We start from the raw sequence: 121,896 nt of genomic DNA, 5'->3' as shown, positions 1-121,896 counted from the left end.
AATTTGCACCACTGACAGAAAAAGGCCTATTGTAGATCTGCTTCAGGAATGCCTGATGTTACACTTTTAGCAACACTCTCCTGTTTTGTGATCAATTTAAGTTTTATACTTTAACAATACACTTATTTCTATGGGTACAACTGGCATCACTATGTACTGTATAAAGCTTTTTCTCACTTTATTATGCAAAATTAAGATTCAAAGAACAACGGCACTAAACTGACACTTTTTACATTGTTTTTAGTTCCTTCTTCCAACTTTTTGCAAGATTCACTATCGCAGAAGCCAAAAGGGGAAGGATTAAAAGAAGCCTTTGCATAAAAGCTCTAAGGGTTGATATTTAATGAGCTGTGAGATATAAATCAATGAACAGTATAGTTTAAGCTTAAAATACCAGGATAACATTTATATTAAAAATAATTCACCTACAGATAATACAGTCTAGTGTTTATTGTATGTTATGGAAGGTACACCTGAATTTCAAAAATTTAAAACATATAAAAAGTGGTTAAGGGCTAACATTTTATCAACATGTGATAACTGTGTAAGAATGTTTATTATACAGCAGGGTACAATGGTAGTGTTAATGCCAACAGGGCACCACAGAAGTTAGTTAAAAAAAAAATTCCACTATGCTTTATACAAACAACATCACTTGCTGTTGTTTAAGAGTATTGGGAGAGGATCTGTTGGGTGGATAAGCAGGTCCTAGAGCATTTGTAATGTTAGATAGTGTCAGTATGTAGATTGGTGAATGTTTCAAAATAAAGCTAGAAATGCTGTAATTACTTCACAGAAATACACATCCAATATTTGTTTTCAAGAAGAACAATAGGTACAAGATTATAACTCTCCCTATATGAAATAATTTACACACAGATGAAAGCTACACTATCCAAAATAATCACTAAATACATTTTTCTTCTGGGAAATAAACAAGCAATTTTTGTTTTGCATGATCAATATCAAAAAACATATAGCAGAAGTAGTATCTTTTAAACATAACTGATGCTCTAAAGTTAAAAAAAAATAGAACAAAATAAAAGTAGTGAGAAAAGAGATTTTCCATGAATGTGCAACCTAAAATCAACCAAGCTTATATTTTGCAGTACAACCATAATAAGAAACCACTGATCAGAAATACAACTTTATGGAAAAAAGTTTATAATCCACAAAACTGTTCATCAGGCCATGAAGTAAAATAGCTCCACAGTTTACAGATAAAACTGAGGCCACACAGACGCGTGCTATGTCTTATCTCCACTAAGTAGATCCTTAGGCAGAGGATGTGACGCTTTGTTTGTAGACAGCATGGTATGCATTTCTCAGCAAGACGTAAGGGAAACAAGACTCCAAGAGATCCATTGTTAGGAAGGGAGACTCCTGCACAATCTGAAACACACCAGAAATACAAGGTTTTGCAGAACACCTTCCACTGCCTGTTGCTGATAATCTATTTCATGCAGATACTTCTGGTCTGCACCACACCACCACTCATGTTTCACAGCAAAAAGAAATAACACAAAGTTTAAATGCTGGGGAAAAACACAGTGCTACAAACTCACTGCTTCTCAAAGCTAGTCATCAAGCTTTCCTGCATATACAGCACTTCTGCCATTCCCAGAAGATACAGAATACTGAAAGGAAAACAGAGAGGTTTCTCTCCCACACACTCTGAACAGTGCTTCCTGTGTGTGAAATTTCATTTTAACATTGTATGTCGTAAGTGAACAATGAAAATGGTCTGAACAATGTCATACAATGTTCTAGGCAACAAAGGTACAAATGTGTGTCTGTGGTGGGGGAATGAAAAATATTAATTCCTGACATTAGAATGCTGGGAAGAACGACATAATTATTTCTACTGGTTCATGAGCTACAACCAAGGTGACACCTAATCCCCCCTTGTTAAATGATGCAATGCAGAGCCTGCTCCTTCAGTTAGTAACACAGGCAGAACAAACACTTACCATGTCTAGTAGTAGGTAAACAGATTCTCTGTTCCTCGTAGTAGTTTTGTCCGTCTCCTGGCCAATCTTCAGTAGACTAGAGGATGCAAGCTACATGAAATGCATATTTTAAAGGAATAAAACAATGTGTTGATCAGTTTCTGTTGTTTTGTTACACACACACACACACACACACACACACACTACCTTTCTAAAGAAACCAATACCCCAGCCAGTGGATGCCAAGTTGTACTAGCAACAACCAAGGACAGTAAGCCTGAGCACACAATCACCAAGCTTTAGTCTCAGTGAGCCATTTTTGTTTATTTCTAGTAGTGCTATCATTACAAGTATATGCTATTCTAATAGAAAAAGTGACAGAATTAATTGTGAAGAACTGTTCACTGTAATCACTGGTTGACCATTACAAAGTCTACTGAAATCAATGACAGAACTCCCACAGGATCAGGATCTTGCTTCTTCTGTCATTCCCAATATGCAGGTAAACTTACTGCATTTTCGTAAGTTTTGAAGAGACTCAAGTTTCTAACTGTTTGAAGTTAAACTCATTTTGCAATAGAAGATTGAGTTCTACTTCCTAAGCTGTATTTTCAACTGAGGAAATGTCATCCTAAATGTAAACGGATAGTATTTTATCAGACCATGAGCAACCCCACAGCTACTAGTTTTAGGAGATATCCTAGAAACTCTAACATGTACTTAGGTATTTACAAGTTCAGGGTGACAGAATATGGTAAACTAGGTAATTTGCAGATGTTTTTTTTCTATATTTAATTAACTTTGATAGGAAGGTGGATCATTTCCTGCTGTACATTTTCCTCCTGAGACACGTTTTATTTCAGACTAACAGTAAGTGATACATAAAAGGTGCTAGAAAAGAAAGATTAACAAAATATCTGAAGGATCAAGTCATGGTCTGTACAGTAAAAGCAGTGGTCTGAAACCAGTTCGTAAACACTGAAAAAATGCAAACCTTATACCAGAAGTGTTTAAATCACATGGAACTATACTGGTTTTCTTCACTTGTCAAATGCATGCAACTTGACACAACCATTTGTCCTTCATCCTTTAAAGCCAGCAGTTGTATTAGACAAGGTGAACAGCAAAAGGTTTTTTCTTTTTTTACAAAAATGCAATGAGCGAAAGAACCTTTTAAGTAGAATTAAAGAAAAGGAAAAAAATGTCTTTCTGTGGACTTCTAGGGACAGACAGTTGCCATTATCCCACCCTCTTAAGTGTGTAAGGCATCTAAAATGAAGAGGTGATATTTTTTCACATTTCAAGGCCAAACAGCAAAAATCAAGAATCACTCAAGATCAGTAGTAATTTTTAGAAATTCAAGTGAAGCTGCTGTTTTAGCCTTTAGTGTCCCTTTGAGTACTGACTAATTAAGAGCCACTTGAAAAATTCTGTTTCTGCCAGCACACAAAAAAAATATTGCAAATGCATCACCACCACCTAAAGGGTTTTGATTTTTTTTTTCTAAGGATTCCAGCAGCTTTCATTTTTAACCTTCTCTGAAGCATACAAATTCCTCTTCCCAAGTATCCCCATAACATCCTGCTATCAGAGAGTTACTGTTTCAGAAGGGCAGACATGTCAAAAGGTACAAACTCAAGAGCCACTCTGGAGTTACCATCCTTGAAAAAGTGAGCTAGAGTCCAACCCATCATGCAAAAAAGTCTGCTAGACAGAATCTTGATTTTATATGCACTGTACATTTCTTTTTCCAATCAAGGACCACATAATGTAAGAGCCAGTATATGCTAAAATACTAAAGATTATATTAAAATAAAAATTGTGACACTTGTACTGATTTGCTGCTGTTACCTTCCAATACCCCACAGAGCTGACTATTGCTAAAGGACTGCTACTCAATTTAATCTACATATTGATCTGCATTAATAATAATTATGTTGTTTTGTTACACACACACACACAATATTAATAATAATTAATAATGATTATCTCTTGTGCACCAAACCCAGATTTATATGAAATCACCTACACTGTGTCCTAAATTAGCATTACATTTTCTACTTGAATTTCAAATACTTCCTGAAGTCAACAGATATTTTTCTTGTTAAGATATGAATTTTACCCTATTGTCAGACCAAAAGCTTACTCACACCTGATTTTCTCCTAGTCAAAAATCAACACTTTATTATACAATAACTTTAGTTTCTCTGCCATCTGTAACAACAGGAAACTAAGTAACATGACAGACATTATGAAGCAGTACTGTTATTGGAGCAAATGCTGGTAAATTAATAATCATTCATGCTAATCTAAACCTTTATAGTATGCCTCTGTGATTAAGATTACTCATGGCTGATTGCCACTGTAAAGCTAACATTTGCCATGACAAACACATGCAAAATTTCATGACAGATTATGTATGGATTGAGGGGCATTAGGGGGCAAGAGTTTGTTCCCCTCTTTTTGGACAGGGCAGCTCTAGAAATGAAATTATACATACGGCCAAAAATTCTTTCAGACGGTCTTCAATGCTTCCCTTGTGGATGGTAAATAATGCTGCAGCAATCTGGTTGATAGCTTTTGCCAAGCAATGAATGTTGTTGCAATGCCCTGAACAAAAACATACAAATCACCTCAGCATTATGCTTGAAAGTAACAGTATGCTTTGGAAAACATCATGGAAAAGTAAATGAACTTGTCACAATGAAAAATAAATGTTTAGCATCTTACACAACGGGAGCAAAGCACTCTTTCACACTGAACTTGGCAACAGTTAAGCTACTAGAAGTACAGATCTCCCTTCTGAATGCTGTAATGGTCACAACAACCTGACAAAGATCTCTGTGGTTTTTAGAAATTAGGAAACATAGTATCTAGGAGGTTTATTTGTTTTCTACAAAACTTGAGAGTATTACCACTTGACTAGGCTAAAACGCCAAGTGGCAAGCAGGACTTTTTCAATCTAAATTGGCTATTTTTCTTTCCTCTGTGTAGATGAACATGGCATGATGCCCAGACAGCATTCACCCAAGACACCTACAAGAACTGGAGAACAAAATTGTTGAATTGCTCATTGCCATGCATAACATCTTGCCTAAAATTCACCCAGGCTTCAGACGCCTGGGGTATGATTAGATTATACCAGTTTTCAAAGACAGCAGAACAACTGCTCCTCAGTAAGTATCTCTTCCAGGCAAAGTTAAGTCAAATCTACCACTTTAAAACAAAACTAATAAACACCTGGGCAAGTACCTTGTGATAGTGCTAGCGTATGGAAAAAAGGTGGTCTCTGAAGGAGCTAACAAGTATTCATGCACTCAAGCATTGCTGGTTTTTACCAGTTTTTTCTGACCACTGCTGAGCACTGAACTCTTTTTCATTCAGTCATTTATCTTAACTCCAAAATCCCACTTAAACAACAAGGTCAGTAGACCCCATCACTCTACACATGAAAAATGATCACTATTGTTACTGAAAATGAATTTTTTCTGTCATTTTATTGCCCAGTTTACTCAGCATCATAATAATATCTACCTGCAGCTCTTCACTCCTCTAACACTCTCAATAACTTTATATGACACCAACATTTTCTCACCTCACTGTTCAGCCCCTGTTCCGGCTGCCTATGAATATGCTGATTAGTAGGTCCCAATGAGCATCTCTGTGGATCTCCACCAGCAGTCCCCCTTGTTCCCCCCTCCCTCCCAGCTGATACTCCTATTCCATCTCCTATTTTTAATTAAATATTGCTGCATGAATATACTAGTCCAAAAAAGAATCACAGAATCCCTTTCCTTCTACATCAGTCAAGAACACCTGTAGTGCTTGATTCTGCTGATACAAATTTGAATTTGTTTTTTGAGTGGCTGGCTTTTTTTAAGTGACTTCATTTTTTATGTCGCAGACTGTAGTCTGCAAGGGAATTCAGCTGAGGAACTGTTGTCTTCCAACAGCTTTCAAGTATTTAGAAACAACTATGTCTCTTGCAGACCAAGGTCATATTCTAGCCTCTAGACAACAAATTAGTTCTCTAGCCTGACATTTGACTAGCAGTTCAGACTTCTTACAGGGAACAAAAGAGTCTGAGACTTTATCTGGAGTTAGTAGAAGAAACAGGCTTAATCTTGAAGTAGGCAGAGAGAACACAGACATTGCTGAAACTGTCTAAGAACTGTTTGTATTCGGGAGGTATGCTTGCCAGATTAGAAGGCTGAAACTCCTTCAAATCCGTGACTTGTTCATGGATAAATTCAGGATTTCTCCAGGGAATTTTACTTCATAAAAAGCAGCATTTATGAAGTTCTCATTCTGGAAACAGCATCTATATTAAGTATCTAAAGCCAAGTGTTCTACAGTAACGGCAAAACACAAGAAAAAGTAGTCTCATGCAAGGCAGCCAGGACTGACAAGGTCTATCCCACTGGTTCAGTTAGTTTTGTAGAGTTAACAGATTTTATGCATTCCTTTTGCCAGACTCTTTCCTCTCAATAGATAAGAGCCCACTCAGGAAAGAATTCCATAGTACAGAGGCCACATGTCATAAAACCAGTAGCAACTCCTAACACAGGCTTATTTGAGTTCTAGATGTTACTTCTCTCCAGTCACAGTTTTGAGATCTTAACAACTGTACTTTTAGAACCCACTTGAAAACAAGGCTTTACCTGACTTCATGTTAAGTTACTGCATGTAAATAAAATCACAGAAACTGGAATATTTAAGCTACATGAAACAAAACAGACAGAAGATAAGAATTATATGTTGTTTCAGCCTGCTAAGAACCTGAGGGCTAAGATGGTCTTTGGAAGAGAGGAAGCCTGAGGAAGATGAGCCTGCATGAGTTCTTACCTGCTGGAGAACCTTACTCATGTGAGGTGCTGAGGGCTGAATGTGAAAATGTAATCACTGTTAAAAACCTTTAGTACTGTCCCCCTGGGCCATTTTTGAGACCCTGCAGTAGGTAAGATGCTTTTGAAGGAGAAACTGGTGCCACAAAGTGCTTCCAGGGGATTTATTTTACAAAACTATGAAGCAGTAGTATTTAAGAGATGCGCTCTTGAATCAAGTTCATTTGGAGTTAACAGATTCCTAATCTCTCAAAGTGAAGAATACAATTAACCCCCATTTAAGAAAACAATCTTGGGTCTCTCAAAAAAAGTGTTTTTAATATTACACTAAGTGACACAGAAGGCTTTCGGAAGTTCTGGTACTTTAAATTTTCAGAAGTTCAGACATTCTTTGAGAGCTAAATTTTGACTGGATTAAAAATAATGCAACCTGAAAGAAAAAAAAAAGTAGTAGAAAAAAACATGCTGTACCCAGTAAATGGCTGCAGAATAAACATGGTCTTTTATGCAAGCCGTGATACACATCACAAAGAAAATAGCTTGGACATCTCAAAGGTGACTTTTGTATGTGTTGGAACAGCTTTGTCAGTCCTTTTTTTCAACTTAGTCTGTGGATTACATGCAAAGAATTTCCTTGAGGCAAAGATTTTATTTTTAATAAGGAAGTTGACCTACTCTTAGGATATAATCCTGTTATATACAGCTTTCACCTTCCAGATTCTGTTTTAAAAAAATTATGCTTACTAATATGAACAGTTTTAAATATAGGAAAGATTCCTTGTATGACTGGCCCAAAGCCAATGTAAAGATTATTCAAACATCTACACTAACTAGTCTCACACTAACTAGTGTGGAATGTATACTCTAGCAATTCCACACACTAGGATGAGACTGCCCCCTACAGTTTTTTGACTGTTCTTATAATTTCAAGTGGAAGACTTGTTTTTCATATAAAGTTACCTTAAATAAGAGTTGAGTAAATGCTTTTTAAAGTAACTTTCAGACAAACTTTCCTGGATAAGGGCTAATTTAACTGGGTGTTGCATTTTATTCACTACAAAACATAATATTTAAAGCAAACGTATTCAAGAAACTACCAGGACTATTATGAAGGAACCATCACAGCTGAATCCACATTACCTTCAATGGCGGGGCTATACTGAGACATCACATTACTAGCCAAAGTCGGCAAGGAGACTGCCACAAAGACCATGAGAAGGCAAGCAATCTTATATTCTTCTTCTGGACTAATGTTTTCTAAAAACACAAAAACAATAAAGCTCTTTTAATTAAAAAAGTAACTTGCAGTATTTCCTTTCAACTGCAGGAAGTTCAGAATGTAAAATTTTGACAAAACTGAAATGTAAACCCAAGAACAACAAACTCAGTGTTTGTATTGTGAAAGGAGGAATATTATGTCAGTCTTGCCAAAAGACACAGGGTAGACACCTTTAAAAATGTTCCAGTTTGTTATCTATAAGAATGAAGGCAAGCTGCTACCACCCTAGCACTTCTAACAATTTAGTTACTAAGATTTTAATAGGCTGAGCAGAATGGTATTTTTTCATGTGCTTTGAGGTGAGCATTACTCTGGCAGTCTCTCTTTGGTGAATGAGCAGGTGATATGCACTCACCTCAATTCACACTAAAACCTTGTTTTCAAGAACAGCAGCATCACCATGCACAAGAATGAGATTACTTTCAGAAAAAGTAAACAGTTGGTGAAATACAGTACTCTTATCTGTGTAAACTGAATTACTAAAAACCAAGTATCTCAAACTGCAAAGGTAAGAATCAAAATATGAACTCATAACCCATCATGAAAATACACAGAAATTCCCTTTTTCACCCAGCTTAAACATTTCACAGCTAAACCACAGTGAAAATAATCTATTTTAAATGGTATTTCAGATTCTAGTTATCTTACAAAGAGACACCTACTTATATTATGCACATAATCGATATAAAATACACTTTTTTTGAGGTACACAAAGAAATTGTGCTTGACATTCAAGTTTGAATATTAAAATACTGCTTGAAATTAGCAGTGTTTTCTGCTCCCAAAAGATCTACTACTAAAGCAAGAAAAAACATTCATGATCTGATAACATTAACTTTCCATTACACACAGTGGGAAAAACAAACAATAAAGTAAAAAAAGCTGAAGACTGTCAGAGAGCACTTAAGAGTCTTAATTCATGCCTTCAAACCTGCCAGAGTAAACAAAACTGAAAAATTTAGACAGTGGTGCTTTAAAGTGAGTGAGAGGAAGCACTATACATGTCAGAACATTAATATGTTTATTTTAACATGTTTCCCCTTGTCAGCTCCATGTTAACACTTGCATAACACAGTGTTGCGAAGTTCACGAAGAGCAGCACTCTGGCATTTCAGATCCCAATATCTACTTACCTGACACAGACCTATTACACATCTGTAACAAAACTAATCATGTCCATAACTATTTACAATAGCGTCCTATTTTCATTGTCCTTAGATTACAGCAGTTTCCACCATTAGCTATCGAACAACTTCAACATGTACCCATCATGTATTTCTGGGTCAACAAGTTGATTTGGATGTGGTTGAGAAGATCCTCAAGCTAACACATCAGTAAGCAGCAGGCTTACATGTTCTTCTGCCATTTATAAAGTCTAAAGGAATATAAAGGACTCAAGATACAGATGTCTCCTCCCAGCATCTGAAACTTCTATGCCTTAGTGCATTTTTTTTTTCCTCCCTCTATTCTAACATGTTTTTTAATTTGGAACTTCCTACCTGATTTTTGGGAAGACAGTGCTACGACCAAGGCAGGATCAATCTCACAAGGCAATCCAGCAGCTGATGACAGTTCATATACATTCATTGCCACCTGAGGACCAGAAGAAAGGTAAGTACAACACTGAATGCTTTTGTGTAAACGTGATCAATCTGTCATGTTTAAAACGTTCATGTTAGTGTCTGAGGCACGGAGGAATTGCAGATACTTGGCTATATAAAGGTAAAGAGACTCTAGATTTTGGTTGTTTCTAACCTACACTGAACAGCTGGGTCAGTACTTTGAGTATTTTGTACTTTGAGTAGTTTTTACTTTTGAGTATTTTTTAGTACTTTGAGTATTAGATTTTCTTTTTGTCAAGCCAAACAAAGCTTGTATAATTTTCAACACTACCTCTAAAGCAAACATCCTGACTTTGAATCAGCCATTTCTACATATTTCTTTACTGTTCAAAAGAAACTAACATTTTCTTTACTAGATCTAAAGTATCAGCTAACCTCTGCAAATACAGCATTTTTAGACAAAAACCAAAAGTCAATCTAGTGAAAAAGTGAGGCAGAAATCTTACAACAGTCAAATTTCATATACATTCAGTGTCCAGGAATTCCAAGTGCCAAGAATTAGACTCTACGTGGCCCCAACAATAACATCTTGAAATGTATTCCATTTTCCACAGCGCATCCCAGGCTGTATCTTTCATTGCTATTAACAAATGTTCCACAGTTCTCTTTTCCCAATTTACATCTTGGACAATATATCTGAAGCTGTAGCTCAGCAGAATCTCTGAAAAAGCAACTTTACACCAATTACAAAAGACTACAGGGAATGTAAGCAATGTGTCTTATATGTGAGACGTGTTACACTTTGCCCATAAATCCTCACATATAGCTCTATCAGTTGCACATAGGAGATACTGTGCAGACTAACCTTATCCGTGTGCTTTAGCCTGGCTACTCAAGGACAAGTTCTGATATGAAAAGCACACAATATGAAAAGTATTGTTTAGTAAATGCTATGCCACCAGCAGGGCTTATCATATTAGCCTGGGTACAGTCCTGCATTAAAAGAATTACAGAGCATCCGGACAGGAGCTAATTCACAATGAAGTGGCTAATGAGCAAGAGTGGAACAAATGCAAGCCTGCTTCTAAAAGCCTGTGTAGACATCCCAATAATTTAATATTAAAAACCCCAAGTAAACAAAAGGAGAAGAAACCCCCATTTCACCAGTTACCCCAAATCGTAAGTTTCAGGGACACCAAAATAGGAATAAGACTTCATAAAATACATTCATTGGATATGAAAATAAAAATAACATTTCGTAACAAGTATTTATTCCATCAACAGCTTTAAAGCTATTCACGCTCTGCTTGGTAAATTCAGTACATAGGAAATTACTAAGTCCTAAAATATGCCCAATTACAACTTATTGGGCAATTATCCCAGTAAGCTGTATATTGTACAAAGCCTTATAAAGATCTGTCTGTTGACATGCTTTCATTTAAGTGAAAAAACCCAACCCTGACTTATTGTCCTAAAAGAAGCCTTTGTTGCCTACAACTGTACTGCTGTATGAGAAAAGGCCAGGAGAAAGCTCAATGAACTGCCGATTGTCCACAGGGCTTAATTGTTAGCAGGCTCATAGCACAGCTCTGGCCCTTCCAACAGGATGTTTTCAAGACAAAGCTTGGGCAGAGTGGCTGGGTAGCACATGTCAGAGTTCCCAGTATTCCCAGCAGGCACTACGGACAAGATTACATAGGTTTGGCTCCTTCTCCATGCACAGTCCTCCAATGTTATCCAGCAAGCTATGTACTCTCAAACAAGCTTACATGGCATCATGCCACACCACAAGACATGACATCTGTGTTGGTATCATGCAACCAGCCTGGTGGACTGTACGACAGCACTCATTTGTTTGAGACACTTGGAGCTAGGAAACATACACACACAAAGTATATTCAGAAATCACAGCAGAACTACAGCAGACTCAGAGAGGGCCAACAGCCAGATACTACATGAAGCAGACAACTAGGTGGTGCTACGAAGCAGAGAACAGTCCTCAGCATGGTTTCATTTACAATTAGATAGCTTTTTTTCCCATCCAATTGTTTCAGTGACTTCCCCAAAGAGAAGCAGCAAATACTATACTTTTTCATACCTGCTGACACAAATGAGTTCAGTGGTATCTTTAGAGATCCACTGAGATGTTTCAAGTTATCTGTTGGCATCAGCTTAAAAATATTAATGGTAAAATACTGCCTTCAATGATTAGTATTGCAGCCTTTACCCCACCGTATCTTTCAGCACCCCTTTGATACCACAGGGTGTCTAGTAGGAGGTATGGAGGTCTTTCTAAAAATATCAAGCAAAGCAAGCAGTGAATTTCCCTTCTCATTTCTTTTGCATACTGATTCCTCAAGTTCAATAACGGAACAGGATGTTTTGGTGATCAGTGATTTTCCCTGTAACTAAAGGCGAGAATTACAAAAAGGCTGAGAAGTGGAAAGGAACTTACATAATTTAGATACAATTTTTATCATGAGCCAGTATCCTCTAAGTTTAATTTTCCATTGCATTTCCACAGAATTCCTCTACTATTATATGAAATCCAGTCTTTTCTGGGACATCAAACATTTATGGCCGATTTATCAGCATTGTGAGTTTCAAAGAGCACACGATAATATTTGGGAATGAAATAGCACACATGAAGTTTCAGTAACTTATATTTTTCATGCAATCTCTGACTCATTTTCAAGACAGACTGCCAAACCCTCTTCTGAAATCATGAGGCCTACAATAATGGACTTGAACTTTTACAGAGGGGAAAGATGTTTTCTATTTAGTGAATCTTCATACCCAAGAGAACTGTAGTTTCTTTCCTCAAGAGTAAACTGCAACACGTAAACCTGAACTTCAGGAATAACAATATATTCCGTTGCTCAAAACCCATACTTCGTTCAAGAGCAGACTTTTGAAACTTGTTTCTGTGGAAGTGAATCAAGAGTTGCACAACGTATATCCCACTACCCATTTTCCGCAAATCAAACTGCCATGATACCATTACCATTAAGAACCCTGCAAATCTTCATAGGCCATATGACAATAACAGATTAAAAATCAGCTAGGCTTCAGGTACCGTGCGTACCTCTCCAAGAGCCATGTGATGTAATGGCACAGGTTTCTGGATTGAAACATGCTACCATTCAGAAGCAAAGCACCTGATTTAGGCTGCTAACTTTTTTTCCCAAACATTTTAGACAGTGAGCTCATACATATTTTTAATTTAATGTCAAAATCAGACTTGCAGCTTTACACGCATAGAGCTCCAACCACAGAGTCCTTGAAACATCTAGTTTTACCAGTTATGCTGCTCACAGTAAGAAGCAGCTCAGTGTTGTTCTATCACTTAGTCATAATAAATTTCTGTTCTTAGTTCTTTCCATCAGAGTTTTCAAATGTGGTCACAACCAGAGACTCATGCTTACCCTATCAGTTATTTGTTGGGTTTTATTCCCCAGAACAGTAGGAGGCTGCAGATGCAGGACTACTTAGCAGTTTGTAAGAAAAGGGTGTTCTTTGTTTTTTTGATTTTTCACACCAAGCATGGAAGTCTTGCCCCTTAAGTATTTTCAGTAAGCTCCAAAAATGACTCCATCACCCTCTAGGCCAAACATTACCTTCATGTCAGTCTCTCTTGGAATGTGATCTTTAAAGTCCTCGATGGAACTTACAAGGAAAGGAATGTGGTACGATAAGACCTAAGAGAGACAAACACAAAATGAGAAAAAATACTTCCCATGTTAATGGTCAATTAGACACTACCATTACCTTACTGGACTAGAATTTTTTCGAGTTTTTATTTTACACATTAATTTGGTTTTAGATTTAAGACATTAAAGCCTAATAAACACAAAATCAAGCTGTTTGCAAACAAAGGGAAATGAAAGCTTTTAAAAGGTACTAAAGACAGAAAACACTGAGGCATGCTCAAACTAAAACCTGTATGTTTTAACGTAACATTTCTCTGAACAGTACTCAAAAAATAGATTCTCCCATCCCCAACTTCCAGTTTAGAGTTCAGTTATGACTGAGTATTGCCATTTTACCCACATACCAGCCTCTTAAGAGGTAGAATTTCTAAACAGTGAAGCTTCAAATACCCTGTAATTCCATTAAACCCAATGAAACTTATTCAGAACGTATTCAGTTATTTCTTACATCTCTAAGTGCTTCCTGTGCCAAGGACCGAAAAGACAAGATAACACCAATAATTGTCATTCTCTTCAGAACACTGTCAACAGCTGAAAAGAGAACAACAGTGAACAAGAACATGTTGATCTTTACAAGCTCAATAATTCAAAAACCAGAAAGAAAACATTCACCGAAATACTGAAAAAGGAAAGGTACTTAAACAATGGCATTCCTTAAAAGTGCTAAAATAAACAGTGCTAAAGCACGTTTTTATAGCTGAGTTGACAATGGGATTTTCAGAATACCACTGTTAACCACTTACTGGAATAAGCCTCCTTAACATGCAGCTGACAATACTGGATGCTAACATTAGTTCTGTGTTTTCTTGAGGCCAAAAATGTCTACAATAATTATTTTCATTTAAAATGTTTATGTTAATTACCTGTTAAAGCCCTTAAAAATAATGCAGTAATTTACACTGTGTTGCAATCAGAACAGAAACCTGTGTCAAAAAAACCTGTGTTTTATATTTGTTTTCTACAGCCATACACCTCATTTGCAGATCACTGCTGTTACAGCTACGTGTTATCATTCCTGAAAAGACACTCAAAGCTCACCACTACTATAATGCCCTAATTAACACTAAATCTCATTAACTAAATTAGCACTAATTAACACTAAATCTCATTTTGCCTGTATATGAAAAGACTAGAAAATTTTTAAAAGATGAACTGGTTTATATGACTGCGCTTTTTTTTTTTGGTGTTTTAGTATACCTGATACAGAAAAGCAATTTTTCTTATTTTCTTTACAAAGGGCAAGATAAAAACACAATTCTGTATCCTTATTAGGACCCTGCTAGTTACCCACATGATAATCTTTTAAAGAGTGCTGCCATCTGGTCTGGCTTGTCGAAGCTGGTCCTCATTTGTGTGAGAACTTCAACATTCTCCACCACAAGTTTCTAAAAAGAAGAAAGGATTCAGGTCAGCTATACATTTGAGCATGTTAAAAGGATAAATAAACTGTGTCGGATGTTTCAGTCTGGCACAGAGACAACCAAACTCATGGAATACAGATGTTTTCTAATGGGACTACAATATCAGTATTATCACCAGGCACTACTCAACACAAAAGCAAGCTCTGAAATAAAATGCAGAGGATTAGATACCCCTTGGAACATGATATTTATATTCAACAATGTGTAGAACTTCTTAAAGCAAGGGATTGAAGCTCAGTGAAACAAGTCAACATCTCCTCACGCTATTCAGCTTTTTATAAGAAGAGTATACATATATCAAGAAATATAGAGATTCACAAAATAATCCATTCTTCTGGATTGCTCTTTCCACTAGTTATGCTGTAAGGATTAGAAATTTAATGGTAGTAAAGTTGAAAAATGGCATTAAGAATGTAAGAGTCAGATTGTTACATCTTAGTGCAGTTTACTTGAAATTTTCTTCCACTAAAATGTAAAATAAAAACAAAGACATTCATTCAAGTTCCAACACCTTAGCCTGAAACAGTTAAATTCAAGTGCAATATTCTTCATGTCAGTTTGACCGAAAGAGAATGCATGTCTGTTTCCAATTTGTAACTGCTCTCATTCATGCCACTTGGGGTAAATTCGGTAACTTTCCTAAGATCATTCTCCAAATATGTATCAGATTTAAATTTAAATTACAGAGATTGAATAATCACATCTATAAAATGTCAGATCCAAAATGGGTTTCTTGCTAACTGAGGAATTTACGTTGTGCCAAGTAGTATTTCTAAATCTCTTGAAGCAAGAAACAGTACTTTATTCTTACATAAAAAATATTTTTTAGTTTGAATGCAAAGTATTCTATTTCAGAAGTGGAAAACATTATCTCTGTTTAGGTAGAGGACAACCAGCAGTCAAGAAAATGTAGGTATCTTGCGTGTTTTTAAGCATTAAATGAAGTGTTTCCTTTCATTTTAGTGCTTTGTATACTAAACAGTATCAACAGAAAAGAACTGAAAGATAGAGGAAGAAAACAAGATATTCTGGATTGGGGAGGATCCTCCAAAGTGATTATTAATAGTTTTCTTTTTCAAGTAGGTGGGTTCCCATATATCTTAATTACCAGGCAGCACAAAGGGAGCAATGAAAAGGGATCAGGAAGAATCTAATGTACATCAAACATATAGGCCACTATAAGCATGGCACATAAGATATATCATATAAAAATCTAATAGAAGACATAGCTGCACAAACCTACTACTAAGGATCCAAGAGTGTCTGATATGTGATAGTTCTACCTGCTTTAATAGTTTTATTTTACTTCACTTCAACCCACGCTGAAAACAGGGCAGAACATAGCAACTGGCAAGCAGGGAAATTAATTTTAGATTAAGTATTCCTATGACTACAGAAAGAGTAAAAAACAATGCAACTTCAATTATAATGCTGCTGTGAAAGCAGTGGTGGTCTATGTTTACCCCCATCTCCCAGTCAAGCAGCCTGCGCAAAGCAAATCTGTCCAACAGCACAGACCTCTCGGATTCATTGTGTCATGGTCGTGCTATTACCATATGCTCAAATGTACTCATAATCCACCCTGTCTTCCCACTTTTATCTTTCTTGTCTTCAGTAAGAAGCAAGGATAGAAGTAACCTATACAAGATGTAGCAAACTAGCCACCTCCAAGAACGTGTGCACATGTGCACGCAGACACAAAAGATGTACTTCTATGCTGAAAGCTAAAGTGATACTGGTGTGCACTGAAATAAAGATGGTCAATTTTAAACCAACTGATGTATCGGAAGTTGGCAGAAGTGCCACATTTAATTTAAATCCCACAAAGCTCTCCAGAATGCAAGACTGAAGGCAACAGCCCACGCACATTGTTACTGAGTCAAGCTTTCAGCTTTACCAGCGTATTAGTTTAAGGTTTAAAAGGAATGGGCTGAATACAGTTTGAGTAGTTACTTAAATGAGGCAAACTTTCTCTCCTTGCCCCAGTCTTAAAACTTCAGAAATAAAACCAACACCTGGTCCCACAGCAGGAAGCAAAGCAAGCATGTTGAACCCTACTCTTAATAAACTCCTTATTCTATCCTCTTGTTGCTTCCTTCTCCCAAACACAGATGTTTCTCAGTGCTCTTTTGCTAAGCCAAATGCATCTCAGCCAAACAGACGAACATTTTATTACTTAATTTTTTCTCTCCAAATATGTAGTCATGTGCATGGGGATCTACATTATGTTCTGCTTATCCTTAGCAGCACCAGAAAAAAAGCACAAAAATACTACTTAAAGTTGCTTTTTTAAAAAAAGAAAAAAAATCTACAGTATCAGTCGTGCTGGTTTTGAGGATGTATGACAACTCCACAGGGAGTGAACAAACACTTGCCTTCAAAAGTAAACAGGGGAGATTTACATTAGATGTAAGGAAGAAGTTCTTCCCTGTGAGGGTGCTGAGGCGCTGGCACAGGGTGCCCAGAGAAGCTGTGGCTGCTCCATCCCTGGCAGTGCTCAAGGCCAGGTTGGACGGGGCTTGGAGCAACCTGCTCTAGTGGAAGGTGTCCCTGCCCATGGCAGGGGGTTAGAACTGGGTGAGCTTTAAGGTCCCTTCCAATTCAAACTGGTCTGTGGTTCTATGAAACACAGCAGCAGCCAACTAACAGCTACCCAATGGCTTTGTGTTCTACTTGAAATGCAACAGATATCAATTTATGCATGACCGGGAGTTACAAAATTTAACTGTAAAAACAGTGTTGTCACCTGGAGAGTCTTATCCTGAAACTCAAAAATTGGACTGTAATCAACTGCCCTGGCTGGCTGGTCATTCAGGTATCTGCACACTCTTCTGCAGTGGCTTGGAAAACATGAGCAGCCCCTTTCCTTGAGCTGTGACACTGAATAAAGGCTTCAAATCATTTAGGGCATCCTACATCCTAGCAACTCAGCAGCACTGAAATTCACAGTGTTTACAGAGAAAACAAGACCTTTGAAACTATAAAATTGGATATATTAAAACCACACACCTTTAAAGGCCCAGTATGTTAGTAATAATAAATTGTTGAAGAAAAAAAAGAAAGAGAAGGTTCATTAGATCTCTTAAGCATTCTGAACTGAACATGAGCCAGCAGTGTTTGCTCACAGCCCAGAAAGCCAACCGTATCCTGAGCTGCATCAAAACAAGCATGACCAGCAGGTCGAAGGAGGCGATCCTGCCCCTCTGCTCTTGTGAGACCTCACTTGGAGTACTGTGTACAGTTCTGGTGTCCTCAACATAGGGACATGGAGCTGTTGGAGCAAGCCAGTGGAGGCCATGAGCATGATAAGGGGACTCAAGCACATCTCATATGAAGACAGGCTGAGAGAGTTGGAGCTGTTCAGCCTGGAAGAGGGAAGGCTGGATGGAGACCTCATAGCAGCCTTCGAATATCTGAAGGGGGCCTACAAGGATGCTGGAGAAGGACTCTTCATCAGGCATTGTAGTGACCAAGCAAGGGGTTTAAACTTAAACAGAGGAAATTCAGGTTAGACATTAGGAACAAGCTCTTTACTGTGAAGGTGGTGAGGCACTGGAATGGGTTGCCCAAGGAAGCTGTGAATGCTCCATCCACTGCAGAGATCAAGGCCAGATTGGGCGGAGCCCTGGGTGTTTTTAGTGTGAGGTGTGCCTTCCCATTGCAGGGGGTTTGGAACTGGAAGAGCTTTAAGGTCCCTTCCAAACCAACCATTCTGTGATTTATGTGTATTTTTTAAACAGCGTGTATGAATCATTACAAAAATGCCCTTATTGTAATAAGGGTTTAAATAAATTAAAAATTATGAGCTGTAATACCATCCTGGAATTTAATTCAGAACTGGCACTAAAGTCAGCCAAAAGCAAATACGTGCTTAGTGACATTTTTATAGTATGACTATCCAGGGATAGTAGTACACGTTATTAAATCTATTAAAACCTCTTTCCAAAAAAAGTTAAAGAGGCACCAAGTGCTTCCTTTGTCATTATTTGCTGTTCTGAGTATACATGCAACTAGCTTCCCTGACATGTCCATACTTCCCGTATTTTTTCATAGCACCAAGTTTATCATTTGTTGGTGTTGCTGAGACAATCAGGTTATTATTTATCAGAATACAGACAATTATAATAAATTGATACACCTCAGCCAGAGCAAAAGATGTATCTAAACCCAAGGAAAAATAACAAAGAAAAAAGACCTGAAGTCTCCCATCCATGCAAACTGAACAGCAGGTGCTAACACGCATGGTAAAGAAAGTAAGTCCTTATAGATGACTGACACATGAGATTTTCATGCTGATTTTTGAGAATCAACAACTTGAGCAGGTGCTTCACAAGTGCCTGGAGATATTGAAAAGCCTATCTCTTCCCACTGGTGATACAAAGAGACTTGACTCCTAACTTAGGGTATCCAAGGTAGAAATCAACAGAGCTTGCATGATGTCCTGTCCATTCACCTGCTGAAGACTCTGGGATACACACATACACATGCAAGTGTACTACAAAGTAAGAGTAAAATTCACAGTTTTATCCGTTTGCTTGATGCAGTCATTTCACAAAGATGGACTGCAGAAACACAGCTATGGAATATCCTAAAGGAAGCTTAAACGGACAACTACTCGCCTTCCCACCCACCAACTTCTCAAGGTTACCTTAAGCTCAGCAACCTGTGAAGAAATGTGCCACATCAGACTTTCACTTAGGAACTTCATGCCATATGGTCCCAGAAGTTCAGAAAGGGCTCTCATTTCTGAGAAATAAACAAAATGTTCTACTTCAAACATTCCTTCAATTATTTGATGCTTATCATTTATCTAGCACTTATATTTTAACTGCAAAAGTATTTTACCACAAAATAGAACTTCAGATATGAGAACCTGTAACATAACTGAAGCAGCAGCCAACAACACATCGTAGGCCTATCTCTGTAAAATAAATGCAACAACCATATTTTGATCAAAAACAGGAAAAGCAAACTCCCTTGAGACATTGAGGCAGCATGAATAGAAAGTATTTTAAATACTACTGAAGGTTACGAAATACTCTCTGTAATAGAATGCTCTAGCAGTAGCTGTTATTCCAAATACTCAAGCACAGGGTAACTATCCCTCACATGCAGTGGAAATATCAAAGTTTACCTGATATGTCAGAGTACTCCTCAGCATTAAATGTCAGCTCATTTTCTGTAGGCAAATTCACAAATGCTTTCATGGCTGGAAAATAGGCTATGTGACCATTGCTGACTTGCCGTAGCAAAGTTTCCAAATACCTTGGCAGAAAGGGAAGAAGTTTTAGATGAAAAGACACATGCTCACCAATACTGTATAGAGGTGAAGTGTGTTCGTTTGAAAATGGACAGCAAAGCCTGTAAACTAAAGTTTTACTTTCATAGTTCAACTGTTATCTGTATCTTACTCTACATTTCCGCCCTATAAAACATACATTTCACAACATGCAAACCCGGAAGTGCTTTATAAGGTAATGGGAGAAGTAAACTCAAGTTGCAAACTTAAGAACATTTCTAACTCCACTTCTCCAATTGCAGACATTTTATTAAATAAAAATAATATAAAAATATGTTACAAGTGTTCATATAAATTACTTACCAATTTGTGTACAGACTGGTAATGGTTGGCTCACCATGACTATCTAAATGCTGGGTTTGCTGAAGCAGAACATTGTTAAATACTCGTGTGATGTCGATCTGTACATAATTTTCTATTGACTGGAGGACTGTCATATAGGCTCTTACACTGGTTAACAGCTCTGAAGGCTTTGCAATCTCTTGTGTTGCTTGATTATACATAGTCATTCCAACAATTGACCTTAGAGAAACAAATTGCATTTATTAAAATTCAGAGACAAAGATGCAGCTATAAAAACGATTTTGTATTCAAAGCTTTTACCTGAAAACATACTACACCAGCACTTTTAAAATTAGCTCTAGATGCTGAAGACAAGTGTATTTGTGGTTCCAGCAAAAATTTCATGACACTGAGATATTCACCAAGCATTTTTTAAATAAAACTTTACCCATATATGTAAGGGCAATCCACAACATGGAAGACCTATTTATCAAAGTAGTTGTTAATATAGTAAAGGTCTTTTTAAATGCAAAACTTCCAGGAAATGTAAAATCAATGACGTATTAAAGTGTTCAAAGCATAGTAACTAATGCAAAAATTCTTTGACCACAGTTGCTGTCGTAGTTTTAGTTTGAAGTATCTGTCAAAAAATCATATAATTACGTACTGAAAACATTCAAAGCAAATCTAGCTTGTGTTGCTTTGCGCAAGTATTTAGAGGCATGTCTTACTATTTCGTAATAATAACTGTGCCTACTGTATTTGGGCACCTAAACAAAGGCACAGACCATACCACCGAATCTCCTTTCTGCCCCAGCTCACACAGTATTAAAAAAAACCAAAACAACAACAAAAAAAAAACCCCTTGAAAGATCCCTCGAAAGATCCCTTTTGCAATACAGATAAGCTTTCCTAGAGCATCCTTTTTTCTCGTTTTAATTACATTTTAACTGTTCTAAATAACTTTTCGGAAACAATACTTGTAGCATTCATTTTAGGGTTATAATGGTCTCAGACTTTCAGAACTAAGCTCCTGAATGGTGTGTACTTTTCTAAGGCAGAACAGCAACTACAACAACAAAAAGAAATCAGTACCTTCATCAGAGGTGAACAGAAGAGTTATTCTAGAGGAGGAGATGAGCTTATTTAATTAAATTTTTGTTTGGAAATGCGTATTTTCACAAGTTTCTCTTGTTTTAAAATCAATTCAAAATTGTTACAATTACAAGATCAAGTAGCATAATAATAATCTCTAGTCCTATCATACATAAAAGAGCAGGTTAAAACAGGAAACAAAAAAAACCTCCTAACACTAAACCACAATTTATTCAAAAGTCAACTGTAAACCTCTGGAAGAAATGACACTTAAATAGCTGAAAATAATTATAAAGGAACATTTACTCTGTTTGGCTTGTGAGTCAGGGCTGAAGCCACAGGCTTCAGATTTTCAGAGACTGCTTTCCTTTTCCTTGCCTCATGAACAAAATGAGATTTGTCAGCCAACCTCCCCCTCAAATTAAAAAAATACGCACAAGTGACCACCACTGGTTTAAATTCACAAATCTGAAGATTACAGCTGACTTCTTCTAAAGCCGTGAAGTTATCTTCATTTTATGCCACCCTGTCTTATGCGAAAGATGAAGTGCTCTAATGACCTAATACTATGTCTTGATAATTAAAACTTATGTCTCATGCTCTGCTCGAAAAATATATGCCTAGCAATCCTTGGCGTAAAATACAACTATTTGATTGTTGGCTGTTTTAATATGAAATCCTCTCCAGAAATTGCCATTTGTCTATTTCTGTAAGTAGCAATGGGAAGATCAAGGTAAAAACACAGGAATATCAACTGGCAACACTTTTTTATTTTAAGAAAAAAGGTAATTAAAATATCCTTTAATTTGGCCTTGCCAGGTCTTGGGTTCTCATTTTTAGATATCCTTTCTGCAAGCCAGTAAACTCAAACACTTAAGACAACCCAGCACTGTGCAAAAGAATAGTGGGAAGAGAGTCCTTACACATGCCTAAAAATAGGCATCACCAAATCCTACAAAATACTCAGGACAAGGAATGCAGGATCAGACTGTTAAACAGGTGACATGTATTTCAACATATTTTGTTTTACAATAGGAACTATTGCATGTGTGCACATACAACTTAACTCATATAGCTGGGATTTCACTTCCAAGTTTCACTATCCACCTTTAAAAACTAGTTTTATGTAGTAAGTATACAACACTTCCAACAGCAAATCAGTAAAGACTTATCTTGTATAGGAATACTTCACAATATTTCTTACTTGGTAAAGCGGATTTCCAGGTGAGATGTTAAATACTCTCTTGGTGTAAACGTGTGTTCCCAAACCACCATGTTGGGTACGTAATTGATAGAGAAGCAGAGCTCAGAAAGTGCAGTGTGCAGTTTGTCCAGGCTTTAAGAACAGGCAACAAGAAATCAAATATTTAAAGAAACATTATGGAAAGTACATGCTGGATGTAGGACACCAAAGAGCAGGTACGGCTCTAACTCCTCCTTTCAGTATCTTTTTCTGCTTTCAGACACTTTTCTAGCTTACTTAAAAAACAGCATTTTGGGTAAGAATGCATCCTACAGCTGCATACTGATTTGCATCACATAGAGTGATGCCAGATATATATACATATTTTTCCCCTCAAAAAACAACAGTCTGCAAAGGTGTTTTTTCCTAAGTGAGCTGAGCAATACAGTAATTATTGCTACTAGCTACTAAGAACGTAAAAATATCGGGGAAGGAATCTTAAGCTACAGTAAATTCTTTTCCCTCAACTTCTCCAGTCTTCACAGTTCACTGATGGTTGGCTGTTGCAACTGAGCAAAATCACTTCCTTTTCAGCAGTGTGTGTGCTTAGGCACTGCCAGCCACAGCACTAAATGTTTATTGCTTCCTTTTCTTAGATTCCTTCCTCTTCATACTTTTATAACTCTGATCTCTTCTAACAATTATCTTCTACCTTTTCCTCCCCTATCATCTCTTACACCCCAAACTGTAGGAATTAATCTTTCCTCTTATCTCTTTCAGGTGGTTTTTTTTTCTGGTTCTGTTATCAATTTGCTGGTGTTTTCAATTCTTCTCTAGCCACCAAAAAGGAAACCTCCAGCTGGTACAGGCACTGGAGCCCAAATGCATCCCAGCAGCTGAAGGCAGCAAACAGCCTTTTGGCAGCACTTCCAGCCCAGAGTGTGCATTACCTGGTTAACCCAGTTAAAGCAAGGCAGAAACCATCCACTCCTTGGACTCTCACAAAAATTAGTATGAATACACAGGAAACCTAGCTACAGCACTGGGATCCTTTCTGCTCAGGAAAGGAAACAGCCAAGGGATAAATTCAATGCATAATAGAATGCAGTCTCTATACAAGTAACAGACGCATCATATACTCACAAACTACAAAGCTGTTGTATTTACAGACAGTTAAACTCACCCAAATACATTAAGCAAGAAGCATTCAATATGCAGAACATACATATTTTGACTTGGTATTCAAGGTGAAAGGAACTGAAGAGGCAGCTTACTTTGTCACAACCAATCTATTTTTCCTCATGCTTTCTACTCCTGGTTTCTCCCTTTCGGGTTCTCCTTTCTTTCCGGTCTGTTTTTTTGACTTTTTGTTCACTGCTTGACTGATTGTTTTGGCACAATGCTTTGGCAGCAACTAGCAAACAAAAAGAAAGAGCCCCTCCAAATTAAAATCCATCTTTTCAGCAACCATGACATAGAAAATAAGCTTATGGTACAGGTGGAGATTTCACCACACAGGTAGCGCATTCTTCCTTGGACTAGTAACTAATTCTAGTACTAAAGTATTCCTCAAATCACCTATTTTATATACAGAAAAACTTCCCCAAAATGGGGGCAGGGAGGGAAGGCAAGCAGGAAGTAGAACCATAAAAATTCAGAAAGTTGAACAGAGAAAAATCTTAAAAGGAAACACAACTACTCACCTGATCACTCAGTGTACATTGTTCTGTGCAAATGTCTGTGATAAGATTTCGAGCTTGCTTAGCCATTTCATCCAAGAACATGTTGCACAAGGAAAGACTACGATCTCCAATATGATGTCGCTGTTAAAGAAGGAAACAAAAGGAAGCCTGATGGTCAGTTTCCCATTAGTCCTGGACTGAAAATAACAGTTCATTAAATCATATAACAATGGTATGAGAAATTATAAACTTATTAGCCCTCAATCTCAGCTCCAGGTTTTTTTTCTTTTGAAGTAACCATAGCATTTTCAAAGTCATGGACATGGCATATTATCACTAAAAATATTCTGCTTACTATATTTTGCAAAATACTTTCTGGAAAAGGGGCAAGTAAATTTTAAAAAGTAGGATTTCCTGGTTAATTTTGGACCAGATCTAGTTTAACGTATTCCATCCCCAAGGTTTCTGTTTAATCTCCTCTTCATTAATTTGTACCAGTACTAAATCTAGAAGAAAAAGAACATGAAACTTAAGTTGTAGTAAAAGCACAATGCCCTTCACACCACTGAAAAATAAGTAAATAAAATAAATAAAAATATCAATAATGAAGCCCTCCTGCATTCACTTCTGGATTTAGTTTGTCACTGGATCTGCACAAGCATAGTCTGTGCTTCACTAAAATCCTCCTTTCACCACCCAGGTTTGCTTTCTAACAGACACACCACCACACATGGTACACACTACAGCAAAGATTATTTTCCAGAATGATAATAATTACCAAGTTATACAATTCAGATATTGAATTCAAAGTTCTGCTGGCTGTGGCAGAATGTGCTTGCTGCAGCTGAATTCACAGTAACTAGTGTACGGGGCATTTTGGCTACTAATTCCTTACTGTTATTAGAATTGTTCTGAAAGACATTTCTTGTCCTGAAGGGAAGCTTTCCTGGAATCTTTTTAGGGTTTCTCTAGTATAAATAGAGTTTGCAGCTGTTTAAAGCAAAGTATACAGAGAAAATAATGATCTAGTCATACACTGAGATGGAGCTCAACAGAAGAGGATTTAATGTTTTAGTATGAAAAACCACATCATGCATATTACAATAGTTTTTATTCATCTAATTGAGATGAGCATTGCTAAGAATGAAACCACACTTTCATGAGCACTACACAAAACTGGTGAAGTTAACTCCCAGAGTAATTCCAAAGTCAATGGACATACAGGAAATGTACTAAAGGATCAATTTCATTACAACAAGAATAGAAAGAATTTCCTCAGAATTAAACTACTTCCTTTAACAAACAGTCCATTTCTTTCAGCAATACTCTGCATTTTTTCCTTTGTAGTTCTAACCAAGGAGGACTTGCATTACCTAGTTCTTACCAAAACAAGTGCCTGCATTACACCATATATCACTTGGGATTATTCTTTTTTGTTATAATTTTTTTAATCTTATTAAAGAAACGTTATTTAGAACAAGCCATACAGGACTCCCAACTTCCTATTTCCTTTTTCTAACTAGGAGCTTATAAACCACTTGAAAGCAAAACTGCTGCTTATAACTTTCAATAGGCATATGGGATTTATTAGCATCTAAGCCTGAATGACCCCAGAAAAGTCATCTAACCTTTGGACCTTAGCTTAATTTCTCTTTAGCGCAAAGATAATAATGCTTACTCATTTCAGAAAAGGATTTTGAGATCAGTGGATGGAGAACCACATAAGAAAGTATTGACTTATTTTACCTCCCTTTTTACCACTCTCCTCCCTTGAATCTTATCATACTGAAACAAATACCTTCTTGCAGTGTTCAGCTCTGGTCCTCTCTACTTTCAAAAGAGATGAAAATAACTAAGACAATATATTTAAAAATTACCTCTTCTGGGCACAGCTCATGGGTACAGCTCATAAAATGAGTACAAAGCAGTGGGAATGCAATTGAGTATCTTGACTGAGATGGAAGCTCCAAACACTGCTGAAACATCTTCTCAAAAGCACGACTATAAAAACTGATCAGAAATAGACATTTAAATGGAATATATACACACTTTTGCTGCAAACGAAGTCTGCTTCACATGCAAACATACTATTTGTGTCAAATTTGTGGTTATACCAAAAGCCATATCATGCTTTTGAAGTTGTTTATTATCTGCTTCTGCTTCTTACATATTTTACTTGCATTTCTCTATTACCATCATATTTTCACTCTGATGGTTGCCACACAAGCACTGCAAAAAAACTTGCACATTTTGCAAAAACATATTAAGGAACAATCTGCAAATGACTCCAGACAAATTATGTGACTGCTTGGAGAATCCCTGTGACAGTTCTTCAGAAATAGCTTCATTTGATAAAATTCATTTGATAAAATTAATTCTAATGGAAACTAGAAAGTCTCATTGATTCTCCCACTGGCCTATCTTCCTACCAAGTCTGCTATTTAAAAATGACACTTGCAAGGACAAACCAAACAATAAATAATAAAAAGCTTCTAGTCAGATTAGTAACATACCAAAATATAGAAAGATCTGAGGTTTCGACCAACATCTCCACCAAAGAATCCACCATTTTTGTGTGGAAGATGATTGTGTTCATCATCTTTCCTAGTTCTCTATGGTCTGCAAGACCAAGTGAAGCTTTAGAAACACTGGTGTAGGCCTAGAAAGACACAAGAAAAATGTTAAGATTGCATCTACAGCTGCCTTTTTTGCAAATTCCTTGTTATTGCCCAATACAAATGTTAAATGTTGACTATGCTATGCATAGGACACCTGTGTACTTCAAGACCATGGACAGACTATTTTATCTTTCCACTACAGCTTAAGAGCAAATTGCCTTTCAGTTGAGTCTCTGAACGTCACCCGAATACGACACCAATTCACAGATAAACCGCGGAACAAATTTATTGACAAAGCACTAACATGCACTTGTGAGCCCCCACTTTAACCACCAGGTTTTGCGAGGCAAGAAAATGTGTATTTTGAAAATATAAGAATAACGTGTCTACCAAAACTTGATACAATTGCTTTACAGTCTAAACAGTACACATACACATATCCCCTCTTTATAAAGTGGGGATATTGTTACTGCAATACACAGGAGTGATCTCACTGAACAGCCTCTACCTTCCCCTGGCTGGGCACAGCCTGTACAGTGCGCAGTCATCAACTGCTCATCCTCAAAACAGAACTGTTACAAACACCTCAAAGAATGACTTATAAAAAGCACACAATGCAGACAGCTACAAAATGTAGCAAATTATCTGTTTAAGTAATTGCCTGATTTTAAATAAATAGGTTCTTAGCCTGTCACCCACTTGCAGTGAGAGTAATCTAGAAGAGCAGTAATTTATTAAACATTTTAGTTTTAAGTTAGGAAAGTGTCACACATACTTACAAAGACTTACCTGCAATCTAAACCAATCTAGTCTCATTCCTCTGAAGTCAAACACCTCTCCATCCTCAACTGCATCACAGAAAAAAATATAGAACATACAACCTTTAGAAAAACAACTAAAAATTCCGATACGCTGTATCAGACCTTCTAAGAAACCCGAAAGTACTCAATCATTACTTGGGTGCTGAACCCCATGCATTTATCTACAAATTTCAGTCCAGCACAGCCATGCTAACAGAAGTCAAAATATTTAGATGAAGATGTGTGGGACATGCTTTCTAAATTAAAGGTAGGACTGCTTCCCAATAGCATTCTTCAAAAGCTCTGCCTATATAGAACTGCCCTGGGAAAGGGACACAACAAGCAGATATTGTCACAAACAAGAAACATGGGAACAAATTCAGTTTATGCAAGTTATCTCCTTCTACTGGTGGCATGAGACAAAAAGAGATGAAGCTTCCCAGAGGAATCTGCTATTCTGTTACCATTTTCCCAAGCTAAACTTACCTTGTTTCACACTTAGTGAAGTCATTGTGTTCACAAAAGACGACATGATAATTGATTCATCCTCTGGGCACACTGAAAGATTCTAAAATAAATGGTGTTGCTATTATTATTTAAAACTTGGTTTACAAAACAATGTCAATACCCATGCCCTATTTATCAGCTGTGCTCTGAAATGTACAAAAATTTACACAATTAAATTAATCCACAGAATATTTCAAATGGTGCTATTTAACAGCTTTCACTTTTCAACTCATTGCTTGATGACAGGAAAGCTTGCTTCCAAACCAGTATCTGCTCAAAATTGAAGTATCTGTCAGCAAACGTGCTCATGCACTTTTACACTGCTGTCACTTACAAACTGGACACCAAATATTTTCCTGTTACACAGCAGACACCAAACATTTTTCTGACCTCTACAGGCACCTGATTTGTCTGCAAAGAAAACTGGCTGTGGCAGGATATAGCGGAGCCCACATCAGCATTGCTTTGCTTCCCACAAGGCCCCCTCTCAGCAGTTTTATTACTAACCTTGACTTCAGTGACTGATACCACCTGAAATATTTTGTCAAAGTTTGCCACTTTTACAAAATGCAACAGTTCACAAAAAAGCAATTTCAGCAACTAATAATATCATATTTCTATTAAATAATATAATACAGAAATTTCTCATAATTCCAGCTGTGACCAATACTTTGATGTAAAGGCTGAAAAAAATCCAAGTTGTCACTCAACCATCTGTCTAGTCTTGTGTTGGATACATGTTATGAATTAATTACAACTAAAATTCAAGCCATCTTTTCCCCTCATTTTAGTGTGATCCTAAGGATTAGCCTATCAAGACAGAACACTTGTGTCACTTGTAAGCTTCTAGAAGTCATTGACTAAATCCAGAAAGTAATTTCCCCAGAAATCAATGGTAAGTGTAAAAAATACTTAATTCTGTCACTCAAACATCTATTAATATGTAAGTATTAAGAGTTATAAGGATAAAATACCAAGCCACTTTTTTTTTAGTATTGAAAGTAAACCCAAGAATTCAGCTACATTTTGTAATTTATACAGTGATACAAACTGGTATTTCAGCTGTTTAAACAGATTGTTTAACTGAACAGTAATTTAGTTCCACCTTCTAGTAATTGATGGAATGCCTAAAGTGAGAAATTGATTTCTGAACCCAACATAAAAAGCTTACAGGACACACTCGTCAAGTTTGAGTAGCTCAGCTAGGCGGGAAATTTGGGCTCCATCTGGTGGTCGCTACAGATTAAAACTAAAACAGGTCAGAAGGCCCATCATACGTTTGTCAGGCTAAGCAAGGAAAGTTTTCAAGTTCCTTTAGTGGCCATACCTGTTTCATTGTCTCTAAACATACATACATACATTGTCTCTAAACATACATACATACATACAATAGTTTGGGTTGGAAGGGACCCTAAAGATCATCCAGTTCCAACACCCTGCCAAAGGGCAGAGACGAGCCCCATACAACCTGGGCTTGAATACTGCCAGGGATGGGGCAGCCACAGCTTCTCTGGGCACCCTGTGCCAGCACCTCAGCACCCTCACAGGGAACAACTTCTGCCTGAAATCTCATCTCAATCTCCTCTCTGGCAGGTTAAAGCCAATCCCCCTTGTCCTGTCCCTACAGGCCCTTGTCCAAAGCCCCTCTCCAGGTTTCTTGTAGCCCTTTTAGACACTGGGAGCTGCCCTAAGGTCTTCTCGGAGCCTTCTCTTCTCCAGGCTGAACAAGCCCAGCTCTCTCTGCCTGTCTCCAGAGCAGAGGTGCCTCAGCCCTCTGGACTTGCTCAAGCAGGTCTGTGTCCCTCTTGTGTTATGTTTACAGCAATCAAAGGTACAACTCTCAATTCCAGCATTAAACAGGAAGTTAATTTGCCATATTCCATAGTGTTCATCAAAATCTACAAACCAGAATGTGTTTCATAAAGTCATTCTGGACAAAGAAAAACCTTTACAGTTTGCATTTGAGAACCCAAACCCCCAGTCTTGTCATACCTGAACAAGCTCATTCAAGACCACTGCATCAAAGCCAGAGAGATACTGCACATAGTATCTCTGCATCACAGGTCCATATTTTCGCACATGTGCTCTGAGCTCCTCCATGTAGAATATTAGCTCGGCTATGTGTCTAGGCAAGAAGACGAGGAAAACCTTACAAATATGAAACACCCAAAATATGAAAACCTATTTGTATCAGTGGAATACTTCTCAAGAGGATTTCCTCTTATACCTGGCTTTTAAAACTATTTATTAACAGGTAATTGCTGTATGAAAATACCTTTTAACATTGTAAAATAAGTTTTCATAGACAATTTTCTCTGCAAGGTAAAATCCACTCAACAGGAGGTAAGTTAACAGGATACTATCATGATAATCCTCAAAGGTTTGTATAACTATTCATATAATATTTTGAATAAGAAGTGCTTTTATAACACTCAATTTGAAAAAATTTGCAGTTTTTCCTCAAAAAGAAATTAAATCTGAAAATTACTACTGTAATAGCCACTTTTCAGGTTTTTATTTTCTTTTTTTTTTTAACCATGAGGATGGTTAAATACTTGCACAGGCTGGTTCAGAGCAGGTTTGGGACCTCCATCCCTCCCTACCACCTAAAGTCCAGTGAAGAAACCACAACGTTATTACAATCACAAATAGCCATGTGATTGTCACTTGTTTAAATTCCTGCCATCAATACAGCCATTCAGGCTGATCTTGTGTTCAATAACCTTGAGAACTCAAAGATAACCAAACAGGCTTTCTGTCTATCCATATTTGTAAGATCTCATCATCCCATTTTTTATTTTTAGCTTGTTTATGATGACACTAATGCTGTATTACATAAATCTTACCAGATTTAAAAGCCAGTTTTACTACAAGAGACATTTTACAAATCGACAAATCAAGCTTTTTGACAGTTTCCTTCCCTCCACCATTGACTTGCCCAAAGCAAAAATCACTGAAAACACATGATAAAGCTTTAATTTTGCTTATTCTGGGGAAAAAACACATTCAACTTTTATACAGTATTTTTATTTCATAATTAAATTTCCTGCAGAGAATGAATTTTCACTGATGTGCTCCATTTTCTAGTAGAATACTTGAAGTTTTCTGGTTTGATGGGAAGCTTAATATTTCCATATTAGGATTTTTTGAACAGTCCCAACTCTTCCATACAGGCAACCTTCTCTGAGATTTTCTCTTCAAATGCATTTTTTTCTGTGACTTCTCAAAAATTTAAGGTATCACACTAAAAATTAACATACTTATCTATGAAATCATCTGCGCTCTTCTTTGGCATATTATCTGCATGACGAAGAAGCCAAATAATTTCATCACGAGCAAAGGATAATGCCATAAATACAAAAAGTGCCTGAAAAAACAGAAATTGTTCAGAAGTTTATAGATCCATGCAACAGCTGGACAGCTTGTATACACTAAGAGTCAACCAGACTCTAAACCCAAATATCTTAAAACCTAGGTAGGTTTCTCAGAGTAAAGTGCATGTTTTCCCCTGCCCCCATACAGATTAAGTGGCATATTATCATTGACACACAGACTGTAGGATTGCATAAACGCAAAACAAAAACCACAATTACCTTGGGACCCAACAAGCCTGGCTGATCAGATAGGACAGTAGCCAGTTCTTTGAGTGCAGAACGTAAAAACTTGCGTCTCTCTCTATGCATTGAACCGCTGCATCAAAAGAGCAAACCGAGACATCATCCGATGTGCTAACAACAGAAGATTTGATTTTTTCCAAACATGTAAGCCCAAGCATAGGCAACTCATATTATACCAGCTTCTAAAGTTCACTATTTCAAAGGATGTGGCTCAATTAAAATTGGCACCCCCATCCCCAAGACCGTATATTCCTGAAGTCTGGTAACTTTAAAATCCAAGTTCTCTGCCCCTGCTCTGTGATGTGCATTTGACTCCACTAAAACATTTCTGTTTTAACTGCATTAAGTAATTAGATAAAAAGAAACTGGAGAAAAAAACTAAATGTATCCATCTGATAATTTGAAAAATAATCTAAAACTTTGTAAGTTAAATCAATAACATCATTAAGCAAATCCAGATTTAAAACATCAGTACATTATATCATTTGAAAATGGGCAACTAAGCACTCAAGAAACCATTCCTTATAGCTTCAGACATTCTTTACAGCTTTAAGAAAATCAACACTAAAATATGACAGAAAACTTTGTATAGAGACACTTACGCATGCGAAACAGCAGCTTCTTTGCATTCCCTGATGTCATTAATACGCTTGTTGTAGCTGCAAGTGAAAAACAATCCAATACCATAGTAAGTACCAGTAGCACAAGTTAGCAAGGGCCAATTGGGATGAACTGCAACGCCACAGCATGCAAGATACAGCAAAAAGCTCACAGGAGGCTTATTTCCCTGAACAGAGCACACTGGTAGAAGTCTCAGCTCTGTTTCTGAGTTTTCATATATTACAGCAACACGCAATTTTTCAAGCAAACTGTACATTCATTTCTCTTCACTAGATTAAGATTTGTGGACTTTTGCCATTTCAGACTGATTCTTCAGACTGCCTCATAACTGAGATTAAAAAAAAAAAAAAAAAGACATGATCGTTATGAAATCAGGCTCCTGAAAGTTACACGTTGAAGAAACAATCAGGATATTAAGCAAAAACATTTGTGTGCTAACTATCCTTAAGCAGACTTTACATGAAGTCAAAGCAACATTTTCAAAACAGTTCTTCAAGGAATTTTTAATTTTTAACAGAAGTTCTGAAAGGTGAAAAAAAAAGAAAAGAACATACCCTCGTATGTTTACAAACAAGTCTTCAGCAGCTTTGTGAATATGGAATACTTCATCTCTAAACAGAGCCAAACAAGAGCTGCTTTGAAGTGCAAGTTTCCAAAGGTTCAAAGCTGTAGCATCACTATTTAGGATTCCATGGCACAAAATAAATCCAACTTCAGAAGTCACATTGATGTATGTCACAAACCAGATGCACAAAGACAGTGAGAGAACAGACATTGTTATGTGTTTTCTCTTGAACAGTTCAAACAGCTAATTAATAATCAGTTTAATGGATAACATCGTTTTATATATTAAAAAAACACCCCACACTGTTCTAGTGGAGGTATTTTTGTAATGTTTTTGTAAAATGAATTATTTCATGCTGATTCTACTTGGCTATTTTCATCAGGTTTACTAAAGCACTCACTTCTAGTGAAAGTCTGTACTAAACTGATGACAAACTTGGTTTCAGCAGCACTTGCTGAATTCTAAACTTTACTGCAGGTAAAAGTATGGTACATGAGATTTGATCAAGTTCTCTAGAATCTCAGTAAAACAGCTTTTGTACAGTACAGAAAAGTTATCTTTTCAATGTTAACTGATTTTTAAAAAAACAACCATGAGCTGTTTCAGAATGTTACTCACAAATGATCCATTTTTCCATTGCATCCAGAGAGAGGTATTCACATGGCATCTGTTGGAAAAGCAGTAATTTGTAGAAAACTGATTACGTAAAAGACAATACATTTCACAAGAAGTACTTTTTAGAAAAAAGGGACAAGTAAATCCTTAAATGCTAAGTAATCATGAAAGACTGCTGCTGATTACTAACAAGACTCTGTTTCGTCTCTTTAGAACTGAGGGTTTCAACATTAAATGAGCTTCCATACCTTGAAGTAGACAGTGAACTGATCTTGACAAATTAGTTTTGACAAACACTGTATTTAAGAGCAAAAGGCTTGTGATGTATACTAATCACAACCTGACAGCTATTAATGCTTGAATTCTTTCACAATGATTATACAAATATAGAATGATTAGGGGTGGAAAGGACCTTAAGACTTTTCATATCACAGCTGAAGCAGCAAATGCAAACAGTCAAAATTTAAAAGAATTAGCTCCATTTTCATCTGTTGGTCCACAGACATCCGAGACAGCACACATGGTCTCTTCCTTCACAACTGCAGAAGTTAACATCGTTTCCCTTCATCATTTGATCATCAAATACTGGAAATGAAGGCATGAGCTAAAGCAATAGAAGCTTTAATTAATGCAAGAAATTTTTTTCTCTGTATTCTCCAAAACAGCCTATTTACTTCTCTGATTAAAACCCACACAGAATCATAGGACCAACTAGGTTGGAAAAGACCTTTAAGATCAGCAAGTCCAGCCACTCCCCCAGGACTGCCAAGTCCACCACTAAACCATGTCACTATAAACACTGTCCTTTACTATTGTAGTGTTTCTAACGCATATATCATTTTACCCATATGGAGCTCTATAAATACCATTACACGGTAAATCATATCTGCATAAGATTAATCTTACGTTATTCTCGTAACAGAAGAGAATAATGGATGTTATTCAGAAGAGAATAACGGATGTTATTCTCATCACAGAAGAGAATAACGGATGTTATTCTCATCACAGAAGAGAATAATGGATCTGGGTTTTGGCTTTTCGTGGTTTACAGATAAAGGTAATGAAACGGAAAATTAAAACACCCCCACGTTATTTCACAGAAAACTGCCTAACTTTATCATACAGCGCAAATTAAAAGGCCATACTGTGTCAGACTGTGCAGGATTAAGCATTGTACTGGGGGCACTGATGAGGCTCAGTAGCTGTGCGTTTCTCCACTGGTCAGCTGAGAGATTTCTTCGAGGGTAAACCATCTGGAGTGAAATCAGAGCATCTGAAAGGGACTAAAAATAAGACCAATGTTGAGTTGAGGTCCAAAGGACATGGGAGGGCGGGAGGAATCAATCATGGAAACAAATCTGTGACACACAACTGCAAGTTGTTCATTATTTATTCAAGCATCCCAATTACTGTGTTATTCCCTTCTCTGCCACTTCATTTAGTATGTCCTTTCCTCTTTGCTAGCAAATTAGAATTATTTTGAGCAGATACTTCTTACAGGAGACCCTGGCAGCAGATTAAGCTTCTTATCTGAGTTAAGTGTGGTCCTACCTGTTTCCCTGCCTTTTGCATCAATACTGGTACATGTTTGAGTCCTCAGGGAGCCAGGTCTAAGTGCTAAGCCAGCAGAAAAGATCACCCAGGGAGGCGAGGGATTCATCTGCTGAAGCTAATTTAAAAGACTAAACAACTGTCATGTCTTCTGCAAACTAGTGAGATGGATGAAAAGGACAACTTCAGTGTGCAGTTCCATGAGAGTGCAGCCTAAGAATGTGTTTCTATAGCACAGTGCCTGAAGGTATCCCTGACCCCAATTTATACCTCCAGTACAGGATAAGCAGAAAAGCAAATGAAAATGACTGAAGAATGGCTTTACAAACATTAAGGGAATGGACTGGTCCACTATTAAACAAGAGCATAAACAAACAAAATGCTAAAAAGTAAAGCATCTTTCCTAACAGTGCAAAAGAAAAGATTAATTGCAAATGAGATCCTTAGCTGAGTAAGTCTTAAGGCAGGAATCATCCAGAGGAAAGTAAAAAAAATCTGATTATTTAGACAAATGAGATATATTCAAAACTGTTTGACTTCAGACGACTGAGAGAAGTAGCTGGGAATCTCTCTGAAGTTCTAGTTACTACCTTGAAAAATTTAAGGAAATTAAGAAAAAAATATCAAGACTAGAGAAGAAAAAACAACCAGTACCTAAACTTCAAAACAGGAACAAACAAACACAAACCTTAAAATCTTTAGGCAATAATTTAGCATTTAACTTCAATTCCTGCCAAAGATTCCAAAATAAGGTGTTAGGGAATCAATTTGCAAGCACCTAGAAAATAACACCACTATAAACAACAGTCAGTCAGTACTGATCAAACAAATCTGGTTTCCTCTGACAGACAGAGTAGCAAGCCTGGTGGACAAATGGGAAGTGATAAGCAGGATAAGCCTTGCCGAAGTCAACGAATGGATCAGTCTCTTTTCCAAGGTATTCTCATATGAAGATACAGTGTAGATATACCATCACAGAACTGCAGCACAATCAGCTGCGTAAGAGTGCAAGCTTAAAAGCATTTGTAAAGGCTAAAGGGATTGGGTTCATTTAACTTGGTGAAGTCAACTGAGCATGATACTCAGCTAAGCTTTTGAGTGTAGGAGCTATTATTCAAGAGGCAGAGGTGATATCTAGGATCCCCAGTTCAAGGAAAGCCGAAGCAAAAGCCCTCAGGTTACAAAGCAGAAAAACACATTCATCTAGGATGGTAAACTAGCAAAAATCTGGTTTCATAGAAACATTTGCAATCTCTTTCATTTCAAGCTACAAGCTAAAACAGAACATGCATGCAGGTATTCACAGATGATCCAGAACTAATTTTTAATCAATTGTTAATCCTTAGAAAATGAAACAGAACCTTACCAATGGGTCTTAACATTGCTGTGTTTCTATAGGTTCTGTTATTTAACAGGATATCAATCCCCAGCCTCAGACAACCATTATAAATAAGAATTTAAACTTTATACCTAATGGCCTTTGACAAAACACAGGATTATTATCTTGCTTATTCATATTTTTATCTCTGCTTCTCTCAGTTAAGGTTAAGTGCCTGTGAAAAGTTGTTACATACTTTACTGTGAGGTACAAATTCCTCCATCATTTTCTTTAAAGGATTTTCATAATCCACAATCATCTGGCCAAGGCGTGGATATTCTCTGTCACTAAAAGCAACAACAAACAATTCACTCAGGTGCAGCTGTTACTATTATTACTATCCCTATACACGTCACTTCTGTAACAGATTTTTACCTTGCTCCATGTGTCATTTCATGGGCATAGTTATACAATCCAATGATAGCCTTCCTTTCTTCAATTCGAGACAGCAATATCATCAGAGTTGTGTAGGTTATAATCAAATCTAGGTAGTTCTTTGTTAAATCAAAGTTTACAGTCTGGAGATAAAAAACAGTGAATCATAACTCCCAAACTTTTAGAAACAAGCACAAAACTTTTTCTTTACCTTATCGCTTATTTTCAGCATTTTTTAAATACAATGGACTGTCCTGGACAAAAGTTTTTTCCTGGTTGCATACAGACCTTCATATTGTCCTCATTTATTCACTCAGATCTTCAGAACTGTTTGCATTCATGAAAGCAAGCATGCACATAAATCCTTCCAGGCTTACATGTCACAGGTTAGCTGACAGATAGTAAAACTTCTTCTGGATGCAACTAAACAGTCATAAAGTGCCTTGCCTATGAATTATTTTTAAATATGACTTGATAACATAAAAAGCTAGCATATATCCCACCAGCATGGTAATATCATCCCATAGGATATATACTCGCTTCTCTTTCATATTATGAGCTTAAGTGAGCCAAATTTAGAATAATGGCTAAAAGTAACAAGGTGACATTATACATAATAAGAAAGCTAAACCCATGAGGAAAAGGTGTTTGAGGTGGTTTTTTGGTTTAGTGGTTTGTTTTGTTTTTTTTTTTAAATGTATATAGCTACTCTTGTATGTATTTTAGCCAATGCCAGAAGTGACATCCTCACACAGCTTAGGTGGACACCAGTAATATTACTGCCTTGTGGCTTAAGCATACATACAGCAGTAAACCCCCAAAATTAACTTGCAGATGCAACAAAGCAAAAATTACAGAAAGATATGTATGTCTGGTAACAGACAATGCTGTCCATAGCAGCTTGTTTCAGACAGTATCATCTGATTTCAAGCTGTTATACAAGTTAGAGATGTAATGATTACCGTGGTTTTATTTCTCCTGCATTTATAATTAGAGCCCAAGAAACTAAGTCCATTCAATTCTCCACACAGGGCTCTGATTCGAAGTGTTTTAAGAGACACTTGAAAATTTAAACCCAGAAACTTACAATATCAAAGAAGACTTGGCAAGCATCAATAGTGTTCAGCAGCTCACAAACATGGTCCTTGAAAAACAAAGGAATAACCTCAGTTTAAAACGATCTAAGTAAATCACTTTACTATGCTTAGTGATGGAGATCGATTTTTTATTTTAAGAACTGAGCTACAAGTTCAACTATTTTACCAATAAAAAGACAGAAAACTGATGTGACAGAACAACTGCTGTATTTCTAACACCTTACCTTAAATTCCATAACATCAACAAAGGTGAAGTAGTATAATGCCAGGTTCTTCAGAATCTCTGATTTTTCTTTCTGGAGCTGAGCAAGCTGTTGCTAAAAGAAAAACATAAACATGCACACTGTTCTTAGAAGACCTGGAGAAGCCTGCTGAAAAATAATACCTGTGAAGCGCAGAGTAACCACCAGGCTATGCAAAGAAGCCTTAACATGGTTTTCTAAGGCTGAGGTTCTGTGTCTCAAATCCACACAGAGTTCTCAGAACAGATCATTTTAACAGCTGCCAACTACGCTTGGAGATAAAAGTCAAATTAGTACACATTAGTACCAAAGTCATACTGTTTAGCTCTGCAAGAGATGAAAATGGGTTGTTAGGAAAACAGTGCTACCATATGTAGAATTAGCCAAAGCAGAACAGTACATGAGCACAAATCAGCATGACAAGAAAAAAAAAAAAAATAGTGACAATGTTACTTGAGGTGGGAGAAAAGGTGGCAGGTTACAAACTTGACTACAGAAAAACATTATGCTTTTAAATTCTGAACTTACCAAAAAGAATATCCAGGCAAAGCCACGTTAAGCATGCAAAATAAAATGTAGATACAAACGTAAAATACAGTAACGGTTCTTTGACCAGTTCCATATAAACACAATAATACATTCAAACAAAAGCAACAAAATAAAGAAACAAAAGAAGCAGCAAAACACTAGCATTAGACACTGGTGGATAAAATGGAAAAGGCAAATGTGAATACAAAGGCATTAAGATAGTTCACGTGGATTGCTTTATATGACTGAATTTCCATATTTATCAAAATTTGCTGCAGGAACCAGAGATCACTGAATCACAATTAATAACACACAAAAAGCAGCTGTTACTCAACAGCCATTCTGTTTATGTATGCATTAGTCTCGCAGCACTGCAAGAATACAGTTATTTAACTTGAAATATACAGCTACAAATTAAAGTCTCTTTCCTGATAAATGAACTGGGTTAAAGCAGTCGTAACACTGGCAAGAAAAAGTGCTCTCCGAAAAGCAGCAAGACTTTAAATTAAAGACCAATCAAGTTAAACAGGATTTCCTTCTCAGTGAGAGAAATCAATTACAATTAAGATTAAGATGTTTCAAATTGGTTAGCTTGTTTTCAGGAGAGGTTAGAAGGGAATACGCTTCTTCATCTCTCACTCCTTGTAAAGCTGTGCTCTTGCTTTTATGTGAAGCACTAAAATGACTCTAAATTAAAAAAGACTGCCTGGACCACTACTGCATATCGTATATAAGATAATTTTTGCTTATTTCCTCTGATTTTTTTAAAGGTGATAATGATTTTTAGAAGCCTTGAGCCATAAGATTTCCATTATAGCCAAGGAAGACCAGCATACAGAGTTATGAATTAGAATGATCACATCACGAAATACTCCTGCTTTCTCTTAAACCAGTACAAAGGATTTTACTCTCAACACCGACTTCAAATGCCTACCCTATATAATATTAAGTTTCCCTCACACAGTCATCAGCTGTGGCTTAAATGAAAAATGGGTGCACGTATACGTTTATTTTGTAACTTCTCCTGATAACCACATGCACTAGGAAATAGGATATTTCCACGTAAACTGCTGCTGTGCAAAACCTGTCTTCAAACGTTAAATGCCTCGTGTTCAGAGAGCGGAGCACCCAGCATCATCATGTGCAGAGCCTGGAGCTCCTGCAGCTCTGCACAGCTCTGGTACACTTCCAGGTAAACTGGTGTCTACACTTGGGAGCTCCCCACAGCAAAGAGCATTTTGTACCTTCAGAGCTGCTTCGGCAGTCAACAGTTCTTACACAATGAACATTCATTAACTAAGATGCTTTGTTTTAATCTTCACCCTGGTCCTATGGCTTAAAGGGTTTCTTGCAGCTGGTTTGTTTTCAGAACAGTTGAGCAGAAATAACAATTTGTTTCTGTGCAACCAACACAAGTGGGAATGGGATGAATTTGAGAAGTCATCTCACGAATTTTCAGGAGCAGACCACATGGCATTATTCAGAAATAACACTAATTCTAGTGTAGAGTAGAAGACAAAACCAGAGCTCACATTACAACTGCACATAATGCCTTAACTTTTTTCCTACTGCAATCCTAACTCATACTAAGCAAGGTGTAATGCTAAGTGAGACTATCAAGCCTTCTGCTGCTCTGGAGACAGGCTGAGAGACCTGGGCTTGTTCAGCCTGGAGAAGAGAAGGCTCCAGGAGACCTTAGAGCAGCTCCCAGTGCCTAAAGGGGCTACAAGAAACCTGGAGAGGGACTTTGGACAAGGGCCTGCAGCAACAGGACAGGGAAGAATGGCTTTAAACTCACAGAGGGTAGATTTAGGTTAGATTTAAGGAAGAAATTCTTCCCTGTGAAAGCAGTGAGATGCTGGCACAGGGTGCCCTGAGAGGCTGTGGCTGCCCCATGTATAGAGTTAAGGTGGTCATTCTTGGGGTGCTAAGGTGTCAGTGAACTTTGATATTAATATTTTAAATAGAACACATCAATTCTCATGACAAATCAGCACAGACCAAATAGCTCAATTCATACAGGACAGCCTGTATGTGACGTTTAAAAGTGCAGCTTACAGCATGTAGTGTCTTGGATGTTTGCATTTTATCACTCAAGAATGTGGGTGTAGCTCTTTCCACAGCCACTGCAACAAAACTTTAGATTACTAATTTCCTAACAGCTGTTTAGAAATAGCTGGTGCTATTGAGGCTTTTTTCCTTACCTTGCAATTCATTATGAGCAAACATTTCTGCTTTCAGTATTCAACAAGTTTTAAAATAGGATAAGCGGAAGAAACAACTCTTATAACATTACTACCATCAAAACATTATTTTCCCTATAGCTAACCATGCCTTGCTGATGGGTCAGACCGAAGTGTTTTAACTGTTCTTAAAGAAACTGAAGTGAATTCACCAAGAAGGCCAATGATATTTTTGTTGAATGAAGTGAATCAGATTTAAGACATATGAAAAGCTGTAGAAATTTCAGAATAGTGCAAGATTTAAAAAAAAATAAAAATTATTTTGTCTATTAAATACCACATCTCTGATCACATAAATACTATATATAAATCAGGACTTTAAATACCAGAGAGCAAAGCTGACACTTTGCCAAGCAGGTTATCTACAAGAGAAGGAACTGATTTTTACTAAGCTGTCTTGTGCCCTATCTTCTTCACATGAAGTCCCCAAAATTTTTACACAACTGGTTAGGTACACAAAGTACATTAGAAGAAGTACGTTAATAGAAGCCCAAACCAAGTAAGAAAATGCAAGACAGCCTCAACTTAAAGCTTACATGAACACAATGGCTTGGAGACAAGCAAGCAATGGCTCAAAGACAAGAAAACAATGAAAATGTTACCAGTGTTAATCAACTTATTTAGTATGAATGTTCAGGAAAAGTATGAGATAACTAGAAATGGTTGTTCAGAGGATTTTAATGTGTGGCAAACCAGATGGTAACTGCAGCTGCCTAACTATTTTATCAAAATTATTAGACTGATAGCAGTAGTATGTAAACAAATATCTTATTTCATGGTCCAGGAACAGACTGTAGGTATCGGAATTTTCTCCTTGTATCACTGTGATTTTTTTCCCAGCAAGTATATGATTATTAAACACTTGCATTTGATTTCTACAAACCAACACCATATATATCACCATGTCCTCGGAGAAGACACCATCAACCTCATCTTACTAGCTGTAATACAAGACCCCAAAAGCAATACTACAAACTGACTGTTAAAATTCTGGGAATAGGGGTAAATAATCACTGCCAACTATTCTTACTGTCATTTATTATCCTCACTATGCTTGCCACCTGTAGATTCTTCAAATGAAGATTTTTTTAAATTCAACTCATCTGAACAAAGCTCTGTGCCTACAAAATCCATAGCAGAACAAAAGGGAGAGAGATGGATCTAATTAAATAAAGAGAATTAGGTTGAAGTTCAGTAAAGTAACTGTACAATGATGTCCTTGGTTTCTTACTTCCAATTAAAAGCAGCTTCTGAAGTGACATGCTGCATATGAAAAGATGTAATAGAATATTTAACTAACTGATGTATTTCTACAGCATGATCTACTTTTGGTTTGTTTTCAGGTTTCTAGCACTAAGTTAACTATTCTGAAAAGGAAATTGCCACTCAGGTCTCTCCGCAACTGTTCCTGGGGTGGTCCAGGTTATTAATCATGGCAGACAACTGGAGCACTGATCGACCTGTCAGTCATAAGCAACAGCTCCTCCATTCTCTTTCTTTTGCATTAATTCATACAGCAATTCCTACATTAGGCTCATCACATATGATCATATCATACAAGCTTTGGTCACAGGTCTTGACATGTTCCAGGTGACTATTCAGAGAATGAAAGTCTCATCTGCGCTACTCTATAAATAAAAATGTTTTGGACATACTTTTGTAGCTGCCTGCATTCTTACATTTCTGTCATGAAATCATGAAAGAACTATTCATTTAAAATGCACAAAAACTAACTTTGGAATGGCATCTTAGAAACACTGCTTAACTAAAACACTGTTCAGGTATTAATGAGCGGGGTTTGTTTCTTTGTTTTTTAATGGCCTAAAGCTGTCAATCATCAAATCAAAAAGTCTTCATGGATGAAGCGAAGAGGTTAAGTATTACACACATTCATTCCTTTGCAGGTATTGCTTATACTATTAAGCAACAAGAGTGAGTACGTGACCGGTATGCCTTGGCGAGTAATTCACATGGGCTGATCCAATTTATAGAGGTGTACTACAATGATTTATTACAAATAATTATGAAAATTAAATGGTATTTCGATGCTACTCCATCTCACATTCATACACAATCATGGTTTAAGCCATGAATATAAACATCACTGTTGACAGCATTTAGGATTTTGAAAAAATGTATGTTACATTAATTACTTATAAGTTACATTATGAGTTTTGTTTGGCAAAACATTTTAAAGAGGTCTCATGCTTTCACATTACCATTTGGAATCGCAGTGAAAAAATGCTCACTTTCAAATGACTATAGGCTGAAAACGTTTACATACTACTCTCTGATTATATTACAGTGCAAGTCATTTTAGGCTGCAAAGTCATTCTTATGCAGAAGACTGAAGACATACGTGCTACTGCATAGGAAATCAAAACAGCAGGTGTGATTGTATCCGGACACAGCATTAGCAGAGCAATTTCAATTCTGAGTGACTTTTTAGTAAAAAAGTAGATAAAATTTTATTTATTGCAGATATCTTGCAGTTTCTTCTCAGGCACAACTGCTTGTACAAAGCTGAACAGGGACTAATTTCTCATCAGATGGCTCTACTTATGTAGGGGTTAACTCCCATAACCTAAATCAGTGCCCCAGTAAGTTTTGGAAAAATCAACCTCATTTGTGGTTCCTTCAGCACTGTAAATTCCTTGAGCAGCAGCAGAGTTGAACAGGCAGCTATGCACAAAAAGCATGGCATACTCTTACCTGATCAGGATTTTAGTCTTCATGGCCAGGAGGCCAGTTTGTTTTATGGCGGAATACGGGTTTTTATTGCTTAAGCAAGCAGTAAGTTATCTGAAAAATCAAGTCTCCCATACAAGAAACATAGCACTCTAGAAATCTGGAGAAAAATATTAACAGTTCACTGATTTGGGGGATTTAAGTGACTTAAGTCACTCTTAAGAAACCAGCTACCACAGTAGTAATGACCACATAATTTCCTCAAAAATAAAACTATCATGTCCTAGCGAAAAAGTTTTACCAATGCATGAGGCAGAACAGTCAAGACTCCAATGCTATTTTTCCCCTGAAGAGAATTCCCCCTGAAGAGAATTCCCCCTGAAGAGAATTCCCCCTGAAGAGAATTCCCCCTGAAGAGAATTCCCCCTGAAGAGAATTCCCCCTGAAGAGAATTCCCCCTGAAGAGAATTCCCCCTGAAGAGAATTCCCCCTGAAGAGAATTCCCCCTGAAGAGAATTCCCCCGAAGAGAATTCCCCCTGAAGAGAATTCCCCCTGAAGAGAATTCCCCCTGAAGAGAATTCCCCCTGAAGAGAATTCCCCCTGAAGAGAATTCCCCCTGAAGAGAATTCCCCCTGAAGAGAATTCCCCCTGAAGAGAATTCCCCCTGAAGAGAATTCCCCCTGAAGAGAATTCCCCCTGAAGAGAATTTCTGTATCTTTACAAACACCGAGCAAATTCCAAAATTAAAAGCTTCATTAGAAACAAGCAAAGGAAGAGCATTTTCCTTTAGGCACTGGACCCCTTGCAGGGGCTGAAAGGAGTACTTTTAAAGGTAAGTTACTTGTATTTAGTTAAGTGCTTTGAAAAAGAATAATTACTGCAACCACCTATCCCAAATTAAAATCGAGATTGGTTATAAAGTGTGCATTTCAGACATTTTATTATAAAAGAAAGCGTTTAATAAAAGCATGCTTTAATGCGTTCCGATAAAGCTTGGGCCAAGGTGGTCCAGCCACTCTGTGCCCACAATGCCTCTCCCACATTCAGCTCATTTGCTATGCAACCAGCTCACTGTGGAAGACAGTAAGCAGACCAGGCATACATACTTGCATCTTAAAGGAAAAAGCTAACACTCTCAAGAAGTAAAAATGTAAAAGTGAACTAATTCATATCTACAGATATAAGCCAGGCAGGCTGGAGACACTTGCACTGCTTCTATGTACTTTACTCCCATATGATCTTATTTCCAGTCTCCCTTGACACAATATAGCAGAAAAATGTTGCAGTTAAATCAGGTAACTAAACCCTCAAAATATTAACTCCTAAGAAACTGAATGTGCAGTCAATGCATTAACACAAAAGTACTGGGAAGACAGCTACTAGAAAGAAGATGAAGATTAGTAGTATCTGGAAAACACAGATACTTCTCCCACTAAGCACTGACTTAGAAACTTCTGAGTGACTCTTCACTTGCCTGCTCACCACCAAGCAATGACTAAGCCTCAACTTCTCCAAGAGACATTTAAAAATACAGCAAGTTTTCCTACAGGAAAACTCCTGAGGAGCAAGCCGACTGAAAGAAAAACATACGTTCAAGAAAGAAGGCAGAAATTCTCACTACTTCCTACCTGTGGTGTTTTAGAAACACAAAGACACAGAGCTTGACCTGTGCATGCAGCAGATTTTCAAGACCCTACCCACTATCAAAAAACAATCTACTACTTTTCTCTCAGCATCTCCAATGCTCCATTGTGAAGTATTATTCTGGTTTTGCAATGGCATTAAACAGTTGGATTGACTAAGAAGAGAGAACCTTTTAGCTCACTTTTTCGTTGTTGTTTGGTATGCGCTCTTTAGATTTCCGTGGTGATAACCTTGCCTGTATGGCTTAAAGGAGGATGAGGTCTACAAATCCTTCAGAAAAATCAGGCTGCTTTCACGTCCCTTACTTTGGAACTTTACTTCTGAAGATAGTGAAGGAAACTCAGTAAAAATAAGCGTTACCCTGAGTACTAGCACAATCGGATCACTGATATGACCAAGAACAAAGGCACTATAAAGCTTTTTGGAAGGCTTTTCCAGCTTGGAAGGCTTTTTCAAAACAAAGCTTTAGTCAGTTTAAAATAATTATAAATACTAAAGTTTCCCAGACACTGAAGATGGGAACTGTATAATAATAAAAAGTTATCTTTTCCAAACAGGACTTTAAAATGTTGGTTTCTCACTTTGTCAATCCTTCCATTATTTTTCTATACATACATACCATATCCTCTGCAAGTTATTTCATACACTATTAAGCAATACTGTATTGCTGGCCAACATTGTTAACAGTTGATTTAAGAGCTCAGTCATCAAACTGCACATTTTCAAGGTTATATGGTACATAATGGTGATTGGAGAAGAAAGGGCAAGTGTAAGACCACATGGACTGCTCTCAGACAACAGGAGAGAGCGAGTTATGAACTGATGAGGTCCAGAGTTATCTATAATCGACTCTTTGGAAGATGAACTACTCTATATTATTTTTCAGCCTCATCAACAAGGATTCATCAGGCACATCATTGTTTGAACTGCTCATAAACTTGAACTCTTGGTACAATTTTGAAGCCCAGCGATTGCCAGACATTGCTCTAGTTTGACTCAGCATGCCAAATTCTGAAGGAGGAACAAAAAACCAGGAGCTGTATTTTTTTGTGAATAAAGATGTAAAAGCCGTCATCAGCAAACATCACAAAATCACTTGTCTTAAAGGAATAAAAATGCAGGCTTTTCAAGATAACTGATTACAGAAAACACTGCTCATACTCTTCGATAAAACCTGTTATTCACCTCCAAGACAAAACACTGTAAATGCCCATACCTGAGAAAAAAAACAAACAGCTAAAAGTGGGTTAAAAGTAAAAATCAAGAAAGCAGGCACAGCCTATTCTCTAACTGAATGCAAGCTTGTTTGGTAACATCACCTACGGACATGTCAATAGGTCCTACTAACTGCATAAATGCATAATGCTAAGCAATGATGACTGCTGCAGTTGAATGCACAAAAGCCAAAGCCTCTCACAGAAAGGCTGTCCTGGAATTTTCACTGCAAGGAGGAAACAGGTTATGATTTCTCAACAACTTCCCCATCTGTAATCTCCCATAATAGCTCATTAACTGATGTGCCCTGTCCCAGTAAGCTTCTTGTCCTTTTAAGTCTCAGATCCACTGTTTCCTTACTGAAGGAACTCCTTGGTGTGCCCTAATACATGGAGGGCTGGTTGTTTGCAAGTGGTAGGAGGAAGACAAGGGAAGGGCAAGGAGGGGAACATATTCCTGACCAGGAGCTAGATGCTTACAACTTCTTGAAGCTAAGGTTTACAAATGAAAATCGATCTGAGATCAAACTAGAACTTTCTCTGCATATGGTATCGCTTGTCTCATCAGGAATATGTTCTGGGTAAAGGTTTCTTTTAGGAGATACAACTAAGACAAGCGAACTGCCACCAGCTCTCACTCCATGGAGGGAAACCCCAGCTGCTTATTGCTAGAACTCAAAATCCCTACTTTTAAGCTGTGACCATACATGAGGAGGGTAGGCTTTTGATAATTTTAATAAATGCAAGCCTGGCTGGCTCATGGTAAATAAACACAAAGGAATGACAAAACATTACGAGCATAAGCTTTTCCACAATTTTCACAGTACCAAATCCTTAAGTATCTGTCATTAGTTTAGCTCCAAATTCATAATCAACAACCAAAACACATATAGAGCATACATGCAACTGCATTAAATAAATTTTATGTCTATAATTTTTCATTAATAGATCTGCCACTGAAGTTTACAGAATGTAAGCTTCTGTAGAAGCATTTACCAAACATAGAAGTATTTACCAAATGTAGAAGTATTTACCAAACGCTACTTAAGGATTGACTATTTTTACATAAATTTTGTAAGGAATTTGCCATCTTTGTTTACTAACACAATCAAATCCAATACAAAGATGGGCAACATCAAACATGTACCAGTTTTAAAGTGCACTGTCACTGAAACTGTTTCCTCCATAAGGGAAGGTTTTTCTCTTCTTTTTTTCCCCCACTGGCATTACTGAAGACATTGCATAAAAATTCTAGTTGGTATTGTAAAATAAATTAATTATTTCAGCTACCATTCAGCAGAAACCTGAATGCTTAAAGCATGCCTAAACCTCTCAAGCACACATGCAAGTAGCTGCATGCAGGGAACATGCAAACCCAACACCTACCTCCACTTTCCACCTTTGGAATAAAATGTGATCAGGTAAAACAAACATCTTTTTCCCTTGACTTCCAAATTGAAATAGAGAAACAAGCGTGTACCACCTGCCAAAATGCCTGCCTGTAATCCAGTAATTGCCTCTAAAGGATACATGTCAAATTCAGCAATACTGAATCCCTCAGAGGGTGAAAAATAATTTCCTATTGCAACTGAACTCGCTACACCTGAAGAAGAAACCATTATATTCCTGTATTGTTGTACTTCAACAAGGTTTCTCCTTATGTACTAAAGCATTCTCTATTCCCACAGGGACTGACCCCATACACAAGGGCACCTGTAAGGCACATGCACCTCTGAAGTACTAACACATTTTTCCACTTTGCCGTCAGGTGTCTTTTCTTGATCTGCTGGACAGGTCTCTTCACTAATCAAGTTACGCCACTTCCCTCTTCTGCAATCAGTCTGGTCACCAAGGATTTCTGCTATCTAAGTGAGGCATGACTTTTACAAGGATTAAATTCATTTCACAGTTCTTTGACATGGAACAGAAGAGAGCAGGCAAAGAGAAAATGAGAAAGTGTCCTAAGTTGAAAGAAAATGACTCAGACTTACAGTATACTACACTCTCTTTGGAGACAGCTCTTTCTGAAGTACCCTGTCAAGACATTTTATTCAACTACTATACTCCAAACGCAACTGTTGACATCAGATACTTCATAAGAACACATAAACCCTCACAGATTTGAGCACCAAGTGCCAAAGGACATTGAGAAAAATATGTATATAGCCATTTGGTTACTTACATTGTTGTTGCGTGTTTCTACTGCTGGGAACTTCCTGACTATGAATTTGACAGCAGATTCCAGGTTTTTGTCAATAAGATAGGATGGTTTAGCTTTGGGGTCACCGCATGCCTATAAAAAAATACAATAAAAAAATGAAGTAAAACCAGAGTCATTCATCTAAAGCTAAGTGAAAGTTGCAAGTCTGAAGACAAAATAGAAAGATTCTTTTTTTGTTTGATTTTAGTGAGCAGGTGATAAAATGGAAGGCAAAGTGCAGGGACTGTCACAGCTGAAATATGCAATGGGAAACAGTACAGAGATGCTCTTCTACTGAAAAAGATGCATGGAAGTATCAAAGCAGTTAGTGCAGAACAGCAGTGAGGGAAAACACTCAATCCTAAAAGAAGGAGGAAAAAAAAAGGTTTCCTTTTAATGCTATTCCTGGTTTGAGGTAGTGTTGTATTCATCTGGAGTTAAACTGTTAGAAAATTCAATCATGTCATCATCTGTGGAGGACAGTGCTGGGCACAGTAAATGATTCAAATATCCTTTGTGAAACAAAGCTAAGAGCCCCACCACCAATCTGCATTTAGTTTCTCTTTAAATTGTTAACTGCAAGACAATTTTCCATCTCACAATAAAACCACCAGTACTTCCTAAAGTATCCTAGTTCCTTGGATTAAGAAGTCAGGGTTTGCCGATTTTCTTTACTCCTACTGTAGCATAGCATAGGCTGCGTTTTAAAAGCAGCAATCACTAAATTTCATTAAATTCTGATTTGAACAGAAGTCACAACTAAGTGTCAGGACTCTTAAATAACTTATATAGACACATCAGAACAGCTGCTGTGGACAAAGGACCGAGGAAGCACCTACTTTTGCCAGCTATAGTGCATGGTGTCAGACACACTACTCAACTACGCTGACCAGCGAGCCATGCTATACCATTTAGTTTGGAGAAACATATTAAAAGCAGTGCTACTTACATGACAAGATTTGTGTTCAAATCGTATTTTCTCTCAAAGATTCATTTAGTTTTATAGTCCTCAGGGATTTGCAAAAGAGTTAAGTGTCTCATGCAAAACTAAATTACATCCTAGGCACTTCTACGCTCAAATGACAGCTCGTTAAAGAACTTTTCCACACTGATTTCTATGACCGAGTTGTGGACCGTAGAGACAGAAGTCATGGAGTATGAGACCGATTCTGAAAGCGGGCAAGCGGGCAAAGGGAAGGTGAAAAGCTTTGCAAACCTTCCAAACTTGTCCTTGCTGGGAAAGCAGTGCAATAAAAAGAGAGAAAAATTACATATAAACAAATTACTCTTAACTTCTAAAATATGTTACATTTAAGTGAACTAATAGACTACTACCTACATCCAAGAGAACATAATGACCATCTGTTACCTAAGCAGAATACTTTCTACAGGGTGGTGATTATTCTGACACAATCAACTCTGCACAACAGTAAAATTCTAGTAAGTGCTATGTATATACTGAGACATGTAACTTCGAATAGTACTTCCAAACTAAGTTCACGTAGGGAGAGGAAAAAAAAATAAAATAATGTTTTAACAGACACCACATGCAACTACAGGGGGGAAAAACGGAGAGAAACTCAGTGAAGTTTTTACATACCTGAAAAAGAAACGGTAGCCAAGAAAAAAAAAAACAAAACACAAAAGTCATTATTTTAATTTTCTAAAATTCCTACTGGCAGTACATGACCATCATGATGTATGCTAATGTACTACTCTAACAGCAGAACTTCCCCATTTGCTTATTTCCCCACAAAAATATACTGTATTTATAATGAAAATAAACTCAGCAACATCCACAGTATCAGTTAGATATTAAATAGTTGCTTTGATATTCTTACAGCAGCAAACAACGTGTGCCACAAAAGATCTGTTCTTTACACACTTTAGTCTTCACACAGTTTCAAAACTAAAAAATTATACTGTAAATAGGCATCAGAAAATTAAACAGTGTGCTTCAAACTGATGAAGTCTTAATTTAACCAGACATCATGGGTTTGTCAGAATCTGTCAGATTAATTTGTTGTCCAAAAGAAGGATTACAAACTAAGAAAACACCCTTATAAAAAACATAGATTTGTGGCCTGTTAAATTCCAAAATGGTTGCTGCTAGGAGGCAAGAAATCTGTCACTGCTGACTTCCTGAATTTTTCAGGCTGAATTCAAACACTAGCAAATAAACTCCTTACTCTTCCTAGCAACGGATGGTTTTCCTCCTATAAATCAGCTTTTCAATATGTTTACTAAAAATTATGCTCTCCCCAAGCCCTTACACATAGATCATTCACACAGACATCTGAAAACACAAACATGCACATCCTCTTGTGCCTTCAGGGGCTCACTTCCCATAGATGATGAATATTATTACCAGTCTAACTGGCAATCCCCTCAATACATCTGAATATGCAAGACAGTGCTTTGCTCCTTCCCCTTGTTTGCTAACATTACACTTAAAGCAACCATAATTCTTCCCACTAATAAACTACTACATATTGTTCCATACATAAGAAAGAAAACTGCTGCAAGATGTAAAAGGTTAAAGGTATCCTTCATACATTTCAAAGAAAGCTGTACAAGCCTACCTATGTGGAATAGAAAGAAGAAAAGTCACCACTAAATTAGTGGGTTAATTCTTTTTCCATTCCTCTCCCATATTCCACAGCAGCTCAGCTCCTTTCTAAGAACCAATATTATTTGATTACCAGCTGTTGCAGCATCAGTACCATTTTCATCCATGCTGTTACCTGCATTTAGTATAACATATGAAACACTCTACATAAGCTAAACCTTTCCTACATGGCAAACAGACCTATGAAGCTCTAGCTCACTATGGCTTACTCCAGAAAGCATAAAAGAATGAAAATAAAAACCCCAACCCCTGCACTTTCACACAAATGTTGTAAGGCACATAACCAGATTTTGCACTGTAGAAAGAACAAAGACACTGAGGGCAATAGTCTTAGAATACAGGCAAGAAAGGTAGCTTTTGCTTTTAATAGCTGTATTAGTCAATAAAAAACCCTCTTGTCACTACTGTAATACATTATATTGTGTATATTTATAACATACATGTATATGCATAATATATATGTGCGTGTATATATATAATATAACGTAATACATTGCGGTACAGCATACGAAGATAACTTTGCCATATACAGCTCCCTAGTATTCACACAAGTCTTTGGAATCAGCCAAATGCAGTAGCCTTTTCACAATCAGCCTCAAATATCACGGCTTCCCCTAAGTGGGCTGCAGCAACTTTCTTCATTTCTTACCTTTTTAAAATAAAACCAGAATGGCCATATTTTTTGAGCATTAGGAAGAAAACCAATGTTCTTATTAATGCAGCATTCATGAAATACAGCTCTGAAGCTATGGAATTCCATCTGCTTCAGCCCTGAAATATTATACTGGAAGAATCTCTCAGCAGTCATCTCTAAATTCCTTTGTATATTACTGAACAGCTGTCAACCAGTTATGCTGATGATGCAAAGCTACTGTTGGAGACTAACCTAAGTAATTAAAATAACAAAAAAAGACTCAATCACTGGTTTTCTATCAGGTTACACAGCATTTTTTCCCACAGCACTTTAGAATGGAAGTTGAATAAGCTCTCAACTAAGAGAGCATATATAATTCTGTGTATTCAACTCTTAACAAGAACAATACAATTTCTATGGCTAAGAGATTCGTTGTCCAGAATATTCACTTGCAATCATATGTACAGGTCATCAAACTTCAGAGAGATCAGACTACATGTACTGTTTAGAGATGCTTCACTATCCCATATGTTTTGAACTAAAGCAGCATTTTCCTAACCTCTCTAATAATCTAGATAACTACATTAAATAAAACATTTAACATTTTACTCCCTACTTGAGGGCAGAGGATGTTGGAGGAGAACAACCACCCCCAAAAAATCCATCACCAAAATTACTACATATATCCAGCTGATGTGACATGAATAAAAAGCAAGCTTATGTCCAGGTACAGTTGTTGAAAGTCAGAACCACAGTACAGCATACAGGGTGCAAACTTGCCTTTACAACACCTAAATTGCTTTCTTTTACTTAAACATGACACATGTCCTTGAGTAAGAACACTGGAAAGTACTGGCCAAGTTACATGGTATAGTATGATTAAAAAAAAATCACCAACAAAATAACAACCTAAATGTGTTACTACATTATGGAAATACAGTAATATAATTAAGTCCAACCTATTCCAAATTATTAGCAGGGCTGCTTCCCAATAAAGGGGAGACAAGGCCACTTGACTCAATAATGTCCTATTTTCATCCCCCAAAACTCCTACATCAGCAGATGATCACAAAACATGTCATATTTTGCAGCAATGTAACTTGACTGCAGAGTCAAGATAAAACACTGCTGAGTACAGTTCCACTGGACAGTATCAACATATACTGAAATAGTGAACAAATCCCCTTATCTTCAAATTTCATTTACAAATGAGTCTGCACTAAAAAAAACATGAATTTAACCAGTAAATTGATAGAAGTTCAATAACAATAAAATGTATGCCATCCCCGAGCTGGTAATTTTCAGCTGTAAATGGAAACACACTAAGACTTCTCAAATTAAAAAAAAATGAGAAAAGCTTCTTTATGTACCATTTATAGTTTACTACAGCATATTCTCTTAACACTCAAAAAAGACACACAGAGTAAAACTGCTCTTCTTCTCTTGTAGTAGCTGCTGGCATAAAAGACTTCACCCTAAAATGCAGCTGTAAGTTTGCCTGGTTTGAGGGTATGCATCTTATAAATTATACTAAATAATACATGGCAAACAAACATTCAAAGAGACAGGTTCATTATTAGCTCTAGATTTCTGCAGGATAAACCGCATTATTTATTCTCTTTCCATTGTGCATTTAAAATAATGAGATTACCAACTGACAATCTCTAATTTTTAGAAAGCAAAAACTACAGAGAGAGAAAGGTGAGTAATCAGTGAAGACTGAATTCTTTGAATAGTGAATATGTAAGGAAACTGTTCAAACTGTATTTGTCTTAATATCTCTGACCAAGCCTAGAGTAATGGCTTTGCTGTATTTTAGGTTTTGAGGAAGCTTAAGTTTATTATTAACAGGCTAGTCCCAGATAAGCTTTGTGAATGAAGCCTTGTCCCTTCCTAATAGTTATGTAAGCAGATGCAACTCAGTCAGTCACACATGGACAAATTACTAGAGTACAGTTTAATACTTTTGACAGCTAAAATTTAATGTTCCTATACCAGTATCACTTGGATAATCTTGTACTAACTACATAACTTTACTGATGTATGCAGTTACATAAACAATATTTGTACAAAAAGTAAACCTGTATTTTGATAGATAAACTGTAATATTAAAATTCAACCAGAACTGTATTGCTCCCATGATCCAAGAAGGATCTGGAATCAGAAGAAAGTCTCTAACTAATTTTCATAGTCTCTATAGGCATTGGACATATCAAAAATATAGCTCAAAATTATTATAAATTTAATAGCTATTGCATTTTACATGCACTAAGGTTCAAAAGTGTGAAAGATTTCATATTAATTCAAAATTACAATTAAAGGTGTTAAAAGTTAGTCCAGTGTCTCCTAGAGCTAAGCAAGCCATCTTCTCCACCATTACTCGTTATTTGGTGTGTCCTGAACCCCAAAGTATATACTTTTTTTTAAATTCTAGTGTATCTCTACTCCAAGATCAAACCCATTACAATGTAAATTCACGTGAAATCAGAAGATAACAACAGAAAGAACCTTGAGAAACTGCCTACCCTACTTTCCAGTTCCAAGGCAGCCTTGACTGTATCTGTGTCACTCCTGGGAGATGCCTGCCAACTCGTTACTTGCAGGTCTCCAATAGGCTACATTCAAAAACATTCTCACAGTCTTGTACTGTATCTAAAAATCTTTTCCATTAGAAAGTTCTCAGATCTAACCAACTTGTTCCACTACAATTTAATCCACCACTTCTTTACATCTGTGGCCATAAGGAATTGCAAGAACTATACAGCAGTCCTTAACTACTTAAGAACTTGTACCACTTATTAATTTACTTTAAAAAAAGTTTTCCATATTCTTAACAGGTAAAATTTTCTGCTCCACTGGTCTTTCTTATTATTATGCTCTGGACTTTCTCCACATCTCTCTCGAAAAGTGCATCAGATCAGCTTCATTGCGGATGAGTCTCAACACATACCATACAGAAGAAAAGGATTACTCTCCTCTGTCTTCAGACTACCTTGCTGACACATCTATAAAACCTCATGTCATCCCTGGTATTTTGCAGTGACACTTAGCTGGCTCACCTTTGCCCTGGCAGGTGAAATGCAAAGGTGTCCTGGGTTCAGCAGTAGCAGGCATTTTTCTCCTTCTTAGTAACTGGTGCACTGCTGTGGTTTTGACTTTCAGCCTGGAAACAGTGCTGATAACACCGATGTTTTTAGTCGCTGCTTAGTAATGTTTGCGTTGACCAAGGACTTTGTGAGTCTCGTGCTCTGCCAGGGAGGAGGGGAAGCTGGGAGGAAGCAGAGACAGGACACCGGACCAAGGAGGTATTCCATACCACAGCACATCATGCCCGCTATATAAACTGGGGGCAGTTACCCAGAAGGGTTAGATCACTGCTTGGTCACACTGGGTATCAGTTGGCGGGTGGTGAGTGGTTGTATTCTCTTCCCTTGTTATTTCCCTTATCATTATTATTACTGGTGGTAGCAGCAGTGATTTGTGTTATACCTCAGTTACTGGACTGTTCTTACCTCAACCCGTGGGAGTTAAATTCTTTCGATTCTCCTCCCCATCCCTCCGGGATCAGGGGGAGGAAGCAAGGGGAAGTGAGGAAGTGAGAGAGCGGCTGTGTGGTTTCTGAGTGACAGGCTGGGCTTAAACCACGACAAAACAAAAAATGAAGGTTTCACCACCACAAAACTTTCCCTAAAGAAACTCCTTAATAAAATAAACCAAGGCAATGCCCTCTCTATTCTGAATCTAAAATGGGAACTGAATTCAGATGCATCTCCTGTGCATATGATCTTAAAAACCTAAAATTGGATTTAGTTTTGTGTCAACATAAGACAGGGCAAAGAGTAGTAACTGGGGGGTGGGGAGGAGGTAATTCCTGTAAATGAAGAAACAATGAAAAAGAATTCTGGCCATCTACACTCGATGCAAAAGGATAAATCCACCTGGTTTTCTCTCTGTGTATTTTAGAAGGTATCATGGGACACTTTTATATTATATGAAAAAGCCATATTGTTTCTTTACAAAATTAGTTTCTCTTCCAAGTTAAAAATATAATGTAACCTGGTATCATCAATGTGACATGGTACTTGTGTTTGCTTCCTGAGTCAAGGAATTTGTTTCATTTTTAGTTGACAGCACTTACTGTGACTTTGTTTAGGACTTTCTCCTCCTACCAGTGGGACACTATTCTCAGCCATTCCTCCAAGATCACAGGCACAAACAGATGAACATAGACTGTCATCTTAATCTTTCAAGAACTGCTGACATGTATCAAGCACTGGAAGCAATACTGCCCCACCCTAAGATGCTTCCTGATAACCTGAAGACATCATCTGTTCTTTCCAATACCAACCATCCAATTCAAAAGGTATTTGTGAGCTTTACCCCCCAGCTCAAAGCTCTGCACTCCAGCTCAGAGTCAAGAGGGTGATCTAATCCTACACCCTTCCAAACTTCAGAGCTCTGCAGATCAGAAACTTCCCCTCCTTCTGCCAGCCACCTAAAATCTCTCCTACTTTCTCCTGAAGAACCACTTTGGTGCCTGAGCAGAACAGTGCATTTCATCCACTGGTTCTATTCAAACCACTAATCAAACCACCAACTGGCTTTTACAACTGTCCCTGCAATGTTTAGGCTTTGTCAAGTCTTCTCCAGCCCAGTATCAGAATCTTTGGAAGCTTTTTTTCTTCATCCTTATCTCAGAAGCAGCATAAAAGACTAGTGAATTAAGATGTGACTTCTATTCAGCCTTGGCTGGTCAACTTACCATTTACCACAGCAAACTCGATGCAGGCCCTTTTTCCCCTCACAGCATATGCCCTCCCTTGTTCTTTTGAAAAGGGCATGTACTTTAACTGTGTCCTGGGTTCAGCAATAGCAGTCATTTTTCTCCTTCTTGGTAGCTGGTGCAGTGCTGTGTTTTTGACTTTCGGCTCGGGAACAGAGCTGATAACAAGGATGTTTTGGTTTGGCCAAGGACTTTGTGAGCCTCATGCTCTGCCAGGGAGGAGGGGAAGCCAGGAGGAAGCAGAGACAGGACACCTGACCCAAACTGACCAAAGAGGTATTCCACACCACAGCACATCATGCCCAGGATGTAACTGAGAGTTAGCTGGAAGGACTGGGAGACTGCGGGGTTGGAGGAGGTATCAGTCGGAACTTGGTCGGGCTGGGGGGGGGGGGGGGGGGGCAAGTTATCAGTTGGCTGGTGGTGAGGTGATGTATTCTCTTCTCTTGTTATTTCCTTTATCATTATTATTATTGGTGGTAGCAGTAGTGATTTATGTTATACCTTAGTTACTAAACTGTTCTTATCTCAATCCATGGGAGTTGCATTCTTTTCGATTCTCCTCTTGTCCCTCCGGGAGTAGGGAGAGGGAAAGAAGGGGGAGAGTGAGTGAAGGAGCCCTCTGCCTGGTTTTAAACCACGACAAACTGATACAGAAGAGAAAGTAAACAGGGAAAATGAGAAGTGCTCAGTCTTTACAATGGCCAACAGTAACATCCTCAATACATGTAAAAATCCAATATTCCCACTACTGCATCTTTAAAGAACTAACTGGCAACTAATCACCTGCTAAATGATTTTAAATGTGGCTTCATACAAAGTTATGTGGTGCTCACAATAGGTTTTGGGACAACATTTTTTGTTTGGAAAGATAAAGATCAAGTCAGCTAAAGCCCCTGCAAATACTTACTCTGCTCCTTATCTATGACTTCTGTTTTGTTATGCAGTTTATATCTAAGAATTAGTTTAAGTTTCTCATTCTCCAGATTCCATATAATCATCAGAATTTTGAAAGTCAAAAGAATTTATGACATTTTAAGAAAAAAATTTTCACAAAACCATAAAACCTGCACCGTGAAGAACAGCAGGACATTGCTAACAAAGCAATTAATGCTAAATACAGACTCACCATGTCTGAATAACGTATAATCTAAATAATTCAAAACCTCAACTTTCACCCCTAGCAGTTGTGTTTACAATAGCAGTACTCTGACATTCAGCAAAAGTGCACTCTTGGTTTGCTCCAGCTAAATCTCTACTTCTGGTATTTTAAGATGAAATCTTTTATTGTAAATACTTCCCAGTGTGCAAGTGCTTTATAAACAAACAGAAGACAGGCCCACAGAAAACAAGATTATTTCTCTGCCACCACTCTTGAACAATACTTATTTGACAGTACTGACAATGTTACACAAAGCTTACCAACACCATCTCGGTCTGCTCTGAAAGCTAACGACAAAATCCAACCTTCATCTGAGCCAGGATATCATTAAAAGATCCTGCTGTCTTTGATTTATACAAGTTTAGTCATAGGCAAGTGATGACAGAAGAGTTACACGGTAAATTATAATACAGTTGCTAGCCTGAGTAACCAAGGATGAATTCTTTAAAAGTAGAAGGTACAAACCAGGAGAGAAACCACAATGGCAGGATTCCCAAGTTTGGGACTAATACAGTACAAAAGACAGCCGAAAGCAGACAGCAAACAATCATCCTTCAAAACAACAGCAGCAACAAAAATTCTACCTACAATGAATTTTGTCTCAACATCCACCATTACCTTAGTAACTCTACTTTTCACGTTTTCCGTGTCACTCTCTCAGGAAAAACTCTATCCATTCATATACTCTAGCTTAAAGCCAGCAAGCTTTAAACTATTTCAGAAGGCAGCAACATCATAGAATTTCAGTAAACAGGAAATGATGAACAATGTACAGCTATAAGCACAATGACATCAAACCTCAAACTTATACAGGAAGACAAAGTATAAGTTTCTAACTGCTTTTAACAACTTCAGCAATTCCTTGGGAAGTAAAGTTTTCCTGTTTGGATTTTAACAGTCAACAAAATTCTTGCTCCATTAAAATCTCTACTCCCTAGATAGTATGTAGAGCAATCTGTAAGGCAGCCTACAAATACTTCACTTCTCATTTCCTCTTATTAAAAATAGTCTTAACCATTTCCTTTAACCGCAATACCACATATTGTGCGGTTATCTCTAGTTTCGAGATCATCTTCAATGGAGGAAGCTATGTAAACCTTCAACAGCAGTTTTGGAATTGACTTTTTAGAGGGGGAAGAAGTATGTATATGGCGAAATAAAGAAAACCAAAGTGTTCCAAGCAGCCAGCTATGCTGCTGCTTGGCTGAAAAGAGATTCCCAAAAAAACACAGTGATCAATCGCAAGACATCGAGGGTTTACCATCAGACCTAGCCAGTTACCACTGGCAAGCAATGCTGACTGCAGCTTAAGAAAACAACTATTTGAATCACAAATCACTACATAGATACACAGAGCTGTGGCTGGGACACCTCCAGGTTTGTAAAACTGTATGCTACACAATAATCAAGCTGCTTGGCCACGCCTCTTTTTTCTCTGTAAGAACTATGCAATTTCGGATTCAGGTCATAGCATCTGCAGGAATACTGGTAACACTTCCAATGCTGATGCTCCCCTACTGAGAACCTATCCATTTGAAGCACTTCACTGGCACACGTAACAGCAGAAGCAGCTACCACCATATGCGCAAATTTGCCCAGGACTCTGCCATCTAAGCATGCCAGCAAAAATGTATGTGTAGGCACTGGACCACTCAACACAAGTGTTCCCAAATCAGAACACTGGTTATGAAAATAAGAGCCCAAAATGGGTAAGACACAGCTGTATATCAAGACGAGGTATGATTCTTCCTGTCTCGTTTCCTGCCTTCTCCCCCCCAAACCCTGCTGTGCTCAGCCTGTTCTTCATCTGGGGTATTTTTCTCAAAGCAGAACAAGCGCACACACAAATGACTCTCCTGATTTTACTTCCTCCATAAATAAGGAATTTGTTTTATGTAACAAGAGAATCTCACTTTTAACAATTATTAAGCATACAAAACCACAAACTAAAAGGGACCTCGCTTCTATTTCAGAAAGACAGGAATTAGAAATAATTTAGTTTAAATAATTTATTTCTGTCAGTGAAGATTTGCAAAATACCTCAAGTGTACATGAACTACTGACATTGCTTTGGATCAACACTGACTTCTGAATACTTCAATCATTTCTTTTATTTCCTGTAAACACCACCTTAATTAAAATCAACACTGCACCTGGTACAGCTAAGTAGCTCTTACTGCTTCTGGAGTGCCAGTCTCCCATATGAGCAAAGCAACCTGACAAAGCACATCCTTGAGGTCAGATCTGTTTGGCAGGATGACCCCTGGCAGAAGCCTGGCTTCAGAAGTAATCAGGTAAACACCTAAGCCTCCTCTCTCTGCTATTGCTACAAGTGCAGCATGTGAATGGAACAAAAATTGTAACAGGCTAAACCTGCTCACTGCTTGAGTGGAATAACTAATATTTTCTTTAAATTAATAAACTCTCAGAAATAACTGCGTTCAAATCAAACCAATAAAATCCTAACCTATCCATTGCTGTAAGTGGATTGAGCAGCTGTACACATTCAGATGACGGATAGCACGTTAGGAAAATTAAGCCTGTAAGGATGTATGAAGGACCTGGAGCAGGGGCTGGCCATGAACTACGTTCTTCCCTATGGGAAAGCACACCGATTATCCTCCGGAAGAGAAATCAACCAAGCTGGGAGGCGTACCCCGTCCTCCCCGTCACTACCGAGACCCGCCGAACCACCTCACCTAGGCTAACTCCGATATTCTCCATTTCGGGAAAGGGGGGAGCAGCTCTGGCACCCACGGCAGCTTCAAACATCTGCTCCATCTCACGCCAGGAGCTGCTAAGCAACCGCGCGCCTCGAACTTATTGAAATTAAACTTACTAATTTTACCCCAAATCCTTCCCTTCGGTGTCTCAACGCGGCGTGGGAAAGCCCGTGCCGAGCAGCCCACTCCCACCTCCCGTGACTCACGCTTGGCGGGGCGGGAGCGGCTCCGGGCGGCACCGGCTGTCTCGGGGAACAGGCCTGGCTTAGGCCCCGCAGCGGGGGGAGCCAGGCCTGCGGGCGCTCCGCAGCACCGGGCCTCCCTTCCTACCGCCCGCCAAGTAGGGAAGCCCCGGCCGTGCCCCTCGCCGCCCCACAGGCGGCGCAGCGTCGTGCCGGGTCGGAGCTCCCGACCGCCCCGGCAGCTCCCCGCCCTGCCCGTCGGGCCCCGCCGCTAGGCCGCAGCCCGGCCGGGTCAGCCGCAAGCGGCGCAATGCCGGTGGAGCGCCGGGCTGGCTAGGGCCCGGCGGGGAGGCAGCGGCGGCGGAGATCGCGCCGGAGCGGTTCCACCCCCCGCCTCCCCGCCGGGGCCCCCGCACCTTCTTGATGTTGTAGAGGCGGGTGAGCATGCCGACGCCCCTGTCGTTCAGGATGGTGAGCTTCTCCGCCAGCTTTTGCTGGCTCGGCTGCAGCACGGACCGCGACATCCTGCCCCGGAGCACTCCGCGCCGCAGCCAGCCCGGGACCCGCCGCTCGCAGCCCCGCCGTGGCGCGGCCGCCGGCCCGGCGCTACCGCCTCGCCGCCACCGGCCTCCCTCGCTGCGGCCTCCGCGGGGCGTGGCCACGGCGGGGCGGCACAAGTCACGTGAGAGGTTCTCGGGCGCCCTCTGCCGGCGCCGCCCGGGATGTCAGCGCTCCGTGCCCCCGGAAGCGCCTCCACAGCGGGCAACCACCGAGCGCCGACGAGGGGGTCCCTACAGGTGGTGGCGAGTCATAGATCCATAGAATCAACCGGGTTGGAAAATACCTTTAAGATCATCAAGCCCAACCGTTCCCCAGCACTGCCAAGGCCACCACTAACCCATGGCACTGAGGCCGTGTCTCCACGGTGTGTGAACACTTGCAGGGACGGTGACTCCAGCCCTGCCCTGGGCAGCCTGTTCCAATGCCTGAGCACCCTGTGGGGAAGCAATTGTTCCTAATATCTAGTCTGAACCTCCTGGTGCAGCTTAAAGCCATTACCCTCTTGTCCTAAAGTCCACGGCTGGCTGCTTTAGCTGTGGTTTTTAACAGCAGACCCATTGAGCTGCGTTGCAGGTGGAGCCCCAAGGTGTGTGTGAAGAATATCCATTTTTCTTCAAGGTTAATTACAGAACCTCTCTGTAGGATTTTTTTTTTTTTAATCAACTGCAATCGAGATCTGAAGCTCAGAAAAGCATTGCACAACTATCATCATTCAGCGACCTTCCACCACTTGTGCAGCCAGACAGGGGCTCTTCACCAGGTGACTGTAGCGACAGGACAAGGGGTAATGGGTTCAAACTTAAACAAGGGAAGTTCAGGTGAGCTCTTAGGCAGAAGCTCTTCCCTGTGAGGCTGCTGAGGTGCTGGCACAGGGTGCCCAAAGAAGCTGTGGCTGCCCCATCCCTGGCAGTGTTCAAGGCCAGGTTGAACACAGGGGCTTGCAGTAACCTGCTCTAGTGGAAGGTGTCCCTGCCCATGGCAGGGAGTTTGGACTGGATGAGCTTTAAGGTCCCTTCCAACCCAAACCAGTCTGTGGTTCTATGAAATACCATTTCATCAATTAGATGAGTCACTTTTCTTTTTTTTTCTCTTGAAGCCACAGGAGCAAAAGCATAGATCTTTAAGAAACAGTGGTTATTTCCATGCTCTGAATGTCAATGAAAGGCTTCCATGAGAGCTACTCGTCACCACAACCTGGTACTGAAACAGTTGCATTGCTGAGCTGCCAGCACAGCCAGCTGGCATGCAGGGCTCCTGACTGCAGTTACTGGGAGATAGGCTTCAGAATCAACCTTCTAATCTCTTTTATTTTTTTCTATAGTGGCACTACCATCTGTGCCTTTTCTTGCATGTTAATACTTTTATTTAATTTTCAGGTTGCATTTTCACGTTAGAAATCAGAATCAGAGGATATCCATCCTTTAGTGTTTTTAAACTAATAGATTTTTAGAAACCATAGAAATGAATGTGAGAAGCCTAACTGTAATTAAATTACTAGCCTCCTCCATTTTTAGCAGTTACAAGATAATTTATGATTAAGAATGAAACCAGGAAGCAAGAACTTGGGAGTTTCAATCTGAAGTCTGCTATTGACTCATTCTTTGGCCTTTATCAGATGATTTTCTGCCTCAGCTTTGTGTCCAAGAGTCAGGAATACCTGTCAACAATGCTGTAATGCTTGATTAGGTTAGACCTGACCTTTCACTACTGGAGTCAATGGAAAACATTAGAAGCATTCAGATAGCTGTTTAAATTTATAAAGCATAAAATGCTATGTAATGTCACAGTATTTAATGTATAATATCTATAGTAATATTTTTTACATAAAACATCTTCCATTATTATTTTTTTAAAATATCAAATATAATCTTTCTAGTTGCAATTTAGATGTTTCCCATGGAGTTGCACTGCAAACTAAGAACAAATACTACTACTGAGAGCAATTTTTTTGTTTCTCACCTACAGCTAAAACAACAGCAGCCAATTCTTAATTCCACATCCAATTATTTCTTTAGCCATACTGAATCTTCTAGAAGTTTCAAACATTAACAATCACAGAATTTGTAATTTACATAGAGCCAAGCACATGGAATATCAGCATTGTGACATTGTATTGGGCATTTTTGTGCATCATATTAAATCATCTATGATCTAATATCCCAATCTTCCTTCCTCTGGATTTAGTAGAAAGACTATGGATTACAGTGGAGTCAAAGTAACTTGGTTTTGATTAAGTTTGGGCTTACAGAGCTCACTGGAGGCCCTTCAAGCTCTCTGTAGCTACTAATATAGTTTTCAATGTGAAAACAATCACAGTTGCTCTCTGCTCTGCACAGATGACAGGTTGAGGCACAGAAGGGAAAAACGACTCTCTCTTTTGTAGTAATGACAGAGCATCCTGTTTTTAACTCCCACGCTATTCATAAGGCTGTTTACAAGATCTTATAATAAGGAGCACCTCTGGTTGCTATAATTTTTTAATCAAATGGTGGGTGCTGAGTTAGCTGCCTTTCTTGAAAACATATTGAATATTGGAATAGGGAAAGGATCAGTATCAGTAAACAAGAACTTCTGATACTAGCAATTTTTGCTCCTATGCAGCCATACGGACCTAATGCTAAATAGATTATCTGAATCGCCACTGTAATGTGGTTAGCCAGAGTATTAACAGTAGTCTTCTAACATGCAAGCAGACACATTAAGACAAAAAATAATCCGTTTATATACAGCCTGACCAGTAGACCAGATGTTTTCAAGTACAGAGTTTCCCCTACCACACTTTATGAAGTGAGGGCTTTTCAGCAAAGGTATCAGCAAGGTACCAAGACCTGATTAGGAATGGAAGGCACACCACATCTCAACTCCAATAAGGACATGGAAAGAGAGTTCAAAACTCAGCATCAGAAGATGCTACTGCTCATGGGGACACAAGATACTGCTGATGAATTAACTGGCAGCATCTTGCACATCTAAACGTAAGGACTGGTGTCAAGCTTGGAACTACAAAGCATGTGTTTTTTTCCTCTTGCTTTTAAACACTTAATGCTTATTAGAAGGAGAAAATGTGCACATCTAGAGAAGATACAGTATAGCTGAAATTAGGTTTCATAGAAAGCACATCAAAAACACTTGGAAACCTTTGCTAAATATGAAAAGAGAAATCTCAGTAACAGAAAACAGACATCACCCAGACAAATTTTGTTAACATGAACGCATGTATTTAAGCAGTCAACAGTTTTGTCATCATTTTAATGGTGGTTGGGTAAAGCCCATGCTGTCATACTACTTCTGCTGCTACAACTTTATGTAGAAACTGCAAGAGTACATACAGGTTTTTGGCAGGAAGATTTATTTAGATTATAAAAACATCTGCATTGTATAATCTGGGCTCACCAGTCTAGCAGCAAGCCTAACAACCAAGTGGAAATACAAGCTTTGTCAGTAACAGCATAGCTCTTACAGGTGTGGCAAAATTAAATGAAGGGAAGAATTAGGCTGACAATTATCTTTAAAAGACATGACTACTATTGGCTTGAGGATTTATTAATGATTAACATTTAAACAGCTTTCTATATTTATTCCAGACATATGAGTTTAGGGCAAGTTCCAAACAGCACTTAGATTGGGGTGGAGCTCAGGTCTGGTCCTTTTAAAGTTAACTTTCTGGTCCATTTGGGGTTTAATTGTGCTATTCGCTATGGGGCTTTCAGACAGTAACGAAAATGCTATTTGAGAAGCTTCAATAGAATAATCACCAAGTTGCTACACATGTATCAACACTACTGGGTGTTCAGTGAAGCACACGAACAGTATATAAAGTTTTTTAGCATTGCGACCTTGTGTAATGGACAATTTACTTCTGCAGAGTAGACTGTATTGCAACTTAAGTATTTACCACACATCAAGCTTACATTTCTGTAGAAGTATTTCTCTTATATGCATTACTTTTCCTGTGTGCATTTTTTCCTGCATTGGTTTAACTTCTTCTGTTCTGGGGACTATTGAAAACTCCATGACCAGTCAGTGAAATGGCAGCTATCAGGACCTGCACTCTCCGTAAGTGATATAGCACAGTCCACTGCATAACTTCCGCCCCTTTGGCCAACAGAAGCAATTTTTACACACTCATTTTGTTTAGTATTTCCTTTTCAGGTAGAAACAATTCAAAACACAAAGCCAAACTGTTACTTGAACAGATCTGACTTTTTAAATGGTCATCATAATCACAATTATTTGGCTCATGCCATAGTATTTATTGTTAATAATTCATAAATATTTTTTACATTGTTAAACTTGTATGTAAAAGCACAGAATCTGAAAACTTTACCACACAAAGTCTGTAATATTGCTTAGATCACCTGTAAAACTAATAAATAGGATTGAACAAACACAGTTGCCTTTCTCAGGCAGACTTTTAATCTTATCTGAAGCAGCAACAGGTTCAAAAGACCTATTATCCCCACTAAACCTAGCTGACAGATTCATTATATTTTAATCTATAATTTTCTTGATTAATCCAAACCTTTTTCATTATTTAATCTGTCATGAAGCCAGTAGGTCTGCCATTTCCCATGTTCTCCTTTTTCCCCTCTCTAAAGGTATTTTAATCTATTGTCTCATTAGCATGCAAGTTCATATGTGTGCCACCTCCCTGTTCAATTTTGTGCAAGTCCTTCTAGCTGAGGCTGTATACGACATACAGCAGTTGCTCAGAGATACCAGGCCTTTGAACTTAAAAGAACATGAACATTGGAGAGAGGTAACATAAAAGAGCTGTGCAAAGCCAGGCTGAAACAGAAGGTGACTACTACAGCGGTGATTTTCTCATGCGCTGCAGAAACCTGCTCATTTGAGAATGCATGAGCACTTTTGCTCATACTGGAGGGACAAGTATGATAAGCATGTTCCAGAACTTCTAGTCTGACACTGTGCAAATGAGCCTTGATCAGTAGAGAAGGAGGTTGCTAGCAACACTTAAGAGCTAGCTTTCTCCATGTGTCCCAGGTTCATGACTAACCAGTAATCAAATGTCAGTCTGGTGGCTATGGAAGTTTGTGACAGCAGGAAGAAAGTTGGTTACCTGTGAGCTATCAGCATGGGTAAACAGAGTAAACTTAGAAAAGTATTGGTGGGCTAAGAGTTGTCTTGTTTCAGCCTGGAGCAGTGATTACTTTTCACACAGAGGTGGAAGCAAGATAGCAGATTAGATCCAGTTGTGTAGTTCCAGAGTCAGGATTGCAGTTAGCTCTTGCAGAGACCATTAAGCAAATGGATTAAAGTTTTCTTGTTGGCTATGAAACAAAGCTTAGGAGGGCTGGCAGAATGAGTCACCCAACTCAAATTAAGGTCTTGACCTGGTATGGGTGTTGACCTTAAATTAGGGATTACATCACCAGCTTTAAGAACATCCTGGTAAATACTGAAATCAGAAAAGGCACTGGATTAGGAGTCCACCTAGATTAGAAATCACATTTTAATTGCAGTTTCCTTACAGGCTGAAGAGTCAAGAAGAACTAACAGTGATCTTCAAGATGTCTGTGAGGCCCCTAGATAGAGACAGGATGCCTAATGTGGTTACAAATCTTTATCATACAGATGAGTTAGCCTATGCTAACTGCCCACTGACCAGACTAAATCATGAGTGATCAGTGTGCAAAGAATGATCTCTGCTGTCTTTGAAAGGGGGATGTGGTCAGAAACTGATGTGTTGATGCTGGAATAAAGATGACAGCTAGTCGAACAAGACCTATCAAGGTGGTCCTGCACACAGAAAAATTGTGGGGCTTCTGTTGGCCATGCATCTTCATCTATCTACAGAGCCTTCTCTGGCAGTCACATACAAGCTCACGTGTCCTGACCTAATTTAGCCTTTGTTAAACTTCTCGGATAAATGGGGTAACACCATGGACTAATGATTGGCTATAGTTATGAATGTACAAAAATAACCTATTAGAGGTTTCTTTGTCTCCTCTCTTCCTCTCAGCAGAAACCAGGGGAATAGCATGTACCTCTTTAAATGCAATAGCCTTACAGTCCATCCAGCAAAGATTAAGAAAGAAGTCCTCTGCCTTAAACTCACCCTATATTTAGGGGAGGAAAATTTTATCCAAGGAACACCCATAGAATAAAAGGTTTTCCCCTGCACTGTTTCTAGGAATTAATTTACCAGTCAGTGGGGATCCTGAATAGTGATTACAGCAAAAATCAAGCTAAAATGTTCCCTTTAAAAGTCTGAGGTTTACATTTGACAGAAAAGGCCAGCTGTAGATTTCTATAGATAAAATATCCCCCAAATAATGATAGATGCATCTGTCTCAGTCCTCACAGCAAAAATAAATGCCAGCAGTATTGCTTTCTTTGATGACACATGCAGTATCACATTACAAACTTAGTTACAATGGTAGTATCATCAATAATATTGACTAATAAGGCTTTACTCTCTCACCTCTAATTTGTATTCTCTTACAGTTCACAAATACAGCCTCTTTGGTCAGGGATTTTATGTAATTAAATATGAAGTGATTTTATGTAATTTTTAAAGTTTATAATGCTAAGTTTACTCATTTTTATTACTCACTAGACCAGAAAGAAAATAAAACCAAGAACTTGGTCAGACCAAAAGCCCACCCAGCTCAGCACCCTGTCTCTATCCAGTGGCCAAAGAACAGAGCACTAAGGAAGAGTGTCAGAACAGGGAAGCACATTCCACTGCTTCTGCAGAATGTACTCCCAGACACCAACGGTTTTGTGGCTCAGGGGCTTTATGAGCCAGAGACACTGTCTTGCATTTAGTACCTGTTGATCTACTTCTCTTCTGTAAATATGCCCATTGCCTTTTGAACCCATTAAAGCTTTTAGGATTCTGTAAGCAAAGGCTCACTTAGCTTAACTGTATCTTGTATATAGGAATTTGAAGAAATAACCTAGGTCAGCTCCTGCCTGCTAGATTGGTATTTTGAGAGGCAAAGGAAAATTAGATCTCACCTTGTTAGTGAGAGGGAAGTTATTAGAGAGCCATGCGCTGGCTGGATCTGGCTATAGACGCCGAATGAGATAGGGCACAAATAGCTTAATTTTCTTTCCCTGCCTGCAGGGAATTTCTTCCCACACACAAGCAAGTAAGTAAATGCAATACTAGCAGTGTGCTAAGGCAAAAGAAAGGGCATGCAGAGGAACTGTATTCTCCAATATTATTATTTTTTCGGGAAATGAAGTGCTATGCTGATGCATGTTCCACATCACCTTAATCCCTACTTACAGAAGGTATCTCTTCAGGGTAAACAGTAAGAATAGGTCCTACTTGCAGGTCAGGCTAGGCTCATATACAAAATAATTCTCCTACTGCCTTGGGTTTATGATCCTGACTAGAAGGTCTAATGGCTTCCTTCTGGAACTCTGTGAAGCTAGAAAAACTTACTATGCATTCTGGTACAAATTGTAACAATATTTTGTTATGCCTGTGGAAGCTACACATAAGCAAAATGTACACATAAGACGCTATGAGAACTCTGAAATAAACTTTGAATTTACCTTCTTTATTTTTAACTTTCCAGGTTGTAGGCTTGGTCTTTGCTGCAAGAGAAACTTCTGGGGACTTTTGCTCTAAAGTAGCTTTCATGTCTTTGACCACTGAAATAAATCTATAGAGAAACAGGAAGTTTGGGAGGCAGATTAATTTCGTTTGTGCAGAAGTAGGCACAACTTTGCAGAAGCTGCACTGCAAAATGGAAATTGCTCTTTTGAGTGTTCAGATAAAAAGCCAAATCATGAGTAGTCATAATGGTGAGCCATTGAAAAATCATAATTTTACCTTTAACTTCACCCCTGCCCCTTAAAAAAGGAGAAAGAAAAACATACTTTGCATTTCAAAGGACTTGAAGAGATAATAGAAGCTCACCTGTTTCTCTTGAAAAGCTCAGATTTTTCTGTTATCTTTTTAAAGGTCCTGACCTTTACAGGTTCTTTTCAGGCTGTACTGCAATGTTCATCTTAAGTAGTATTTTTTCTGAAGTGAAGGTAATCTGAAAATGAAATAACACAGAAATGATGGACAACAACTGCCTGGGTGACTGATGGTCTATGCTATCTGTTGAATTACCCATCACTCCTTCACAGAGCAGCTGGCCTGACTGGAAGGTGTTTTGGATGTGTACATTTGTGTTAAAATGGGTCATATTTTTATAGTCTCTTACTAGACTGTTCCGTTCCCTGATTAACTTTGCCTGTGTTCCTACTACTGAGCTGACATACCTGGTTTTACACCTAGGTTCATGAGCACATTAACATTATGCATATATATATATATATATAATTTTATAGAGAGATATATATATTTGCTCAGACATGGCTGCACTGGAGAAGAGAAACCTGAGTGCAAACAGGAGTGGAATTCAGATCCTATTTACATAACACAAACATAAGTTGTGCCAGATCTTCCTCACACCAACAGATCCCCAGGGATACTCCCTATGTCTATTTGTTAAACATTTCAGGTTTGCCTTCTACCCTGTTCCTCAATGCTCATTATTCAACATAATCCGTGACGCACTATAAAAAGATACATCTTTAGATCAGTGAATCAGCCTGCTTATTTGCATGGATTACTCACGAAGTGTGGTGAGAGCAGAGAGGAATGTCCTGATAAGTGTTTGTAGGGCCATGGCTTTGGTTATGGGCAGGGGTTTGCCTCTGGGGAGATTTCCCTGCAGCAATATGAGATGATATGCCAGTGGAAATACCACTGTTTCAGGCTAGCTTTGTAAGAACAAGCTAACAATGCTGCCTGAAATAAATAAATAAATAAATAAATAAATAAATAAATAAATAAGAGAAGCTGCCTACCCTTCAGGCCAGGGATAGAAGACAGTGTTTGGAAGATGTAAGTGGCGAGGAGAAGCAGACAGGCCAACCCAATATGGGTGATAAGCAACTTCTACTTTATTTGTGACGCAGTTCACACATATATAGGAGTGGTATTCAGCCACTCCTTCTTGGCACAACAGTATTGGTTAGCCCCCCACAGCTTCCTCCACATTCTCCTCCCAGGTCTGGTCTCCGGCTACCTGTGGGGGCCACCCCCTGCCTTGCTTGCACAGTCCTCCAGAACTCTATGGTCCTGCTCTTAGAGTCATTCTGCAACAGGAAGAGGTCCACATACTTACCAATATTCTTAGGAGCAACCACTGGGCCTCTGTTCACAGCCTTTTGCAGCATGGACTGGGTTTTCTTACGCATGTTGTCAGACGCAGATCACCAACTCAGTCTCTCAGGCTACAGACTCAAAGGCTTGAGGAACTGTCTTTATTTCCAGGCTTGGCCAAGATGCATCCTTTGCTCTTAGCTGAAGAAACACGACATAGGTAAAACCAGTAAGAATGATGCAGCATACATTAGAATATTATACATATATTAGAAGCATAGCATTAATGGATGTTTCAATTTGTATGTTAAAGGGGTATAGGAAGAGAGAATATGTAAATGTGTACTTAGGATATATACTACTTCTTACAATGGGAAATCTTCTGCAGCAGTAAATGAGCACCACAATTATGCAGAACTAAAGCACTCCAAAAATTCAAGATGACTCCTACCACCTCTGGTCTCATCCTGTTCTCACACACAAGGAAAGGTGAGTTGTTCAGTGAATGTGTCTAGAACATCTCATGTTACAAACTGGCAGTGACAGAAACCCAGCAACAAACCAACACCTTACACTGAAGCTGGGCTCACTAACAAACAGGTCACAATACGTGTAACTACAGCAGTGCATATAGGAATGCGCTGTCAACTTTTTGTTTTGGTAACTTCTGTACACAGCCTTCATCATGATCCTGCTTCCCATAACTTTCTCCATTTGGACCAGCTACTATGCCAACACTTTTTAAATGCCATGTGCTTAACAATTTACCCCTGCCTTCACCCCTACTTTCTGCTATCCTAGAAGACAAAAACCTCAGTGATGTAGTGGTTTCAGCACACATAACTGAGAACCCTTGTGGACTTTTTGCTCTTCACTATATTCAGTTCCAGAAGAGGCCTTGCTACAAACTCATCCTTACCCATAAAAAGATATTCCAAGATTTTGTCTAGACTTTGGTAGCTTTTTAAGGTCATAAGTTTCACTTTCCAGTTAGGGTGCCACTTAAGACAGATTTTCCAGGCACGTTACTGGTATCAGGATGAAAGAGGTAGTATCTGCAGTCTTGTTGAGGATATGAGATGAAGGTACAGAACCAAGCGGAAAAGAGGGTAAGTCATTCTCCATCAATGTAACTCTTGCTTTGCTTTGACTCTAGAACATTTCCTTCTGTGCCCATCAGAAGCCTAAAGACAAGCAGACAAGCCTAAAGGGTGGAAAACACAAGGATGAGAACAAATGCATGGTTGTCTTTCAGCTGAAACCTCTCTACACGGGTGAAATGGCATGGAGCACAGGCACATGCCAAGAAAATGCCTGTGAAGGGAAATGTGAGCATGTCATGCACCAGCCATGCTTCTGTGTACCATCTTGCTCTGTTGCTTAGGGTGTGAATGATCCTGAGCTTGTGCCTCCAAACTGCTTGCTTTTTCAGAAACAGAAAAGACAGGAAGAGTAGGCACCACATCTTGACAGCTTTGCAAAGCTGGAGCTTAGACTCTGTCAGGTAGGGGCTTCCATGCTGTGTGCGGGACATTCTGGAGTGTGTAAGGCAGACTAGTCGTTGCTAGAAGTGCTTATTTGTGTGCTGGCATAAATGGTGGAGAACTAGTTACTAAGTCAGGAGGCTACTCCCACTCAAGTCAGAATGGACAGGAGCTGCCTGTCCCAAGGGGACCAAGTACCACGGAGTGCTTTGAGAAGAGTTGAACAATTTAAGCTTTAAGCTATTCTTTGTCCTTGTTTCAAGTATGACATCATCTTCCTTAGATACTGTCATCCCCAAAGAGCACAATGCACTTCCAAAAAGGCTTACTGGAATTTTATACAATAGCATTATTTCTATTTTAAATACCTCTTGATGCATGCTATGGTCACGCCTGCCTTTCTCATCACCAACACTATATTCATGATTCATTGTCACCCTGTGACCAACTGCTGCACACAATTATTTTAACCTCAGTTATTTTCAGCTAATGAACATACAGTCTGGAGCAGAGGCTTGTATTATTAGTTAGATATTAACTGACAGTATTTTGATTTTTGCCCCATTTCTCTTATTCCTCAAAATAATCTGGTTACTTCAGTTTGAAATGTGAAGTAATTAGTATACTAATTAGGGTCTGAGTCTGTTTCAGTCAAATTACTGACATAAGCCATTGACTCAATTTTTGGTGCATTTTGCAATCAAGTTCAACCCTTCAGCATGCATTTTTCAGAGTGCAAGGCTGGTTTCTCTAAGTCAGCTATCTGGAATGTCTGGTTATCATTTCTCTCATAAAAGCTAGCTCTTTTGCACTGATGATTACAGGCAGTAGCTGGACCAAAATGAATAGTGGAAGGAAACAAAGGCAACAGAAAGATAATATATCATCATATGAGCTAAGTGTGTATGAGCTGCTTTCTGTAATAATTAGCGCCCATGTTAGTTTTTGCCCACTAGAACAGGTTCTGCTGAATTTCTTGGCAGATGAAACAGAAGAACCTTGAACTTAAAAATGACTTAAACTCTACTGCGTTTGCATTGGTAGATAGCTTATTCAAACCCTGAAGATCCAGCAATACCATAAATGCATTCAGCTAATGAAGAGGAGACAGCACCTGGCTCCTGCTGTATCTTTGGAAGTATCTTCTACCCTCAGCAAAGCACGCAAGAAGAAGCATTTATCTGTGAACTGAGATCCCAGTTTTAAACTCTACTCTCATTATTATCTTCTCTTCCATCTTGTGATGGAAAGTATGAACAATTTAACAGTAGCATATAAATGCCTGTATCACAAAAAAAGTGTCTGAATATTCAGGCTAGATCTAATACTTGTGATATGGACACACTAATAATAATGTACTAACTCTGCATATATACATCTACAGAATACTTGGATTTCAGGGATAACAGTAGTACAGATTTCATGTCCAGCAGGGACCCCTGGCTTTTAAGGTAGTTGTAACAATGATAAACATTCCTAACAGAGAATTGAATCTACTACTTCGGGATCAGCTGCCTTTCTCTGTCCACACATATTGCAGACTCTTCCTCAGAGGTTAAGGAACAACAGATAATTGTATTATTACCTTCAATGGTAAGCATTTTACAGATCTGTCACAGCTTAGTCTTGCAAACACTCACACATATCCCCATTCTTGTACAGGACAGAAGCTGGTTAAAAAGCACATCCCACAGCCTTGCTACTCTAGACAGCCTCCTGGGCCTGGACTGCAAGCCAGTTCTGCTCAGGCCTTGCCAGTTTCCTGGCACATGAGGCTCCCTGCATTCCCACAGGATACCAGCTTTTCTTGTTTTTTCCTACAGGCAGCAGTAGCAAGCCAATGCAGGCTGAAAACCAGCCATAAAATTCTATGCAGTTGCTGTCTTAACATGGACCTAAAGCTCTCTGTTGCTTTCTTGGGATCAACTACATCAAAATTATTGATTAGACATTTCCAAAAACTTCTTAAACTTGGTTTAACTTTACATTGTTTTAACTGCTAAGAGCCACAGTCCACTTTCATAAAGGCTACTGAGTACACATCTACCATAAAGAAAGTTACAAGAATGCCTACTTGTATTTAAAATTTCATTTTTGTTGCAGACAGTGATTACTGAGAATCACGTTTTGTCCTGGAGCTTCTGTCTTGCACCTTTGCTACTTCAATCTCTGATTCAGCCAACATCTCTGTTCTGTTCCTCCCCCTGCCCTAAGCATCTTCCTTGATTTTATCTCTTGGTTTAGACTCCTGCTTTTCCAGGCAGTGTGTAAGGTATTCTGCCTTTTTCGTTTGAACTTGATTTTTTGTCTAATTCCCATCAGAAGACTGTCTCTGGCATTCCTGGAAAAACTTTTGTTCTTGCCGTTTCTAACATCGCTGCTTCTAAAATTGACAATGCATCTGCAGACCTCTTTACATGGAACTAAGGTGCCTTTGTTCTGTACTGCGTTCTAGCAATTATCACAAGATCTTTTCACAGTCATCATACCCTGCCAGCACAGCTTTGAGGAATATTATAACATCAGAGGGGATGTACTGTAGTAACACATCTTTATTCCAAAACCAGCATGAAGGAATCTAAATCCCCCAACATGTATTTGTTACAATTTGTATTTAATTCAGATTATATTTAAGGCATGATTTAACAGCATTACCTTTCTACTCCACAAACAAAAATTTTCCATACTCATATGCTAGCTGCATTAACACTACAAACAGCACTTTATAGACAACACATGTAAACGTGGACATTCAGTGGCTGGGGAATAAAGGAAAAACAAGCTCACCTTGCCTCCTTTTTATTCCTATGCTGCTTTAATGGTATCTGCTACGTTCTTCGCTGGCACACCAAACCCCTAGAAATAATAATTTAAAAATATAAATTTACCCCCTCCCAAAGCTTTAGCTGAACCCAAAACTTTCTCCCAGGCTTGTAAGTGCTAAACAAAAATCAGTGACAAATCTGCGACTGACCCCACCACAAACAAGACCGCACTCGAGGGCGGCCCCAGCGCCTCGCAGGGAGTTCTGTGGCACACCGGCAGCTCCGAGGGCATGAGCAAATGCGGACGGGACAGGGGACGGGACGGGGACCGGGACGGGGACCGGGACGGGGACCGGGACGGAGACCGGGACGGAGACCGGGACGGGGACCGGGACAGGGTCTGCCACTGGCACCGACAGACCTATACCTACACCCCCGCCACTGCCCCTTCACTGCCCTCCCAGCCCCTGCGCACCGAGGCACCGCCCCCGAGAGGCCGGCAGCCAATGGGGGCTGCCCGCGCTCTACCAATCGCGGCTCGCCTGGCAGGGGGGCTGGAGGCTGGTTCTGCTCGGCCTATGCGGTAACGTGCGGTCAGTCGCGGGTGACCGGCTGTGTCTGGGCTATGCACTCCCTTGCCCAGGAAATCCGCAGCTTCTCCAGAGACAACCTGCGTAAGCAACGCACCCGCGTAACGACGCTAACCGGCAGGAGGATCATCGAGACGTGGCGTGGAGCCTGCTTACACGTGGAGGAGGAGGAGGCGGCGGCGGCGCCCGGCGGTAGCGGCTATGTGCAGGACCTCAGCGCCGACCTGCAGGTCGGCGTCGTAAAGCCCTGGCTGCTGCTGGGTGAGTGCGGCCGGGGGGCGGTGGCTGCGCGCCTCGTCCCTCCTGACCGGGCCGCGGTCCGGGGCCCGCCGCTCGTTTGCCCCGACGAGCCAGCGCTCGCTGCGGGGAGCGAGCCCGAGGGCCTGCCGGTTTGGTTTGGCGTAGCGACCGGCGCGATTTCTTCCCAGGGTCGCAGGATGCTGCTCACGACCTGGAGACGATGAAAAAGCATAAGGTAACGTAACACGGAAGTCGAAACGCCTCTCGCGTAGTGCTTGTTGGTGCGTTTACGTTAAAAAGTCTGAAATATCCCTAAGAAAAATTATATTACATTTTAATTTTTAAAAGGCTGCTGCTTTGCAGGGATATGGATGCCTACGAGCTTCACCAGAAGCTGGAATACTTTGCTGCAAGAGTGTTGACTGTTCAGAGATGTTTAACGGCAGGCGTTTCAGCTCCGGACACCGAGCAGTGTCAGGCCTCCCTGCCTTGTGGGGCGGGGTGAAAGAAGGAAAACAAAGCAGCAGCTCTAAGTCTGTCCTGAACTTTGGACTTCTTACTCTTCTGTGTTACAGTAACGGGGTGATAAGGCCTTCGGACAGTGGTGCTTCTGCAGGACAGGGAGTGTGCACCAGTCTGGCATCTGGTGCCATCTAAGTGTCACTTCTTCATTGTAAGTTAAAATAACCCACGACCTGGCCGTAGCCTGAACAGGGCAAAGATGACAGGAGGCCAGAGGTGGTCTCACCTGACAAGCGCAGGTATAGTTTACTCTGAAATCCTTCTGCTGCACTGGCAAGTACTGGTTAGTTCCTCAGCAGAAAGCCTGAAGCTGATGGGTTAGGGCAGGCTTGAGATCTGGGGGATTGCTGGGTGGTCCGCGCTCTCATTCCTGTTGCTTTCTATTTTCCACCTGTGTGTTGAGAACTCCCTTTTCTGTTGAAAATCCGTACTTTAGTCTGTGTTTGGGTGAGGGCAAATCTTTTAATTTCCTCTCAAAACCCCAAAGAAACTGAAATTTATCATAGTATATGTTAACGTGCATTAAAACTTTGCATGGAGAAAAGCATACCATAGACAGCATATGTATGTAAAACTGAACATTGCAGTTGCGTAAGGTACAGTCTATGTATGCCTTAAGAAGAATTCATCTCTGCTATTGCTCATTTTGCCTGCTATCATCAGAAAATGCCCATTTCTGTTTTTTTTTTTTTTTTTTTTTTCCTTTTTTGACTCAGGTTACTCATGTTCTAAATGTGGCATATGGAGTGCAAAATGCCTTCCTTGATGACTTTATATACAAGACCATTTCTATTCTGGACCTCCCAGAAACTGATATTATCTCTTATTTCCCAGAGTGTTTTGAGTTTATTGAGAAAGCCAAGATACAGGTACGGTATATCAATTATTGATGTTAGTAGTTATCGTGTTTGGATTATTTATTACACTGTTTAAAATCTAAAGCAGCTTCTTTTGTCAAAAAAAAAGTATGGTACCAAAATCATAGTTTTGCCACTGCCTTTTTAAATTTTAAATTGAGAATCTAAGCAATTTCTAAGCATTTGTAGAGATGTGGCACTGCTTTAACCCCCATTCTCTCCAGCACTGTTTTTTCAGGATGACTGTCTTACATGTTTTAGAGAAATGCTTCCTTAATACAGTAGTACCAATGGCTGACTTTAGATAAAGAAATCACAATCTAAGTCCAAGTCACTGCATCTGACAGAGGAAAAAGATGAAACGTGACTTTCTATCTGTCCATCGGGGATGTTGTTTTGAAGTAGAAGCAAGCCTGACAGGGCTTTTACATATCTGTGTGGTTTGTCAGCAGTAGTCTGCCATTCTTGTGCTTTCCCCTGGATCATCCATCGAGTTGTGAATCCACATACAATTACATACCAAGACTGTCAGAGAATGTTAAGTAGTCTTGGAGCCAGTCTGGGATTTAACTGCTAACAAAAGACATGACCTAGGGAATGGGGTGAAGGAACTCCTTCTGGGGTTGCTTGGCAGACTTGTCTATTCCTAAGACCATCCCTGACTTCTATTTGTTAAATTCCAGCTCACTGTGTAATTTGTGACAACTGTTGCTTTGGTATCAAAACTATGACTTGACAACCAAACCTTATTGCATGTTATTCCACCATATCTACCATATTCATTATTTATGTAGGTGTGGATAAAAGCAGATAATCTTGCCCCAGCTTTCTTGGTGTCACACAATGTTCTTTCCTTCTTTCATTTATTATTTACAAGCTATGTGATCCACATTGTCACTTAATGACCTCTTCAAGGTTTCTAGTTACGGTTTCAACTTCATTTCAAAATGGGACTTGCCATTCATAACTGCGTAGTGTTGCCTTCTGCCTCTGATGCTTGTTTTCCAGTTACTATTTTGTAAGCTATGTAGTTTTCCTGAAAAGTTTTATAGCAATGTTATTAGTTTTCTAATGGGAGAGTTGGGTGAAAGAGCAGGTAATTGATGGAATAGATGGCTTCCAGGATCACTTTACAAAGCATGTAACAGTAGTATGTGGATATGGATTTCTGGATGGTTTGAATCACTTTATTTGCTTTGTTAAAATAGTGTTAAAAGATCTTATGAGAAATTATATCATGAAGTGCTCTTCAACTAATCATGAGCTACTACTGTTTCATTCCCTTATATGGGGGAGGGAGAGGTGCTCACTGATGAGTATGTGAGCACTTGAATTTGAGAATGCAAATATAGACTGTACTGTTGAGTAAGTCACTGCCAGCTGGTAGTTGTAATAGGATTGACTTTTACTAAAATGGTAACTGCTAAAGTATGTGCACATCATGGTAAAATTCTGATACTGATCAGAGCTCACCTTCTAGGCTCCAAACTGGCAGGCAGATTTTCCATTACCCATGTCAGATCACAGTGCTGTGAATAAAGGATTTCTTTTTTATCTTTCTGTTTAATATCAAATAATAAAACCTCTAAAATCTTGTTCTTCCAGGGAAGAGATCTTGGCTCATTCATGAACATCTCTCCTTATTGCTCCCTCTCTTCCTCCTAAAGAAAAAGCCCTAGCACCACTGTAAAGTGGATCCCTAAGGAACTACATTAGTTTATGGCTCTTCACCAAAAGCTTTATCCTTTTTTTTTAATTTCTTTCCTTGGTGAGGCTTTTTGCTCACTGTGTATAATCACTGTATAATAACTTTTCTCTTGGTGGAAGGTGATTTTGCTTCCCTCTGTATAAAAATTGTTAAAAAAAACCTTGGTCTTGAATCTTCAGAAGTTCTTGCAAGACCATGGACAATTTCTGGGTAGGCAAAGATTAGGCTAAATGGATCACAGCAAGGAGTTCCCAGTAAATAGATTGATGACATACTTTCAATCTGTTTTTCAATTTTATATTGTATTAACATCTAATACAAAATTAGTTAAGAATTACATGCCAAATTAATCTTTGTATAAAGAAACAACAGAGTTTATCAAAGGAAGATAAATGTTCTCAGTATTAAATTTGATTTTGTTGTTGCCCATGTTCATTCATGTTCAGTAATTTTGAGGTCTGTTGCATGGATATCACTATATAATTTTTGGCAATTTTCATGTTTTAAGCCAAGCTGGTAACTCAGAACCACGCAGCTGCTTGCTCATTCCCCCCCTTTTTCCCCCTCCTGCTCCCAGAGGGATGGGGAGAAGAATCCAAAGAATGTAAATCCCACTGGTTGAGACAAGAACAGTCCAGTAACTAAGGTACAATAAAAATCTACTACTGCTACCACCAATAATAATAATGACAAGGGGAATAACAAGGGGAGAGAATATAAAACTAAAAGGGAAAAAGGAAAAGAAACCAGTAAACACAAGCAGTGCACAACACAGTTGCTCACCACCCACTGACCGATACCCAGCCCAACGCGAGCAGTGATCTGGGCCTTCCAGTAACTCCCCCCAGTTTATATACTGGGCTTGATGTGCTGTGGTATGGAATACTTCTTTGGCTAGTTTTGGTCTCTGCTTCCTCCTGGCTTCCTGTGCCCCTCCTCACTGGCAGAACATGAGACTGAAAAGTCCTTGATTGCAGTAAACATTACTTAGCAACAAGTAAAAACATAGGTATATTTGTCAGCACTGTTTTCAGGCTAAAGTTGAAAAACAGAGCACTGCCCCAGCTACTAAGGAGAAAATTGACTACTGCTGCTGAACCCAGGATGGCAATGTACAACAAAAAAACCCCAAACAAAACAACCTTAAAAGAAATGTGAAAGAGGAGAATAGAGCATGAACTGTGAAATGAGAAATAATCACTTTTGGTGCTTATTTTTTACCCTGAGTGCCGCTGGTAGATAATTGATTTTGATTATGGTATGTCTGAAATAACTTCCATTAGATCAGTAAAAACTACTCCAGACCTACAGTGGATAAGCCTCATAATTTGCTTCATTAGCAGTGGCATAAATACAATTTTTAATGTCATCATTTTCATGTCCTTATTATAAAGGAGATAGTAGATTTACACGTCACCACCAGCACTTCCTCAGGTAGTTGAAATAACATGTATGAGTCTGTTGTCTGCTCTGCTGTAGTCTCTGACTGGGAAGCATGCCCCTGTGAATGTAAGAAGGGGAATGATTGTTAACAGTTTCCAGCAGGCAGTGCAAACGGGATGTGATTTCCATTGCAAAAAAGGGTGGTACTGTCATTCATTGTGCTGGGGTGCAGGAGTTTAAATTCAGCTCCTAGCTCTGCCATAATCTTATAGTGTTAACTTGAGCAAGTCATTCTTCTAGTCTCAGCTTGGCATTCCTTCAACAAGGATATTAACACTCAATTTCTTACATTTTTTTGTGTTAGTATTTAAATGGAAAAAATTTTGGAGCAGGAATTATTTTCTGCTCTGTGTGTCTGTTAATATACCAGATAATTGCAACTCCTCAGTCTGTAACATAACCCATCAAGTTCCTAGAGAGAAACCCTGGTGGTTATAAGGTCTCTTTCACCGCTGGGTAAAATGCCCTATGAATAATTTCTGCCTGTTAGGGCAGACAGAGCAGGCTATTTGTATCTTGAATATATATGTTTAGCCTCAAGTTTCTGAGCACATTTTGTCATGTTTCAGTATCTTTCTTCAGAATATGGATGTGCTAGGGGCTTGGGGGAATTTTATTGTGAGAGAGGCATTTGCAGACAGTTTGGGCCAGGCCTTTTCCAGGACACAATCTGATGTACAGACATGAAGCCTGGGCATTGGACATGTCACCTAAGCCACACTAGGTCAGTCTTATTGTCTTTGGGTTAACTCAGACCCATTATTTCTTAATGAAGACACTTTCAGTGTCTTTCTAGAGTCATTCAGCTGTCTCAAAGATTGTGTGAGAAATGCTGAAGATAAATCCATTAATTTTATAGATAATTCATGAGAAGCCTGAATAATTCATGGTGATTCATGAGAACCCCAGGAGAAACATTTGTGAATTTGTGGGAGGTTCAGTAGTTTTGGATTCTGCACCTTGGCCCTCAGTTAAAAGGACCCTAGTTGTACCGGTTGCTACAGTGTACCAGCAGTGTGACTGGGCAGTAGATATTTGTTGCAAGTTACACCCTGTCTTTTCTGATATTTCTGTTCCTATGCATGATCCTGTTTATCCAGAACCTTCACTGAAGAGCTTCAGAGTATTCAAGAAGCATGAAACTACAAGATGTTCTAAAATCTGCCTCTGTTCCTAGCTATTTGCTGCCTTGCCATGTTTTTAACCTGGTAACAAAAAAGTCAAGTTTCTTTCCTTATTGCTAATGGCATTATTTTAAAATTGGCAGTCAGTTACATCAGGTATCTTAGTATCCCAGCTGTCTGCAGTTTGCCTTTTACATGAGGGGGCTGCTGCAAGGTCTTGGGGAAAGGCACAGAGGAATGTTTTTTTAGTTCTAAGTTATGAATTAGATTTGAAGTATTGGGTAATTATAAAGTGGCTTTGGTTAGAAAAATACTTATTTTGGGGCTTGTATATTTGTGTTTGGTGTGTGTAAATATTTGCTCTGAGCTCAGCCAGGAGCTTTTAGTAGGTCTAAATAGACCTTTAAATATTGTTTCTAATACTTGTTGCTATCTGTTTAATGAATATTCCAGCTTATGTTTCATTTGTTTCTTGAAGGATGGTGTGGTGCTGGTCCACTGTAATGCAGGAGTCTCCCGTGCAGCAGCAGTAGTCATTGGTTTCCTAATGAATTCAGAAAGACTGAGTTTTGCTAGAGCCTTTTCCTTGGTGAAAAGTGCAAGACCTGTGGCTTGTCCAAATCCCGGCTTCATGGAGCAGCTACACAAGTACCAGGAACAGAATATAAAGGCAAATGGAAGCATAAATGATCACAACTGATCAAAAGGGAGAAGCAAAACAATCTGCTTTGACTATACAGTAACATATGTTGGATGTACTTTAATATGTCATTTTGCAGTTCACTTTCACATATGGATTTTAAAGTCTTTACATACTTAGGTTTTTTTCTTACCCCGCTTTGACCCCTTTTTTTTCACCATGTAGTCTGAAGGCCAAATGGTATTCCACTGACTTCAGAGGTGATTTTGGGCAAGAACAAGCTCTGCATTGAGTACTAATAAAAAGACAAAGTTCAATTTTCCTTGAAATATTAGAAAAAAAACAACCCAGAATTATGGTTTTGGTTGTTTTGTTTTTTTTGTTGTTGTTGTTGTTTTTGTTTTTTATTTGACCATAGAATCATAGAACAATTTGGGATGGAAAGGACCTTAAGATCATCTAGTTCCAACCCCATCATAAAATGCAAGAAATAGAGAAAGGAAATAAAATAACTGAGATAAGTTGTCCTGTTCACTTTAATATTAAACCAAATGTCTGCATTGTAGTTGGTTGTAAAAGCTAGATAATAAAATGCTGATACTATAAAGTACCTTGATACTGGATTTTAAATTTATACTGCAACTAAAGAGTATTTAATTAAATTTTGTGTAACCATTAAATGTTTTTAGAAATTAAAACAGATGGCCTTTTGAGGATGCTCAAAATATGTAGGATGCTTTAATGCTTCATGTCTTTTTCTCATCAGTGCCCGCACCAGGCTATCAGGGATTTTTAGTGGATTATTTTGGTGGAGATACAAAATGTGTTTATAATGACCTATCTCTGACTCACTGCTACTACCTTTTCTTTGCATTTGATCTTCATGCCAGGTTGGATGGGCTTGGAGCAACCTGGTCTAATGGAAGGTGTCCCTGCCCATGGCAGGGGTTGGAACTGGATGAGCTTTAAGGTCCCTTCCAACCCAAACCAGTCTGGATTCTGTAATGCTGTGATTAATTTGCATTCCCTCACTCCATTTTATATCCAATATAAAGAACAGACATCATAGCATTGGTACTGTTGATCCTCCTGACAGGTCTTGGGCTGGAATTACTGTATTAAGATGGCATGGTTTTATTTTGTTTTAATGTATCTGTAAAAGATGCTAATATTTTTATGGCCTTTATGCCAGTTCCAAATTATTTGATATATTAATATGCAATAAATTAAAAAGAACACTGTGTCTGGATTTTTTTTGTACTGAAGTGATTTGTTAAGCATGCTTTCATTATGTGAAATACAAACTCACTCCTCTAAACAAGATAACAAGGTTTTATTGAGGGACAAAGTCAATAAAGCAGAAGCAACAGCGCTGGGCGCATGACAGTAGCCAGAGGCACAAATGATTAGTATTTGTTAAGGTTAATATACTTTCACTATTGCATTAGTCACGTACATATTCCTAATTCCCACGTATAGGCGGGGGGGGGGGGGGATATCATAACTAGCTCCAGGAACTTATTGTCATAAGTCTCCTCCTCTTGGCATCTGCACATTGCTCTGCGGTGATTGTGGGCAGGGGTCTTGAGGATGAAGTAAGCAGTCTTCCTCTTGTGAGTAGGGGGTCTTCAGGATGAAGGTAAGCAGTCTTCCTCACAGTATACTTTTCACCTTTTAGTTTACTTAGGTTGTAGAAAGAAAACGTTTATGTTGTAAGTCTGTGGAATGTAGTGGCCCCACTAAACACGAGTTAATTGCTTCACACCATCCTTCTAAAGTACCTTTAGCTTTAAAGAACAATGTTTGTGTTATTAAGTCCATATCCTGTGAGATAACAGGATTTAGTGGCCCCACTAAATGAGTTATTTCACACCATCCTTCTACTTATCAGTTAGAGGCAGAGCCTCCCAGACATCTGCTAGCTTGGGAGACTCCTTGTCTGCCCATCCTGCAATAAATTTTGCAGGAAGAGCACACAGTTCTAAATCTTTGCTAGTTATCAGAATAATGACAGATATGGTTGTGTGATTACTGGGGGGTCCAACTGTGCCAAAGGTGAAAAGTACACTGTGAAGAAGACTGCTTACTTCATCCTCAAGACGCCTACTCACAAGAGGAAGACTCTTCATCCTCAAGACCCCTGCCCACAATCACCAGAGAGCAGTGCGCAGACGCCAAGGAGGCTTATGATAATAAATTCCGGAAGTTAGTTATAATAGTCCCCGCCTACATGAGGGAATTATGAATATGTATGTGACTAATGTAATAGTGAAAGTATATAAACCTGTAACAAATGCTAATCACTTGCGCCTCTGGCTACGGTCATGCGCCCAGCGTTGTTGCTTTGTTGACTTTGTCCCTCAATAAAACCTTGTTATCTTGTTTAGAGGAGTAAGTTCGTATTTCACACTTAGAACTGATAACATTTTGTGCTTTTGTGCCTCCTTGGCTCTGTGCATGGCTCTCTGCTGTCAACCATGGATGTGGCTGACGGTCCTTTCCCTGGCACGTAAGCTTTCCCGCCTCGCCTTAGCGGCAGGTTTGTGAGTTCTCAGCCCGTAGGAATAACCAAAGAGAAGCGCTTGTAACGACTGCTACGACTGTGTTCAGCTGTGTAACTACCCCCGCCCGGCAGGCGCCTGCCTGCAAAGAAGTAAAACCTTTCCCGCCCGCGGCGCCGCTCATAAGATGGCGGGGGGGCGGGTCGGAAGTGCCGGCGGGCGGAAGTTCCGTCGCGTTTGAAAGCGCCTGGCGGAGCAGCTGCTACTCGTTTCTCATCGTCTTGGGTGTACGGTGGTTTCCTTCACCATGGAGCTGCCGCCGGCAGGTGAGTGGGGCCGCCCCTCCGTTCCCCCTTCCCGCCGCCGTGCCATGCTTTCGGCTGTTGGGCGGCGCGAGGCGCCTCAGGTGGCCGTTGCCCGTCTCTTCCTGTTAGGGGTGCCTGTGCCCCTGCGGCCTGATGAGGTGGTGAGGGCCAGACGCTGCTGGGCTGACGTGGGTCATGGGGGACGGGACCAGGGTGCTCTTCTTCCTCGAAGGGAACGCGAAAAGGGGGCGTGAGGCTTAACTATGCAGCCGGGGCCGGGTGGCGGCAGGGCTGCGGGGAAGCCGCGGTGCCGTGTCGGAGCACGTTTTGCCGGGCGGGGACGGAGCAGGACCCGGCCGTGCCCTCATTGCTTTTACATTGGAAGCCCTCCTGAAGCAACGCCAAACCCGCAATTTTTCTCAGCCCAGAAATCCAGCCGTAACCAAAATAGCATATTTTAAGAACAAAGCTCTCGCCGTATCAGTTCTTGTAGTTGGAAACAGCGTGGGGTTGTTATAAACTTTGCTCGCTTGGAAAATAAATGTTTAGAACTTAGTCATTTACTGCGTATTGTTTTACATTTCTTTAATAAAACCATTGTTGAAGCAGTGGAAAAGGCTAAGTGACTTGGCGCCATCCATGCTTCTCATCTTTGCTTTCATTAACACAGGAGCTGAGCCGATGACTCTCGGCTCCCCGACATCTCCAAAACCTGGAACTAGTGCTCAGTTTCTTCCTGGATTCCTGATGGGTGATTTACCTGCGCCAGTGACTCCGCAGCCACGTGCTTTAGCCGGCCCTTCAGCCGGGATGATGGAAATGAGGTCTCCACTACTCACAGGTCAGAATTCGCTGATTCCTGAGAAATTGTCCTGAAAGTAAAATTTGGTTTGTCTTATTGCTGTATGTGACTGTTGCAGACTTGAATTATTGTAAGTTTATAACTTGCTGTAAATGATCTCGTTAAAAAAAGTGGTAAACTCAAGTGTATTCAGTGCAGTTTGGCTAAATTTTTCAAAGTAGGCTTAAGTTTAATAACTTTTTTTAAACGTGGGATTTTGGGTATCAAGAAAGGTTGTTTTTACAGGCAATATGCACCTCGCCTAGTATGAAATCAGTTTATACAGCTCTTGACAAGTTGATTGTACATACAACCATTAGTGTTTTCTCGTGGTTTAAAAGGGAGATGTCTGCTGGCAAACTAAATGCAGCTTGTGCCAGCTGCAGATTTATTTGCAGTGTATTCTAACAAGTCACCACGACTGTCAGACTTCTAAAAACCAGATAGAGAAAAACTAAAACTATTAACTAATTACTATCTCGTGGTTGTATTTGCAGTCTTGATGTCTGCGATAATTGGGATGGAGTAGTGACATTTCCTAGCTGTAGTTGCTTATCTCTTTCAAACCACCCAACTGATACAACTAGAAAAAGTTCTTACCCATGTTTCTGAATTGTGGAATTACATGCCTTTTTTTTCTTCTCTGAGAAGTATGAGTGAGTAGGTGTCCTGGGTTGAACTGGGCTTAAACCATGACAGTAGGTAATAGCTTCATTGATTTATTTCACGTGATGGGTGATCTTGGCTTTTGTATTGAATCAGTTGATATAATGTATATATCTTGTGGTTTTAGTGTGCTAGTCATTTTGAAGGAGAAATTGAAAATTAAAGTACTGCAAGATAACTTAGATATTATTTTCATTCAATTTCAAGCAGAATTGGACTTCCTGATCTTTCTGCATCCCTTTCAGCCTGAATTATTCTATGATTGATGGTGTGTTCCTGCTTCTTGTTCTTGTTAATTTCCCCTGTTGTCCCCCTATTGTTTGCTCCACTCCACTTCCTCCTCCCCTCCAAGCCTCTAAAGTAAATATTTATGAAATTAAAAATAGTTATGTGAATTTCACCTGTTTTTGAAAGGCTTCATTACAGCCTTAGAGTATCAGTTCTAGAAAAGGGAGAACCAGTACAATACTAGCACAGGTCTCCCAAAATGAGTGATTAAGTATGTCCCTTAAACTGGAAACCTTGAGTGTGTGCTTTCTGATATGCTGTAACAGTTTCTGGGTATGTTAAAACATCCAAGGGGAGTCTTGAAGCTCAGAATTTAGATTTGAGAAGTACTGTGGAAAAGTTTTAATTTCAAATGCTTTGCAAGTGAAAACTGTTAAGCCAGACTACTTCCCCTCCCTCCCCCCTTCGTTTTTTCCTGGGGGAACCCACACAAGGAGTTCAGAGGTATGTCAGTTTAATTCCCTGTTATATTGGAAGTCCCAAAGTTTGTGAAATGGGAGACCTGGTTTAACTTCATCCTGTCACTGCTCTTAAGATCCTGTGTTTTTATTTACCATGAAATCACATGGGAAGGAGAGGAATTTGGACAGTTGGAATGTGACAGCATGTGCAATGTCTGTGTGCATTTTGATATGGTTCTTCAGCATGTGGAAGGTCTGAAAAACCTTGCTTTTCCTTGCTTTTGCATCTCTGCTCCAGAGAACTTAGTCTCTGAAGCAATTAAAATGGATTACTAACCTGCCTTGAAACAGGAAGATGTAGCTATGCTCAGAGCTTCGTAAAAATAACAAGTGCATGTAAGTAATCACAAGCGCATTTACTACTACTGTAAATGTACTGGGTTGCTAAGAGGTATAAAAATTTTAGACGATACTGAGTAAGGAGGCAGTTTGACACAAACATGATGTTCTGATGTAGAACATTCAAACCTGAACAATTCGGTATGCCAGATAGTTTTGCAAAGCCCCAGTGAAACAACTAACAGCTTTCAGTTGAATTTACTTTTGAAGTTTCAAAGCAAGTAGCAGTGTAGTAAAATTACAAGTTTTCTCATGCTCCTAATTTGTTTCTTTTGACTGCAGGAGGATCTCCCCCACACCCAGTGGTACCTACGCATAAAGATAAAAGTGGTGCTCCACCAGTTAGAAGTATATATGATGAATTATCTAGTCCTGGACTTGGATCAACACCTCTGACCTCAAGAAGAACAGTAAGTGGGTTGGGTATTGGCCTATTCTTAGCAGAAGATGTGACATACCTTAATGCTTCAGAGAATTCTTTAACTCAGTTGTATAAGCTGCTGTAGCAAAATGACTGGTGAGTCTTCAGATCATGAAATTGCTTAGTCTGGGTGTTTGGTGTACCTGTTCTGTGCAGTCTGAATGAGAACTGCAGTTGTGAAGCTGTCTCCTGTTATTACTGATTTTTGATAGTATAGAGAATCAAAAATGCAAATCATGCCTCTGCTGTGTTTTCTACATAGCAAGTACAGACTTGTTGCAGCTTTTTGCATTCTTATAAATTTATTGGGCTGCTAATTGCCAGAAGGATCCAAGTATGTGTTATCTTTTTGTTTACTGGGCAATAGAGGCATTTACTGAAATAGAAGGAATTTTGTGCTGAGTAAAATATCTAATAAAAGTTTGGGTAGAGAGGTGGGGTTGATTTTGAAATTGTAACAATAAAATTTCCAAAAGGTCAGTCTAATAATATGCTTCTCTGCTTACTTCAGCCAGGCAGTCAACCAACTGTTAGTAGGTTCTTTTTCAGTGAACATGATTCTTCTGATGCAAGGAGGAGGCCTTTCACTGAATGAGCAGTCTTTTTATTGAATGTTGCCTTCTGAAAAGTTTATTCTGAAAGTTCAAGTCCTCTGTGAAGGACAGGATCCACTACTGTCTTAAAGGACTGGATACTTGAAAAGGAAAAAAAGAGCAGCTATCGGAATGCCTGTTGCTATGTCTACAGGTGCTCCAGTTTGATCTTGTGTCTGGGAAATGCCATGATTCAGGCTAAAAGTACACAAAAAGTATTCTGAATATTGAAATCCTATCTTAAAAAGAAAATAACTTGTAGTAGCTAAAGCTGAAAGCATACTTTCCTTCAGTGCACTAAGTGGCTGAGAGGGAAAGTAAGTCCTAGTGATGAGGAATACAAGTGGAGGCTATGCTCCCAGGACTTGTAAATCCTTTAGGCAATTGAAAATCAGATGCTGGTAACTGATGATACCAGCATGCTTTCCATCAGGATGCATGTGAATGTGTGAATTGCTGTATTACTGCAATAATAAGATGCCTATTTTGAAAAGGTTAAACTGTCAAGTTTCTAGGTATTGATACCTAAAGCTACTTGGTTTCGTGAAGTATATGTGATTAGTGTTAGTTAATGGATTTTTTCAGTTCCTGAAGGTTGCCCTAAGCCTAAACAAGCTTTCTTCTTGTATACCATAGCTCTTTTTTGTTAGGTGATAAATGTTAGAGACAGACCCTGAATCCTGTTGCTTGTGGTGCTTCCCTTCTGTAGTTTGGTTTACACTCCCATGCTGTCTCAGTTAACTTGCATTTTAAGCCTGTTTAAGCTAGAATGTAAAAATGTTGTCAAGTGATTTTTCATCAATAACTTAATAATCTTGTACTAAATATACATGTAAATGGCTATTCTTACCCTTAAAAGTTACTCCTAACTTAAAGCAAAAAGTTAATTTTCTTCCCTGATGCTTAAGTTACCTGAAAATGATTTCTTCTGATCTGAGACGTGTACATGTAAGAATGATTTTTTACTTTATGTATTTTAATACAGGCTGGCTTTTCTCTAACACAGAGCCCATTGGTTGGAACTATGCCATCAACCCCTGGAACAGGTAGATGTCCTGTCACAATGTACCATCTACTGTTGTAATGCTTTCCTTCATACACAAAAAAAAATCACTGTTCTAATACATCAACTCCTTGCTAATTTTTGAAAGAGTTGCATATTTATTAGCTTTTCAAAAGGAATATGCATGTGACTGAATTTCAGTCATCTTATTACTTATTCTAAATTTGTTTTTGAACTGAGCCTAGAGGTGATTGTATTTGAGCGAAGCAACTGAGATTGATGGGTTGTCTTCCATCTTCGTAAGATTTCCTGTCTTGTGCATGAAACTGTGGCTTCTTGCTAAACTTAATTCTGCTGGTTTATTCCTATTTGGCTTATGTATTAAGTTGCTAGTGTTCAGAGGTCAAGGAAAAGCTATGGTTCTGGTCATAAAACTGACTAGCATGCCTGCAAATGTGAAGTTTGGCTGACTTACTGCTTGTCTGCAGTATATCTCCACCAAACTTGTATACAAGAAAAGTGCTTGATGCTAAATTTCTTCACTATAGTCTCTTGAGCTTATCTGTCTTGCAAAAATAATTTGTTAATGCCATTTCAATTTAACAGGTTCAAGTGTGTTCAGTCCTGCAAGTATTGGGCAGCCTAGGAAGACTACTCTATCTCCTGCTCAGCTAGATCCTTTTTACACTCAGGGTGATTCCCTGACTTCAGAAGATCAACTTGATGACACATGGGTAACTGTATTTGGGTAAGTTGATTTTCAAAGTGTTAAAAAAAACATGGGTGAAGTCTTTATTACATATGGAAAGTACAGGGATGTTGCTGTTTGGCATTCTTAGGTTCTGCATGAAATATAGCTGTGGTTAAAGCCAGCGAATGCATATGTTTTAGTAAAGCACTCTAACTTATGCTATGTTAGCCTTTTCAAGTTAGAAAGGCACCATTCTACTGTTGAGGTATGTGAAGTAAAAATTCCTGAAAGATGATATTCCTCAAGTTACTGTTTCTAAAATGGCATTAACACTGGTCTTTTTTTGATTTCTAAAACCCTTCATAGGGTTACATTTTAGAACCAGAATTCTTAAACTATTCATTTTTAACTATTTTTGTCTTTCAGATTTCCTCAAGCATCAGCTTCATATATTCTTCTACAGTTTGCTCAGTATGGAAACATATTAAAGCATGTGGTATGTCTTAGTTTGGGACAGATTTCTGAAACCATTCTGGCTCTTTCTTTAAAAAGCTAAATTTCAAAATTTTCACTTAATCTCATGCAGATGTCCAACACAGGAAACTGGATGCATATTCGATACCAGTCTAAGCTTCAAGCCCGGAAAGCCTTAAGCAAAGATGGAAGAATTTTTGGTGAATCTATCATGATTGGGGTCAAGCCATGTATAGATAAAGTAAGTTAACATCTGCCTTCATTTAAAAATAAAGCACTCTCCTTTTGGACTTCCTCTTTGGTTTTTTTTTTTCCTGGCCTTTTTTAATTTTTGAACTACAAAAATAAGTATTTCGGTTTTATACAGGTATACTCTGTTATACCTTACATGAGGTTTTTCTGAAGTAGTTGGCAAGGTTTCCTGCTGAGAAGAATCATTATTCTAAATCTCTGTGTTCCTTAGAAGTTACTGTGCTCATAATTACACTGTTGTAGAAGATACAAAGTGAAAATGTAACATAGGAGACAATTGAGAGAGTTTTCCAGACTGTAATTTATATCATTTAGGGGCTGGAATAGGTACGTGATGGCAGATTGTTACTGCTCCTAACTGTCCCTCTGCTTTTATGTGACTATCTGATTCTGGCTTTTCAGTTTATCTTGGTACATCAGACTGAAAATTTGTTAGCAAGGCAGTCCTGATCCTATTCTCCCACCTGCCCCCACAAAAAAAAATGTCCTTTTTTGCAAGTAGTGGTTTGGGTAGACATTTTATTATGAGCTATTAGTTTCCAGGCATTGGCAATGCCCTGACCTTTAATTCTTGCAAGCACTTTATATTGGGTAATGTACATGAGCTTAAGCAAGTGACAGTCACTTACAGTTCTCAGATTATATGGTGTCCTGTCCTATATTTTGGATAGCTGTCTCCTGCCAGATGTGCTTCTGAATTTCTGCTGTCTTTAGGCTGAATGCTGTGCTCCACTGAGTCAAAATGTAGTGAATTGAGTCTCCACAGGCTGGTTGTCATTTCCCACCTTGTTTTCTCTGGGTTCTTGTGGAACTTTCAGTTTCCATCAAGTTGCTTGCTGCTTCTCGCATTCTACATGCATTCCTTTCTAAACATAACTTTACAAAATGAAGCATTTTGACTCCTTTTTCTAGCATTTGATAAGGGGACTGGGTGACAGTCGTTGGCAAGTTGAGCCTGAACAAAAACCTGTAAGTTGGTAAAGGCTTGGAGACTGTCCTGTGTGCATCAGATGAAATATTTTGGAAGTATTTAGAAAGAGGATGTTACATTACTTAGTTAAACTGGGCCTGAAAAATGTTACTACTTGAAGTTTGTTGCAAGTCTTGCAATTTTTTTTCTCTAAACTCTTTCAAACTTGGCTGACATTTACTACAGGCAGTGAACAGATTGTGGACTTTCACTACTTTGAAATGGCATAATCCAATATATAAATGGTTGCAGCAAGGAAGATGCTTAGTGTGGTGTATACTTGTGTGCTCTGTACTCACAGGCAATTTACCTGTGGTTTTTGCTTGGTTTGAGATGTGAACATATTCTATCAAACAATTCGACAGAATAGATAATTCTAGATAATGAAGGTGAAATAGTGTGTGTGTGGGGGGGGGGGGTTGAGTTGTGTTGGTTTATTTTTTTTAGTATTTGTTTATATTGAGTTATCTCTCTCTTTTAAGAGTGTGATGGAAAACTTGGAAAGAAGCTTTATATCATCAACATCTTCAGTTTTCACTTCACCTACAAAATCTGTTGGCACACCAGTACAACTTGCAAATAATACTACAAGGATTTCTACAATGAGACCTCTTGCAACAGCATATAAAGCTTCCACTAGTGACTATCAGGTATTTTAAGGGAAATGGAAACGTGTTTTTGTTCTGTCTCCTCTAAAGTTGTATGAGGCTGTACACACATGACCTTAGCGTTCTCCTGTCATTTCCTTAAAGATGTGGTTCAAGTACAAACTCAGTCTGTTTAGTCTCTAAAATAATTATACATTAATGACTTGTCACTCTTCCAGTGTTTAGGTCCTGGTTTTGAAAATCTTTTGGACATACTTTGTCAAAATATAGAAGCACTTAGGAATAGAAAAAAAACAACCTGGTTAGTATAAAAAGAATTAATTATATGTTGACTGATTTTTCCCTCCCCCCCCCCCTGTCTTCTAGGTGGTTTCTGACAGACAAACTCCTAGGAAAGATGAAAGTATTGTGTCTAAAGCAATGGAATATGTGTTCGGCTGGTAACATACAAGAGGAAGTAACACACTAAGTTGGTCAGGGTTTCAAATATGCTACTGGCATCCATGGTTAGTTGTATAACTGTTGGTGGCAGTATTTTAACTTGCATCTCACCTGATATGCCTTCAGTTGATTCGGCAGACATGTAGCTTGCACTTTAAATGATGGCAATTTACACATGGTTTTAAACACCAAGTAAGTGTAAATATAAGTGCTTTTTTTCCCATCTGTGCTCTGATTGCATGGTTTTAGAAACAAATGTCAGCACTGACTTTTCCTCTGATTACTTCTGTAAATAACTTCCCAGGAAGTTGGAAATGTTAAAGTGGCAGCTCTGTTTACTGACACCTGTAATTTTGTTGGGGTTTTCTTTCTGGAAAGACAATGGGCTACTTACAGGATGAACACTGTGCGCAGCTGGCTCCCAGGGACAGGGACTGTTCTTAGTACCTGTGATTTAAATGTTTTTATTTGGATTCATTGCTGGTTTATAATTATCTTTGGCATAATGTTCTAAATGTCATAGCAACCTTTTCACTGTTTTATTAATAAAGCTAAATAAAGTTAAGTTTTTCTTAGGCTGTTTTTTAAATTGGTATGAATTCTATTAGGAAAACTATTCACCATACTCTTAAGTATGAAATTGCCTAATGTTAGTGTTATCAGCAGAGCAGATGCTGCTGATTTTTCCTGAAGTAATATCAACGGGTGTTAAAACTAGCTTAAATGTCACCTTTGTGTGTATTTTATAGCAGTGTGTACTTAGAATACTGCAGCTTGTTACCTGTTAAGACAGAAAACATTAACATATTGAAATAGGTGAATAGAAAGATTCAATATGTCAATGACAAGAGCTACTTTCATTTGAAGACTTCTAAGAATTTTTTTCCAAGGTCTTGTCTGAAGCTTATACCCTTTGAGATAAAGGTTTCTTTGTGATCTGGTAAGAGAGCAATTTTTTCCTCCAATACTTTGGAAACTACATGCAACTATTACTTTTTTGTGACTATGTTAGTGTGGATCAACATTGGCATTTTAGTTGGGGTCAGTGGCGTGTTGGTCAGGTGGATTCGGTAGTATTCATATCCATGCTTTGCTTCACACTGCAATGTTCTCTCAAGGTTCGTCAACTGCACTACTGTGAAAGTGAGAGATTAGTCCAGGAACGTACCTGATGTCCTCACATGCTAATGAACATCCAGTTTTCAGAATTAAGCAACAGATGGTCCTGAGAAAAATCCCTGAAGCACTTAGAAGTCGGGTTTCTGCATCAGGGCAGTTGGCTAATTAAGCCAAGTATGCTTTAGAAGCAACCTATGTACAGGCAGATTCAGAGACTTGAGATGTGTTTTACTGTATTTGCTGACCAGTGCTATTGAAATATTTCTTGCTACTCATCCATTTGCTTTTGATCAAAGGGAACTACCCAGGCCTCATTAATATCTGAATGTCTTTTCTCAGAATACATTTGGCTTTTTCTTGGTGAAAGATATTTCTCATGCAGAAGGCTTCAGAAAGAAAATAGGTAGTTCAGCTAAATTTTTTTTTTTGGTTAGTTGCTTTGCAAAATACACTTCTGGTGTGCTTTAGACTTGTAATGATGTGTGTTGGATTTAATTCAGTGATGAAGACTGATTGAAGTTGGATCGTGCAAGTCTGAAGCTAGCTGCATAAGGAAGGAGTTGGAGCCAAGTCAGTAGTTTGGCGGACATGTTTTACCAGTAAGTACCACAACTGTGCTAAGTTGTGGGATTTTTTCAATGTTTACTTTGGTTCTTGTTTCTTTTAGCTTTAGGAATGATTTTACTAATAGGTCATTGCAGCTTCCTGTAGAGTAGAAACACTCGAGAGTAATGAATATTTATTTTGCTCTGGAGGTATTAGGAGAAGAAAGTTTAGAACAAATAAAACTTTACTCCTGAGCAGTATCATTAAGCAATTATCTTCATATGGCTTCTGCTGGTAAAGACTGCTGGTACGACTTCATATCTTGTCTTAGTGCTGAGCACTAAACCCTGGTGTTGATGGTTTGAGTTTACAAAGTGTGAGAATATTACAGTCCCGCACTGCACAAGCCACTGCCCAGCTTTGTTGTAATGTATTCCTGTGATTTATAACAACCTGTTATTATATGAACGTACAGGGGCCATGTGTGAAAGGACAGAGGATATTGAGAAGCACATGTGTGAAGAATCTCTGAAACTCTTGAAAGATGTTCAGCTAAACCTTTTCAAGGTTTCTACTGTTGTTAGCATTGCATTTAAAAATCCAATTCTTCCTAATGGTTAACTATGTACATGTTGCTTTTCAGTAAGGAAGGATTCCCCTCTAGCTGTAGCTAGATGTGATCTACATTAAAACCAAAGTTAAGGACTTCAGCTAGTGAAGTAATGAACTCGTGAAACTGTTCTGGTTTCAGTTGTATGGGGTTTCTTGTAAGACTGTGGACAATATTTTTCATGGGATTATAGCTTTAGTTTAAAATAAAACACATAAATACTTTTTTTGCTGTTGTCTTAATCACAAGCATTTTACTCAGGGATCTAATTCACTTGGTATGCACAGTTTTAAATTCTATAAGGATTTGTTTTATTGTTTCAGTGGTAATTTCACTACAATTTTAATAGGGTTTGTTTTTTTCTCTGAGACTTTTTAACTTGGAGATGGTGAATATTTTTGTCCTCATTTTTCCCTCCCACCTATCCTCAATTTAGCTTTCTAGTAATTTTCAAAATTATATTTATTTGGGTAATTCATGTACACTGACATAAGGCAAAGATCAAATGTTAGTGTGTCATGTGTGCTTCTCATTGCAAGTTGTAGGTAACTACTTCCACCGTGTGGCAGTTCTTCAGATTTTTAATGGGAGGTTTAACTGATAAGGAATGGAATATAGTAACTTAATTGTGCTTTGGGAAGTTCATGAACAGTGAGAAAAAAGCAGTGCTCAGATGACTCCTAGTTGAAGTGTTCTTGTAATAAAAGAAAAGATGGAGATGAGTTTACTAAATATATGAATTGGGAGTAATGCAGAATTCTTAATATTCCTTCAGTTATAGTTCTTGTTTAAAGTATCATCTTGAGATGGAGAAATCGATCAAGTGATATTTTAGCAGATAATACCACAATATCCATTTTGGATGAACTTGATTGCCTTTTCTGATTGTCTGAGTACATGTGTAAAAAAACAAGACTTGCATCAATTTTCTTTAATTTAATAAAAGTAGGTGACTAGACCACTGAGTCTGCAAAAATGTACTGCTTAAAGCTGTTAGGTTGTTGAGTGAGAGAAAACAAACTTGCTTACACACGACTTGAAATCAGGAGTTGGTTTACTGAAATCCAGACTGCAGGTGAGAAGGCTCTAGAATAAACATTCTATGTTTCTGCTAACATCAGTCCTCCAGCAGCTTTATGGCTATGTGTTAAGGCCTTTTTTTAATTGTTTGGACAAGAATAAAAGGTGTTCTGTTAATGTAGTGTGTCTCCTGGTAAGTATCAAAGTGCAAGCAGTAATGACTGTCAAACTTCTGTTAGAGTTTATAAGTTAGAGTTCAGTTGAAGTTACCTTGAAAAATAAATGTGTAATTAATAACTTTGTAAAATGTTTTTGGCCTTCTAATAAGGAATCATTTGACTCAAGTCTTTTTGTGTAATGTGTATAAGCTGTGCTATCAACAGAGTAATATTTTTCAATTTTCTGCAAGTAAAACTTGTATTAAAATTAAGAGTGTCTGAGAAGCTGTGAATTCTCATGTTCTATATAGTGGATATCTTGATTCTTCAAGGTTTTCAGTTCTTTAGGTGAACTTTCATTGTAAAGAGTTTATTTCTGATATAAGCAGATGCAGTTAAAGTGACCTGAGAGCTCTGGTTTCTCTAATGAAGTGCTGATTTTTGTTCATTAGAGTTCTTTTGTATGTTTAGTTGGAGAATCTTCTGATTAGAAACAGCATGAAAGTAAGGAATTGCTCTGAACAGTCATTGTTTTATTTTGCTCAATTGTTTATCGCATCAGATTTTGGTGTAGTTTACTGCAGAAATGAGTTTATGAGCATCTGTCATTGTAGGGATGGACTGAATCTTCAGTATGAAAACCTCTGTTTTTTTTCAGTGAAAACCAGAGGTTTTAAATTATTTTTTTACTTTGTTTTGTATGTCAAATTATGTAGTCAGCGTCTTGTTCCACTGCCTTTGGAGCCCTGCGTATCCTGTGAGAATCCAGTCCCTTGAAGCAGAATTAAGTTCCAAAAAATACTCTTTAACTTTTCAAGGATATTTCAGCCTCCTGGTGTTAAGAAGATAACCTTGAATACATGAAGGAGGGATAACCTGACAAATTAATATCTCTTGAGATCTCGGAAATGGTAGTTCTGTAGTGTGGTTTATCCATTAGTTATTAACAGACTATTTAATAGAATCATGGAATGGGTTGTATGGGACCTTAAAGCTCATCTAGTTCCAACCCCCTGCAATGGGCGGAGATACCTCCCACTAGAGCAAGCCTGAAGATAGTCCAAACTGATTATCAGAGAGAGTAGCTGAAAATTTCAGTTGTAACCCAAGGCTTTTTTGGTTTGGTGGGTTTGTTTTTTGGGTTTGGGGGGGGGTGTGGGGTGTGTTTGTTTTTTTTTTGTTGTTTTGTTTTGGTTGGTTTTTTTTAGTTTTTAGTTTTTAACCCAGATTTTGAGTGCCAGCATGCTTGCTTACTGGCAGTTGTTTTTTTGCCAAAACTCCTTTGTTCTCCTGGCAACTAAATATATAGCTGGTTTGAAAGAATCATGGTTGCAGCAGTGGCTGTCATAACAAAGGACTATAAAATTCAGCTAGTGTCAGTTTCCAGTCTCCTGCTCGGCAGTCCAGACTGCAACAGAAGTCAGATCTTGCTTCCATAAAGTCATAAAACTTTACTTGCACAAAATGCTTTCTCAGCTGGCAAGTTCTCTGACTTACTGGGCTTTCTCACTGAGTGCTCTTACCTCTCCTTTTAAATGTGTTTACTGTGTAGGATTGCATTGGTGGATAAGATCATGCTTCTGACTTCAGTGAAATAGACCGAAGGCCTGCAGTATTTTCCGAACATGCCATATGATAGCATGTGGTATCATATTTCAATAGATTAAATTATCATAGGATACTATAATGGACTATTGATTTTTAGGTGCCACAGTTTCTCATTCTTTGTAATTGAATTGTGATTGCGAACATATGAGAATGTTCATTTGCTGATTGAAGGTCATAAAGTAAGATTTGTGTAGAGGTCAACCTTATACATGAGCTGGAAAACAGACTAGTATTACATTATCTTTTCCAGATGACTGCATTAACAACGGAACTTGCATAATATAGGTTTTGTTCTTGATAATGATAAATTGAAGAGTGACATTGTTATTCCTCTGCTCTCACTTAGGCTTGCCAGCTTTCCGGTTTCTAGCAAATGTGGGGAATCTTTAGAATGAAAACTTTGTAACAGCTTTAACTCCAGGTACATTGTAGGAGTGGGGCAGGGTGAATGTACATCTTGATTATAAAGGCTTAAAGCATCTTTCTAACAACTGATTTGATGTTGTTCACAGACACTTGCGTAATTGTTTAAAATGCACTTTTCATTATTTTGTTAGAGACAGCTATCCTAGTAGACATATAATGATTAACTGGAAAATTACTATTTTAATGGAGTAGGCAATGGTAATGATTGTCTTTTCACCTTTATCCATTTAGTCATCCCTGAGCATTTTACTAGTTGAGTTCTGAAATGTGTTTCAGTTTTGTTTTGTGCTTTTTCCAAGCTGTATGTGGAGTTGCCACTGGAAAAGGTCCTGAAAGGTATAAAATCATAGAATACCTCACTGGAAGGGACTTGTAAGGATCATAGAGTCCCAGTCCTGGCACTACAAGAATGACATTAGTATGTGTTACAACTTTTTACTAGTCACAGTCCAGTTAACGGCAGCTGGCATTCTGGGCCCCAGGAGATGAAAACAAGTTTATTTGGATGAATTAAAGCTGTAATAGCATATGAAAATCTGATACAGGAGCAGCTGCATGGCTTCTTCGTTTCAAGAAGACTTTGTGGCATCTGACTCTATGGGCTTATAATGAACCTTGAGAAATGTTATTTGTGTATGCCCGATACTGGGGGTGTCATCTGAATTCGTAATGTGACAGACTAGGCCAAGCATAGTTATTCAAAAATGGGTAACAAAATTTGTAAGGCATGAAGAATTGTCTGAAAAAGTGATTGGGAAACTTTTCTACTGTACAAATGTTTTATCACCAAATACTGTAAAGTGCACTAGATATTGGAAGCTTATGCTCTGATATGTTCCACCATTGCAGATGCATTTGGAAAGTTTAAAACTGAATTTAAAACTGAATGTAACTTTGACATACAACTATAACAACAGCGCACTTACCTCTGAACCCTAACACCTTGCATAAACAAAAGCGAGGTTAAATAGATTTGTCTTTTGCTTTCAAACCTGTCACAACATGAAAAGAGTAAGAAATGGTTTAGCAGCATTTTCTCAGAATTCTTCCTCTGACCTTATTCGGTACAATGAAAGTGCATGATAAAAATTGCCACCTTTGTTTCTGAAAAATCTGCCACCTCTGAACTCTAAGTGGGATGTGCATATGGTCACTGCTGTAAATGCTTGTAGTGAAAAAAATAGTGTTTTCTTCACCTAGCATGATTTTGATTGGCATTCTGTGCTAGGTCTTTATTTGATGGATGAATGATTTCTTTTTAATAGCTGGAAGCAGTTTTGTGAGTATCCTTCTCCGACCATCTGGAATTGCTGACATTTGAGTCCCCGTAGGATGGATTTGGAACCACTATACATACAGTTTGTGTGAACTCTTTGAGCTGGAAAAAAGTTCTGTGTAGGGATTGGATTCCACAGTTTCTGTGCTAGGTTCTGTTAGATTTTACCATCTCTCTCAAAAATTCTGCATTGTGAATTGGAAGAGGCTGGTTCCACTGAAAGCTGTGCCAGCATTGTTGGAGAACTAAAAGAAAGGGGACTGGTACCTGTTGTTTAGACATAAACCCCACTGTTTCTCTCCTAAAGAGAAACAGATACTGAATCTCTACAAGTTTCCTTGTAGCAGTATTGCTGCATCAGTACTTCAGCCCTCTGAAATTTGAGCTACCAGTGTAAATAACATCTGGCAGTTGCTTTGTTGGCTTCAGGTCAAATATTGTTACTGAACATGAACGATGATCCCCATAAGATGAGATTTTCCTTTCTATTTAAATGCGATATTGTTGAAAACTTGTACAATAATTTATGGATGTAATTTACATGATAGTTTTTATAATGCATGAAGGGCAGAAAAAAACGAAGATGGCAGGAATGAGTTATTGAAGATACAGTATTAAAAACCTGAGGAACACTACCACACAAGTCAGTCAGTAGGAGTGGAAAACTTATTCTTGAAAATAAACCCAAACCCCAAAACTTATTGCAAGTAGTCTATAGAGACTTTGATTTTTGGGTAGGATTGATCATTGACCGGATCATTTCCTGTTAACTGCACTTGAAATTTCAGGTACAGAGTGTATTGCAGTCATTCTCTGAAGCCCCCAAGAGCCTAAAAAGAATTTTACTTCAACTATAAATCTAATTGTTCTTTTCTGAAGTCTTACTGTATTTTATATAATGTTTTCTCAAACTTTTGTCTCCTAAAGTTAGTGGGCATCTTAAAGTTGAAATCTCCAGCTGTGTAATGACGGGACTTAACTAGTTGGTGAATTTGACAGCATGTTAAAAGTTTTGGATGTATTTTAGTATTTGAATAATAACTTCATAGAAACAAATGTACTAATGACATAAAAAGAAATTCAGGGTGAGTAGGGTGAACTTTTATGAAGTTCACAGGCTAATGGAAGAGGCCTCAAGTGTTCAGCACTACTTCTGAAGCTGTCTTAACATTTACATGAAATGCTTGGGGGATGAGGGAGTTGGTTGGGCTTTTTGTGGTTGGTTGGTGTTCTGTTGCTTTGCTCCCCCCCCCCCCCCCCTTCCCAGCTTTAGCCCAGCACTGTTAGAGCTGGTATTACAGACTTTGTGTTCAGTAATACAAGGAGAATATGAACCTAGCCATTTTAAAAGGAAAATAAATTAATATGGGTTACTGCAGCAAATTCAAACAGCAACCTGATCAGGCATATGAGGTCAGAGTGCTTGCTTAGACAGGATCTAGTGTTTCACATATATTGGGATTAAATATGAACATATTTTCCTTCGGCTAGTTGCAAAATAAAAGAACATCTATTGTATGCTATTATTATGAATGGCTGATTATGATTCTATTGATCAGTTTTGTATCCTATTCATTATTTTTGTCTAACAGTTTCCTTCCCAATTTATTTCATGCTGAAATTTTAAAAGGAATATTTTTGCTTTCTGTGGAATGCAAATAAATGTTCTGCAGTGAAAAAATGTAGCGCGCTGTTGCATTGCCTTTTTCCCTTAGCAGTACTTCAATAGGCATATAAAGCCTTTTCCTTTTGTGTTGTGTCAGTGTTCAGAGTCACTGATCACAGCTGTTCTCATTATATCCCAGATCGACCTTGGCACAGTGGGAAAAGCCTTCATCAATATAAAGAGACACCAATACCTGACAATTCATATGATAAACCAGTGTATTCTTTTTATACATCTTAACTGCCAAGATTCCAGGTAGGCAAAAAGCCACATGATCTTTACCGTGTGGGGAGAAAAATATTGGAATAGGAAATCATAAAAGATGATGGCCTCTAAGCTTTAGGTTACCACAGAAGTATATGTTTCCAGAGTTTCGCTATTATGTGATAAGCATCTTGCTCTTGCAGGAGGATCTTTGTCTAGAACCCAGGATTGTACTGATTTTTAAACTCCCATTCTTGTCATACTGCCTTTTGTAAGCACTATATATGCACTTTGGAAGGTAAATACTGCTCTGCACAACTGGAAATGTGTGATTGATGGAAATTGGGGTCTTCATTTTATACATATGGAAATAGATAAACTGGAAGATTAAATGACTGATTCCAGAGTTGTGTGGTAGATCTGGAGCAGCAGAACTTGTGGAGGCCAGATAACATGTAAAAGAAAGAGTTCTTCACTTTCTACTAATATTGCTATGAAACTAGCAATTTTCTTTTTTGAGAGAACTCGGTGCTGGGTAGCTTTTGCTAGAAACCTGTGGTTAAGGCTGTCTTAGTGCATCTTGTCTTTGGCTGTATAAGCAAACAGATATGGAAGGGCCTGCTCTCCTCTCCCCCTAGGTTTTGTACTTGCTCTGTATCTGCAAAGAGCCAAGATTGTTGAGAGGAGTAGAAATAACGCTCTTGTGCTATGTTTTTACCTTGTCATCTTAAAATGCTATAGCACCTCTTACCAGGTCAAAATTGAGAGCTGTACACAAGTGTCACTGCAGTGCAGCTGTTTTTTGTGGAATAATAGCAATGAAGAGAATAGAAACATCAGAGGGGGGTTAGTGTGTCCCAAAGCAGTAGCAAATATTAGGTACATCAACGTTAAATCCTACTCTCACGCAGAAACAATAGAAATCTCTCAATAAGAGAGCAAAGAAATCTTGTGTTACACAAAGGAGGGGAAAAATACTCCCGTATCTGAAATATTAAGTGCATAATACAGCTTCTGTAAGTGAGGGGAAAGAAAGCTTACTTTTTCCCTCCTAACAGACTGTCAGATTAAGATTTAAATGCCCATGCTACCCCACGAAATTGATGCATATCCCAATATTTGCATAAAAGATTTAGTAATGTTTTGAAAACAGAAGTTTGGTAGGAATGTTTTGGTGGATTGAGGTTTCAGTGACAAATAGAGGTAATACATCAAAATTTCCATTCCTTTTTCCTCAGTTTTTAATAATCTATATAAATCACTGTATATATTTTTTTCCAAAGGATAAGGGGTGTAAGCTTAAAGTCATCATTTTGGCAGTAGGAAAGAACCTGTCTTCTGTATAGCCTCAAAGGCAAAGGATGCATGTGTATCAGGAGCTTTGCAGGCCTTGACCTCTGAAGCGGCCACATGGGTTTGAAAGTTGGTGGAGATGATTGCAAAAAATAATGAACTGGTGCTTTGAAACAGTGCAAGACACTTTCTCAGGTATTGATCCAAATATGTCTATAATTAGAATTGTAGAGTTAGGGACTGGTTTGGGTTGGAAAGGACCTTAAGATCATCCAGTTCCAGCACCCTGCCACGGGCAAGGACACCTTACACTAGAACAGGTTTCTCCAAGTCCTATCCAAGCTGGCCATGAACACTGCCAGGGATGGGGCAGCCACAGCTTCTCTGGGCACCCTGTGCCAGTGCCTCAGCACCCTCACAGGGAAGAACTTCCTTATATCTAACCTGAACTTCCCCTGTTTCAGTTTAGACCCATTACCTCAAAAGTAGTGGCTGCAGCAAAGATCTTTGATAGACTTCATGTGGTCTCTACTGGCAACTTCGTTTTGAGCAAAGATCTCCAGAAAATTCCCAGGGTGAGAGAACTTTGTGCAGTGTAAAAAGGACACTAGGGCTTGAGTGACCATGCAGTTGGGGGTATTCTTACCAAATGAGTGCCTGTAGTTGCACATTTTTCTACCTGGAATTTTCTGGACAGACATATTAATCTTGCTTCTATCCACTAGAAATACGAGGGAGGAAAGAGTGTCAATTTGTCTCTCATAGTGGCTTCAAAAATCTAATTCACTGTACTCTAAAATTGCTGTATTGACTTCAAGATTTAGGTCCTATTAATAGCGGTGATACTAGATTGAGTTTTGGACTACGGGACCTACCTGTATCATTTAGGAGAGAGAAAAAATTGAATCAAACTGAATTTCACATTATGTTTTGGAACAAGGAGGCACAAAATCACAAAATGGAATATAGAAACCTTTAGAATTAGATTTAAGTAATGTTAAGTTTGATGGCTTTGTAACAGTAGCAATGGAAAATTACTGAGGTGCATGACGCATAGAGAACAGTACAGCTAGAGAACATACTGAGAATTCTCACAAGATAAATTGTTATAGTTGACATAGCTTAAGAAAAACAGTCTAGAAGAACAGGACACAGGGATAAGGAGTATCTGGGAGCCGCAGGTGTCCAGGATGGGCTACAGTTAAACTAACTGATAAATAGGAGGATAGGAGGATTATTATGTCTCTGGTGCTAACAAACCAATTAAACTGGTATGAGCATCTACTGCTTCAAAGGCTGCCAGAAGTGATGAAGATTGTTGGAAGAAGTAAACGACCCTCAGAGACCACCACCACAAATCTGTACGCATGCAGGGAACTTTCTGGAAAATTATGTAATCCATACGTAGCCTCATGAATATGTATGTATGCCCAGGGACTATAAGAGGACGGCTTGTGTGTCAGTGGGGAGACACGTGTTAGGAGGAGCTATCCCCTGTGTCTCCTGGCGCTGCAATAAAGAATACCTGCTTGTCAGCTTGAAAACTTTGTCGACAAGTTTGTCCCTGGAGTTTTCTCCGTATCAATTTGGCACCCCAGATGGGACCCTCTCTGCTCGGCTGCAGGACCCACTGAGGACAGGGCTCCCTAGGGCCCTTGGGAATTTTTCCCGGAGGGACCCCTTGACTCATTCGGATCGCTGCGGGAGCAGACAAGGACCATCTCATAAAAGGTATTCTTTTATATAGTTTGTAAGGTGCAGGGGGCATCTCGGTTTGGTAAATTGGTTTGGTAAATTGGCTTGGTAAGTGTACGCATGGTTTGGAAGCCTTCCATAAATCGAGAGAGGAAATCTCGTAGGTAAAGGCGTATACCTGGCTGCTAGCATCCGTTTGGTATACACCCACACGAAGCAGGGGGCATCTTGTGGTTTGGGTCCTGCAAGATGCAGGGGGTGTCTTGTAGAAAAGGTTTTGGATTTTACTGGCATACACCCATAAGAAGCAGGGGTCTTCTTGTGGTTTGGGTCCTGCAAGACGCAGGGGGTGTCTTGTGGAAATGGGTTTGGATCTTGTTGGTATTCATTTTGTGGCTTGTTACATTAAGGATTTTGGTCTTGTGATTTTGATATCAGTGACAGACTGTTATAACTAAGCAGGGGGCATCTTGTGGTTTGGGTCCTACAAGACGCAGGGGGTGTCTTGTGGAAATGGTTTTGGGTCCAGTGTGCTATCAACAGCCCATAAGGGATTTGATTCGGTGATGCTGTCAGCGTGGGTCCCTGAATAGGTTAGTCGAATCACCCTCCGATACAGTGGGCTGTCCAGTATGTCCCACAGTGTGACTCAGACAGGCTGGTTGGGCACAAGGGTCTCGTCCTTCTTGGGACACTGACAGGCTGGTCAACTATAAAGGGTTCAAGGAAACCCCCCTATTAATGTTACAATATGGTCTGAGCCATAGGGGTTAGGATGTATTGCTTTTGATTCTACTGGTACTCGTCTTATTTTGTGGCTTTTTACAGTAATGATTTTGGTACTTGTGACAGGATGTTATAACTGTGTTATTAACTGTTCTTTATTTGGTTGAATTTTAGTCTCTGTCTTTGTCTCAAGTGTTGTAACTGTGTGGAGTGTGTCTGTGGGATCCCGTTTGTATATGTGTGTGTGAATGTGAGATTGATAATGGAAAATCAGCAGAGTGAAGAGATCTTGAAAAAGAGTCTTTTGGGTGCATTTTGGCACACTGGAAAGAACTTGGAGAGTCTCCTGGGGGCTCGGTAAATAAGAAAACATTGGTAAAATATTGTAACCGATGGTGGCCTTTGTATACTTTGGCAGATCAGGAAAAATGGCCTAAAAATGGAACTCCGAACTATAATACATTGTTACAATTAATGTTGTTTTGAGGGGGCAAGGAAAGTGGCATGAAGTAATGTATGCAGATATGTTTTTTCCCTTTAAGAAATCACGCGGAGTGACAGACTGAATGCAAAATTAATATAGCTCTGCTAGATCCCTTAATTTCGGCCTTGGAAAAGGACAGAGAAAAACTGAAAGTTAAGCTGAAGAGATGTTATTCAGCCTATGATATTGGGGGAAGATGTTTAAAGTTAAAAAAACAGTAATCAGGAAGATAGGTTGAAAATTATGTATCACAGGTACCTCCGAGAGAAGCAGCCTCTGTATCCATCCTATTTGATATTGATAAGGAGGAAGAGATTGCTGTTACTGGCAACAAGCAGCACATTCACATTCAGAGTTAAGAAGGGGTTAAACCAGAAATATTGTTGCAGAGGCAGGCATCTGCAGCCCCTGCAGAGCAGGGTGAGCAGCTGTGAAAAACAAAAAAAAAGGGAAAACCAAGGGGGGGAGCTCGGGCAGCTCCTGTGTTTGAACATGGAGAAGTGACGACGGGCAGAGTTTGGGGGAGTGGGCTCTTCTGTGGAAACGGATTGGTGTGCGTGCTATGGGGAGTTTGGACGTTGGAAGTGAGACTGCCCTGGGGCGGGGGCAGTGCCATGGGGTGGCTCCGGTGACTGAATTGGAGCTAGACTGAGAGGGACCTGGGGAATCTACCCTAGCAGATCCACTGGTTAAATTAAAACTACAGACTAGAGGAAATAAAGTGGAATTTTAGGAATTTTAGTGGATACAGGAGCAACTTATTTGGTGTTAACTCAGAGAGAAAAGAATTTGTTACAGATGTGGGAGCTACTGGCCACCAAGAAAAAGCAGGGAAAAAAAAGAAGGCATTCTTTCTGAAACCTTTAAAGTACAAACTGGGAAAACAAATAGGAATGCATAAATTTTTATGCACGCCAAATTCTCTAAAATCTTCATTAGGGCGAGAAGCAACATTTAAAGAAGGCAAAATGGAATTTAGAGTTAAAAAAAAAATCAATTAATTGCAGTTTTGAGTTTATCTTTAATTCAACAGAAAAGCAAAAAGGAGGACCTTCCTGAAATAGAAGAAATCCTTAATCAGGTATATGTGGGAGTACGGGCATCTGAAGTTCCAGGTAAGGCAAAAACTAATTTGCCTGTTAAAGTGGAAATAAAAGAGGGGGGCCTGCCCAATTAGAATAAAACAGTATCCCTTAAAATCAGAAGATCAAAGGGAATGAAAAAAAAATTGATAAATTTTAAAATATAGATTATTAATTGAATGTGAATTGGAATATAATACTTGTATCTGGACAATAAAGAAATATAATGGGAAAAGTTGCAGATTGGTTTACAATCTCAGGGTAATCAACAAAATTGCAGAGGATATTTGTCCAGTATTAGCTAATTCGTATGATTTATTGACTAAATTGAATAATAATCAGAAATGGTTTGCTGTCCTGGATTTAAAGGACACTTTCTTTTGCTTACCATTGGCCAAAGAAAGCCAAAATTATTTGCTTTCGAATGAGAAAATCCTGACGCAGAAAGAAAAATTCAGTTAACTTGGACAGTATTACCACAGGGGTTTAAAAACAGTCCAGTGATTTTTGGAAATCAGCACGAGAATTAGAATTATGAAAGCCACCTGCTCAGACGAGGACTCTGTTACAATATGTGGATGACCTGTTAAATGCTACAGAAACAAAGGAAGAATGTGTCCAGTGAATGGTGGGATTATTGAATTTCTGGGACCCAGTGGCTATAAGAGGACGGCTTATGTGGCAGTGGGGAGACACACGTTAGGAGGAGCTATCCCCTGTGTCTCCCGGCACCGCAATAAAGAATACCTGCTTGTTAGCTTGAAAACTTTGTTGGCAGGTTTGTTCCTGGAGTTTTCTCCATATCAGTTTAAAAAGAACTGGAAGTAGAGTGAAAGTGATATTTAGGATATCAGCTGTTGAAAAAATGGATTTTTTTTTTTTTTTACCAAATTAAGCCAAGTAATTAAACTGTATGTGCATTTACCCCTTTACAGTGTGATAAATTTAGTGGTGTAATTTTGATTTATATTGTCTTGCATCAGGTGGTGGTGGTGCAAGCTTTTGTTTTGTTTCTACATCACCATGAGGGCACACAGAACTTCATTACTTAACGGACTGAGTACTCTTACAGGATTGGTTCTTGGGCAAGGTATTAGTTAAAAAAAAAGGGGGGGGGGGGGGAAATGCAAATAAAAAACCCTAGAGAGCAGCAGATGGTTTACCTGATGGTGACCTGCAAATTCTGTGTCAAGCTGACTTATAAGAAAGGAACAGTCAGTTTGTTTTTGTGGTTTTATTTTATGATGATAGTCTGTCTTCTTACATTAGCAAAATCATAGAATCACAGAATAGTCAGGGTTAGAAAGGACCTTAATATCATCAAGTTCCAACCCCCCTGTGTGGGCAGGGACACCTTGCACTAGACTGTGTCACCCCATTGACCACAAATCTTTGTGTGTGGCCATCCCACCAGTTCTTTATCCACCGAGTGGTCCATCCATCAAATTGATGTCTCTCCAATTTAGAGACATGGATGTTGTGTGGGACAGTGTCAAACGCTTTGCACAAGTCCAGGTAGATGATATCAACTGCTCTGCCCCTGCCCATCAGTTCTGTAGCCCCGTCTGAGAAGGCCACCAAATTGGTCAGGCAGGATTTCCCCTTAGTGAAGCCATGCTGGCTGTCACCAAGAACCTTGTTGTTTTTCATGTGCCTTAGCATGCCTTCCAGGAGAATCTGCTCCAAGATTTTGCCAGGCACAGAGGTGAGACTGACTGGTCTGTAGTACCCTGGGTCATCCATTTTCCCCTTCTTGAAAATGGGGGTTATATTTCCCTTTTTCCAGTTGTCGGGAACTTCATGTGACTGCCATGATTTTTCAAATGTGATGGCCAGTGGCTTAGCAACTTCATTTGCCAGCTCCTTCAGAACCCGCGGATGGATTTCATCAGGTCTCATGGGCTTGTGCACGTTCAGATTTTTAAGATGGTCTCGAAGCAGATCTTCTTCTACAGTGGGCCTAAGGTCTTCATTCTCGCAGTCCCTGCATCTGCCTTCCAAGACTTGGGTGGTATGGTCAGAGCATTTGCCAGTGAAGACCGAGGCAAAGAAGGCATTAAGAATCTCAGCCTTCTCCAAATCCAGGGTAGCCACTTCTGATAGCTTCTGGAGAGGGCCCATGTTGTCCCTAGTCTGTCTTTTTTTCACAATGTACCTATAGAATCCTGCCTGTTACCTGACACATCCAAGTCAAGTTTAATTCTAACTGGGTCTTAGCTTTCCTAACCTGCTTCCTAGCTTCCCGCACAATATCCCTGTATCCTTCCCAGGCTGCCTGTCCTTGCTTCTACCTTTTATAAGCCTCTTTTTTCCCCTCTAAGTTTCCTCAGCAACTCCTTGTCCATTCAAGGAGGTCTCCTGGCCCTCCTGCTGCACCTCCTTCTGGTTGGGATGCAATACTCCTGAGCTTGGAGCAGGTGATCCTTCAACATCAATCGGCAATCTTGGGTCCCCCTGCCCTCTAGGGCTATATCCCATGGAACCTTACTAAGCAGGTTCGTGAAGAGGCCAAAGTCTGCCCTCTTGAAATCCAGGGCAGTGAGCTTGCTGCACACTCTTCTCACTGTCCTGAGGATCTCAAATTCGACCATCTCGTGATCGCTGCAACCAAGGCTGCCCTGGAGCGTCACATTTCCAACGAGCCCTTCCCTGTTGGTGAGCACGAGGTCAAGCACGGCACCTCTCCTTGTCGGCTCCCCTATTGCTTGCAAGAGGAAGTTGTCTTCCACACAATGGAGGAACCTCCTGGATTGCTTGTGCCGGGCCGTACCGTCCCTCCAACAGATGTCAGGGTGGTTGAAGTCCCCCATGAGGACAAGGGCCTGCGAGTGTGAGGCTGTTCTGTCTGTCTATAGAGCACTTCATCCGCAGGTTCCTCTTGATCAGGCAGTCTGTAACCGATCCCCGCAGTAATGTCTCCCATAGCTGTATTCCCTTTAACCCTGACCCACAAACTCTCTGTTGACTGCTCACCTGTCCCCAGACAGAGTTCCATACTCTCCAGCCTATCCCTAACATAAAGGGCAAGTCCCCCTCCCCGCCTGCCAGGCCTGTCTTTTCTAAATAGCCTGTAACCTTCCATTCCAACACTCCAGTCATAGGAGCCATCCCACCATGTTTCTGTGATACCAATGATGTCATATCCCTGTAACCATGTACACATCTCTATTTGCTCTTGTTAAATCAAGGAAACTAACAGAATTATTAGTGTTTGAAATACAAAATGTATTACGTTGTTGTAAAATGGGAAGTCTCCTTTTGGCACAAATTCAAAGTCAGGTATTTGATTAATTCATAATTGATTTTAATTTCCACTTGTAAATCCTTCCCTACCAGAAACAGTCTTACCTAATGGTTTGTCAGGTTGTCCCATGTCTCGTAATGCAGTTGAACAGCTGCTTCTTTAATTTGCCATCCTTCTATGCTGGAAAGAGAACCCTTTTATTCATGAAAATACAAGGTAAGTTTATCAAAACAAAGTTTTAATTTATTATATTTTAAAATATCTTTATGTTCAAGAAAATGGAAAATATGTAATTCAAAATAGGATTTATGTTCTGTTATCTCATATCTGGCTTAACCGGTTTGCAAGTACTGGGACTATCAGACTGGTTTTGTGGGAATATCTTTGTCCGCCAGGGATTACTAGTTCCAGCATCATATCGTGTTAATGGAACTCGGGGATGGCATTGGCTTCACATATTCATGCTGTGCTGAAACTAGAAAGTTTCCCTTACTGGGCTTGCAGAGGAGCAAGGCACAGAGGCACCCGTTCCTGTGTGAGCAGTGAAACTATCTAGATATGATTTATCTCAGTTGCTTACTACCCTTCATAATGGAAAACTAATTATATAGGTAAGGTTGAGTACTGCTCAACTGTTGCTTTATTCCTTGCTTAAACATATATGGAAGAACAGCCTGACAGCAGTCCTGGGTAATACTTTTTCTTGGCAATGATCAGTTCAGGTTCATGTTCAACCAGTCTGAGGATAAGGGTCCCAGTTGAAAAAAGGAATATGTAAGTTTTTATGATATCCCTATTTAGGAAATTATTTGGGGATATGTTCCGTTTAGAAGATGTGTTTAAATAGTATTGACTTAAGTGTAGGCTTCACAGGAAACTTCAACCTTACGTTATGCATCAGTGCTCTGCTGAACAGAAAAGAAAATCAAATATTTGATAAACTGAAATATATTTTTATAACAAGAAAGTACATAAAATATTTTTCATTATTTGTGCTTACTTCACTGTGCTAGTAATACAATGCAAAACTTGCATATAGTTAAATGCATTCATGTGCAAAAATGACCTATTTTGTAGTTTCCAGATATGAAAATATTTGCAAAATGATGTACACAAAGCAGAGATTTGATTGCAGTTTTTAATGAAAAATAGTGAAAAGATAGTGGTTTCTGTTGAAATTCAAGTGTTTTTGCAATCTGACTGTAAGGTGACAAAGCCTACTTAAGCAATGCTATGACAATACCGAAACTGTATGGAACAGGATATGTTCTCAAGGAAATACTTTCTTAAATGCATCCAGCAACAGCTTAAACTAAGCAAAAAACTAAACTAAAAGCAAACTCTATCCTATCATTAGCTCTTTCTAGTTCATTAGTTTTAACATTTGGAGTTGGAATGCCACTTGGGTAAGAACGTATCGGATTACTTTCTGCAGTGCTGTCTGTCTTGATGTACTGCTGACTCTGTTATTCTTGCATCTAATGTATTTAAGTTGGCATGAAAGTGAAAGACATAATTCTCACTACATGTGCTAAGCCAGGCAGCGGGGGAAACAAGCTTGACTGAATGCTTGGATTTCAACCATCAGCAAACTGATGTTAGTTCTGAAAATGAAAACTGTTACTGAATATTCATCAGCTACAAACACTCTGAGCTTTAAGAATTAAAATCTAAAAAAAAAAGAAACTGAAGACACTGCTTGGTAAGTTAACCCTCTTCAGTTTAAAAGCATCAGAAGGAAAATTCCAGTGAATAATAAAGGTACTTGTTATTAATAACAATTACTGATTTTATGCTGAAGGACATATTGTGCAGCACTTTTATTTTGAGGTGATGCACTCCTTGGCAGCAGCAGACAATAAAAATGGATAGAAATTTTCAGTACTATGAGCTGCTTCAAGAACTCTTGTAGGTCAGTTTTTCAGACTATGCTTTGAAGATAAGAAAGTTGCATCAGCAGAGTTCCAGTTGTCCTTGAGAGCTTTATACCAACTTTGAACTCCTTGCTTTCACCACAGTAAGTAATTGTCCCACTGTGTTTGTGGGCTGGCAGTACTCTTATTTAGAGCACTGCCCTGCTCTTGAAAACAGGTTATTCCTATTTATGCAGCTCAGCTTTTATAGCTTAAAAGCATTTTCATCTTTTTTTTTTTTTCTTTTCCAAATGCCTACAGAGTGCATGGCTATTTATTAGCATGTGTGACAGCTTAAATGGTTCTTGTCAACAATTACCCATTTAGAAAAGTGGCAGTCTTCATTTGTGATGTAACGAAAATGAACTTTAAACAAAAATCTTGTGTTTCTTAAAATATAAAGTGATACCTCTAAAATACATTCCATGAGGTTAAAAACAACTCAAAGAATAATTTGTGCTCTATAATGCAGCACTAAGGAATAAAATGTTGGGTTTTTTTTTAACTTCTCTTTTGAAGACCAATTTTTTCTTATGCTTACCAGCAAAGTTATGGCCCCACATAAATCCTACTGGTTATACCAATGCTGTTAGACAAAAGCAGTCATGATGTAGCATAAAGGGGGTAGCACCATAACAAGTAAAATGTGTCAAATGTAAAATGAAGGGAGAGGAAAAAGGGTTTTAATTTCCAGCTGTTCCAGCAATATTTCCTGGAACTCTTACAGAGTTTTTTAAATGGAGAAGAAATTCTGCTGCCACTGAAACTTAGAATTGATAAAACACTGGTTCCTGTGTGAGCAGGTTTGACCCCTTGGGTCCTCGTACACTGCTGATTGTGCCCTATGGGGAAGTCGGATCTGCAAACTCTAAAATGAAAGATTTACCATTGTTCTTGCTAAATAGCTTTGTGAATAACTAGTGAGATCCAGGAGAGATTTAAGATCACAAAGTGGTCAGTAAAACGGGATGGCACGGAAATGAGTGGATCTGTTTCCAGAGTATTTGATACGGAACTTTAGTTGGGAAATATCTAGAACAAATCATGCTGTGTGGCAATCATATTGTTTGCTCTGTGCAGGTGAAATCATCCTCAAACCTATTCAGTTGTTTCCTCATGCACTTGCCATTCTCTCACTCGACAATACAATTTCAAAGTGTTTATAGCTAATTCCAGAGCAGACAAATACTTTGCTTACATGGAGAGAGATCATGCATACTTAATAGCATATCTGTCTCTTTGAAGCAGATAGAGCAATTAAAAATATTTAATAATTATAATTTATGTGCATAATTACATGCATAATACGTGTATAATTTATGTGTAGACGAGGATGTGGGGGAGAGTCCTTTTACTGGGGGAGTAGGAGTTACAAAATGAAGAGCTGAGTTATCAAGATGTAACTGCAAATTTTAGTTTCATGCTTTCCCATTTTATATTCATTGTTGCTGGTTTATGAGTATTTCTTGTGGAAGGATTAGTCCTACTCCAAAACTCGAGAAGAAAACAGAAAGCTAGAGTGGAAATGTGATGGACTATGTGGAGAAGGAATTTGTGATGTTCTTTGCCTATGGTACATCTCACTGTCTATCATCTTCCTAGCACAACGGGGTTTACTTGATTTTTGTTTTCTTTCTTGTTTTTCAGAAGGCAGTGATGACATTCCTGACTGCTGTAGTGGTAGTTTGGTGTTAACAGTTCACCAACCAAATACATAAATCTAGGAGATCAAAAGGTCTTATGTCTCTGGAAGGATGTCCCTTTCTAGATATTTAGAAGTTTCTAGGTGCAAAACTACTGATAAAGAAAGCTTTCATAGGAGTCCAGAAACTGCCCTTTAACCTTTATCGCACTGGACAAAAAGGTGACCTGCTTCATGAATAAAGAATGGACCATGCTGAGCAGCCTGGAAACACGTCAAGGAAAGCTATAGCTGTTGTTTTTAACCATGTTAAAATACTGCCCTTCAGCACTTCTGTATGCTACTCTGTAGCCCAGAATTAGAGCAGTATAATGTACTATTTTACCCTATCCCATGCCCTTTTTCCTTTCTTAGGCGTGGTTTCTTTTTCTGAAACTATTATTCTGTTTTCCAGGGTCTTTCAAACAATGCAAAAATACATTGTGGGTAAATTGAGAATCCATACTTAAAGAACAAAGTATCTGAATGAAGGAAATACTCGAGGTAAATGTCTTTAATTTCCAAAATGACTTGTCTTTGGTCAAGATTATGGGCTATAAAGAATTTTATTTATTGTGCTTCTTGGTTTTCAAGTAACTTTGATTTAAAATAGGGCAGTTGTTTTCATTGTAGCTGTTCTCTGAAGGACACTGACATCCCAAAGTAGCTTCCTTAGGTTTAATAATTATACAGACAACCAGACTGTGAACATCCTTTAACTTTTATCTGTAGTAATAGTAAACAGTGTATATGTGGCATGTTAACACTTAAATTAGTCTTTCATGTTTCTGGCAATTTTGCTTCAATGAAATGTCAATTCACTTGGTATTTTTATGAACAACCACTATTTTTCTTTATTTCTAATGAAGCAAAATCTTACAGGGTTGCACTCTGCATTTTCCACCTACTATTCTTGGGGTGCCATAGTGGCTTTGAAAAACGGTTTACTTCAAATTCCACTTCTATTGCCAGCTTGACTAAAAATGGCTGATGTACAAAAATGTAACAGGTGGAAATCGTATTAAAGAACATGCAGATTATGGTAGAGAGTAATACAACAGAGTGAGCAGAGGCTCTTGTCAGAGCTATAAAACTAGCTGTATTTAGATGTTTATAGTTGCAGTTTGGTACTTTGACTCTGTCTTTGGGGGGAAGTGAATTCTGGTATGAATATCTGCATTATTCTCTCGTAGTCCAGGGTTTCTCTCTTCCATTTTGAGATGTACTTGGTGGGGATGGCCTTGCAGAACTATTCAGGTTGGAGTTTGTGTCACTATTTTATGGCACTAATGGTAGTAAATTGGTTATGTAATTCCCAAGTATCTTGCTGTTAACAGGTAAGAAACAAACTTGTATGCATTGTAGATTTGGAAAAGGTAGAGCAATACAGCTTTCAGAGTTAATTTTCTGCTTTGGTAGAAAAGGATCAAAGAAACTGTATAAAAGACAACTTAGGCTTTTACACGTGGTATGCTAAAGACAATAGTATAACTTACAGTGTAAATATAGTATAAAATGTAATAGGAAAGCAGATGTGATGAAACTGGAGAATTTTTATCTGTCCCACTCAAGGCAGTTCCATTTCATTAAATAGAATGTGGATAATTTGTGATAAATAAGGCTTACCTTTGAGGTGTTTCTTGAAAATGTGACAAGCTTGTCAGCAAAGCTGTAGGGAGAACTGTCAAAACTAGAAATGGGAACTAAACATGGCTGTGAAAACTAGAAATAGAAACTAAACAATGCTGATTAGAACATCTCTACAAGGGCCTAGGGAACAATGTGAATTTATTTACAATGAAGGAAAGAAGTTCCTTAGCTTTTGCCCTATGCCTTTGCTTTAGGATCTGATTCTGTACAATTCAGACAAACTTCTAGAAGTGTTAACAAAACCTACCTCCTGCATGAAGTCTGTGCCTGAATCACCGTTTGAGAGTTTTCAGAAACAGTTCTGCAGCTTTTGCTATGAGTTTTAAACTGATCAGCTTCCTTCCTTCTTGAGAAGGAATCAAAGGCTTGGTTGGGTTATTATGAATGTTACTGATAATTGCACTGCACTGCGATTATCCTTTAGGTGCGTTGGCCAATGATACTTGAACTTCAGCACTGTAGTGGTAGTGACCTTGTCGTGGTTTAAACCCAGTCAGGTAACTTGTTCACTCACTCCCAGTGAGTGCCGAGCTGACAACAATCGAGGTCTGTCCCCCCCCCTCCCCCACCGGGGCTCTCCCCTTCCCGGCTCCCGGAGGAACGGGGACAAGGATCGAAAGAGTGCAACTCCTACGGGTTGAGACAAGAACAGTCCAGCAACCAATGTACAACACAAATCACCACCGCTACCACCAACGACAACAATGATAAGGGAAAATAACAAGGGAAGAGAATACGATACCACCGGCCAAGAAAACGAGTCCCACCCGGAAGCCCGTGTCCTTCCAGGTAACTCCCAGTTACCCCCCACCCCGGCCATGACGTGCTGTGGTATGGAATACCTCCCTGGCTAGCCCGGGTCAGGCGCCCCATCTCTGCTTCCTCACAGCTTCCCCTCCTCCCTGGAAGAGCATGAGCCTCACAAAGTCCTTGGTCAGGGTAAACATCACTTAGCAACAACCGAAAACATCGGCTTCACCAACACTGTTCCCAGGCTGGAAGTCAAAACACAGCACTGCACCAGCTACCACAAAGGAGAAACATGACTGCTACTGCTGAACCCAGGACAGACCTTCAGGATGATTTTCCTAGACCTTATAGTGAAGCAAGTGCTTTACATGTAGTAGGCCAAAGATGCTGAATGTTACCAAAGACTAACCTGTGTGCTGCAGAACTTCCCTGTTCTTAGGTAATGTGGTTGCCTGTTTTTATGAACGCTGTACCCTGAAGAGCTGTGGAAACAAAACAAGTTACAGCAGAGTATCTAAGCTCAACAGGTGTAAGCGCTCATGTGTTTGAGAAGACCAAAGCCTTGCAAAAGCCTAGCCAGGAATTATGAGGTACTAAACTGGTAAACAGTCATACTTGTGTGACTTGCTTGTAGAGTGAAATTCTCATTTTATTGCAGTATGAGCCACAAAACTGAGCTTCCTGGTGTATCTGTGGTGAACTGCCTCTAGTCTTCACTTAGATCACTAGTAAAGAGCAGAATGCATATAGCCAGTTCAGTCAGTGTTGTGTCAGACAGTATCGAGGGTTATCAAGAATAGCGAAGCTGGAGAGATGTTTTTGCCAATAAAGATGGAACTCACACTACGTAGTTTCTGCCCAGTTACTCTGGAGGGTAGTAAATTCCAGCTACTTGGAATTTATTTGTAATGCTTGTAGATGCAGTAACACAGCCATTCTTCCCAATGCTCATTTCCCATCTTGTATGTGTGAGCAGACATCCAAATGCTTGCTCTGCATGAGCACAGGTACAGGAAACAGGCAGACAGATTTTAATTGAACTTTATTAAATGTTTAAATAGGTGAGTACTGTAAGGCATTCTTGTTAAATTTTGATGTCTAATGATCTCATGTTTTTTTCAGAGTAGGAGTAACTAGTTTATAATAAGGCCAGGAAAAACAATCAGCTTTTAAATTGAGGTTATCTGCTCTTTTGTTCACTGCACTACCTACAATTTGATGAAGATGAATCAATTCACCCCATGTTCTGTGCTGCAAATATAGAGGCTATGAAAGCCTCTTAATCTAAGTCTAAAATACTCTTGCTATTACTGAAATTGAATCTGCTGTGGCCTGTCACCAACTAGATGCACTATTCTTATTCTTTCTCACTTTATGCCATCTGTAGCTTTCCCATTAGCAAAACTGGCCAAATGGTTTGTGGTGTTAATTTGCTGAGTAAGGACTCTGTTTAAGTGTGTGAAGATGGAGTGAACTCCATTTCATGCAGACTCTCCCACCAGTCTGTACAGGAACTGGGACAGGTGGGATGTGTAGGGATAGCAGTTTGCGAAAGAGATTAAAGTTCCATTGGTGGGCATCTTTCCTTCACTGTACTAATCCACAGCAAAACCCAGTGTTCTAAGACTTGAAATATTTTGGCATAAGCTTACCCTGGAAAAGGTGGAACCTTCCTTAGTTTTAAGCTTTGAGATGGCTGTCTCTCATCTTCACAGTGTAGCTTAATCCCTCAATTCTCAAGAGGCAGAAATACAAAATCCAGCTTGCTTTTTCTCCAGTCAATGTAGATAAATAAGAACTTGGGTGCTGCTTGTTTCTTGGGCAGACTGAAGGTATTTCAGTCTTTTTTTTTATATATAGATAGATCAGAAATCTATAGCAGTTTCATCTGTTCTCCGTGACAGGTTGTAATGCAGCTCATCCTTGTTATTCTATGAAAATGCAATTCATTGCTGGATCTGTAGTTTGCTGCTGTTATGGTTTCCTTTGAACTAAGAGAGAGTGGATAAAACCTCAGTGTGGGGACTCTTATTTTCAAAACAGCATTCAGAAGGGATATGGCACTGCCTGCATCTGTGGTCACACTGTGAAACCAAGAGCTTGTTAGAGCCCTGAAGCAGAGTGATTGCTTGGTCTATGGCCTCAGGCCTCTTTCAAACTGGAGAGGAGCCCTGAAGCAGCACAGCAGTCTGGCAAGAGAAATTTTTCCAACAGCAGTGGAAAAGCGTAAAGAATGAATTTTTGAAACCATTTTAGCTAGCTGGTTAAAATTGGCACTAAAAGGTGGGCACAGTGGTTGTGGTGGTTGGAATGTATCAAAGCTGTCGGAGACCATGGGAAGGAGAAACTATAGCTGGCAATTAAGAGTGACCATGGGAAGGGGGAACTACAGCAGGCAATTAAGAGTGACCTGTCCCTGACTGGTACTTGGAAGATGTTGGAACTGGCAAGGAACAAGGACGTTGGAACTGGAAAGAGGATGTTGATAGGAAAATCAGATAGACCTTTCACCTGATGTAACCGCAAGGCAAACACAGATGTGCTTGGCTAATTGCTTGGAAGCATATAAATACCGTGTAATCTTTGCAATAAATGATCCAGCTTGCACTCTACCTCTGGGTCCGTGCCTCCATCCTCACAAATGGTGCCCGAACAGGGACAAGACAGAGAGCCGTGACTCGGCGACCGGTGAGGATGCCCAGCCGAACTCTGAAAGGCTGCAGCAATTAACCGATACCTCTGACTGAGGTAAGTGGCTGGGAACGGGAACATGGGAAACTCAGTATCCCCTGAGCACAAGTCGGTGTACAGAGTACTAATAAAATTCCTAGCAAAAAAGGGGGTTACTGTAAATGGAGATAAACTGAAAGACTTATTAATATGGGCCTCGGCCCATGCCACAGAGGTGACATCAACTAATATTTATCAGAAGGGAGTATGGAACAAGATTGGGGTCTACCTTTGGGGTGCAGCCACAAGAGATGATGAGGCAGCGCCCAAATTGCTGGCCATATGGCACTCAGTCTATGAGAACACTCCGGATCCTCTCGACCTGGGGCCAGTAGACCTAGAAACTGAGCCAGATCTATTCTCGCCTGATCCTGGCATTGGCTGTCACGAGACACAAGCGTTGCCAGTGCTCACACACCCTCCCGCGCCTATCGATCTGTGGGAAGATACCCGCCGACAGGCTGCAACAGCAAATGAGCCAGGCAAAGATGACCCTTTTGATCCCAGAGTAATCGACCCCCACCTCTACCCCCCTTACCTGCATGATATGTGGAAAAACATTAAAAAAGAAGCGGAAAATCAAGGTGCTGTGAACCTGCCCCACAACCTGAATGCTCCGCATCCCGTCCGTCACGAGGCTGGACGGCGGGGAGTAAAACGGCGCTCCTGCGGGAGCCGAGCGGAGGCTGCGGCGGGGGTTCACCTCCGGCAGAGGGGCTGCGCCTTGTGGCGGCGGGATAAGGAGCTGCGGAGCACGGGCGCGCCGCCTCCACCTCCCCGTTGCCGCGACCTCACTCACTCGCCCGGCGGCGGCAGCAGCAGGCTCCGGCGGGCTCTCGCCACTGCCTGCCCGCGGGCAGAGAGCTGTGATACTCGCCCGCCCCTCGCCTTTGTGTGCTCCGGCAGGCGCGGGTACGCGCTGCGCCCGCCAAGATGCGCGCTGCGGGGCGGTGCGGTGTCCACTCCCGGTGAGAAGCGGGAAGAAACCCAGCCTCTGCCCCAGAGGTTTTTCACCCACAGCAGTGGTCTGTTAACATCAGATAACGATTCAGTCAAACACGCTACCCTTCAAAATAGAGCTGCCATAGATTTTTTGCTATTAGCTCAAGGCCATGGTTGTAAAGACTTTGATAGAATGTGTTACATGAACCTGTCTGATCATTCTGAGTCTGTCCATGATGCAATTCAAAACCTAAAGGAGTTCATATATTGTGAGTGGAGACTAGCTGGAATTGGCTAGAAAGTTTACTGTCAGAATAGGGCATCAGTGCATGCTTGAAAAACATTATTAAAATCACATTAATCTGTGTAAAAATCCCTGTGTATTTCAATCAAACTTCCTTGTTTAATTGCTTCTGTAAATCGCTTCATCACTAAATCTATTAACAATGTTTTGTTAGTTTATAAAGAAGGGGTAGATGAGGGGAATGCTGCACAAGAAGCTGCACCAGTAGACCTGGACGAGAGCCCAGACATCTGGGCTCTTACCAGCCACAAACCTTGGGAGAAGTGAATGGGACAAGTCAGAAAGAACTCAAGAAAGAACATCGGGTGGAACCGAAGAAAGAGCATCAAAATAATTTCTGAGGACTGTAAATTTGGAAACAGGAGGATGCTTAAGACAAGATAAAGAAAGTGTAGTCAAGGGGAAGTGGAAGTGAGATTGTAATGAGTAGTGATAGCAGAGAACTATGTTTAGAAATAATTATTCAAGCAAAGGTGTGTGGACAGTAATGTGATTGGCTGAAAGAGTGCATGATCAATAAGATTGTTTTGTGATGGAAAAGTGCCAAAAGAAGTAACCGCTACTAACCGTTAAGCAGAATACTATAAAAGCCTGCAAGCTCACTCAATAATGGTTTTCATTTGTAGCCAGGAACAGAGTCCATGCCTCAGTTGCCACAAGATCGGGCCTGGCAAAGGGTGCTATCCCATATAAAAGGTGGCCTGTGTGCCTTAGGGACCCAAGGCATGTTCATCCCAATAATACCGTGATAGTGAATAAACGAGGATTGCGTTCTTGAAAGTCAACGCAGGCCTTTCAGCTGAGCTGCGATGACAAAGTAAATTTTTGGAACCCAGGTGAAATAATAGCTGCTTCATTTTTAGCTCCTGGAGTAGCTTTGCGCTCAAGCTTTAGCAACATTGAACAAGTTAGGATGTTGGCTTGCAAAACAAACTAATGCTACAGCATCTGCTCTCTGTCGGCACTGCTCACTAATGTTGACTCTATTAGGCATGCGACTTTCCAAAATAGAGCAGCAATCGATTTTCTCCTCTTAGCGCATGGACATGGGTGCGAAATTTTGGAAGGAATGTGTTGCATGAATTTGTCAGACCATTCAGAATCCATACATGAAAGTATCCGTAAATTAAAAGACAGTGTAATGAAGTTAAGGGAGGATGATAAAGATTGGTTATCATCACTCTTCTCTGATTGGGGCATAACTGGGTGGCTATTGACCTTGGTTAAGGGAGAAATGATCTTTTTTGCTTGCTCTCTTTGCCATTATATGTGTTGTACCTTGCTTACTACAATGTATGCAGCAAATGTTATCCCAAGCTTTTGAAAGACGTGTATACTGCATTGCAAAAACAAGAAGGGGGAATTGTGGGGGTTGGAATGTATCAAAGCTGTCAGAGGCCATGGGAAGGAGAAACTACAGCTGGCAATTAAGAGTGACCATGGGAAGGAGGAGCTACAGCAGGCAATTAAGAGTGACCTGTCCCTGACTGGTACTTGAAAGATGTTGGAAGTGGCAAGGAACAAGGACATCGGAACTGGAAAGAGGATGTTGATAGGAAAATCAGATAGACCTTTCACCTGATGTAACCACAAGGCAAACACAGATGTGCTTGGCTAATTGCTTGGAAGCATATAAATATCATGTTATCTTTGCAATAAATGATCCAGCTTGCACTCTACCTCTGGGTCCTTGCCTCCATCCTTACAGGTGTTGGAGGCAAAAAGATATTTTGCTGTATATTTCTAACCACAATGAAAGTACCTATATGTGAGAGACTTGCCGGAAGGATTTTGTGTTTGTAAGCCTTGTGGTAGAGCTACTAGCTACAGAAAGACCTCAGGAGAGGGCTGATGGTATTTCCTGTTCCTTTTTGGTACTTATCAGAGGTTTTAGGTCCATCATTCTCCAACTCATGCTT

At 39.2% G+C, this 121,896-nt stretch overlaps 3 protein-coding genes across 9 annotated transcripts; 2 read left to right on the top strand and 1 right to left on the bottom strand.

Moving 5' to 3' along the window:
- Positions 1 to 325: 325 nt before the first annotated feature.
- On the bottom strand, positions 326 to 61,581 carry NCKAP1 (NCK associated protein 1). 6 transcript variants are annotated; one of them, XM_061458033.1, is made up of 32 exons: positions 61,340 to 61,581; positions 50,027 to 50,044; positions 48,793 to 48,903; positions 38,275 to 38,361; positions 38,041 to 38,097; positions 36,954 to 37,096; positions 36,775 to 36,865; positions 34,795 to 34,932; positions 33,653 to 33,701; positions 33,024 to 33,180; positions 32,451 to 32,507; positions 31,825 to 31,921; positions 31,492 to 31,598; positions 30,224 to 30,356; positions 28,211 to 28,292; positions 27,714 to 27,772; positions 26,820 to 26,965; positions 26,184 to 26,316; positions 24,328 to 24,447; positions 23,899 to 24,038; positions 22,646 to 22,777; positions 20,368 to 20,586; positions 19,900 to 20,030; positions 19,414 to 19,511; positions 14,636 to 14,729; positions 13,793 to 13,875; positions 13,252 to 13,332; positions 9,572 to 9,665; positions 7,934 to 8,050; positions 4,450 to 4,559; positions 1,971 to 2,060; positions 326 to 1,392 (listed from the first exon to the last, which is right to left on the bottom strand). In XM_061458033.1, the coding sequence occupies exons 1-32, from the start codon at positions 61,445 to 61,447 to the stop codon at positions 1,276 to 1,278; spliced, it is 3,399 nt and encodes a 1,132-aa protein (XP_061314017.1). In that variant the 5' UTR covers positions 61,448 to 61,581; the 3' UTR covers positions 326 to 1,275. The 6 variants fall into 6 exon arrangements, with proteins under 6 accessions (XP_061314017.1, XP_061314007.1, XP_061314042.1 ...); XM_061458023.1 differs by having other exon boundaries at positions 38,275 to 38,367; positions 61,340 to 61,580; XM_061458058.1 differs by lacking the exon at positions 38,275 to 38,361 and having other exon boundaries at positions 61,340 to 61,580.
- A 13,824-nt stretch (positions 61,582 to 75,405) lies between these two features.
- DUSP19 (dual specificity phosphatase 19) lies at positions 75,406 to 82,368 on the top strand. Its single transcript, XM_061458748.1, has 4 exons — positions 75,406 to 75,723; positions 75,891 to 75,937; positions 76,941 to 77,093; positions 81,835 to 82,368. Exons 1-4 carry the CDS (start codon positions 75,498 to 75,500, stop codon positions 82,054 to 82,056), a joined length of 648 nt encoding a protein of 215 aa, XP_061314732.1. The 5' UTR covers positions 75,406 to 75,497; the 3' UTR covers positions 82,057 to 82,368.
- Positions 82,369 to 85,450: 3,082 nt separating this feature from the next.
- NUP35 (nucleoporin 35) lies at positions 85,451 to 107,872 on the top strand. Of its 2 annotated transcripts, XR_009744214.1 has the most exons (10): positions 85,451 to 85,643; positions 87,680 to 87,807; positions 89,397 to 89,457; positions 90,021 to 90,162; positions 90,532 to 90,601; positions 90,692 to 90,820; positions 92,284 to 92,451; positions 92,776 to 92,915; positions 101,419 to 101,534; positions 107,747 to 107,872. XR_009744214.1 is itself a non-coding variant. In XM_061458004.1 (8 exons), the coding sequence occupies exons 1-8, from the start codon at positions 85,484 to 85,486 to the stop codon at positions 92,851 to 92,853; spliced, it is 936 nt and encodes a 311-aa protein (XP_061313988.1). In that variant the 5' UTR covers positions 85,451 to 85,483; the 3' UTR covers positions 92,854 to 93,415. The 2 variants fall into 2 exon arrangements, 1 of the variants encoding a protein (XP_061313988.1); XM_061458004.1 differs by lacking the exons at positions 101,419 to 101,534; positions 107,747 to 107,872 and having other exon boundaries at positions 92,776 to 93,415.
- Positions 107,873 to 121,896: the final 14,024 nt, after the last annotated feature.

This window comes from Pezoporus flaviventris, unplaced genomic scaffold, assembly GCF_033815535.1.
Source record: "Pezoporus flaviventris isolate CSIRO_AGI_PZ_B2104156 unplaced genomic scaffold, CSIRO_AGI_Pfla_v1 ptg000001l, whole genome shotgun sequence".
Lineage (NCBI taxonomy): Eukaryota > Metazoa > Chordata > Aves > Psittaciformes > Psittacidae > Pezoporus > Pezoporus flaviventris.
Note: the sequence above shows the minus strand (reverse complement) of the source record. Positions and strands in the feature narration are given on the sequence as shown.

What these genes read in the sequence shown, in the direction of transcription:
- NCKAP1 (XM_061458023.1), bottom strand. Translation starts at nt 61,447, where the DNA reads ATGTCGCGGTCCGTGCTGCAGCCGAGCCAGCAAAAGCTGGCGGAGAAG. An exon ending in ACCAGTCTGTACACAAATTG is followed by an intron (nt 20,031 to 20,367) that starts GTAAGTAATTTA and finishes CTTTCTGCCAAG; the next exon opens with GTATTTGGAAACTTTGCTAC. An exon ending in ACTGTCTTCCCAAAAATCAG is followed by an intron (nt 8,051 to 9,571) that starts GTAGGAAGTTCC and finishes TTGTGTTTTTAG; the next exon opens with AAAACATTAGTCCAGAAGAA.
- NUP35 (XM_061458004.1), top strand. Translation starts at nt 85,484, where the DNA reads ATGACTCTCGGCTCCCCGACATCTCCAAAACCTGGAACTAGTGCTCAG. An exon ending in GAGGTCTCCACTACTCACAG is followed by an intron (nt 85,644 to 87,679) that starts GTCAGAATTCGC and finishes TTTTGACTGCAG; the next exon opens with GAGGATCTCCCCCACACCCA. An exon ending in TCAAGCCATGTATAGATAAA is followed by an intron (nt 90,821 to 92,283) that starts GTAAGTTAACAT and finishes CTCTCTTTTAAG; the next exon opens with AGTGTGATGGAAAACTTGGA.
- DUSP19 (XM_061458748.1), top strand. Translation starts at nt 75,498, where the DNA reads ATGCACTCCCTTGCCCAGGAAATCCGCAGCTTCTCCAGAGACAACCTG. An exon ending in AAAGCCCTGGCTGCTGCTGG is followed by an intron (nt 75,724 to 75,890) that starts GTGAGTGCGGCC and finishes ATTTCTTCCCAG; the next exon opens with GGTCGCAGGATGCTGCTCAC. An exon ending in AGACGATGAAAAAGCATAAG is followed by an intron (nt 75,938 to 76,940) that starts GTAACGTAACAC and finishes TTTTTGACTCAG; the next exon opens with GTTACTCATGTTCTAAATGT.